Source organism: Strigops habroptila, chromosome 1 (assembly GCF_004027225.2).
Source record: "Strigops habroptila isolate Jane chromosome 1, bStrHab1.2.pri, whole genome shotgun sequence".
Lineage (NCBI taxonomy): Eukaryota > Metazoa > Chordata > Aves > Psittaciformes > Psittacidae > Strigops > Strigops habroptila.
Genome location: NC_044277.2, coordinates 106,386,045 through 106,511,493, shown reverse-complemented (window position 1 = coordinate 106,511,493; position 125,449 = coordinate 106,386,045). Strand labels below are relative to the sequence as shown.

The 125,449-nt window shown below is 39.1% G+C and overlaps 2 protein-coding genes across 3 annotated transcripts in view; one reads left to right on the top strand and one right to left on the bottom strand.

Moving 5' to 3' along the window:
- Positions 1-3,994: 3,994 nt before the first annotated feature.
- UBE3C (ubiquitin protein ligase E3C) lies at positions 3,995-82,075 on the bottom strand. Of its 2 annotated transcripts, XM_030500380.1 has the most exons (23): positions 81,576-82,075; positions 71,227-71,280; positions 68,370-68,444; positions 67,537-67,683; positions 66,676-66,791; positions 64,980-65,137; positions 62,750-62,903; positions 61,769-61,977; positions 61,059-61,213; positions 59,543-59,730; positions 51,868-51,954; positions 51,002-51,159; positions 50,052-50,284; positions 44,964-45,068; positions 43,780-43,867; positions 40,299-40,396; positions 37,204-37,336; positions 33,874-34,121; positions 20,993-21,205; positions 15,234-15,422; positions 15,075-15,141; positions 14,057-14,187; positions 3,995-8,492 (listed from the first exon to the last, which is right to left on the bottom strand). In XM_030500380.1, exons 1-23 carry the CDS (start codon positions 81,639-81,641, stop codon positions 8,322-8,324), a joined length of 3,243 nt encoding a protein of 1,080 aa, XP_030356240.1. In that variant the 5' UTR covers positions 81,642-82,075; the 3' UTR covers positions 3,995-8,321. The 2 variants fall into 2 exon arrangements, with proteins under 2 accessions (XP_030356240.1, XP_030356250.1); XM_030500390.1 differs by lacking the exon at positions 71,227-71,280 and having other exon boundaries at positions 6,619-8,492.
- Positions 82,076-124,243: 42,168 nt separating this feature from the next.
- MNX1 (motor neuron and pancreas homeobox 1) overlaps positions 124,244-125,449 on the top strand; it is a 3,224-nt gene continuing 2,018 nt past the window's right edge. The window contains exon 1 of the mRNA XM_030504870.1: positions 124,244-124,853. Coding sequence (XP_030360730.1) covers positions 124,244-124,853 — 610 coding nt within the window. The remainder of the gene's footprint in view (positions 124,854-125,449) is intronic.

Genomic DNA, 125,449 nt, shown 5'->3' with positions numbered 1-125,449 from the left:
GGATCTTCATTGCTCAATTTTCAGCCCTCACCCGGGAGCATGAGGGGAAGGTTCACTTCAGCTAACTTCAGCTGTCTAAAAGTTAAGCATCTAGTTTAAGGCCTCCACCTATGAACAGAGAGAGAAGGAGGGGACACCTCCAGGGCACGATTTCTTCCATCCGCTTTGCAGATGTATTTTAGCAAAGAAAAATCCCCCCTCTGGAGCTCTGTCTCTGGGTTGCCTCTCTTTCATCGGAAGTGCCTCGACAGCCACCTTACAGATGGCTGAAGTTAAGTGAGATGAATTCAGGCCTAACTGGTAGCTATAACCTAATGATGGAAATCATGTGGCAGCATTCCAGGAGGTATTAGCAATTCGCATAGTTCCCAAATCCTTTTTTTTTTCTTTTCAGTAATTTTTTATGACTTACGGAGGTCAATTATGAAAAGCCCATCAGAACACAAGAAATACTTAAAAATGCTGCATTAGAGAGATATTAATATTGGTCGCTCTGATGTGGTAATGGCTGTAGCCTTCCCGGCCTGCTGCTGTGGCCCACTGCTTAATGCATCCAGTTTTTCTATTTACAGATTCTATTTTTGGTATTAGCAAAGAATATGAGCATATGTATCAAAGACTGTTCTCACATCATTTAATTATAGTACTACTGGCAAAGTAATTCTGGAAAGTGCCACTTAATTAAATATAAGCATTAACTTTTTGCTGATAGCTTATCAGAAACAATTAGACTTGAAATATGGGCAATACACCTAATGTTTAAAACTTTAAGTAGAAGCATTAGGAGCAAAAAATAACCAATTTTCATTAGCATTCTCCAGAGATTTTCTGCTGAGTATAACCTCGATTTTCACTGGTAAGGTGCTCTTTAGGTAATCAAGAAGCTGCAAGTTTATCTGGACTCCTCATTGTAACCAAATGCTTGAGCCAAGTGGATGCTTTCGAAAGTGTTTAAAATATTTATGCATAGCTGGAGGTTTTGCCAATTCCCCCTCAAGTGTCAGATGTATTCTACTGATTATTTGGGGTGTGCAGGCAACAATCTAAGAACCGTTGTGGGCAGTCAGAATATGTCACAGCTTATGGCAAGTGCTTACTCCTTGCAAGGACAGCTTGATCAGCATTTCTGTCGATTAACTCAATCAGGGATATGCTTTCTTACCGATATGCCAATGCCAAATATTAGTTAATTCTATGTTATTTTCCATGAATAGACAGATAGATCTAACAGATAATTAGACCTAAAATACCTCTGCAGAACTCTGAGCTCTGCTGATATTTGCCTGAAAGTGTAGAGAGGAAAAAGAAAAGCCGTAAGCAGAGCTGTAATCACAGACTCACAGAATGGTTTGGGTTGGAAGGGACCTTAAAGACCAGCTGGTTCCAACCCCTTCCATGAGCAGGGACACCTTCCACTATCCAGGTTGCTCCAAGCCCCGTCCAACCTGGCCTTGAGCACTGCCAGGGATGGGGCAGCCACAGCTCCTGTGGGCAACCTGTTCCAGTGTCTCATCACCCTCACAGGGAAGAAGATGAATTATTATTAATGAAAAGAATTATTCTAATTAAAGGGGCTAGAAGGAATCAGTTTCTTCGGAAGGTATGTTTGACAACATACAGCAAAACTACACAGCAACTGATAAGAGATGCTTTTCATAGGTCTAACATTTGGGTAAGCAGAAGTAGCAAGATGATCTGAAATAACACCATCTGGTGAATGCCTGTTTCCTTCTTCAGCAATCAAGAGCTATGTGTAACTATAAACAGAGAATAAAATAGAAATTATGCAAAACTACTTTTCAGTCAAATGTTACACAGAATGAACTAACAGCTGCTCTGGGAATGTAGAAAACAGTGATCTTAAATATAGTAGGACATTTAAGCAAGCTGTTCTTACCAATACATTAATGGAATGTTTATTTTCTACAGAGCTGTGGACAAGTAAACCTAGTCCCAGACTGAAGAGCAACTATTCTGCCAATGCAATGTAACAATGATTTAACTGTCACACAAGAAATACTCATCCCTTGACATGATGCAGGCATGAAATCAAGCCTGCAGGACACCTCTCCATACCTTTATGTACAAGCAGTTCCATTGGTGCCAGTCAGAATTTCCATGTTTCTCCTATTTGCCTGTCTGAATGTGCTTTGCTGGATTGCACTTAGCACTGGGCTACCCAACTTCTGTAGAAGGCGGCCAGATTACAGGAGTTTGTCCAAGAAATCGCACTTCTAGATACTTGACACTCCTGGTGGCAGAAGAATTAAATACACATGTAGGTGATTTAACATTTAGCATTAGCCCTATGATTTTTGCACCAATGTTTAGCATCGTATCTATAATAACTTGTGAAAATATCTGAGACTTCAGTTTTTACTGACTCTGTTATTTTGCAGCTGATACCAGATTTGCAATATCCTTGAAAAGACAAAGCAGCACTGGAAGGTGAAGAAGCAAAGTCACAAGATTTTAAATCCAACCGTACCTGGTTAAGTACCATAAAGCAGCCATTTATTAACAATTACAGATATCTGCAGGCAGGAGGAGAGTTACTGTAGTCTACTCAGTCCCCAGTCACATCAAAGTCCATAAAAGGTATTTTGAGGATGCCACTGTGTTCACTAACAAGCAAATTGAAGAGAAAGACAATTAAGATTTTGGACTATGTGGCACATGAGGAGAGGCTGAGAGCAGGGGTTGTTCAGCCTGAATAAGGCTCACATTCCCCTTAGCACTGCCTTGTGACAGGATGAGAGACGATGGGCACAAACTGGAATACAAGAAATTGTGTTTAAACCTGATTAAAAATGTTTTAGGTAAAATGTAAAGGTAATTGAACACTGAAACAGGTTACCCAGAGAAGTTGAGGAGCCTCCATCCACAGAGACATTCAAAACTCCATGGGGCAAAGTCCTGAGCAACCTGCTGTAGGTGACCCTGCTTTGAGCAGAGGGGTTGGACTAGGTGATCTCCAGACACTCCTGTGTTCTTTGAACTGGATTCAACTAGTACAACTTCATAATCACTTCCTGCCTTGTGTTGCCTCTTTACACACATCAGAAATTTTATGAGGTTTCCAGCCTACCAGACACATACTGAAAACCAGGCAAGATGTCTGAGCATTTGTGTTCTGTTCATGCTATGAATTATGAAGTGCCCTACAAGAGGAGTTTTCTGTAATTTCCTGTTTGCCACATTTTTAGTGGCAGGTGAGCTGAAGAATATGTGGTGCTATTTTTAAGTATTCCAAAATAAGCAAGCACATTACTAACTTTATAAAGTTAGTAATAAACTAATTGTGGAACTAATTGTATATTTAGCAATGAAAATAATAGAAATGCAAAGGGAAGCAAGCAGATAATTGTAATCATCAAAGGAGACAAAAATTAAATTACACCTTCAGAGGGGCCCACATATGTGCTAAAATTTCAGAAGAAGCTGAAAGAGATGTTTTTTTATGTATTTGCTGACAAAGAATTAAGAGTTTCTTGTATTTTTATACAAGGAGTAAGTTTTGTTCTTTGCAAAGATTCTGAGTAAGTTTTTTCAAAGCACATCAGTGATCTTAGCTATATGTTTGAAAGACACGCTGAAACAAAGCTAAACCTTCTCATTGCAGTTTGACAGAGTGGGAACTTCACATCTCAAAACCCGAAGTTGCAAATCATCCTGGAGCAGTAAAATCATAGAATCACTGAATCATTTAGTTGGAAAAGGCCTTTAAGATCAAGTCCAACCATTAACCTAGCACTGCCAAGTCCACCACTAAACTGTGTTCCTAAGTGCCGCATCTACACATCTTTTAAATGCCTTCAGGGACGGTGACTCAACCACTTCCCTGGGCAGTCTGTTCCAACAGTAGTACCTTCAAGACCAGTGAACAGTTAGTGTTAGCTTCCCCTTTAGAACCTATTCAGTACTATCAATCTTTAGCATGAGAACACCAAATTTACTGTGAAGAAATGAAAGAAAAGAGTGTTTCTGCAAAGTGTCAAGAAAACTCAAATTATTTTATTCACAAAAGCAGAAGTCAATAAAAATATAGATATCCTGATCAGTTTTACAGACCATGTTCATTTCTTCTCTCCTTCACTGACAGGCAAAGCATCATGAAAAAAAATAGTAACAAGCATTTACATCACAAACCATTATTAACACAGATTCATGTATATGAGCAAACGTTTTAAAGTTTTTGCATATAATTATAAATACAAAAAAATTACAGGTCCAACAAAACATTCCAAGAAAAACAACTCTCGTTTTTTCCTTGTTTCTGTGCTGTATTATTTTCAGTGGTGAAAAGTGTGTGCTGTCTCGCTGGCATTTTACAAATAGGTTTTGGGTTAAACTGAAATTTAGCATGAGCTCACTCCCTGAAGCGTTCTCTTTGAATTCCAAAGCCCTTGATAGATCAGATTAGGATGTTTGTGCTAGATTTCACAAGCGATGCCAAAAAGACAGTCTGCACTGCTACTAATAGCATCAGGAAGCTCATTGGGGTTTAGTTATGGAGCACCCCGCACAAAAGTAACTGAAGATACATCCTTGTTGTTCAAATCCAGCTTCTGTCTGCTCAGTGTTTATGCATGAAACTGGAGCCAAATCTTTCCTCTGCTGTAGACATGAGTTCTGCCTAGAAATCACAAGTGACTTTTGTGAAGTTTATACAAGTCTGGCTTTCAGCACCATGATGGAAGACAACTGAGATTAAGGAACAAGGCCAGACATTTCTGTTTTGGTTTGCTGTGGTTTTTTGTGGGGGGTTTGTGCTGTTTGGTTGGGTTTTTTAACCCAGCTACTAGGACTAAACCCACATCTGGAAAAATGCCCACCAAGATAAACAGACCAAGTGCTAATTTTATTTGGTTTTATTCTGCTTTTATGCCTTTTAACTTTAGAGAGATGAAGAATTTGTGACCTCTTTCATTATAATGGTAACTGTTGACAAAAATGTCTTTTAGAACAGGTTACAGAATTATAAACCAAGAATTATTTGAAAACAAAAAACAAACAGAAAATGCTGTCATTTTTCAAAAGGCAAGTACTGAACTAGGACAAAACACTGAAGTACAGAGATTGACTTTCAAAAAGGGTTGTCTTGTGCAGAAAACAACCCGTTATTATTACTGCTGTAATTCTGATAATCAAAATCTACAATATTTCAGGTTACTTGCATGCAAAGTGCTTCCTGCTTCTGCCTACCTGAACTCTGAGAGCATCACAACTGGGAGAGAGTTTGCTCTTCTTTTAGAAAAGAGAAAATCCATTTTCATATATAAATAATTCTTGCTACAAGAGATCATTTAGACTACCTAGCTCCTCAGGCCATAACTATACCTATATTATTTCTTATACCTTTATCTCCCATTCCTTAAAATATCCAGCAATAGGTCATTGAAAAGCAGGGACTCATGCTTCATCCTGACTACAGGAAAAGAGTTGACAGAATTGAAAGCACTTGTTGCCAAAGGAAAGCCCTACCCTCTTCTTATTGCAGCCTGGGTACTCACAGTGGTGTAAGCTGCAGAACAAAATCCAGGCGACAGTCCCACTGACTTGAGCATGTCAGGGTATCATACTTTATGTACAGAATCTGCAAACCGGTATCACCAAGTACTACAGACTGAAGAAACAAAAAGTCAAGAGTATTTCCATCAAATTCTCCACTGAAGTCTTCTGCAGGTTCTTGCAATTACGTGACTGCATCTCTCTGCAACTCACCCTTCCCCCCAGCCTACCCTCGCTGTTGAGCTTGCACTCGCGGTACCAGACAGGAATAGTGCACACTATCACACTGTCTCCTTTCACAGAAGCAGGAAGCGTACATTACCAGTCATGAGCACTTGGCATGACTTCAACACGATCTTCAAAATTCAACTATTTAATAGAAAATTTCATTTTAGTTTTACAAAATACAGATACACCACTACCCAACGTAGCAAAATAATGGAATTGAAAAATAATTTCAAAATATTTAATGCATTAGGTTCTAAAATAAATAATGCTATCTAAAGAAGTGTTCAGGTTTTACAATTACGAGGAGGCAGTTCCACTATTACTGATCTCTTTTTCAACTTCTTTACGAGTTCCATAGTTTGTGTAGAAAAATATACAAGAAAAGAATTTTGGGATAAAGAATAACTTGGGTATGTAACATTTAACATAAATAAAAAGCCTAAAGCAAAACCAAAAAGAAAACCAATTGTTTTATTTCTGTACATCAAGACTACAAATAGTATTTTAACACATCATTACCCAAATTAAGAAATTATACATTTTTATATGGTTACTAGTAAACATCTTAAAATCACTCAGTTTTCCCACATTTAAAAGGATATTGCTGGTTACTGCTTATTAAATATGAAATCCAACAGAGTTTCCAGTAACAGCAAAATATTTTTTTGCATAAGAGATGAATACAAATTTGATTGTAATTTTTGATGATTTAAAATATAAAATTAAAGTTCAGAGGGATGCACTTATGGATCTTACAGTTTGAACTATAATTCCTTTCTCTAAATGGACTGCAGTTTGCATATGAACACCCAACAATGTGCCTACTACTAGAGGATCAGTTCCTTCCATGTGAAAGCATCTTTTTTCCCAGATATCAAATTATATTAAGCAGCATATACCCACCTACTTTTCTTAGCAGAAAAACCGCAGACAGACGGATAGAAAGGCTGTTTAATCACCAAAAAAATAAGGAGTTTGACTAGTGTCTACGGCACAGATACAACATTTCAAGATGGAAAGAAATGACAGGGGAAAGGAATGTGAATACCACAGGCTTCAAATATAAAAGATAAAGCCTGATAACTTTGGTTCAAATAATTTTAATAGTTGTTACATGTGTATTTTTCCAAAGTGATGACTTCTGTATATACTGTGTATGCAATAGGAGTCTGATACAGTTAAAAAGAAAACAAAAAGTCTGTACAGGCACAAAAGACAGAAACAGGACAAAGAAAACATGGATAGTTACATCCACTCACAACAGTGTTCAAGTGATAATGATGCAGCCAAAGGTTGAACTTAAAATAATGCGAATCAGATTTCTCCAAGATATTTCAGAAAGCACAAATGGAGTACTATGAACGTTCTATCTCAGTGCCTACCATCTTGAGGGAAGGTTGTGTCCTGCGTTCAGCTGTAACAGTTATTTTTCTCCTTCCTAGTAGCTGGTGCAGTGCTGTGTTTTGGCTTTAGTCTGAGAACAGTGCTGATCACACAGTGATGTTTTAGTTGATGCTCAGCAGCACTTACCCTGATCAAGGACTTTTCAGTCTTATGCTCTGCCAGTGAGGAGGGGCACCAGAAGCTGGGAGGAAGCAGAGACAGGACACCTGACCCAAACTGGCCAAAGGGGTATTCCATACCACAGCACGTCATGCCCAGTATACAAACAGGCAGGGGAGTCACCCGGAAGGCCCAGATCGCTGCTTGGGTCGGGCTGGCTATCAGTCGGCGGGTGGTGAGCAGTCGTATAGTGCATCACTTGTGTTTATTGGTTTTTTTCCTTTCCCCTTTTAGTTTTATATTCTCTCCCTTTGTAATTTCCCTTAGCATTATTAGTAGCAGTAGTAGTTTTATATTATACTTTAGTTACTGGACTGTTCTTATCTCAACCCGTGGGGTTTACATTCTTTTGATTCTCCTCCCCATCCTGCCCAGAGAGCGGAAAAGGAGGAGGGGGGTGAGCAAATGGCTGCGTAATGCTGAATTACCAGCTGGACTTAAACCACAACAGGTAGTATAAAACATCAGTTCTGCAACAACTATGATTTGTAAACAATTCTACAACGTAAGTAAAGATGTTAGGTTATCGGTAATGAGCATTTCCATCCTCTCAGTTATGGGATATCTGCAAACATCTGCTTCACTTCCATCTAAAAGATTAATTACAGGATGTTAGCCCTGTCTCATCCCAATGTGCTGCATGGTACACAACTTTATTGCCAGTTTGTGAAATTATTTGTTTGAACAGCACAAAGCCAAAGCTTCATCTTTGGTTAATTTCACCGAGATGTCACGGTTCTTTAAATGTGCTCTTTCGTCGCGTAACACAGAAAACAGCCACACTGCACACAGCATTCATTGTTTTGAATCATAAAGCAGTGTCAATGTAATATTAATTAATGAAAGCTAACTAAGAAATTGTGTTTAAAAATGAAACTTATTTGAGGGCATTTGATAAGACACAAGAGCTGCAGAAATCTAGACAGAACTCCCTTAAAACTGCTGGGGTATGGGTGCTGCTTATAGAGTAGGCACTGGTTAGTTCCTCTGCAGATCATCCAAATAAGCATCAGTTCGACTCAGCTTAATTCAAATCCAGCAGCACATTCAATGGCATAAAGAAGCTTGCTTCGCATAAGATTTTCATCATAAAACTCAGGCAGCTTCAGCAAGTTCATGCAGGTACTGGCAGTAGGTAGCCTGTCTAAATCAGATCCTCCATTGTGAATGCAAAATGCAGGATATAACTCCTGAAAAATGCAACAGAAAAAAAGGTATCAAAACTCACATACAAGCTAAAGCCTATGTCCTAACAGCTGGCACAGATTTCTATGAAATAAATCATTAGATTAAAACCTGTCACAATGACATACTCAAATGGCATTTTCTTTCATTCCTGGTGGCTCTGAAAGCACTCTTGAATTGTGCAGTGTCTCCTTCTAGCTTGTGTCCACCAAGATCCACCAATTTGCAGAAGACAAAGCAATTTATTTGGTTCCCAGAAAAAAAAAAAAATCATTTGTTGGTGTTCATACACTCTATTCTGCAAATTTATGATGCTACAAAAACAGTGAAACACAAAATGGGAAAGTAATACAGCCACACGCAAGGAATTTTTTGTTGTAATTGGGAGAAACAACTGGGATTCACAACTGCAGATTCTCCTTACAAAACCTCCCAAATGCCCATGGATGCTGTTGATTCTTCGGGAACAGGAAAATGATGGGTTCCTGCTACCCTGAAGCTTTCTGACAGTGAAATACATGTTGAACACACGGAACGGGCCACTGGCAGTAACAGAGGTAAATGAAAAAAGATGTTCTGTCGTGTTCGAATGACACATAATATTTGTCATTGTATAATGACACATCATCTTTGAGAATTTTACTTTGGGTTTTTTTATTCTTTCCGTCAGGGAAGACGCTGTTTCTGTACACACAAAAATCCCAACAAAGGCAATTTTGCTCTAGCTAATGAAGCAGTGTGCTATGCCAGGTGCAACACTCTCCTGCTAAATAGTATTCCATTTTTATGCACAAATTCTACACAAGCATTTACTTGTCTTGTTAGAGCGATGCTCTGAGGAGAAAGAGGATGGATGAGTGAACAGATCTAAGAACAAATTTGATAAAGTTATAGTACTACCTCAACTTCTTTATGGCATTAAAAAAAAAAAAACCCAAAAAATAAACATACTTTGATCAAACGTACCCTTTTCAGTGTTTTCCTTCTAGAGCTCTTAATCCTGACTATAAAAAAAAAAATGTATAAAATACATTTTTCAAGTGGCTGAGTATCAAGCCATCATTTCCTTCTACTCCCCACTCCCCCCAAAGAAAATGATATTTTCTTTGTTAAAATCAATTGTCTGATGCAATGCTAAAGGCATTTCTTGCCCTAAGGGGATTTGTCTAAACTCATCTTCCAGCAAGCCTACAATTTATGAATTTCAAGATGAACAGCATGACATGGTCTAGTGTGAGGCATCCCTGCCCATGGCATGGGGGTTGGAACTAGATGATCTTAAGGTTCTTTCCAATCCTAACTGTTCTGTGATTCTATGTGTAAGATTAAGCAAGTATTTATACTACCATGGTCTAGAACTCTGAATCGATAGGTACTTCGTATTCTCCAAATAAAAACTAACTTTATCTAAAGTAATTATACTCAGTGTTTCTTCGCAGAGAGATTATAAAGTCACTCAGCTGTTATTGGGATCATATTGATATGCATAGCGAGTCTGTAATGATACAAACTTGTTAAACCTCAATTATTCTTCTAATGTGAAAACTATTGATCTGAGGAGCAGACTTTTAAGACATTTTCTATGCAAAATTTAATTGTTTTAATAAAATCATCTCATTTTTTCTTCTGAAAAAGACGATAAGGAAAAATGTATTTTATGTTACCTCTAAATATATATGGTACCTCTAAAGCAGTGCTTTTGCTGGCAAGAAAGTATTAATTTTATCAAATGCTTGCCTGAGGTAAAACAGTTCTGATTTTAGAAACTGGAAAAAAAAAAAAAAAAAAAAATCGCAGCTCCAAAGGCAAAAGGTCAATGCGACTCTAAGCTAAATTATTGTTCAAATGGAGGCCTTGAAAGTATTTCATGGTTAAAATGCTGTATTTTTAGTGTTCCTTTCAAAATGCTAATTGAATTCCCCTACTTTAGCTTTAAAAATGGAAAAATTAAGTTCTAAATTGAAATGTCGTGCCAAGGGTACCATTTGTTGCATAATTAAATACTGTACAGCGGGAAACTGCAATAGTTTGGAAGTGAAAAGTATCATCAATTTATTATGTGACCTGATTGGAACTTAACAATTTTCAACCACGCTTTAATGATTTTTTTTTTTTGTCTGTAACAATCACATTTATTAAACTTATTAAACTTTAATTAGCTTTAGTAAACGTTATTCTGAGTCTGAAGCTAGCAGTGAAAGTTGAAATTTTTTGAACAATGCAAAGCTAGACCATGCTATTTATAAGCTATGAACATCAAGACATTTCCTCATCTTAAATTAATGCACCAACTTTAAGAAAACGAGACAGTTCCACACTATAAAGCATACAGAAGATTTCAGAGGAGAACCAGAAATTGTGTTCCTCTCAGAAAATTACAGTACACTTACTAAAACTGTAAACAAATTCTGAAGATAGCTTGTGTTAATGTCTACCAACATAAATATATTCAGGCAGTTACTTGGCTGGTAATATTCAGCATTCCTGCAGCTTTGCACTCTGCACCTTCAAAGCTCTAAACAACACACTGTCACAGGCTACCAAGACATTACTGCTGATGACAATACCAGTTACCCATTTCCTGTTCTGATAAGCATTTCCCAGCAAATCCCTTGTTTGCTGGTAAATCCACGTGAACAAGATACTTCTGCAAACACCATGCAAGTACTGACATAACTCCCACTCAGTGCTGCCCAGCAAGGCAGCAATAATGCCTTATCACTGTGCTGTTGCCAAGACTCTTGCATGCAGCTGAGCTTGTAAGTCCATTGTACAGTGCATTAATCTTTTAACTTATTACTATCATGCTGAAAATTTGATGACTATTTTACTTCCATTTTTTCCTAGCCAAGTATGTTAAAGTCAGGTTGTGGCCTATCTCCCAAGTACACACACAAACTTCAGCTTTCCACACTTGGCTTCTCTCTAATGTGTTGCTGTCAGCCTCAGTATTTTTAGACTTTTGATTCACTTCCTCCATCTCTTCAAATGTCACGCTGGCTACCTCAAAGCTGGGTAGCTACATCTGCATTTCTTCCTCTCCCCTTGTAATTAAAAAGGATGACAACAAATGGAGATTTCTGTTTATTTTGTTTCCACACAATAGTTTCCCACTTCTCTCTTCATTACGTGACTGATGCACATTATTCTATCCTGTTCTCATCCCACAGTTTTCTAATAGTTCTTCCCACTGTCCCATAAAATCCTGTTTGTTGCTAGAGTACTGTACAGGGATATTCACATGGACTTGGAGAGTTTAAGACAAATGCTTGCAGGCTTTTAAATAATCAATCACAGAAATCAATCAATGAATACCCTAGATAAGATTCATGTGATTAAATAGCCATCTCTGTTGTATCTATATCCAAATCTAGTCACCCTGGACACTCTTTACTGTTAAAGGGGATCTAGTTCATATGTTTTGTGGAGTCTAAGACATCATTCATTTCACCCTGAAGTAGACACATGGAATAGTCAGAAAAATTACTGACTGGAAGTGCCAGTTCCTCTCCTTGGGGCCTATAAAAGGAGTGTAGCTGAGCTACAGATTATAGATACTGAAGATGGAGGATATCTGCCTATCCACATGCTAACAGCACCACACAGCACTTGCTACAGCAGCTGAAAGGATTATGTAAAGGGTGAGACTGAACGGAGGGTTACAGAACAACTGTACCAACAGGAGTTTTATATGATCATACACTTCAGTGGCAGTGCTGCATACCTAAACAAAGCAGCAGAAAAATAAACAAAAGGATTGAAGGGGGAAGAGACTGTGAAGTTGCAATGTAAGGGGACAGACAGAAGTCAAACGAAAAGGCCCATGCTTCCCTGCAACATGTGGCACTAGAAACAACTCTTCCACTTCAAAATTGCCCTGCAGCCTAAAAAAATAAGCTATTTAAGCCACTGGGAGTATTCTTTCATCACCCCTAGCAAATGATCCACAAACTACTGTATATATGTTAAATCGTTCAAGTGTCAGAGGTTTGTGTCTGAGACCACTGTGATTTCAATACTGGAGTATCTTCACTTTTTGTCTTCCACAAGAAAACTGTATTCATGAAAAAAGAGAATCATCAAAAGTTTGAAAATTCTAGAATGAATTTCATCTAATTCAGTAAGAGAAAAAACAGGGGTATTATGCAAACATCTAAGTTGTGTCTATGGAAGAGGGGGGGATTGTTGTTTTAATTTTTTACTTCTGACATCTTTATCATGTGTCACCCCCATGAAACACAACAGGAAAGGGCCCAGACCCTAGATCTGAGAAGAAATTCTTCTAGCATTTGCTTTTTAAGTATTTTTTGAATGCTGATAAAAAACCCAAACACATACCCCCCCCCAATAAAACAACAAACTAACCCACCAGAATGAACTTTCACAGTATGATTCAAGCAAATCTGTGCAAAATTCCAAGTATGTTGTTTCCACCTCCAGACTATTATGTATATCTGAATTCCTTGTTCCTATATAAAATATTAGTTACTGTCCCTGAAGTATTTCTACAATGAGAAAATATTCATTCAATACCACGTCTTTTACAAAACAGCTAATAAACCTTCAGGACTTACACAATACCTGCATTCATTTTTACAGGTTCATCTACCTATTTTACCTAATACAGGAAATTGGTTACTATTCACCGCTAATTATTGTACCACAGTACCTTAAAATGTGATCATTTACTAAGTACATATACTCAAATTTTGCTTAGCAGCAAATCTTATTCTTACGTGTAACGAACTGGATGATGCAGTGCCTGTATTTGTTCCACATAAGCCCACTTTGTATTAATTTTACTAAATAATACAATAGTAAGCATGCTGTTGACCATTGTGCTGAAGGTGCAAGTGTTGCTATGAAGTAATTTATTCTTTTATTTTCTTACAGAAAAGCACTCAATGTTCCCACATTTCAGAGGAAATAAAATCCATAGCTGGTTCTTAGCCAGAATTTTGCAGCCCAGCTGAAACTCATGGCTAAAATACCCCCAGAATTTAGTTGCAAAAGGTTTTCAACTTGCCTCAGCCTCTCTTTAGTTTTAGAAGCAGTAGACAAAAATTCTCTTCATACTTAAGCTTCACTGTAAATAGCAATCTAAAGATAGCAGCCAAATATTTAGATACAAAGGGTAAATGGTAATTAGAAGGAACCATAACATATCTCCCACTTCAAATGGTTAAGAGGTTCAAATTTAATAGCTGCTTTTATATCCTAAATCTCTTTTGCCTGATTTAAAAGGCATTGTTCTTAACTCAACCTGTTCCTTGAAACTGGTAGCAATGTGCTTCTGCACAGTGACATGAAATGGCAGCCAGGATCATCCATGACAAAGAGTAACTGCGCTAACCAATGTGTTTGTAGGCTTATCAAATTTTGCAGTTAAAATAGAAACCAACAGAACAACATTTCATTAAATATTTTAAATATATACTCATTGTACATGCAAATGCAAACACTGAAGCTGTTTCTGTAGCCACAGAGGAACAGTCTTCTCAAATTAAAAGCTTGTATCATAACCTGTAGTATTTACAGAAACCTGCCAGGAAGTCAGGAAGACATATACCTTAAACCCCAGAAGAGGTGGTCGAGAGCAGCTTGTTACAAACTTGAGTAGTTTGCGTTTCTCCTCATCAGTGAAACTTTCTACAACTCTCCAGAATATTTTAATTACAGGATGGTCTGCTGTGTAGCCACCTATAAGGAGATTTAAATTATTTACAGGGAGAATAGTTATATATAAGAAATAAATTCTTCAGAAAACTGGCATCAATCTTGAAAAGCTTGGGGAAAATACCATAACCAGCAGGCTTACACTGCTGACTTCCAGTATCTACAGATCTCTTTAACCACTGCATTTTGAGTTTCTCATTCATTGCTTACCTATAGCTACTATCTCCCTCAGCTTCTTAACTGCAGTCGTCTTCTCTGAATCCTATACATTTATTTTAAATTAATTTTATTTAGTTTAGCATTTACCTAGTAACCTTGGATTACTGCCTTTTACTCCAAGAGTCTGCAAAATCTGCAAGACTCAGGATGTTGTTTAATGAATCAGCTTACCTTGAGGTAAGCCCGGATGTGAACTGATTATATACTAGCTACTTTTTGATTACATTCATGATAAATGCAAGGGAAAATGAAGTAAGATACCTTGCATTTCTCACAAGGGAAAAATACAAGCTCTCTCTTCAGGCTGAATAAGAAATGATAAGTGTCTGAATGCAGTTGTAGAAACAACTATCCCAAAGTCATTTGCAGACTTATTTTCACAGCAACCAGACACAACCATTGACTAACATCTATTCAGAAAAGGAATTACACATCCTCTAATTATACAGCTATAGACTTGTGTTTAAGTGTCTGAATAAATACACTGCATGCCTATAGTTTTCAACATTTACAAAATTAGGTTGTAATCATAATTTTACTCAATCTTCTGAGATTCAGGCCTGTCTAGAGAGTTTGGCCCGAGTTAACAAGAATGACCTTGCAACTTTTTTTTAAAAGTTGTGATAAAAAGCAAGTTTATTTACTCCTGAGTCATTGTAATACATTTTTTTATTTAAGTAAAGTATGCTTACCTGAATAGTTTGTGAAAGATTTAAGGTCATCCAAACTAATAGGAACCTGGGCACCGGAAGTCAGAACCTAATTGTGAAGGAAATTAGTTACATTACAGGCAAAAATTAGCATTTATTTCTGTTTAAATCAATTGTTTTCTGCTGTTTTAAGCTAAGTACCTGTATTTCCTGTTGATCAAACATTCGAAGCCATTCAAGATTCACAACATTGGCGAGTCCCTGACGGAAAGCAAGGCAATGCTGTCGAATTTGTTTGTTTAGCCTGTAGTCTGCCACCAGATGGATGTACGCAATTCGGTTGGCACTGGTAACAGGAATATCTTTTCCACCTGGCTTCAGCTCAACCACCTATAAACATAACAATTTTCATCATCTTGGTAAACTTTAATTCTGTGTGCTGTAACCATAAAGTTGAATTGCAAAACATTCCAGTAAGTGATGTATATATTTGAAGTTCACTAGAATATACTCAAGGATATTCACCTCAAAATAAGATATAACATTATGACAAGTTATAAAGGTACAGGATTTTCTGTTTACGCATTAGACCACATTCTATGGCATCCAGTTTCTAGATCTAAACCTCCAGCTGCGAGTGCAGTTGACCACATGGCCCTGTGGTTTATTACCAGTAAGCAGATTCAGCAAAGTCAGAGCTCTTTTAGAGGAGACAGTGTGTAATACTAAATTCCCCACTGCAACTCAGATAGAAACTGCGGTGAAAATCTTCCCCTTGCCAAGCTTACTGCTAGCTTCACTGACGTTATTAAGTGCCCTGGAAGAGAGAGGGTAGCCTGTATCAGCACAGAGCTCACACAGAGCACTGTCTTTCCAGCTGGATTGAGAAAGCTGTGCTTGACAGACTAGGCTTGACTGTTTGGTGATCATGAATTCTGAAGGATCACATTACAGTAAAAGCAATGTCTGCTGAGTCAAAATTAAGATTCTGATACAAGCCTAATTTACAGAATTATAAGCATTTGCAATTCCTGCTGTTGAAAATCTAGGCTGCATTTGCTCAGTACCTTCGACAGAAGTAAGAAAGCAAACAAACAAAAAATCAAGCCTGAACCTTGTTTTTCTACTTAGCTTAACTTGTTCTTCAAGTACATCAAAACACCGCAGCATGCAAGAATTCTTAATGAAAAAAAAACCAAACTAAAGATACTGTAATTGCATTAAGATATAAACCAGGATCAAAGGTGTTTGTTGTTAAAACACTAGAGACTTCTACAAATTCTACTCTTTACTACATGTGGTTAATTCTGTTGAGTAGCAGCCCAAATGGAAGGGATTACTAGAGTACTAAGAGGAGGATTAAAAACGTGAAAAGCTGAGATACTGTCATCTTCTGAACCCTTCCAAAAAGAATTTGTTTTTTACACTCTGGAGTCAGCAATTTTTATTTTTTTTTAAAACTACTGTGACTTCAGTCTGTGGTAACGATCACATCTTTAGAGCACAGAGACTAAAACGTGAATAGCTGCTCTCCTAATATGTTACCTGATTATGTGAGCTGTTCTAGTACTAAGCAAAATGCAAAATGGTAAGATTAAAAAAAAAAAAAAAAAAAAAAAAATCACAGTGCTTTTGAGCATTCAGATTTTTACTTGATTCATAGCTTTTTAGGGCCAAAGGAGAACATTAAGATCTGTGAATCTGACCTCCCAGATAACACAGGCCAGACAATTCTGTCTAGAGATTACTGTATTTAACTCGATAAATCCATAAATGAGGTAGAGCACATTTTTTAGAGATAGGCAATCCTGGTGTAAAGACTCCATATGATGGAGTATTTACCACTTTCCTTGATAAGCTAGAACAACCTGAATTACAATAGGTGTTAAAATATATCTTACTTTCCGCTTTAATCCTTCAGCTGCAAGCTGCTTGCTTTTGTTCCACCTACAGTAAAAAAATTCCCCAATACTCCACCATGTCTACATGCAGGTAGTAATGACTTATGCTTAAACCCTCATCCGGGGGTTTTCTGGTAATCTAACTGTCCCTTTCAGATTTTGTCAATGTGAGATTACTCCTACCACTGCTATGTCAAAGTATCATCACAGTCTGAAACAAAAGGACTAATGTAACAGGAAAAATAAATATATTATGCCATAAAGGCTAAGAAGGATGTAAAAGAGAAGAAAGAAAGCAGTAACAATTGGTAGCAGTAAATGTTCATGCAGTTCACTTTTTACTCATTCAGTGTTTTCATGGCATCTTAAAGGAACTACTGTAGAATTCCCCCTTATTCTGTCAGGAATGATTGTTGAAGAGTTCCTTTTCAAAAAGGACACACAGTAATTTATTACATCTTTAAAGATTTATCAACTTGCATTTTTATTCATCGCATTTCGCCAGTAGATGGTGCAAGATAATAACACAGGTTACACTGGCGAGACTAGAAAACTACCCAAAACGTTCAGACTCGTGTCATCACCTTATTTTCTATTATTTTGTAGATCAAAGTTGAAATGATTTTTTGTTTGTTTGTTTAAACTTGGTTCATTATTGAAATCACGTATTTTAAAGGCAATGAAATCATACATATTATTTAGATGAGCATTCAGATCATTCAGGCAAGGGGAAATATAAAAATGGGACAAAAAAGTCCTATTTTTAAATATCTGCAAGAAAAGGTGCTTTGCAGTTTTTAGTATTGTGGACAGAAGTATCGAGGTAGGCCTCTGACTGAAGGTTAGATACACTCGGAACCATGGTTGCATGCACTTAGGGTTTTATTGGCTATAAATTCTATGTTTCTGCAGGTAAATAAAAAATAAAATAAAATAAAATACATTTCTATTCTTAAGAAAATGATCACAGTTTGTAAAAAAAAAGAAGTAAATCTCTATTTTATGAATGGCTGCAGTTCAAATGAACAGTTCGGACTATAACTTTGAGTTACTGTATTTACTATTTGAACATTAGCATAATAATGAAATAAATACACAACAAAAATCAGGAAGACAGTCAATAACATATTTGTCAAGCAGAATTCAGGGGTGCTATCTTCTGGCTTATTGGTAATAATCTGTCACACAAATCAATTTGTAATATGATTATGGGCAGAAAACGGCAAGTCTCTGTTGACAGACAAACTTAACGTCAGCTGCTGGTCACACAGATCTGGCAGTGGCAGCTGCTTCCCAAACTAATGTAGAAAAGGAATATTTAGAGGGTAAAGTGGGAAATATTTTAGGAAAGAATAAGGTTCCTGTCATCTAGGCATTCTTTTTTTGTGTGTGAAGACATATCTCTTCATACAATCATAGACTTCCCAGTGCAATTTCAAAAAGCACTCTTAAAGATAGTCAAGAACTCTTACAAACTTGGTTTTAGAAGAGATGAAAATATTTTATCTTTTCTCTTGGACTGTGATCACTTTTGTTCACATCACCCCTACAGTTTTTCACTATTCTGAAAATAAGTTGATAAAGGTTTTCTTTCTTTCCCTCTCATCTGTCTTCCAGATGTTCAGGCAGGAGTTCCAGGTAGGATACTGCATCTGAACGCCTAAAAACGCATTTGCCTTAAGTGTTATAAATCTGCCTGAGAAGGATCAGCCTCAACTTCAATATTTTGCTTCTGAGAAACCTCCAAAAATCATTCATCTAAACCACTGTATCCTTGTAAAGATGTTGCCAAGACAGAAACTTTCAAAATTATTTTTAAGGCTTCAAAATTTTCTCTCATGGAAATTTAAAGGCAAAGAACTCTCCTTTAATGTGTCAACATATTTTCAGTAACGACAATGGCATTCACATCTGTTTAAAAAGCCAAAGAAGGTGTCCTGACACCAAACTTTCCCTTCTGTATGGATTTCGTAGAAACTGCTGCCATGGGTATTGCAGGGCTTTTCTGTGGATTTGTGCTTTTACAATTTATGGAGTATTCTGATCATATCAACTGTTCCAATCCATGTAATCTCAAGAATCACTGTTTGAGGCGACTTGCTGTAGGACAGAATCTGCCATTTTTGAAGGAAGAAGAATAAATATTTGAATCTTCCTCTCTTCCCTTGGACAGCCACAAAACACCTTCCTCACTGTTGACGTCTGAAAAGAGGAGGTGTTGTCTCCAGTTCACTAACCTTACACTTACAAGCATTTTAGAATCATTTTCTCACATCTACAAGATAAAAGGAAAACTAAAATCAATATACGCAGCTACTTGAAGGCACCTGTACCTATGGACTGACATTCTTTTGAGGCTGTTTTACTGGCCACCATTTTCTGCAGCAGATCCAACAGTTGAAATCTAGGCTGGTATCACTGCATTAGATAGTTCTTTATCAAAAGCTAAAGCTATTTGATGCTGGAAGATAAGGTTGATGGCAGAGCTCCCCTAATTAGCAGGTCTAATGTGCAAATTATTAAGTACCTTTTTCAACTTCTGCTGAATGCACTTTGACAATAGTTTAATGGGATCTAAAAGCACATTACAGGATTGGAATCAATACGCTGATAATAGAATTTCTACTTTCTACTACTGACAGAGGCAATAGAGCCCCTTTTGAATGTGTCTTTCATAGCAGATAATGCTTTTGTGTCACAATTGCTGGATGGACACTGTCATGAGGATAGCTATTTACAATGATAGATTTATGATGCATTTATTGGGCACAATTTATTAGACACTAAAGTGGTTGTTTAGCTGAAAACTAAACAAATGTACATGAAAACTAAAAAAATGTACATTCAACATAAGGAGTGCAAATTAAGCTCTTTTCCCAAAGTGAATTAGCCTTACCTTGACACAATTAGTTAGTATGCAATGGTTACATGAGCCAAATACCAGACAAAATGTATTATCCATATGAAGTTTATTAAGGTAATGAAATGGAAGTATAAAAAGTAACTTGTTGCATCAAAACACAGAAGACAATGACAATCAATTAGTTCTGTTGAACTACACTAACATGCAGTCTCATTAAAAGATGGTTAATACTTCACGGGTATTGTGCACTCTCTCAAAGTATAAACACAGCAAAACAGCATCAGAATATCTAACTTACATTTCATTTAATTACTGATAATTATATTTAATCTTCCTTTTAAACTTATGCCGAACAATTAAAATCCAGAAGTCTTGGTAATACCAGCCATAGACCTCGGAGAATTTTAACGAACAAATCAGGCTTCTTGGCAAGAATGCACCTTTCTACAATGTTTTTGTTGCAGTAGGTAGAGCTGGCAATATCTCTAACCTGGATCTCTACATTATTTCTGATTGATTTCTCTTTTCTATGTCCTTCTACCTTACTTGTTGAGATAGTTTCTGACTAGCGTGGCTAATTTTTCAGGACATACAGTGTAGGTGTATAAAGTATGGAAACTAAAACCTCCCCAGAAAGTATTAGCTACTTTTCATTTTTAGTTAAGAGACTAAACTGAATTTGTATTGGCTGCGATCAACAAAACTATTACTTTAAGTGCACCATAAAGAGTCATTGGGTCATTATTATTTTAATCCATTATGATTTCTAACTGATTCCAAAGCAGGGCAGTACTTCTATCACTTACATATCACCTAACTTTTCCAATTATTTGAAGTGCAATCAAAGAAACAACATAAAAGATTTTGTTCAAGAAATTATCTCAGGCAAAAGAAGTTTTCATGTATGATTGTTAGAAAATAATCACTATAGTTTACTATTTAACCAACCAGACTTTTAAGTCATCATCAAAAGTTGCTTTTTCAAGTACACGATTAGTTATTGTCTACTTATACATACTTTCAATACTTGAAATATTGAGCCAGAATCCCTATGATACCACACAACACACAGCACCTTCAGCAGTTGTTTCCTATCACTTTTAAGTTAAAGAATGACTTAGTGGGGGTAGTAACAATTCATCGGTCATACATAACAGGAAAAAAAGAAAAAAAAAAGGAGCTAAAGCCATTCTTACCTGTGCTTCCCCAAGGTCATTATTTACCACAGTGAAGTTTAGTCCAAGTTCTTCCACATCCCCTTCATAGCTCTTCAGAAAAAGCAAATTTTTGTACATTTCTGGATCTAATGAAGCTAAATGATGAATGTCAACATCAGCACTTGTCCCCAGTAGTTTAGAGAGGAAAAAACTAGCAAACGGCAGCTCCACCAGCATATTTTCATAAAGAGCCTGAAAAACAAAGCAATTAAAAGCACATTAGATTTTATTGTTGTCGATGTAGGAATTCTGAAGGCTGTTGCCTATTTCTCAACCTTCTGGTAACTCCTGAATAGGATCTTCTGGTATGGCATTAGCCCATGTATTGCAAAAATTTAACAATATTATCTGAAGTTTGAAATTTGAATATTCTTGTGAAATACCAAGCTCCCAAATTTTACAAATTAATTATGTGGTGATTTAAAAGGTAAGGTCACTGCTTATCTGTCATTAATCTTCTTGTCCTAAGCATAAGAGCAAACAGGAAGTGTCATCAATTGCATAGATTGACCAGAAAACCGAAGTTTATTAAAGGACAATGCAAATGCAGCAAGAATGTCTGCCACAAGTATTTAGCATTTCTACCTGCATTAGCATCATCACAAGCAATATTTTTCCATTCATGATACATGTAAAATTGTCTGCCCCTTAAAATTAACTATGTAAAACCATTATATTCTCAACTAATCCAAATACATTATTTCTCTTGTACATTGTACAGATTCATCGCTGCATATTTCTGGTGAATTCTACTACTTAATGGCATCAAACCATACTAATTTTCTAAGCCAAGAGCTTACCAGTTATGACCGTACCATATGTCCAATCCTTCCTACACCTGGCACTATCCCCTTCAGAAGATTACTGAACCAAAAATGAGCCTGACCCAAATATGCAGCACTCATGAAAAACATATTTTTACTGTAAACTGAGAGTTTCCCCAAGAATTTTCAAAAATGCATGAAACTCCAGCAATACCACTCTCAGTTATCTATATGACCACATTTCCATATAATGCAAAGCAACTTTGCATATTTTTCATACAAAAACTTCTTATTTCCTTCCAACCAGTACTTATGGTAAAGCACTTATGGTAGCTCTCAAAGGAAGGAGAGATGGAAACTTCAGAGCTCGAAAGAGAAAGCATGACATAATTTAGAGAAAACCTACATGAATACAGGAAAAACAAGAGACTGTTGCCTTTAAGAAAACATTCCTGAAACATGCTGCCTGTGCACAGCCTTTCCCGTTGTCCAGTCCGTTTGCCACATCAGCATTTCTAATGATGCCAACCAAATCTTTACGCTATCATTAATATCACTGCCAGGCTGATCAGAAAAGACATCATCAACATAGCATTATTGTTTGTTCTCTTTTTACTCTTCAAGAGCAGTGCTTTGGCATTACTTAATTCCCCCATAATCTGCTGCATACTTAGGAAAGGAAACACAATGAGGCAAAAAAGGGAAAAAAAGAAGAATAAATGTAGCTGTAATCATTCAATGATAATCCAACAAAGACGTTAAGAAAAATATACACAATTCCTTAAACTTTTGAAAGAACATTTCTGTGAGGTGAGTTAGACCTTGCAGAAAGAACTGAGAATAACGAGTTCAAAGCCAAAGGGTGCATTATATTTAGAGCTGTATGATTTATTCAAGGTGTAGAAGTCGAAATCCTCATTTGTATACTTGACTTTAAAAGCAAACTAAAGGGATAAATCATTAATTTGCAATGTATAAGGTCAGTGTTTGCTGTTCCTGCATTAGTAACAATAAAGCCATTGTAATTCCTTAAATATATCAAAGCTACCCGAATTTAAAATGGAATTCCATCTATGACTCATAAAATGTAAATGCAGAGGTGTAATTTTTTACACAAGGCAGGTTTAAGCCTTTAGAGCATTTAATATACAAGGACTAATAAATGATAGCACTAAAAACTATGATCACATCAGCTAAATGGATTATAAATTAAATTTCCATAATGTATGCAACTGAAATACAAAAGTAGACATAAATCAAGGTATTTTCTAAACACAGGTTAATTACACAAATTCAAAACCTGTCTATTTTTTATGTAAAATAATCCACTTAGCATTTTTCAAACTGATCTTAAGTCTTAGCCACTTGCAACACTTGATCCTAGAAGCCTATCAATAATTCCTTGTCAGGAAAAAACAGCAATAGGTATATTGAAGAAACTTGTATGTTATTTTTCAAGTGTCTGTCTTTTATGAGTGTTTATTGCTAGAAATTGTGCCAAAATGATTTGAAATAAAAAGGATTAATTATAGTAGAAGCTTTTTAATATAAGTGAGTGCAGCTGCAATGCAATTAATGCAAATTGTGGCGCTATCAGGAAAATAAATGTGAACAACATCACTGGCTACTTCTGTTTGCTGCCAAATAACTTCAGTAATTTACTACATTAAGAATCAATAAAAAAATAATGCATTTCAAATGCAACACTATTAATCTTCAGGTAGTTCCACAGTGAACATTTATAACTTCATCTAAAAACTATATAAAGCATTTTTAAATAAACTAAATTGTGCAACTTGAGAATAACTTTAATTACTCCTTCACTTAGCTAAGTGATTGCAATATTATGAAAGTACTTTTTGGAAACAAGACGAACAGTAGTGCTTTAATTAGTTTCCAAGTCAAGCTATCCTAATAAAGTTTGATAAAAAATGCACTAAAACTCTGCTAAATAAAGTCATGATAAAGTTCGGGTTTGTTTCAAAGCAGTAAAAGACACCATTACAGCTCCAGCCCTGTGCAGAGATGCTGAGAAATGCTGTGTACAATTGAACATGACTAAACAAATCAAAACTTTATTTTTCAGTTTCCATCCAACTTCCCTGTTTCTCAGTCAGCATAAACTAATCAAACTACTTGTTGCTGCCAGAAGATGCGATTCCACCCATTCCTGCCAGGGTGATGAAACACATCAGCTTGCTGATTCAACTAGGTTTGTTTGCAAGTGGAGTAGTTCTATAGTATCGGTTACATGAGCATTACATCATGCTGAATAAGGTTCAAAATTTTCAGATTATTTGGGTCATGCTTTGTCGGGGTTTTGGGTTTGGGCAGGGTGGGGCGAGTGTTGGTGGACACAGCATGTTTGAAGTTGAGGTTTCTTTCAAGTCAGAATCTGATCCAGCTCACAGCTACAGCTGTAACTCGGTAGGAACAGCAATGCCATTTGTTTCACAAACCTTAGAGCAGCCAGTTGTCCAAGGAAGTGAACCCTAATGAGTATTTTTCTTACTCCGCTGATCTAATGACTGAAAGGAAGAGTCACTCCTCTCTTTTCTCTTATGATCTGTCTTGGGGAGCTGTTAAATTACCTGATTTTAAACTTAATTTTCTGTCCATTGAACTCTCTGAACCAGCCTCCTGCAACATCAACATAAAGGAGGCAGGAGCCCAGAAATGGTGAAAGGCAAGGGAATGGTGAGCACCTCTTACAAAGGTAACCAGCTATCAGATTAATTAGCTGTCATACAAAGCTGAACCATTAGAATATACTTATGTATGTACTTTAATATAATACAAGGTCACATTCTCCCCACAGAAGCGGTCCTCTTTTTCCTCCAGCAGCCAATGAGTAACAACACTAAGGGAAGAAACTGGCTTGTTCTTGGAGGGAGGTGACTTCTTTCTGTTTGACCAAGTCTAAAGTTCCTATTCATACACTGCTTCAAGAGATGAAAGCCAGCAAGCCTAACCAATATATATTTTAAAACTAACCTCAAATTTCAAGTACTCTCACACTTTGATGAGCCTTTCCTTTAACTCCTGTGGCCATCAGTGATGGGACCAATGCCATCCTATGTGATGAATTCTCAGAGTTCACGTTCCCAACTTTCCTATCTAACGAGCCTCTTGACTTCACTGTCTCTCATCCTGTAGTCCCATAAACTGCAATTTACATAAAGCAAAAAATGCAGATAGGAAGTCATGAAAGGAGCAATTGGTGGTCAAACATGACATTAGACTTCTAATTTCTAACATTGGGGGGAGGGGGCCCACAGGACAACACACATGACAAACACCTTAATAGAGCTTATTATACCCCTGCCTCCTCAAAAAGCAGGGAGTAGTAGCATTTCACTTCCATGGAAACGCAATTTGGAGATGCAAGCTTGGAGCAAGAGACTAGTCTGAAGCACAGACAGGGATGTCTACATCAAGAGCATTCACACAAGCCACAAGCACTTATAATGCTTGTAGAGTGACGCATTCCCAGTAGCTAAAAGGTTAAGCTTGCTGAAAGGGCCAACCTGGATTTCCCAGCACTGTTTCAAACTTGTACAGGTTAGGGATGCTCTTTAGGCAGAATTATGACATCTCTAGATAACCATTAAAGTAACCTAAGAGCTTCTGAAGGAATTAAAAAAAAAAAAAAAAGGCAAACAAATCTAGCTTATGGGAACAAATCACTTTTGCTACTCTTCACCCCAGTGTTTTCCCAATTATCTCAAGATATTTGCTAGCCTTTTTCTTTTTTTAGGGTTGGTTTTTTTTTTTAAATGCTTAAAAAGTTTTTGTGGTTAAAAGGCCAAGAGCAACTACTTCACTACGGAAGAAGTAGTAGTCAGTAAAAGGAACTTCACGCACCTCCCTCCCCCTCTGTGTATGAATGCCTGGAGAACACACCAGTATATTAAAAACAAGCAAAATAACAGAAGACCTACTGTGGTTAATAGGTTTTGACTTCACACACAAAGCACACAGTCTGGAGTCTACTGTTTCTCTTTCAAATAGTATTAGCTAGTTGTGATTACAGCACAGTTCAACTGTAATTGATGGCAACACGGACTAGCTACAAAAGCCTTTACTCCGTGACACAGACCACAACTCGGTCATCTAAAGTGAAAAATATTATGTTCATATACTTAGATATCCTGAATGCATTCATTAAACACCTGTGATGTGGGGCACGAGGAATGGTTCTTTAAGGCAGGCAACTTTCAGAATATAGGCTGACAATTAGTAGCTTTAATATACTATGGAAATAAGATCTCAGCTGAAAGGACAGCTGTACACAGCATATAATAAGAAAGGAGGAAAAATTACAGTTCTCTGGAGAAGGAGGGCTTTTTTCTTGTTTTCAAAATAATGCAAGTAATAGCTTACTGGGACTATACATGGTAACTATCACACTATTATTTAAGCACTACATGGTCAGACAAGGTATTGTTCAGGTATGACCCCCAGCTCTTCAGAAAGAGAAGACTTTGTGCCACATTTTAAAATGACAAAATTTAAGCCAGTCGAGTCACTGCAGACAAATCAGCTGTATATAGGAGAGGTTACATGAGTGTTACAACATGTTGAATAAGGTTCAAATTGTGTAAACAAATTCACAGATGAACCAACTAAACCTCCCTGACTGTAAGGCAGCTCTTGTGCCTTTACTTACATTTTCAGGTCTACAATTAATTTTCTCATTTATTATTTTAACTAAAATCTCTCAAGAAAATAATTAATTGGTCATTGCTCCCACCTTCCATTAATCCTTTACAACCCAGAACTGTATTTTAAAACATAAACAATGCTAAAGTCATACCCCGAGAAAGACACATAGTACTGCCTGAGTTGAGGCAGCAAACGACTGGGCTTAAATTCAGTTATTTCCCTAATCAGCCCCCAAGACCATAACCCTTTCTATTTCAGTCATTTTAAACAGTTACTATTAAATAATACTTAGCACTTACAGAGTGCAATAGATCTTCAAAGCTGTACAGAACCATTAATAAAAATGATAGAAAAATAGTAAAACCATTAGAACTTCCTTCTACCTTATTATTTATATCCTAGAAATAGCTCATCACACTCACAAAGCCTTTGGAGCCAGCAAAGCCTCTTCTACCCCAATAAAAAGATAAAACTAAAAATATGTTACATTAAAATTAACATGTACTTGTATTTTCAATGCATTTTTAAAGCTAGTGTTTAGTATAAGATAATTTCTTACAGATATACTTAACGTGCTTTAAAGCAAGGTAAAATAAACTGATACTGTTTCTAATGCCTATATGGTAAAATAAACCTAATGCTATCAAGTGTGTGTCACAAGGCAGCGTACGTCTGCTGCCTTGTAGTTTTAAGTTACTGTTTCTCAGTTCTCAGAGCAATACAATAGCAGAGACATCTAGATGCATTTGTATCACCATAGTAATGGAAAATGTGGTATATTATCTTCCCTGTTTGATCGCAAAAATTCATACTGCGCTTTTTGTTCAAATAATGAATACCTCTTCTGTCTTTTAAAAAAGCAGGAGTCCAAAATTCGACACGTAGATGCTTTTAATTAGGCTTCTGGGGGAGCTCTATTAACATCCCTTGCGGCAACACTAGTATCCTCAAAGTTATTAATGTCCCCGCCCCTTCAAAAATAAAGCCTTGTGTAAGTTGATTTTACTTCCGATTTGCCACCTACTGGGAATTGGAAGGTCAGTAAATACAAGTCCATAGAAATTCCAGAGACTTGGGGTACCAAGACTCAGATACAAAAGGCCCGCCTGAAAAATTTGCTGCAGTCAGTGTAAATCCCCAAAATGGATTGCAGGTGCATGATAAGCATAAAGCGAACTCACAACTGACTCATGAACACATTACCATAACAATGTAGGAATCCATTTCCAAAGACTTCATTGAAACGTATCAAGTATAATGACCTTGACTTAATTTTTAACTTAAAAATGGAAAGTCATGCTAGCATTTTTACTCTAAGAATTTAGGACATATGTAATTTTACTACATTAATTTTTATTACCAAAATAGAGTGCTTCAGAAATATTAGTACTTGCAGAAAACCACCATTTCATCAGCTTGGTACTTTCTTTCTGTTTTAATAGGAACAGTTATCTCTGTAACTTTCACCATGTGTAAGATATAAATTGCTATCGACGTCATTTGTGGGGGTTTTGAGGGATGGGAGAGGGAAGGACAAGAGCTACCTATGGATGCTCCAGTTAACTGAAAGTTATCATTCACTACTGAAGTTCCAGTAAAGCCTTAATAGATTTTCTTGTCTCAAATTTAAACGTAATTTAGTAAGAGCTGAAGATAAAAGATGGATCTGCTTCTAAGATAAATCTGTATTTTAACAGCAGTGAAATTAGTCATTTTTAAAGACCATTCAAGTAGAATAAAGAATTTCAGTAAATATTGCAAACCTAATTGATTGAAATGGACGTAGGTGTTCCCAACTGTGAAAAAAGATCAGGATACCATTACCACACACTCTAACTGTTTATTTATTCCCTGTCTAGGAACCTGATTTAGAGGCAATAAAATGCAATCAGTACACAAAACAGAAGCAGGAATCATCTGCTAATGGAACTTTTAATTGAGGAGTGACCACTGACATGAGGTAATTCTTTCCATGCAGAACTCCTTGCAGAGACCTCTATGCACTTTATCACGGTAAACAATCACTAACATATGCATTAAAGAAAATTTAAATACATTATGACCCAATAAATATCACAATCCATCAATACACACTTTTCTTTCCTAAAGATTTAGAGTTAAAATACCACATTTCAGTAGTCTTTTAGTGCTAGACATATATTTACAAGGTTGCTACTAACATAGCTATTTGTAATCAAAAGATAATTGGTTATGTTAAATGAATCAGTACACAAAGGAATTGTCAAGCTGAATAACCATGTCAGAAAATAGATTCAGATTAGTTTACATCTACATTCATAAATCATGAAAAAACTCCCATAAGGTATCAATTTTGCTCTTACAATTGTGTTTCTGCATTGTAAACATATAAGAGCATGCTACTTTACATGCTGAATTTCTGGTCTGATTCCATTTCAGACGATTCAGGATTTTCTGAGACAAATGATCATCATATAACTTGCTTTTGAGCAAAATGCTGAGTCTACAAAATCATGTGCAGGGTAACTAAAATTAATAAAATAAAATGTTTATACAAATTACCTCCTCTTTGTATCAGTACCACTAATTCCATACCTACCTTTCTAGATACTAGTAGTATGAGTTGTGGCTGCAGTACTAATTAAGAGTTTACTGATTTAAGCCAAAATGGATCTTAATTAATTGGACAGTAAGCAAAAGGAAAGGGTAGCCTAAAAATCAGAAGAAGAAAAAACAGCCACCCTCTAAGAGTCAGAGAAACAACGGACAAATAGCAGCGCAATGCTTGATATTCAAGTATACAAAACCCAATTCTTCTCATTGTTGAGTTTTCCTGCTTTGTTTTCTCCCTACAAGCTTTTGGCGCAAAGGGGGACACAAATATGTTACCAGAAATATTTGCTTGAAGGTTTTAACTCTATATGTGCAGCTTATTAATGATTTAAAAGTTTAGGATCTGATCCAGGCCTTGCTGTGAAAAGACTCCCATTGATTAAATCTGTTTTAGGTAAGGCCCAAGGATGATTGAGTACTACTATAGTTTCTCTGCAAAACAGATACCATGGACACTGCTAATCTTAGGATTATACCTTCCAGACAGGAATCATACCTTGCACAACAAATGATCTATCACAGCTCTATTCAAAGTTACAAACAGTAACCACAGGACACACTCTTAAGATATAGAAAAATAATTTATTAATAATTAATGGTCCCACATTTACTATTAGGGTAATGAAATTTGTATTTGATCTACTATTTCCCTTCAAATGCTTAATTTTACCAAAATACATATAACTTTTTTCAGTCATGTGTGTTTAACAACATTTAGATATCTACAGAGAGTAGTCGATTACATCAGTATAGTAACCTATAAAAAGTCGTATGCAAATAAACAAATTATACCTTCATCAATATAATATCTACTAGGCCATGCAAATGAATGACCTCCTATATAACATTAATGATCAAAGACTAAACCTAGATCGCTTCATCTATCCATCATCAAAACCATGCTAAAATTTCAAACTGGGTTTGCTCAGTCCTTGCCACTTCTTCTATCACAGTTCTTTATCTGGATCCACAAAGGAAGAACTCATTTCAAAACACATTTTTCTCTTTATACTGCCTTCCCAACCATTTAAGACAAAAGCTAAGTCTTGGGAAAAGAAATATAGATCTTTTCAGAAAACTCCAGTGTCTTCCAAGGAGTGCAGATTCTATTGCTTAGTAAAAGAGACTTAAAATTATATTTCAAAGATAGTGTGTATGTTCTTCAGCAACATCTATGTGTGACTCACTAGTGCTCTTCAATATGCTGGAATAAGAGAAGAGAAATGCAGATGGTAGCATTCAGTATAACCAAAGATCCTGAGTGTATTAGGCAAAAATCACTAGTGTCAGAATCACTCTGTCAAAGGTACAATTATTGTAAAACATATTACATGCAAAAACTAGCAGGTTTATGTCAAAAAGGAACAGGAAACCATAAAAATTATCATTCTAAGCTTTCTTTAGACTTCCTGCCATATTCTTAAACTAATGCTGATACGTCATGAAATTTAAGTAAATTGTCATAAGAATTAGCTACTTGCTGTCAAGTAATTCCAAATGTGAAGAACATCCTTTTCCACAGCATCTGCCACATTAACATCATTGAATAAATGCAAATGTGAACTGGAAATGGAGAAAGATAATAACAGCATCCAAGACCGAGTTCAGGTTTGAGCATGGTGAAATTCAGATTTTAATTCTGTATGTGTCACTGTTCTGCTGATCACTGTTTCTGCTGAAATGGTTAACAGGCGTTTCACCCCTTCCAGATTTGCAGCAGACCATTCAAGAATCAGCATGGAGGAAATCCTTTTAAGATTTTCAGGTGTTGCTTCCAAACTTCCCTTCTCTGCCTATGTCACTTGAAGTTTTGGCAGCCTGTCAAAATAACAACTTTTGTGTTCTCCTGAGCCAAGTCCACTACACTGGAAGGTTGCAGCAAGAAAGTCTGCACATGGAAAGATTTTTAGCACTACCAGAACAACTACTGCATGTGGAAAGGAAGTTAAACCAAATCATGTGCCTCCCCACAGCCCAATCCCACCTACTGAGAGAGCAAAACGATTACAATGTCCCACCCATACTTCTGTGACGCCACACAAACGACAAGACTTTACTTTCCAGAGAGAACAACAAAGATAATTTGGGGCTGGAACACCTCTGTGTGAACATCCCTGATGGCCCAGGACACCCTCAGCTCTCAGGCGAAGCCTGGAACTCAGAAAGTCACTGCTATGCTTCCAGTGGGCGAAACTGGAAAGTTGCAAACCCCGCAGTGGTGGGAGACTGCTACCAGAGGCGTGCACAGTAAGCTGAGCTTTTACTTTTAAGGAAGAGAAAGGAAAACGCTTAAAAGGCACCGTCGTTAAAATAATATTTACATTACAGAGTTAAGTCACTGAAAGTTGAGAAATGTAAACTTTGGAAGTGTTTGAGTAGCTGTTGTTTAAGCAAACTCATTTCTGCCCCCCCTCCCCTTTTCTTTTAAAGAATTATTTCAGACAACATAGGCAATTACATGATCACATGGCATTATTTCTATAAGACCTTCTGCTCATTCAGTAATCAGTAAAAGCTGCATGGACAGCTGTGCAGTTTATACACTGTATAGATTACAATTTCCTCAGTAAGTACAAAAACACACCCCAAATTGTCAGCAATTTATCTAGGGTTAAAATAGTTTCTAAGATACACCATTTTTAAAGGCAAGTTTTAAATTTTCAGATATTTCTGCTTCTTAACTGACCAATTAACACAGAAGATGTCAAGCTGTTAGAAAATTCCTGATGGGAAGGAAAACTGAATTAGGTGTAAATCTATGGTACTGAAAGGTAAATGCATTTGGGTGTTAGTATGAAATGGTTTCCAAGAGACAAGAGTTTCTATAAATTATTATATTTTAATGTATTTGTTTTCTGATAACACTGAAACTTCTTATGTGAGAGTTTCTGGTGGCAGCGCTCTTTACATACTGGTTTCCACAAATAAGAAATTGCTGTGGATGCCTGATTGCTTCCTTTGCATTAGATCTATCTTGTTTACAAAGGGGCTTTTAATAATCCACTATTGCTCTCAAATAACCCTGTGCAAAGCATCAAATGGACACATTTTTGAAAACGGATGAGTGAGTATTCAATAACTTAACTAAGATCACAATACCGGCAGGTTTTGAATAGTATGGTCGTGCCTTATCTTTCTGTTTAATTCATCAAGTCTCTAAATACACTACTAAAAAGGTGTCTGTGCACCTGGGTAGGGGTAATTATTAAGTAACACTGTCAATTCTTACCTTATGTAAACATACTGCAAACACAAAAACAATTTATGCTTTCAAAATGTTAAATAATAGATCTTCTGATTTTAAAAAGACAAAACCAAAACTATACCTGTACCACTCTATGGGAGATAAAACACATTTTGCAACTTCTGTCTTTATGCTAATATTTGAAATCCAATTACAGAAGGCAATGTGTTGTTTTGACAGAGGAAATTAAAGATTCAAAATTACAATTTTTTTTTTTTTTTTTTTTTAAATAATATTTCAAACTTCCCCTTAACAATTGAGCCCTGCCCTGTTCCTTAGATAAACACTAAACATTTTTGGAGTGAAGTAACTTCCTCACAATACCACAGCAGTATTTACTTCCCTGCTCCAAAAATCTATAGATGCAGAAAGAAAATGGAGCCTTGGATATGTAACATCGGTCATAATTACAAACTATTGTATTAGTAATGAATCCATCTCCCATTAAGAGCAGGAACATCCTTCAGAGATTATATTATTTCATTGAAATGGCTGATTTGAAATTTTCATTATTTACCAAGTTTGTATATTGAAATACCTAGGATGCATTAGCAGAGAATTTGCCTACAAAGTGGCAGTTTAATCTCAGTCAGTTGACTGGCAACTCTAAAGAACAGCGCTCTGTTTCAACAACTCAAGTTTGCCAACAACATCCTCTTAAACCACTTCCAGCTACACTAAAAGGACATCCAACTGCATGTTAAATCTCATTGCAAGCCAGCAGGATTTTAGCCTCCAAAATACTTCAGCAGTTAAATGGGACTTCTACATGTTAAATACCTTCAGGTTTAGATAGCTAAGTAGCAATCAATCATTTCTTTTTTCTGAATTTGTATTCCAAACCTTGTCCCACAATTACTAGCTTTACAAAAATTATTTCAAGGACTTGGAAGGAAAGTGCCTCAGTACTAAAACTGACCATAAAAGAAAATTTAATGTAATGAATGTTTGTAATGGTTTCTTTTTTTTCTCCCTACCCGTTCATTTTTCATCTAGCTCAACAAGTGTGTACTAGTCTTTGAACATTCACACCACCAAAATATCAAGATGCAAAACACACAAAAAACTCCTAGCAGAGTAAGTGAAAATTAATTTGCATATGGCATTCAAGTATGGTAAATGCTCATGGCAAATTTTAAATACTAGCAAGAATTGTACACCTCATACAACCAGACACTGTTTCTGAAAATATTAATTTCCTGTATTCCAAATGATGAAAACATAACTGCAGTCAAATTCCAGAAAGCTCCAGGTTAAAAATCCCCATAATCAGAGCAGTTCTATTAGCTTTAATCAACTTAGCATTAAGCGAGAGGCTAAATACAAGAGCAGACATATGCACACTTTGCTCAGCTGGCAGTCACAGTATCTCTAATTCCCAGTACTACTCAAGTATGCAGCTTACTAAACTGAACCAGAAATTTGGGTGATATATAGAAATAATGTTCAGATCCAACATACGACAGTTATTTTTCCTCAACTCTAGAAAAACACGTCATTTTTTTTCCCATCTACCCCTATCTATAAAGAAAACATAACATTACTGAACAATTCCAGTACTGCTATAGCTTTATACTATACAACACTGCTTTTACCTTTCCAAGCATTCTTCCAAGAAAGTAGTAATGTCGGGCATAAGAGTCTCCAACGAGCATCTGTGCAGCAGGGTTGGGGTAAAGAAGTCCCTCATTGGTGGTTTTAAAAAATCCCTGGTTGGGGTTAAATCCTGATTTAAGTAGTTCATTCAGGAATTCTCTGAAAATGCCACCACCATCAATACCAGCTTCATCAAGACCATGTGCATTAAGTAAGTGAACACGAATGCGCTTTTTCAGGTCAGGTTCTGCAGAGAAAGAAGAGACACAAATACAACTATCTGCTTGAATTTTGTTTGGATAAAAACACACGTAGCTACACAACGTATCTATACTAACTTTATATAAAAAAATTGAACTAGTAAATAGTAGCAAAAACCTATTACTGGCTTGAATTTTGGCAAATTCAGTATGTGAAACTTGCTCTGAACACAGGATCTTGCTGTAAGAGCCATCAAAAGATGGAATGAAAAGACATTTAGTAGGTGAAGAAACCAAACCACAGAATATTTTAAAAAGAACCAAGAATAATTTGAAAACTCTGTTTATATAAAATATTGTGAATTCAAGGCTCAACATTCTCCTGTCTGAAAGGACCGTCAATAAACCCTGCATTCCCTTAAAGGGGCTGATTGTTACGCCACACCATATAGTATTTGGAATTAAACATAATATTTTTGATACTTTGGACTCAATTGCTATGTCAAGTAATTCCAGTGAGCAAGGTGTGGTAAAGGTGGACATGTTCCAAAGGCAGGTGTTCCACTTGTTTCATAGAATGATGCTACTTGAGAAAGAAGCAATAATTAATTGTTGAACTGTGTATACGTAACAAGGAAGAAGGTCCTTTTTTCTCAGTTCATGAAGGCTTCCCAAGATCTAACCAAATACACAACTTTTATGCAAACCCTTGCATTGACTACACTGGCGTCCCAGCAAAGCAGCCAGTAATAAACCAGTAGCAATGAAACTTTCTAATGCTTCCATGTGCTACAAGTGCACACATTATGGGTGGACAGCTGATGTTTATGAAGGAATCTTCAGCACCTTGTAGCAACAGAATTTCTCCTGAACCACCAAGTATCTTTCTCCCATTAGCAAATGCCTCTACATCTGCTACTAATTTCCCATTTCACACTTAACTATTTTTAAGTTACTTATTAGTATTTTGTTCAAGTTAAATGCTCTCCTGCACAAAAATTCTGCTTGCTGTAAATAGCAGATGGCCATTTTTAGCCACAGGCACTGCAATAGGTCCACTCACTCATCACCATTCGAAACAAGAAAATAAGACTACTGGCAAAAGAGAGTCTAAAGCATACAGACACGCTTTGTCTAGAGACTCCTGAGATATAGAGCATTGATGCTAGAACTTTTATATATGGAAAATGTTGGTTCAGTGCTTTTTGGGGTCCTATGAAGAAAACTATTTGCCTCTTCCTCTATGTACTGACAACCAGATTTATATCAAGGAGGGAAGAATGGTCCTAAAACAAATTCATATATCAGAACAGGTGATCAGGCAGAGGTGGACTCCAAGTTAGTGTAACCTCTGCAAAGGTGAGTTCAGTTTTATAACTCATAACTAGAATGTAACTGAATTGTTACTGGAGTCCACTGGAGCGTATTGTGGAATATTCTGAAAACTACAGTCACGGGAATAAAAATGATAAAATGCTTGCACATTATTAAGCATATGACAACTATATAAAAATATAAACCCACGAGAATCAACCTGGTACATTTCTGCCACTCCAAGCTTGTTTTCTTAATAAACTTAATTATCTCAGTTAAAGTACTACAGAAACATTAACTTTGAACAGCTCTCTTCTCAGGGCCAGTAGACAAACTGGATGCCTCTTTCAAATCAATGTTCTTCACTCTCTCCTCATCAATTCTAGAACCTCATCTATCATCTGTTCAATCTCCCAGATTGATTTTAGTTGATTCATTCTACAGTCTTGAAGTCGTACTGGGAAGCCCAAAGCCAGATGCAGTTCATAAGTGCTGAAACTGTGAGTTATGTTCTTGCTAATATGGCCCAGTATGCAGTTAGCTTTCATCTCACCAAGGGGAACTCTTTATTTGTTCAATTTGTTGTCCACTATGAACCCCACAGTCCTTTATTGAAAGAAACATTTTCTAGCCAGTCAGTGCTCAGCCTGTACTGCTACAGGTACAGGCTTTGGTCTTTCCTAAGCTTCATGAGGTTTCTGTAAGCCTTTTACTTCAGACTGTTGAGGGCCACCCGAGTGGCCACCTGACCTTCCAGTATACTGACTGCTGCCCTCAATTTCATATTGCCTGTGACCTCACTAATGGTGGAATATATCCCAGTATCCAGATTGTCAGATTGTATGTTACGCTTAGGAAACATGCATTCTAAAACTGTTTACTAGTTTAAAAAAGCTACATGAAGTTGAAATGCAGTCTTCATAGAGAATGTGCTTCTCAGTTAAAGCTATCTTCTTATTAAACAAATAGGTTGGCTTGTCTGTTACATCACATTGCATTATTCAAAAGCTTAGACTGCAGTTTCTGAATTGTATTTTCACATATTTGGGGAGACAAGAAAGGGCAACACAACAGACCCAACTTTTTCTGTTTTCCAATTCTAGAGTAAAGGAAATTATGATCTCCAGTAATTTTATACAAACCGAGAATACCAACACTACTTCCCCTCTAAACTAAGTGGTTCTCCAGGAGGGAACTTAGGTGGCACAGCAGGTGAAATTCACACGGCAAACCTCAAGTATTTGGCAAATACTCTTTCTATATGCAAAAATACCATACAGCTAATAAGGACTTCATTTTGACATGTTTTATCTACATTGGAATTTTGGTTTCCAGCGTAGCCGCTCTCACACAAAATCACACTAAGGTATGATTGAAATCAATAGGGTAAAATATATACTTCTCCATACTATCAAAGTGTGCTGCATTAACCTTATCAGCCATGCTGTACCTAGCAAATCCTGTGCAGTCTAGATATATTTGTTGACACAGATTACCAAAGCAGATAGTATCAAATAAACTATACAGATAAATATACAAACTGCAGTTTTATTGGCAAGTAAGTGGGAAGAAAAGCCCCACAAAAGTAGGTTTGAACTAAGGAAGGGTGTGTTCAAGAGACTGAGACTGCAATAATCAAAAAGAATGTGGATGAGAATTACTTTCTGTAAAAATTGGGGAAGTTTAACTCTATAAGAACTTTCACACCTTAGTGCTGATACACTTTTAACATCCTACTCAAGTAAGCAAGTAGTAACTACATGGCAAGAATGGTTAAACGTTAGAAACAAGCTGATAACTTAACTGTAAGCCTACCATTTTCAGGAGAAAGTTTATCATAAGCATCTTCATAAATATAGTTTCTTCTTATAGTGACATTAATTCCATCCAAAAATGGCCCATCTCCTTGAACTTCTTGCTTGTCAGCATAGATAAGTCTTTGAAAAATCTGTTAAAATGAGTGAAAAGAGAAATCATGTTATTGTGCAGATCCAAATATTCAATAAGAAATGATTATTCACTGCTATTACTGTGCTTTGAGTTGCTTCTGGGCACTCACTTTCAAGTGATTTGTCTTCTCTCTCATTGAGCTTCAGAAATATAATACAGAACCATGTCACAGGAAAGCGGAGGGGACAGACATGCAGAAAACTTTTTTGTGCTAAGATATCATCTCCAGTTCTTTCTACATAAAAAGGCACATCTACAGACATTGTGTCAGCGATTACAATTTCCTCTCCCTAACTTTCAGAGTCCTGAAATGCAAAGTACTCAAAAACAAAGGGGAAAACTCACATGAATATTCTGCACACAGAGGCCATCCTCAATACTAGTAAGTAATTTTTTGTAAGGCTTACTTACAAGAAACTAGATATCTGTTCTCTCAGGAGCAGTGAGCAAATAATTCAAAGCAAAACAGTGGATAGCACTGCCATATTAAACAAAGAACCAATTCAAAAAATATCAGCTGAAGTATAAATGGAACTTCATGTTTTCCCTTTGCAAATCTTCACAACAGGAACTTGTTACAGTTCACCTGAAGAGTAACTGTAGCTAACTGAATTTCTATGCCAAGATTTTGCATGGGATGGGGCTGCCCAATGCCTAATAATGTTCAGTATACCCTCAATGCAGAGTGTCTGTCCTCTCTTGCTTCTTTCCCATATTCAATAAATAATCTAGTACATTTTCCAAGGGATGTAAGCTCCCAATAATATCACAAACTGCTTTCTTAACTAGGAAGATTAAGAAGAGTCTCCAGTGATGTTTAAAAACAACAAATGTACCATGGAAGAACACCAAGTGTACCATGGAAGAGCAAAATCTGACAACAGAAGACAAAGCCACCCAGTGGATAAAGAACTGGCTGGATGGCTGCACGCAGAGAGTTGTGGTCAATGGCTCAATGTCCAACTGGAGACCAGTAACAAGTGGTGTCCCTCAGGGGTCAGTGTTGGGACCGATCCTGTTCAACATCTTTGTCAGCAACAAAGACAGTGGGATTGAGTGCGCCCTCAGCAAGTTTGCTGATGACACCAAGCTGTGTGGTTCGGTTGATATGCTGGAGGGAAGGGATGCCATCCAGAGGGACCTTGACATGCTTGTGAGGTGGCCAATGCCAACCTTATGAAGTTTAACCAAGCCAAGTGTAAGGTCCTACACCTGGGTCGGGGCAATCCCAGGCACTGCTACAGGTTGGGCAGAGAAGAGATTCAGAGCAGCCCTGCGGAGAAGGACTGGGGGTTTTGTTGATGAGAAACTTAACATGAGCTGGCTTCAGTGTGCGCTTGCAGCCCAGGAACCAACCATATCCTGGGCTGCATCAAAAGCAGCGTGACCAGCAGGTCAAAGGAGGTGATCCTGCCCCTCTACTCTGCTCTTGTGAGACCCCACTTGGAGTGCTGTGTACAGTTCTGGTGACCTCAACATAAGAAGGACATGGAGCTGTTGGAGCAAGTCCAGAGGAGGGCCACGAGGATGATAAGGGGGCTGGAGCACGAAGACAGGCTGAGAGAGTTGGGGCTGTTCAGCCTGGAGAAGAGAAGCTGTGTGGAGACCTCATAGCAGCCTTCCAGTATCTGAAGGGGGCCTACAAGGATGCTGAGGAGAGACTCTTCATCAGGGACTGTAGCGATAGGACAAGAGGTAATGGGTTTAAACAGGGAAGTTCAGGTTAGATACAAGGAAGAAGTTCTTTACTGTAGGGTGGTGAGGCACTGGAACAGGCTGCCCAAAGAAGTGGCTCCATCCCTGGCAGTGTCCAAGGCCAGGCTGGACAGAGCCTTGGATGACATGGTCTAGAGTGAGGCGTCCCTGCCCAAGGTTTGTGAACCAAAAAAGGTTTTATGAATTCTAGAAACTTAACATACGTGCATCTCAACATAGCTTTAAAAAGCCCACAGGTTGTAGACAGTGGCTAAGTCGTGACATAGAGATCCCTGCTTGAGGTCACTTTCAACTGTTTACCTGTTATCCTGGTGCAATGTTGCCCATGCAGTATTAAGATGTTTTGTCAGAACTGTATCATATAAGCCTGGAAAAGCACTCCTTTTCTATCAAAGCTGTCACTGTCTTATTTGACAAATACTGATTTACTTTCCCTATGGAACTACTCTTCATTCCCTTGAGGGTGCCTTGCAACTTAGTGTTTCCAAGACAATCAGCAAGCAGTTTTTAAGTAACTGATACTGTTGAACAGTTCAGAAAAGCAGCTCAGAAAAAGAAAAAAAGTGCATAACAGAATAAGAGCTTTAAAAAAGTATGATGCAAACTAAAACAGGTAATAGAACAATTACATATTTAAAATCTAGAGAACATTCAAAAGCAAATCCAATAATATAAGAATCTTGCAAGTTTTAAACTACATACTCTATTAAAGCTCAGCTAGTCAGCTATGAGTGCAGAAATTTAATCTCTAGGTGTTATTTTCCCAAAATGGACATCCATCATCTCATCCTGAGTAAATCAACCCAATGCACAAAGGTCTCCAGTCTTGACCTTGCAATCTGTTTATTACAGATATACAACTAGTTAGTGCTCTGCTTACCACAAGAGGGTGCAATCATGTAGATCAATCATTGAATCAGGACTGCAGTTTATTATGAACATACAACTGCTCTCATGTATCTTGGAATACGTGTTTCTAATTTTAATGCAGTTATTATAAAGGGTAATATATAACTAGTAAAAGAAGAGAAAAGTAATTAACTTCAAATGTTCAATTGCCACATGAGTACTCAAGAAGAACAGCATGGCCTGTCATGTCCTTCTGAAGGGGGAAGCACCTAGCTAAGTAGAAACTTAACTAGAGTGAGTTTCTACTTAGCTAAGTGCCTTTTTTTTTTTTTTTCACACTTACTGAAAGCATAAAACTAAAAAACCAATTGCATATTAAATTAGAAATTAGGTACCTTTACTCTTTCTTCAAATGGAACTACAAAAGGTAGCTCTGTCAGAATTGCAAGTTGTCGTTCTTCAGATACAGAAAGAGGTGCTGGTTCCAAACCCACTTAAAACAGAAATAATAACTTTTAAAATTTTGGAAAGAACATTTGTTTAAAACAGTTTATTTTGTGTCGAGTGACTCGATTTACTTTGTATAAAAATATATACATTAAAATAGTTTCTCTACTGAACAGTGTCACACAGCCTTACCTTTCTTTAAACATTAGTTTCTATAAGCAAACTGAAACATAAGTAGTGAAAACACACTGAAAACAAAATATGTATAAAAACAAGTCCTCCTGTATTTTTTATTTTATTTAGAGGAAATGTTATTTTCTTCTTATTGACATTTTTATTTTTAAATTAAGAAAAATAATTGATAGAAGACAATTAAGAAGTTGTAAGCAATTACAATTTTCATCGCAGGAATACATAATATCCCCATCCCAATCATCATAAAAGTCTAAAGGTATTGTGCTTTCAACTATAACATCTACTTTCAATCAAATCATTTTAGACATAAAGCCTAAAGAATTAAACCAAATCTAATGAAACCAACACAAAGATAACATTTCAATGAGTTTTCTCTCCCAACAGCAAGGTCACAGTGGACCACATTAAATCCTAGTCCCTGCAGAAACAGTGAAAATAACATCAAGAAACTGTGTAATGTGCTTAGGAGAAGAAAGATTAGAAAAGAATTGAAGCAGCAACAGCAACAGAGAGACTCAATCGCATGCGCTCCCCAAGCTATCATGCAGTTCCTTTGAACCTTCTTATACCCACAGAAGATGTTTCTAGGAAACAATTCATCTTTGGGTGATGCACAGTAAAAGTGACAATTCTGCTCTAACTTCATGGGAAGAAACTCAGTTGCTGAGCACATATCTGACTGTAAATTGATTAACTGCAGCAAACACAAAATGGTATTGTCCACTGACTGGACACTGTGGTTAAAGGTCCACCTAGATTCAGTCTACAGAGGAAACAAACCCAGAACTCCTTAGTTGTTTCATTTTCACGTTTAATAGCCACCTTATCAAAAAAAAGACCCCAGAGTCTAGACTATTCATAGTCCATGTTACAATACTAAAGTAAATGCTTTACATTACTACCCAGTCTGGAAATTCACGATAACAGTTTCGAGTTTTTCCTTTGGCTCCTTCCTACCTGTGGTGCCTAGCATCTTGCTGCACTGCTGCAACTGGACATCACTTCAATGTTTTTTTTTCTTTTACTCCTCAAAGCACTTCAAGTAGGGATATTTTAAGCACCAACTGAAGATGACGTGACCCAAAACATCACTATACTTGATGTATATTCATTCGGGTCAGGCTTCAACATTGCAAGCCTTTGGAATTTCTGATAAAATGCTTATCTGTGATTACCCTTAGTTTGCTTAGTAAACATTTTTAATTAAAGTCGATGTATGCAGCCTATTAAGCTAACAGTTAAAAGCATTTTAAATAAAAAGTGCATGTACAGCAAAGGTAAACTACCACATGACTTCGACAGTTCAATTATTCCAGTCAATTAGTCAATTTTATCTGCATTTCTCCATCGCAGCTTCTTTCTTTAAAGAGAAATACGGGATGGAGTCATCAATACAGAGGGCATTTAGAACTCACGAGTCTGTCATTTAAGTAAATGAAAAAGCACAAATAAACATGACCATATGTGATTCAGCAGTACTTTCATGCTAATTGGCTTTAACCCATATGGAGTCAAGAGGGATTAAACGAGTCATGTGCACATTGTTACCTGCTTGTTTTCACACGTTCATGTCGACTGCACTTTTTTTAGCCTGATTTCATATGAAAATGAGGCTTACATGAACAAAGCGTCATCCTTCCTCACCATCTTGCCTCCAACACACCTTTTGAGCTAACCAGCTGAATTTTAACTTTGACAGAGAATAAGAGGTTCAAAAAACCTAAGTTTTGTTAACATTTTCAACTGCACAGAGAAGAGAAATTCCTTTAGTGACCTGATTACAGAAAAAGCAAGGAGAGCTCAGCTATCTGCTCTATTCAGTGTGTCAGCTTATCTGACAGCCAGCCAGCAAAATGAGGGCACGTAGCTGCTCTGCACCAACCACAGTACTTGCATTCCTTATCCACCAACTGCCCCAGCCAAGACAGTTAATGAAATGGAGGGAACTGGTGCTATTACAGAAGGAAGACAAGGGAGAGAGCCCAAGATACTGTACATATGAGGGGAAGGACAAGTAGCACAGCAGAGAACCTGGAAGTTACAGGGATTACTGATGTAGAGTCTGTAAGGTACACAGGATACAGGCCTGTTGAAGCCTAGCAATTTTCGCTAGATCACCTGCTTTTAAGATTTCCTATTATCAATCACTTAGAATAGGTGATTTCTAAAGAGAGAAACTAAACTGAAAAAATATTTGATTCAAAATTCTGAGACATACTTACGGTGGACCAACTAGTCGTTATCTGGCAACTAGATTGATAAGGTAATCAAAGTAAATTTATATCATCATACCTATTTTTAAGAAACAAATCATTATAAGAAGTCCTTCGATTTCAACCTTGGACAAAGCCCTTAATTCTGTACAACTCTATAGCAGCATTCAAAGGCTGTGGTCTTCTCTAAATGATCTACTGTACCTGGCTAAGATACTCAAGCAGATTACATCATCTTGAAAGAAACTATGGACTCTCACAGATGAATCATTTTACTGCTTAAAGTCCCCATTTCCAATTCATTATTAAATCTTCACAAGTATTAGTGATTTACTGATTATTTTACCTGAGCATAGCAAGGTAAAATTCCAGACTAGTGAAGCTACAAAGGTATGAAAAGCTGAAAGAAACAGACTGGCTACATGAGAAAGCACACTGACATGACTGAACTGATGGAAATTTACCCTGATTGCTAAGTTGGTCCCGTTCTCTCATCTTTCTTTGGAAATTCCATAAAGACCAGATACTTTGAGTAATCCAAGGGGTTAAGTTTCTAGCTTATCTAATTAGAGATAATATTCATAAACAGTAATTAATACTTATCATGGTACCTAGAGCTTGTTTGTTATAGCTTAATATCTAATAACTCTCTTGAGGCAAAACCTCAATGCTTTACATCTTCTGCAACTTTATTAATTTTGCATCTTATGCAACTGCCTTTCATACATGTTAAAATGTATGTTTCTAACACATGTAATTTGTCCACCTCATCATTTCCCCTCATTGATGCAAGCAGAAGCTTGGGGAAAGCTTATACCCAATACTTAAATATTCTAAAAGACAATCTCATACATGTGTATACAAATATACATTTTTTTAAATATCTGAAACAAAACTATGAAAGACTGCCTTGCTTTTGGCTATCCTTAAGACTTTTATACAAAATACTCAATGAAGCTTTATAAAAGGCAGTATGTTATTTTGACTTAGCAAAGCAAAAATTGCATAGACCGTATCTTACCATCCAAAGTAGACTGCAATGGTCCTATTCTTCCCATTCTTCTGACTCTCCAGACATGCCTGGCAGATGGCACATACAGCTGCGTAACCTAACACATAACAGTATTTTACAATTAAACGATATCTAATTACATATTACACTTTACTACAAACACTTTATTATAAATTCTATAAATACACAAAGTTGTCTCATCCAAGAGTGTGTCTGCATGCCTAAGCATCTTCATTTCTAATCACTCTTCCTTAATACTTGAGCCTTAAGGCTGAGCTGCAAAATTGACAACAATGTAATATAAAGCATTTAAAAATACCATACAATGTTACATTAAATTCTGGTATTTAAGATATTAGAGAAGCTGAGTTTGATTTTTGAGGTGTCAAATCCTGTTTATTTTGTACTGGTTAGCATCACAGTGTAAGACCACTACTACTTTCACTAAGGTGTCTAGGCATTATTTCCTAAGAATTAGAGAGAACTGTCACGCAGCAATGGAAATCTTGAACACAAAGCAAGCGAATACACAATCATCAAAAATAAACAGAAGAGTTCACTGTTAAATATTCCATGCAAAACTTCCAACTGCTAAGAAATTACCAGGTAGCCTATCTGAAGTGTAACCAGCTTCTTAAGATCCAAATTTTCAATGATCTGAAAGCTGTACCTGCACATTCTTATTAGTGTTTTCTTTAGCACACACACACGTTTTAAGCTTAATCTATTTTTTTTTAAAAGCTCTAAGGGAAAAAGGAAGTTAATTTCTACGTGAGGTAAGTACAGAAAATGCTACTGAATTTTCTTTTATTTTGGAAGAGATTTTTGAGGGGGCTTTTTCCCCACTGTACAGCAACTCTTTTATTTAGCATTTTTATTATGAGAAATACTTTAAATAAATGGAAAATAAAATGCAACAAAATGCTACCAGATTTTCAATTCTCCCCTGCTACAAATGCAGATGACTTACACTGCTGCACCATAGAGCGCACACTTCATGGATTGGAAATGCGATTTAACAGAAAAGTTTCTTAACAGATGCAACAGTTTTACATTACAGAAAAGCAGCATTACTCCAGATTTTAAACCACACTAAATCTGTGCAGCATCACTGATACTGTCAAGAATCAAACATTTTACCACTGAAACTTTAGCACCTGTAAGGCTATGTGGAAAAATGGTATTACTGTTACCTTATCTGCTTTAATGTTTTCTTGTTCTGAGAGCCAGTGATTTGGTGGGCAGAAATTTCTCCTTGTATCTCTAGATTTCAACATTTTCACTAAGTTTGTGATGACCTAGGTGTCAGAAACACATACATTCAATATTCATTCAGCAATGAGAATGAAACTGTATAATCCACAAAGACTGAATAAAATTCATACTTTAACATATGAAATCATTACTTATTTTTAACTTACAAAAACTTCCTCTTAAATACCTTAGAATGTGAGTAAGTAATTGTGGTTCACTTTTAAGACATCAAAAAAACCCAGCTTATTTAAGTCCAAAACCTAAGAACTAGGGCTACCTAGGGCTAAGTAATCTTAGGGCTACACTGCACAACTAAAAAGCTGCATGCCAGTTCAGGGAAGCCTAAAGAAATCATTACCAGCATCAAATTACTTATTTAAAGAATTTTAACACCTAATATTAAGAATATTAACACCTAACCACACAATTTATACAATGGTCTTTTACACAGGTTTTTTTGTTTGGGGTTTGGTTTTGGGGTTTTTTTTTCTTCTATAGTTTTTCAGAAGTTAAGCATGTGAATGGATGTATGCTTTTAGAAGAGCGAGCTATATAGCTATTCCTTACTCTCGTTCCAAAACTGAGATTCCAAACAATTTAGCTGATTTGTAGGTTTTCTTTTTTCATAAGGAAGAAAATTCTTAAATTTCTGTACATCGTTTTTCAAGGAAAATGCTCCACAGAAGAATGAAACTTTTGCTTGCCATCTCAAGACAAAGGTCATGTGTAGCACCCCACACTAGGCAAATAAGGGATCAACTAAAAAATGATGGGTATTTCTGCCTATAGACAATAAAATTAACTAACTAGCCAGCACAAGATTGTGTGATATACACAATGGCCAAACTGTACAAAAGCCAAAATCAACTTCAGAAAGCAGAGAAGAGGGCAGAAGCATTAAATTGGCAGCAAAACATAAAAGCAAAAGTTACCTCTCTAAAGTACATGAAAGATTGACTGCTTCTGGTTCCTGCATTAACAAACTAAAGCATTTCCAGCTAAAGGTGCCTCAGAAAGAATGTAAGTATCTGCTGATTGTATCACCTCACCAGACACTGAGGTGATTATAAACAAATGCTAATACTTTTAAGGGTAAAGGTCTGTATCTGAAAAGACACTACAGGCTCCTTTTCAGTTAATATCTTGTTAGCGTTTTCAAAGCTAGATAGAGAAAAAAATCATGTAATCCAGAAGTAGCTAACAATTTAGCAAATTAACCACACCTTCAAAGTTCTTGTCTTTATTAAAACAGATCCCAGTGTGACTAGCTCAGATGTTTATAATGTACAGTAAACCCCATTGTAAGATTGTTAAAGGATCCAACATATCAGACTGAGAAAGTCAAACCACTCCTGAGAAGAGCCTAGGCCAAACATGCCTGAAAGCAGATTACAAAATTACCATTTTCAGAAAAAGGACCAAATATTCTTGTGGTGATCACCACAGGAAGCACAAAAAGCACCTACAGTCCTAAAAATATATGTATGGAGGGGGGGCTGGTTGCAATTTTCGTTTAATATGCATATATATACTGCTTTATTGTAATGTTATTTGCAACTAAAATGTGTTAGGTAAAAGCCCTTTAGTATTTTAAGTTAGTAAGCTCTTTCACAGCAGACGGTATAAGCATTTACTTGAAAACCACCTAGAAACCGGTTTAACAAATTACTGTTTATCAGCTGAACCATCGTGGGTGATGATGTGCACACCCGTACTTCACCCAACCACAAGCACATCAGCATAAACCACTATGTTGAATTCATTTCTATTCACAAGGAATTCAAATGATGAAAGGTAATTCTGTCATTATCATAACCAAACAGTCAGAAAATGAGAAAACTGAATAGATAACTAGTTTATGCACATCTTCATAACAAAATTGGGAGGCTGAGAAAAATGGTTATCATGGTCATGAGGGTGTCTTTGCAATTTTAATATTTTTCTTGGCAGTTTCCTCCAATTCAGAAAAAAGGGAAGAAAAAAAAAAGTAAAAGAGCTATCGAGCTAACAACTACTCCATGTCAAGCAACACTACATAAAACATAATTAAGTGGAATCAATAGAATATTAAATTACTAGCCTAAAAAGACATTATCATTGCTACAATAAGAAGCCACCTGTTTTGCAACTTAGAACTACAGCCGTTGAAAAATTAATAGAAAAAAAACATACACAAAGCTTTTCTGAAGTAATCTTGCTAAAAGACAATCTTAATGGGCAGGTGTCAAGAGTAACAGAGTTTAATGGGCCTTCTACAGGATTCTGTGTCTAGATACGACACAAAAGACCTTTTAAGATCCCGTTTGTAAAGTAACATCTTGAATAAAGACAGAACAAAGAATGCTAATAAGGGAACTGTCTGATTACACAGGAATTTTCATCACCTTGCCCTTATAAAATTCAGTGCAGGTTAGATGGGTCACTGAAACTCTGTGGTCCCATTACCACTATATGTAAAAGCAAGATACAAAAAAGGGGGGGGGGGGGGGGATCAGAAAAAGTTACCCACATGAGGACCATGCTAATAAAATATTTTACAAGCAGTTGACAAACCCTTAAAGGAAGCTGGATCAAATCAGGCGAGACTGTACTAACATTTTTTTTATGTATTTTATTGAAAGACCCACTCAATAAATAATATTAAAATGGACATTTCTTTCCAATAAAGTGCCAAGCGCAAGACACATTCAAAAATAAAATTCAGCAAAATTAGCAACTTAATTTCATAGGATTAACTTAAGATAGTGAAATAATTCTTTTATTTGACAAAATCCATATTCATTTAACCATAACTTAAATCCTTCTACAGAATCTGTACCAGTGACTACACTATTCAATATTATATCCAAAAAGAGGGATTTTGCTAAATAAAGATGTAAATCTTACCAAAGACCTCCCATCTGTTAGCAAATACTGACATCACTGTCAGCAGTCTCACTGTTTTCAGATTTACCATTATCTTGCAGAAATAAAGCCTGTATTTGCATGCATATATATATATACACACACACACAGAGGAATGTATTTCATTAGATAACAATGGCATGGAAAATATGCAAAGCAAGGGTGAAAAATTGAAAGAAAATAACGGAAAACCAGGAAATTAAAGGCATAGGTGATAGAGAAGGAACATGCATTTCTCTTTGCAGGCAGCTTGCAAAATCTTTAGGTTTATCTCTCCTATTTGACAGCATAAAAGAATGAGAAGTATTTTCTACTTAAATTTATGATGAACCACTTTAGCTTTGTTTTAATGATTTGGAAGAAGATACTGTTGCCTGCTACTGGCAAGAAGCTATTTTGAAGCTGCCCTCAAGAAAGACTCAAGTGCGGTGTACAGCAGTCTTCTTGAAAAGATGAACTTTAGCTGTGCTCAATTTTTATCTGTAACAGTACCCTTCTGAAGGAGTAAACCAGGGAAGCTTTGTTATTAACTACTTTTTTGAGTAGAATCAGAGCCTTCGAGATATCCTTAAGATTTACATTTGTAACTCACCTAATGGAAGGCAACCCTGGCTCCAGGAAATAGTAACAAAGTTTAGACAGTTCCACTACAAGTTTAATTTCTGGCTGCCAAAGTGGAACAAAATAACTCAGGATTTTACAACTTTCAGAGTGACAGCAAAATAAACCAAATTCACCTAAAACATAAGCAGCTTATAAAAAGATTGACTAAATATGACAAACTAAAGAGAAGAAATAGAACGTGGCGTGATATAAACTGCATACATAATAACACCCCTAGCATGTTGTCCTTCTTAGAAAAATAGACATAGTGGGGTTTTCACGTGTGACCTTTCAATCGAAAGTTGATTTGGCAATTTAAAGACAAGTAATTGAATTAAATTGTGCAAACATATATTAGATCAATCTGTGCAAATTACAAATTCAGTGGTGCATTAGGACTGTATTCAATGCAATCAAAACATTATCAGTTACTCTCACTGCTATTAATGCTTATGCTCATAAGTGAAATGTGTTGTAAAATCAGGCAGAATAGGCTAGATAGAGGCTATCTTAGACTTGTAGAATGAATAAGCATTCCTTAATTAGCCCATCAGGTTAAGTGCAAGCCTTAATGGGCCTTTCCTAAAGTCTAGCATGACATCTTTCTCCAAACATGGCCAAGAAGAAAGTTCCATTAGCAATATTAATACAAGCTTAGTTGATCATTTTCATTCAATTAACTTCTTTCAATTAAATAGATAGCTTGACAAAAGCAGTGATAAAAGACCTGAAGGGACAGCTGATGACTCGAACTGAACATTAGTGTGCGAGAGGTCGCCAGTATTAAACAGACTGTAAATCTAGCATTCAATTTGGAAAATGCATTTCTTCTGCTCCCACTTCTTTAATGAGCAATTTTAGCTGACTAGATGTGTTTGCTGCAGAATTTTCATGAGAAGTCAAGCACTCCTTTTTTTCGGCAACAGTTATATTAGGTTTTTTCCTGCCAACATTTTCAGCTTCTCTTAACTCATGTCTTCAGTAGGAGACCATGGATAAAACTAGCAGAAAATACACTGGTAGATACCCAGAAAGAACATACATTAAGTTTACATTTGCTAAGTATTTGGTTAGTATTCCAGCAAACCCAAAACACCAAGAAAACCAATATGGCATGGTACCAATTTAGTGAAGCCCTTTAATACAGAAGTACTTGAGTAATTGTATGATTCAGTTAGAATTTCACACCTACATACAGTTACAATGACATACTTATGCAACTTGCTGAATGGGAGTCCAAGTTAAAACCTATATCCTATGCAGTAACTTTTGTATAAACAGGATAAGCAAAAAATTGAAATTTAGAGTTATCAGAAGTAAAGAAAAAAAGTTACAATTATCAGAATTTAATTACTCAGTTTGGCATACACACCAAAAAGCAGCCTTCCCAAACCCATATTCCTTGTAACAACTGTGTTAGAAGTATAATTATGGGGGCAAAACAATGAACCTAATCTTCTATCTTCAGCAGAAGCCTGAAAACTTCATTGAGATATGTTCTGAAAATTGACACCGTTTACCTTGAATAACTGAATCCACCTTTTTTGTTCCGTCTGTATACATTGCTGCATTTCCGTATTTTTTGTTACTCCAACGCTTCTAAATGCTGCAATATATTCCTCACGAACCTCTGGTTTTGTTTCTGGGTAAGCCAACTTTATGATTCCTAAACATGCATCTCGAAGGCAGCGTGATAATATTACAAGCTCTTCTAGTGTAAAAGGCATCATTGATGATTGTCTTTGACCTGCGACTACATAAAGCACAAGCTTAAGTTTCCTTAAAGGACCTTTTCTTAACAACTTTGTTATTAAAAAAAAACAAAACAAAACAAAAAAAAATGCAAAAAAAAACCAAAAACCACCCCCACCAAAAAAAAAAAAAAAAAACCCACACACATACAAAAAAAAAACCACCCCCAAAAACCAAAACCCACACAAAACCAAACACCAAAACAACAAAACCCCCACTTATTTCATAGGAACTTTAATATTCGCACACAAAATTTAAACCTACACCAACAAAACATCAGACAAAAAGAGAGTGAGTACATATTCATAAAGGCAATCAGGACTTGTAAGTGTTTGCAGTCACAATTATTTTAATCATAATATTCTCTTATTCGCTTTTGTGCTGCCTGCTATATTAAATTTTTACATTAGACTACAGGTTCAGCCCAGAAGTAGTTCAATCTCTTCACTCATTAAAAATTATCATGATTAAGAACTTCCATATCAGACCACGTATAGCTAGGGTTCCCAAGGTGCAGACCATCATTTTTTTCCTCTTTTTTTTCTAAATGCAATCACCATGAAAGAGCCAGCTGACAGCTGAGTGCTCAGGGGACCATCAGCAAGTCAGCCCAGAAGAGCTTCCCCACAGATGTCAGCAAATCATTGTCCAGGGAACTTTGTAGCCTTACACAAAAACATTTTGCAAAGCACTGTTATTTAGTATGATTGAAACTCACCTTCTATTGGATCACCAAAGAATTCGTTATCGTGAATAGAAATAAGTGAATGACTAAACAAAGAACTAAAAAGGTAGAAGAGAGGGATAATTCGACTAGAGTCTTCTAAAGACATTGGAGAGCCTCTTGAAATCACTTGAAGAAGTGGCACCATAGACCTTAAAATATAAAAATGCAAGATTAAAGAGATGGTTAATTATATACTCTTTTTTAAAGTATTCAGCATTCTATTACAAATCTTTAGTAGTAGTTCCTACAGCAAAATAAGGACAGCGCTCTCAGTTAGATAACTATCTCCCATTCCTGCAAAATAAGGCTACTCTTTTTCAGTTCTTGTCACTATAGTATCTCAGTATCTTGATGATACATAAACTTTGGCATTAACTATTACTGACTGCAGAGACTTTCTGATTTAGAAGAGAGACACAAAGCAAAGAGAGTAACTAATCTGCATGTCAGCCCAGAACAAATCTGCAGGTCCAGTGCCTAAATTCCTGGGAATCCAGCCATCAATTTCTGCACTAGTCAAAGTATATGAGATAAATACCACACATTTAGGACGAAGTACTTGTAGCTTCAGTGTTAGATTGATCCTAGTAAACACTCCAAAACCTGCAAAACATCCACCTTATTTTAAATAAAGATTCTATTTATTGATTAGCTGTAAATAATTAGAAATTATTTACAGCTATCCAATTTCCAAGATTTTGCTGTTTTATGCAATCATAGGAGCTAAGTAACCATTATGGTTTTGGTTTTAATCACCTTCCATGAGCACTGTCATACCACTAATTGTCTCATTCTCTTTTCACTAGATATGCTCTATTTTAACAAAGACTCAGTTTCAGAAATGGTATAATACATACCCTGTAATCATTCGTGTAGTCATTGAAGATATCAAATACCAAAGATGCCTCAGGAATCTGGCATTAAAGGCTAAACTATAAAGAAGCCTGCAAAGGAAAATTCAAATAAATTGTGTCTTCCAAAACACTATATTCACAAAACACAATGCTTCTGTAAGAACTTATCGGTCAAACATTTCTCAAATATAAACAATTTATATTTATTTTTTCAAGATGGAGGTTCTTAACTCTGCTCAAATCCGGTGAAAGCCCCAAAAGCTGAAATAAACCAAGTATATAAATCCTTATACCTAAAATACAGAGTTTTCATTAACTCAGCAACAAACCACATGATATAAACCCATGTTTGCAGTATTCCAGAGAATTAAACACACATTAATAAAAATAATACTCACTCAGAGTTATTTATCTGGGATTTTTTCAAATTCTAATCTAGAAAATCATACCAGTTAGTTAACAGGTCATTTCTGTGGTTCTTCTGACATTAGCAAATACAGCAATTTTTGTGAAAAGTAGATTAAAATACCTCAAAGCTCATTTATGCTAGAAGCAAATACTGATTTAAAATTATGCAGCAATTTTACTGGTGTATTCTGCCTGGCCGACATAAATATAACATCATCAGTGGAACAATGCCTGTCAGGACAGCTACCATACTACTAGTACTACACATAAACTAATCCATCTGTACACAGAAAATTAGTTATACACCTTTAAAAATAAATGTGTACGCTCACAAGTCAGTTATATACAGGACTGACTTTAACCGTATTATTTCAGACATGATAAACTTTTTATAGAAATGAGAAACAAAAAGCATCCTGCAATTAAAAGTTCTCCCCTAGCCTATTTTGCCCACTGCAGGAAGCAACAGATGTGACAAACATAATTTGAAACAATTAATGTCTTCTAGGAAACCAAACAGGATTTGACTGACTCAAATGTCATTTTTCAGGTATTGAAGAGCTGCATTCAGTTAGTTATCCTAAATGCTACTTTCCTAGCTACTACTATTAGAATAAATAAGGTAAAACAGATATTCAGGTCCCACATCTCCTCTCAGTGATCAATAGCCTCATACTATCAAAATTTCCTGTGACCGTGCGTACAAGCAAGAGAAGGCTGGGAAATGAGAATGCGGAGAGCAGACTAACTGCTGCCTGAAAAAACAGTATTAATTACAGACCACGTGGATAAATTAAATGTGTCAGATGGCAAAAGGAAAGGAAACACACATTTCATTAAGGAAAAAACTAACACACAAGTAAACACATAGAAACAGTTAAGAATGGTTTAAGCAGCAATTAATTCAAAGACATTGAAACACAGAAAGCACAAGAAAACCTACAGGCCCACTCACAAACAAATACTGCAGAACGCCATATGCCTCTGGGTCCTCCCTTACTGGCTGAAGCCTCGCAGGCTCTTTCTGCTGCCTTCACTGAAGCACAGCCTCTCTTCGGCACCCACACAGCTATTCCCTTCTTCAGGCTCTAAATCCTCATGCATTCACCAAAAGCCAGTCACACAAACAAGGAACTGTGTGAGGATGAAGTAGCATCAGGAAGGGCAGAACTCTACACTGCACAGGAAGGATAGAGTTTCACAGGTATGGGGACTTTTGGAAATAGACTGGGGGCATGTAGAAGGTGGTGAAATGAAATACAAGCTATCTCTTGGCCTTTGTTGAAATATCACCTCTCTTGTTTCAATACATAGATTTTAAATACATAGGTCTGTACTTTTAAAAAGAGTTGGAAGCTTCGCATACTCCAGAGACGTTGAACTTACTAATGATCACCAAGATACAAGTCAAATTTGAAGCAACTGCAGCTAATGACAGTCTAAGGTAAATTTTACTGTAAAATTAAGTTCTCTTTTAAATATGTGGAATTTGTGAAAACATCCAACCTGAATTTGATACATGGGAATTTTACTTCCTTCTGAAGTCATATTATTTTGACATTTGGGTGGAAATTATGCATTATCCTGTAGGAAGGGCCTATTATATCTAGCTAATTTAGAATAACGATTTCTATTTTAATGTTTAACTATCTGAATGATAGCTCTGATGTCTTGGTTTCTGAAGAGAAATTTCCTCAGTGACCTTCACTTTTCAGCCTCATATTTGAAATGAAAAGTAATTTGGCATAGTGCCGTTAGGTCTCATAGGACTTCCAAGTAAAAACTTGTTAATTTTACAATCATCCCTGGAAATTATGTAATAGTTTTAACAGCAACGAACAAACATTATGGACACTGAACCTATCATAATGTAATTCATTTTTTCATTCTAGCAATATTCAGCAATAATGAAGGGAAAAAAAGACAAATCTTAAGAGCTTATAATCATAACCTTTGTCTAAGTTTTAGCCATTTTTTTTTCCATATCCATGATTCAGGCAGTCAATTATAACAACTGCTATATTTCATGGCCTGATTCCAGAAATGCTGAATGTATTCAACTTTCACGTTTCCCTTCCCTGAAAATCTGGTTAAATACAAAAATGCAAATTTGGTAGAAGATGTTATCATACAACCTATTTTGTCAATATGAAATACCTATGAAATATGAAGCAGATGAATTCATCAATTCTAAGGCTTTCCATACTGTCAGCAGAAAATAAACATGAAACTGCGAACTTAACACAGAAAGGTGAATTAGGCCTTGTGTTTCAAAAAGTTTACATCACTAGATGTACCTGAAACATAATTCATTGCGAAAGGAATTACAACAGCAACAACCTACTACCCTCCCACTCCAAGTACAGAAATTGGCTTTCAAAGTAGAAGATAACCGTAACCAAAAAAGAACACCTCTCCCTCCCTCTCCCCTGCCAAAAAAAAACATCACCACAGTGCAAGGATGGCCTTGAAAAGTCGCCTCACTGCAAAAGTTCAAGAAATTGGCTGTACTAAAAAGTTTCAAAATTTTTGGCTTCACACTGAAAAAAAAAAAAACTAAAAAGCCTAAAAAAAAGTTGAATTAAAAAAGGTAAGAAATAAAACCTTTGAGAATTAAAATAGGTCAAAATCTACCTCTATTGGTCTTTGGCAGAGAAAAGATCTGCATCTGCTAGAAAACAGCATTTGCAGATAGAACTACATTAAAATGACACAGCACAAGATAGTAATTCCTGATAAATGACATTATCAGGATATTGATATAAACTATCCCATAACATCTCACAGATCATGCATTACAGGGGTATCTTATATACCCTGAAGACAAAGCGTTGTTAATCCACAAAGTTTTGAGATTAGTTAATATAAAGCTTGAGCATCCAAATAATCTTGATCACTTCTCCATTAAAGAAAACAAACAAACAAAAAATACACACACACACACACACACACACACAAATAGCAGAAATCAAAAAGATTTGACATTATCTCTTTTTAAGTAAATTATTATAATCCAACTTGGGAGTTTCATTTTCAATATCTGTACTATTCTAAAAACAAATCAAGCAGCTAAAGTTTAAACCCTGGGGTTTTACCCCTCCCATGCAGTGATTCTGAATTTTCTTGAAAATCTCACCACATACCACCAACTTCTTTGAGACCATTCTACATGGTTTTATATAATGGATTCATTAATAGATTTTCTGTGAAGTTCAATCTTCAGATTTAGTACTGTAGTTTGGCAGAGGAACCATTTTTCTACTACCAGAAAGGATAAGCTCCTTTCAAGTAGAAAAAGGCACACTGTCTCAGCCACAGGCTATGAGAGAGTTAAATTTACTCCAGTGATTTCTGTTCAGCATCTATTTTAATCATACCAAATTAAATTATCTGCTCCCCAAAGTAAGCACATAACAATCATTTATTTAGAACCTTGATTCTCTCTGTAGATACCTAATTGTCCACAAAGGCCGCATGATTTATGTCTACTTGCCAGAACGGTATTTTGGGCACCTCTGGTTTTAAAAAAGTGTCAAATTCCTCCTGCGCAATGGGACAGATTAAATGACCCATTAAGCTTAATTTAGCTGAGGCACCACTACAAGTTAATTAGTTAAAGGCAAGATTTTCAGTCTAGGTCATAAATTGGGCCCTGTTTCCCACTGAGACCATTTAAGTTAATGAAGAGAATACACTAGAATGAGAGGAGCTCACACAGTCTGTGAAAGGTCACTGCTGCCGGGGCAGCACATTTTGACACTTCAGAACTGCAAGGTGTCACAGGTACGAGACAGCATGCAAAGCCATCGCTAAATGAACCATACCGGTCTCTATGCCGCTTTATGCTTTTTGCCTCACTTTGTATTGAACAGAGAACAGAAAGAAAAAAAAGAAGTAAAAACTTCATATACAATGATTCTGGTTTTGAGATACACCCAGCAGTTTAAGAACATTCCCTACAGAATGACTAGAACAGCCTCATGTAAAGCCTGAATATTTTCAGCACACTTACGAAGACAGGCTGCTCCTATTACACCAGAATGTCAATTTCCTAACAACTCTCAACCACAGGTTAAGATCAGCAATGTTATGTTAATTCAATAGTAGCAATATGTGGTCACTATGAAACGGTTAAACCCAGATCAGCAATTACTCTGGGGCACTGATCATGCAGCTGACAGCTACTGAAGTCCTAGTAGCAACACAGTTTCCATCAGTCTAATACTAAGCTACAGTGATGACCTGAACTCTGTGGTATTAAATTACACACCTAAATATTTTGCAGAAATAAATTTACTAGTTATTTAAAGTATAGTTTTGATGAACGAAAGTCTTTCAAATCTCTTTATAATGACAACTATGCTTCAAGACTTATTTTTTCTCCTTTTTTTCATAACTGTATTCAAAAATATAGATCAACTTTACAGTGAAAAGATGAAAGCCCTGCCTCTCTCAAAACAAGCACAATCCCCAGTGACTTCATTGAAATCAGGATTTTATTCTACACCTCTCATCTGGCTTACTGAACACTAAAACAGCTTTTCAAGTCTTCTGGCTTTTTTCTTTAATTGGGCTTGACTGCATGTTTACAAAACAGTAATCTACCTTTGGAACCCACCATCCTCTGTAGAGAAATCAGAAAAGAGCTTTAGAAGCTTGCTCTTTATGTTCAAAACTACACTGTACTTTTGGGTATCTTGTTCTGTTCTTTCTTAAGTCTCTGTTGCAAACCCGAAGAAACAACTGAGCTAATGCAGCAACACCAACGTTGCTAACACCATACAGTATCATCATCGTCCAATCAAAAATGTACTGAGAAGCCACAAGAAGAAAAAGCATTCAGCTTTAGCGGACTGACATGTCTATACTATGAGTTTCTCATCTTTTTTTCCCCAAGAAGCAAAAAAAGCCTCAGAACTAAAACCAGTACAATTTGTTGTTTCCTTTCTTCCAAAGCATGTGTTAACTTTACCCTAATTTTCTTTACAGTTATTGAAAAGTTATTTTCAGTTACTACTTTCTTTAGATTCAGCACCTCAGTTTGCAGATTTGCAGCCTTTATGTTTTTAATTATAATTTTTTTCTATTACAGTTTTAAATGCTGTTAAATATTCATGGAATACTCCAGATTAAATATTGCAGGGATGGGGAATCTGTGGCTGCCCCATCCCTGGCAGTGTTCAAGGCCAGGCTGGATGGGGCTTTGAGCAACCTGGTCGAGTGGAAGGTGCCCTTGGTCGAGGGGTTGGAACTAGATGTGCTTTAAGGTTCCTTCTAACCAAACTATTCTATGATTCTGTGAAATAAGCGAAGTCTAACAAAAAAGGCTAACAAGCTTTTCTAACTTTTCAACCATATGACTGTTTCCAAACAGAAAATATAAGAGCATTTCTGAGCAATTAGATACATTAAATACGTTATTTCTGCTTAACTATTTCTACATGGTTTAATTGAATAGATACACATTATTCTGAATATTAAGTCATTTAAAAGTTAGTTACAAAAACAAGTGAAGCATCTTTCAAAAGACTATCGTTAAATTTGACAAACTATTCGGGCAATAAAAAAAAAAAATCATCAAGCAATTAAAAAAGTGGCAATTGATGAAAAAAATCTTTTCACTGTCTTTTGAAATGGCACAATATTTAGTACATGTAAAACAAGCATCAAATGTCCTTTGAAAAACACTCAAAAATGATGTTTAGAACAGCCGCTTGGTAACTCAGGCCAGGTCTCAAACGCACTGAGAAAGGACAAAAGATTCACACCTCCTGACATGATGCCTGGCAAACCTAGCACTTACGATTGATTTGGAAGCTAGAACTAGTAATTAAATATCTACTTTAATTTACTAAGTATCTGAATTAACTTCATTTTGACCACAAAAGTAATCTCATTGGTATTACTGACACAAATGTTAATATCTCTACTGCTTATTTCTAAAATTTGTACATTTAACTATTTTGGGGGTATTCAAAATTTGAAATTTGTAAATTGCTTTCTGTTATAAGATGTTAAGTAGAGCTTTCATAACTCCTGACTTTATCCAATGTGTAACTAGCTTGTTACCACAAATAACTGCAAAGACCCAATATAGCTTCTCAGAGGAAATAAATGCCATGCTCATACAATTAAAGTTCTGTGTGACTTTTTTATTCATTAAACACCCTTTTCCACACAGTTCACCAGCAAACGTTAAGTCAAAGCAGTGATGCGTTTAAACTCAGTAATTACTATCCAAGGCAATGTACTACTCGCCACAATAAAGCGGGCATACTAATTCAACTGCTGCTATGATCTTCAGGTCTCACATCCTGCTCTAATGCAATTAGTCTACAAAGAACTAATTACCCTAATCGAACAATCACAGTTTCACTGACATCTTACTTCCTCTAACAGCTATAAACACCATTGGGCTAAGATAGCACCTAATTAGTTTTCTGTATCACTGTTTACAATGCAGTTTGAATTATGTTTACAGCATTCCCTAAATACTTACTTTACTACCAGCAACTACATACTTACTCAAAACTACTTGCACCAGAGCAGTGTTAATACTTATGGGTCTTAGTCTGATAATAAAAAGGTCAAAAATGCACTTCCATTGTTAGTAACATTTGTGGTTTGCAGTCTTTGTAAAAGACCGCTGTACAAATTAACAAGTCTTATCTCCACCTCAGGTGCCAAAGCCTTTTCCAAACAATTAACAGTGATTTTCAACAGGTAGGAATAATTTTAATTTGTAGCAAGAGAAGCTTTGTCTATATATTACAGAGGGTAGTGAACACATTGGTTTCAGTGCTCAGCTAGCTAGAGAGACTGTGGAATCCGTACCACTGAAAGTTTTAAAAACAAGCTACACAAACTTCTGCTAGAATGACACTTAGCGCTGCCTCTGAGCAAGGGGATGGATAAACTCCTTTCAAGAATCTTTGCAATCCCTGTTTGTGTGTGATTTTCTGACCACAAACACTGATCAGTAGCTGTTCCATAGTCCTCAACTAACTTACTTGCAGCTCACTAAACAAACCAAGAGCTTACACTTCTGGATTTAGTGATTACTCCAGAGAGAGCACAAGGAACAAGAAATAAAATAAGAAACACAAAGAATCCACTCTTTGGTTTGCCTAGAATTATTATTTACATTTGAAATTATTTATTTCAGGTGATGATAGAAGAAAAAACAGAACAACATCACAGGCTATTTAAAACAAATCTAATAAAACCAATTTTAGATGTACTACAGTTCAACATCATTACTTATACTTGCCTGACTTTTGGCACCATCATTCGGTGTTGTACCATTAGCGTGTGGCAGATTGATGCCATCAGGGTAAAGACCTCTTCACTAGCTGAATCTCTCCAAACCATATTCAGTAGAGTGTTTGTCTGCTGCTTTGTGTCCAATTTCTTTAGACACTCCTCAGTTATGTACTGAACTGATATTCTCCCATCACCCTGCAAACATATTGAAGCAAGATTTGCTTTAAGTCTTTTTAAAGAGCAAGTATCCCCCTTTTTAAAAAAATATAGTATTTCAGAATTTTGCTAGAACTTAAGAGTTTTCTCATACAATAATTAAAACATAAGCACGTATGTATATCCCAGTAGCATTCTTAAAATTATCAGACCAAAGAGCCAACTTAAGTCATCTCTTCCCCCGTGACATCAGGGGATATGAAATCCAGGAATGGATGTCTACTGTAAGTTCCTTCATAAACAGTATTTTCACTTCATGACCATCAGTTAACAAACAACAAAAAACTTCAGGGTGGCTAATACATGTTTGGGTAGCACCAGAAGTGTATCTAGTCACCTCTTTAACATCACCAATATCTCTAAGCCACAAGAAGAATCTGCCAATATTTACATCACATATGGTATGTGCATATCTGGCATATTAAGTATTTTATTCACACTATCTTTGTAAAGATTTTGTGGTAACAGTAACACACTGCACCTAAAAATGTACTGGTAAAAGGCAGCATGTAAAATGAAATGTAAGTAGACATCACAGGAACAGTATCTCTTAGAAGAGCTGGTATACTTTTGCTTTCAACACTTAACCAATAAAATGCCAGAAGTCTTAGAATGCCTGAGAGAGACAAAAATCCAGAATTCATAGCTCGGTGTGGGGAGGCAAAATAATCTATGAGACTCTCCAACTTTGATTGTTCAAAGCCTTGATCCAAGTGTTAGGAAGTTAAAGTTATCGCAGATTCATTTAACTGGTGGAAGCTTATAGTGAAAGGTTCTGTTTATAATACAGTCTCTACACATTATTATACAAAGCTGGTGTTCCCCCTTTGAGGGCCTTCAAGGTAGTGGGTATATTTAAATAGAAAGCTAATTCTATGGGGTAAAGACAAGTTGGACTTGTAATATTTCCCTGAGAAAAAAAATGAACACACCAAGTTGGAAGATCAGATTGGTATGCTTCATGACATCTTAGCATCATCACAGAATTAAAGAACACAGAGAACAGCAGAGTCTCTGTAAAATACAGATTTAAAGAGAAGTTTGAAGTTTTTTGTTAAATAAAAGCTCTGTGCTTCAGCAGACACACTATCAGTACTTTAAGATTTCTTATTACAGTAAAGGTTTTGTTTTTAATGTTAGCAACTAGTTCCACTTGCTTACAGTGAGTGGCCATCTATCTTTTTAGAAGTAAACATGCTCCCTTCTACATGTAGCTAGAAAAATACTGGCCTTATGGCGATCGTGTTTTGCCTGTATTTGCTACTGCTATAATTCAAATTCATTCAAAGAAATTCTGTATTGCTTACTGGTGTAGTTGTCATTTTACTGATCTCTTCATCCTCATCTTCAGAATCACTGTTTGCATCTTGACAATTTGTACCAGCAGTAGACACAGGCAGCTGAGAGAGGTAAGTCTGGAGTACCCTCAAATACACAAGAAGTCCTTCTTCTGAAAGGGATCCTGTAGCACACACATTGAAATAAAAGATTGTTAGCCAGATCACACTGCACTATATTTTACCAGAAACACCTGACCAAAGCACATTATGCCAAATCTTACCAAATAAAGTGTCCTTTTTACCAAAAAGGGTAAGACTATCTAATAAAATATATCTCTCCAACACTTTTATCCCCAAACTGTCCTTTCTGCTGGGCAATAAACCACACTGTGGAAATATATAACATATATTTAAAGTGCATGTAGCGCTAAGACAGGGGGGAATGGTTTTAAACTGAAAGAGGGGAGATTTAGATTAGGTATTATGAAGAAATTTTTTACTGTGAGGGTGATGAGACACTGGCACAGGTTGCCCAGAGAAGCGGAGGCTGCCCCATCCCTGGCAGTGTTCAAGGCCAGGTTGGACAGGGCTTGGAGCAACCTGCTCTAGTGGAAGGTGTCCCTGCCCATGGCAGTGGGATTGGAACTGGATGAGCTTTAAGGTCCCTTCCAACCCAAACCATTCTGTGATTCTATGAAATATGAAAAAACAATGAATTTGCCATTCAGCTTTCTCACCCAAGTATGTTTCTCCAACTGTCAACACGAAGTAAAAAAGCCACGGAGCTTCATCACTTTTCCTTTCTGCTAATAATAGTGCATTCAGAAAGAGTTCATAAGGGAAAATGGTCTGCACATCAGCAAGCGCTGGAATGATGAAATGGAATATCTGATCTGTAAAAGGTGCTGCCAGAAACTCCTCTGTGAAGGCTGCAAAAATCTGCTGCCTGAAATGGAAGAAAAATTGTCTTTATAGAAAATACAGACAAAATTTCCCACAATTACATCCACAGAACAGTAGATCAATTTGCAAGTTTGAACACATCCATCAAGATGACTGTAAAGATGTGCTCCATTAATCCTCTGCTAATAAACCAACTTTCTCAGATTTCTCAAAAATTAACTACTTATACTACATCATTTTCCTGATGATCCTGTGTGTAACTTTAACCTTTAAACTTTTCATGAACTCAGAAAATCATTCTGAAGTTTGTTGTTTATAATCCTGAAATAAAAACTATATTAAAAAAACACAATTAGCCTTTTTTCCCCAAAAATACTACTTTAACACAAAACACTATCACATGTGATACAATCAGTCTGATTTTTGTTCCATCTGTCCACATACCTCATTCTTTCTGCTTGTAAGCTATGACTTCACTATTTCTCTCCATAAACCTCAGCTGTCACAAAGTTCTTTTTAACTCTAAAATTCATCTGCATGTAGCTGCATCTCTGCTCTCATCTGAGTTTTTCCACACTTATGTTCCTACATATTGTGATACCTGCTGTTCCCTATGCTGTTTACTGCAGTCTTCAGCATTTTATTGCCTTTATCTTAAACACACCTGAAACTACATTGTTCCATTGATGTACTGCATTGCCAAAAAGTCATTACTATTGCAAATAAATCAACAAACTGCAATAAAAGAATAGCTAGACACTCAAGAAAAACAATTAAAAATGAGTATACAAATATCTACTACTATCTTTATTTACCTTGCACCTTCTGGACAGGAGCTATATGTAAAGTGCAATGGCTTCAGAACATTCTCCAGAAGTATTTTTGCAATAGGGACTCGAGAAACATCAGAATACTCAATACTCGAGGGAAGCTTATTGTTAATTAACAAATAAAGCGACTTGTAGTAGCCTGCAAATAAGAAATATAACTTTTTAAATGCAGTATTATTTTTCTTTTCTGTATAAAGCAATTCATGTACTCAACATTAATTGAATGAATTTTATAATTCATTGCATGCAACTTTACTTAGGCAGACTTTTTACAATAGCCTAGCTCACACACATAACTAACAGCATATACCAGCAACCTCTTCAGAAACACCACTTTATGAAATCATAGGAAGATAACTGCATTCAGAGTCAATTTTATCTTCAAAGACCAAGCACTTCTGATGATGAAGTGAGTAATTTGATATTTTTAAACAGTGACCTATGAAGAAGATGTTCTCCTCTGAGTGACTCTAGTCATGTTTTTCACACCTGTCCTTCCACCCGTTCAGAAATTATGGAGTTTTCCTCTTCTCCAAAACATGACCGCATCACACAGGTAAGAGCCCAGTTGGCAGAATGTCTCAACTCTATAAAGAACTTGCTTTAGCAAGCCGAGGAACACAATTATTGTTTCCAAATCAAGGATCTCTCAGACAGTAATAAAATACATTGCCACACCAGCCAAAAAGACACGCGTAGAGGGTAATCTATTTTTGTCTCACTAAAGTACAAATGGAATCATGTGATTTCATTCTTCTTAAATCAACTTCCTCTTGCTCAATGAACTCCTAAAATACAAGTTCCACAGCTGCAGGAACAACTGTAAATATATAAGTAGCATCACATCACCGAGAGGTCCAGTCTAACACCCTTTGTCAGGGACTACCTAACTTGACATACAATGCAACAAGTGGAAGTTGCCACACAGGAATAATTTAGCAATGCTGACAAGATGCACATGGAAGACAAATCATATGCAAAAACGTATACTAATATAAGCTGACTATAGTTTCTTTACAAATTAACCATCATAAATTATTAGGAGACAGAACATTTGTAGTTGCACAGAACCGTTTCTTTTTGTTTACATTTTAAGTGATCAGAAAGCTGCACTTTTTTACTAAAATTAATGACCTAACATACTGATAAACTTTCATATATTGGTTGTGAGGACTAAATATTATACTCAAGGAACAAATATAAGTATCCTGGAAGATATAATATAGTAAGCAATAAGACAAACACAAACACTTCTATAGTTTTCGCTAGGCACAGGCAAGGAAAATAAATGCATTATAATACGAGTAATTCTTTTTACTCATAGTGACTTCAACATGTAGTAGTTAAAATCTAATCCTTAGTAACAGGATAAGATAGCCTAGTCCACTGAATGTACTTTAAAACTTACACAGAATTATTCCATCAATTATTTAATAAATTGGAAGGTGCTCTTTTTGTGTTATATACCAATGAAGCTGGATCCCAGATATTGGTTTCATAATGTTTTGTCCACAAGTTTTGATAACTCAAGCTGTGGTATCAGAAAGCCTAATTAATTTTTTCACACGTTCCCAGAGTAATAAGGTTTCTTCAAGACAAAACATAATTTTGGTGATAACTGCACAATTCATTAACTTCCGGTATGTTTGCACAGGTGTAACTGATTGCAGTCTAGCAAACAGTTTTGCTGATGATGGTATAAGGGAAATAAAAGCTAGGTCACCATCTCTTTTAAGGTGTCTCTAGTGTTAGGAGGGTGAAAAGGTAATGCCAATTTACCACAATAATGAATGTTAGTAGATATAGAGAACAGTACTGCAACATAATGCCCAACTTTTACACAACTAAAGCTTAGATCTGCTGTGGGTGAGAGGGTATGTAAACAGCTACTGTAATAAAACTTTTCTTAGGTAATATCCACCTAGTCTCAAAATCTGTGGTACAAGTCGGTATAAGTAACTTAGTAAAATATTCAACTGATAAACAGAATCCCCTGTTTATGAAGAAATCAAGACAGCAATCAAAAGAAATCAAACGGCAATTTCTCAAGCAGTCTTCTCATTACAAGCAAAACATCCATCTAACACACAGGTTGGTTAGTATATGCAGAACTGAATTCATTGCGTCTGTAGTAAAGCCAAAAACATGATTAAACAACATGGTCTTCAGGTATTACACATTTTGTTTAATTTTTGAGTATTTCCCGACTACTCACCTTTTTGAATCATGTAGTGCAAAATTTGTTCAATTAATGATGTCACATAGCTGACATCTTGTAAAACAGGCAAATACGTATTCTCAGATGAAAATACCTCAAGCATTCTCATAGGAAGTGCAACATTCAGACTGTCATCATTGCAATTTTGCAATAGCCTATAAATGAAACAAAAAAATTATTTAACAAGATATTTCTCTTTTTTCACCACAGGCATATGTACATTGATTTAAAAATAAAACTACAAAAACCTTTCACATTCTCCTTACTTAATTTTATTAGGTTTCCAAGTGTTCCCAAGTAGTTTAGCTACAGCTTTTTGTTGGCACCTTTTATAACAGTAATTCTTGATTTTAGGGTTTCTATGAATATGACACTCTTATCTCTAAATCCTACTAAATTCTTGCTGTCAACGACTTGAAAGTTTGGAGGTCTATTGCACAAACTGGAAGAGAAGCAAAAAACAACATGTTTTTCCAATATGTATTACCACCCATATTAAAAATGAAGCTATGAAAGCCCCAGAGCAATATGGGCTGGGAACAAACACTGGGGAACATTGTATTCATAACTAAAACAATGTGTCTTTGATTACAGACTGAAATATTACAAATACAACCATTCCTATCCTTTTAGAAAGTTGCTTATGAAACAACTACCAGTAACCACAAAAATGGTGAAAATTAAGACCCTGTTTAGAATTAAAAGTATTTGTTAGTATGAGATCTTTATAGGCACGGTTGCCCTAACAAAATGCCTCCTTAGCCATTCAGAAAGATGGGACCTGTCAGCAAAAATTTTGACACCATTGCTAAACATTTCACTAAACAGAAAAAAAAGATACTCTGACAAAATCTTTATTTTGCAGCTGCAGCTGCAATCAAACTACCATTTTTTGCTACGATATTACACAGTCATCTTCCTTTTTCCCCAGAGTATCAAAAGCTACAGCTTCTTATGAATCTGAACTTATCTCAGGGAAACACCTGTTTGGCTACCTGTCCTACTGCTCGCTCTCTGGGCTTTTACATAAGATTAAAGTAGCTCAGAAAGCAAGTATAGACACCCATCATCATGCTGGCAACATAACGTTAAGAAGAGCTGCTTCCTCCATTCTCTTAACTGGAGGGACACCTCTTCCGCTCCTTTTGTTTTCCCGCATCACCCAGTCAGAAAGGGAAAGAGTTGCATTTACAAAACCACATTTTCAACTGTAGTGAAAATGTACAATTCAATCCAGTGACACCACAGCTGTGGTGATGTGTGACTGATATGAGCAAATATATTGTTTTCTAAAACTAGGCTTTAGCTGCCAGATATTCAAGTCACCTTGATAGATGACCTTTCCATGATCCTCCCACTACAAATAATAAATGTACTGCCGAACCAAAAATGTAACTGCTTAACATGCTTTAAATTCAAAATGAAGCATGAAGAAAGGCATCTTAATTAACACTAGTTTTAAAACAAAATATATCCAAACCATATCCTTGGAAAGTCAATGGAGCTTCAGAACATTCCCTTGTTCTTACCTAGGAAAGTACCCTATACCATGGCCTACACATAAATTTAACATAAACAGTCCTCTCCATAAAACAAATTCACATTTAATTACCTGCTGCAAAAAGAAACAAACAAGTGCTCAACATAATTTCTGAACACTTTCTAGACAGTAGCACATAGGAAAAAAAATTACCTGCAACACAGCCCCAACAGTCTTTTTATTTGGAATAAGCAAGTAAGTCTGTCTGGACCATCCAATTGCTTAACAAACTGAGAACTCTGTTTAATTAAATTCTGACACATCCATACCTGGAAGAAGATGTGCATAAGTTTACTGTTTATAACAACAAGTTATATTATTTATTTCAACACAGACATAATACTGCAATCTATTTTAGATACCTTTGGAGGACTTACAAAACACAAACTAAGACAGCCTTGTTCAGCTGAGAAAAAACAATTGTTACACAACATAAAGTACACAACTGCTAGTACTAAACTTTCAAAGTTAACGCTGAATTACACTTCCAAAATAACTTTACTCGTGAACAAATTTATCTGTTAATTTTCTGTTTTTTAATAGTCATAATTCTTCAATGTCCATTATTAATATACACTATGAATCATAATTTGGGAAATTTGCAGTTACTTTGCAATTGATATGCCAGCATTACTGACCAGTGAGGAAATAAAACATAACACACACATCTTAAGAATGGCCAGAGGGCTAAGTGGAAAATATTGTTTACAAATTAAATTCTCACAGAATTATATTATTTTTAATGAATTACTGTGAATAATACAGGATTTTTCAAGGCTTCATTTCATAGATTTTGTGTGTGTGCACACAGGCACATAGAAAATCTAGTGGTAAGTTATTCTGTCTAAATGAAAAACAGCAGAGTGCAGGTCAGCAAAAGCCAGAATTCTTAAATGAATTTACGGAAGTGGTCAAAGCCATTTTTGCATCCATTAAAAATCTTTTAACTGAAAGAGTACTTTAAAAGTGCATGAAATAAAAGTACTACAGATCAAACTATGTGACAGTACTCACCAAACGCTTAGAATCCTCATTCTGTCTATAAAAAAAGAGTAACTGACGAACTAAGAGAGTCAAATTAGCTCCATTTGCCGTGGAAAAGGTTCCTCCAGATTGGGCCAGATTAGCACAGCGATCAAATTCACTTCTTTGGATAGAGTACTTAAAAATAAGACATGCATCAATACATCAGTAATGGTTATGATTTAAAATAGAGATGCAAAATTTTAAAAACTTCATTTCAGGTTCCCATCTAAAGAGGCTGAAAAGTAGTAAAACAGATACAACACATATTTGTTAAGCTATCAAAACACACACACACTATCATAAAGCCATAACCGCTTTCTGTAATTCAGAAAGTACACATTGCAACAAATTTGTTGCCTTTCAAGTAAAGAATATCACATCTAATATTTTCATCTAGCTTACTCAACAAATACTAGCAAATTTAAACAGATACAACTCTTCATTAGTATAATCTATGAACAGCATCTTAGAAAGATATATTTTTGACCCAAAACTACCACCTTAGCTATATTTGCGGGGAAAAGCTCCACTGGTGTGTGAACGCTGCTAATACCCAGCTGTTTTCATTTGCTTTGTCAGCTCAAAAAAACATTGCATAATCCCACTGAAGTCCACTGTCACATCCATGCTTTGCGGAATCAACATCCAACTACTAAAATACTGAAGTTCAAATAAAAACGCCAAGAGGGAAAAAAGAACTTCCAGTTTGTTGGCACACACAGTACTCAAAAAGGTGAAGACTGTTCAATGGAGTTATTTATTACTAGCAAGTCTCACTTTCAGCAAAATTGCTCTACATTTCTAAATAAATAAGTACTTACTTGGTGTTTTCTGTCTCTGTACCCTCTTACAAATGACTGGATTATTATTGCATTTTTCAGCCTTCGCCTTTCTTCCTGTGAAGCAAAGCAAGAAAACTGAAAATCAACGTTGTTCAACACTGTTGAGCCGACTCCAATTTCTACCATTTTATCAAATACATTTTTATTCGAAAGGATTCTTTAATGAAAAATAAGCACTAATCATTAGTAAGGTAAAGACTTTTAAGGTTTGTATCCAACACACATAAATCATGGAGAAAACTTTTTGGTTTTAAATGTAAATTTACCACTAAGATATTGCAAAAGAACTTTTAATACTCAGTAAGTATGTAATACTAAAGATATAAAACCAAACACATTTGTATTTTATTAGACAAAGTCTTAATACTAAAATATTGAAGAATTCACCAAACTCAGTGTCAACATTTTTCTTTCATGCATGCATCAGCTAATACCGAAGATCTGCTTACTTGTATAGTAAACATATATACATATTAAAAAAATATCAGTATTATGAAGCTGGTGCAGTTTAAATATGGGGGCTAGGGGACACCAACCAAACTAACAACACCCAAAAAAAATTCAGTTATTTAGAGACAGTAGTGCTGTGAAAAGCAAAATGAGGTTTAATGCTTTAAGCCCAGGAGCACAATATGGAAATTAATAAAAATTCTTGGTCTCTCCTTCAAACCAGAAATATAAAGTGAGTCATTTTATGATGTTGTCCTCAGTAGCTAGAAAGAGTAGTTAAAATCATCCCTTTCTAAGGAACTGAAAGCCAGCTTGTTTAAGGTACTATGGAAGGAGCATTTCAGCAAGTCCCCTGGTAACACTCCAGCATATCCATCACAATTAATATCTAAGGGAAGCAGCTGCTGTAATTAGGTTTCTAATAAAAGTCCATATAGTTTCTTATGGGATGAAAGAGGGTAGTAAATAAAAGAGTTGCTTGTGAACCTAGAGCTACTAAGAAACTACGAAGATCGAGAGTAAAAAACAGAGAAGCCTGCTTAGGTAACAGAAATTTTAACCTAATCAATCCTCAAACTACAATAGGCTCATAATTCTGAGGGCCACCAAGTAAAATAAAACGTCAAAATGTTTCTATAAGTTTTGTTAAAATACATTTGGGAAAGTTCATATGAATTTTCAACACGCAAAACCTTGATTTCTAATTTATTGGCCTAGAAAGACACATTCAACTTAAGAACTTAACCTGAACTGACCAGAGAAACACCAGATGAAATTGCTATCCAATGCCTATTTTATTTTTCCTGGAAACCCTGGTTCCTAAAGCAATTTATCTGAATAAACATATACTTGAAAGATACTAATTACCACTAAAGCATGGACCAACATCGAAATTTTGATAGGCCAAAGGATGTTTTTCTCTCCAAAGTATGTAACAGTAAAAGCGCAAAGTATGGGGGCAAGCAGGAGAGAGTTTCAATTACAGAGGCACTGTCTCTTCACAATCACAATGTAATGCTTGACTAAAAAGTAGGTATGTTCTCCTTTTCTCTAGGTACAGGTTTTATCTTAGAATACATAATTGTCAATTAGTGACCCATAACTGCAAACATTTTAAGTCTGAGGTCACTGCTAAGATTCTGCTACAGGCATTGTTTTAAAAGCCATAACTGTTTTTATTCTCAGGAGTCATTCATTTTGTAAGAAACTGATATATGCCATAGAAAATTGTTGTGTGTGTGTCTGCACATACACAGACACAAATATATGACTCTGCACCAGCTTTGCAGCAGGCAGAAATAAGCAACTGAATGGCAATATATGGTGATATGTAGTAAAAAGTTTATAAAGCACAGAAAAGTCTTTTTGCATATGTTGGTAAGTATACAATGATCCTAAATTGATTCTTAACATCATTCTAAACTAACTGGTTAAATCCTAGTAACTTCATACTTAAATTTGGTCCATAATCATACAGCCAGGTTGGAAAGGACAAAAAGCAGTAACTGTCCTCAGAAACAGAGGAGCCACTGCAGAACCTGTATGTAATCTAGCAAGGATCAAGCACACCTTGCAGGGCCGAAGAGCTGTTTTCCTGATTAGCATGAAACCTACATAGTTATACCTTTTGAATAATTTTTAAGACCAACTCAAATCAGAGGGGGGAGAAAATTACAAAATTAACATACTCACTTAAATTCCATACTACTCAATTTTGTTTTCATATTGCATATATATTCATGTTTTAAAACTGGAGGGTTTTCCTTTCAGTGTCTATTCCTTCTTTGCATTATTCCAGACTGAATTACCCATGGCAGTAAGCTTCTATCACAAACCAGTATTAAGGTTTCCTTCCTCATACATCAACTTCTCTTCGCTTCCCAATTACCAGGTGATTTCAAAGCACTTTTGGATGCATTTAAACATCACTGTTGTGATTTTACCTTCACAGAACTGAGGCATGCACTAGGGGAGTGTATTACTGAAGGTCATCCAAGAAACCATAGCAGAACCGAGAGGAGAAGACAGTTTGCTGGGACCAACCCATAGTAACAGAATGTGGACAAGGCAAAAAATGCAATTTACTAGCCAAGTACCTATCTTTTCTCAACAAAGACTAGATCAAATGAGCACCAAAATATAAGGGAGAATTCTCTTTGCACCCAGTGCATGCTTACCTTCTTTTGAGATGAAAACTACCTTCTGAGAAGCACCTTAAAAGCAGTCAGTTTTTAATTCTAGTATACTAGAAGACTATATAGGACTTGCAAACTGAAACAAAACATTCCTGAAGCAAGTAGACTGCAGCAGGAGTACTTTGGAATGTAAATGTTACTACATCAAAGAAAAATCCAGTGTGCATGCAAACGCTTATGGTCTACTTTACCTCTCGTTTTCTCCTTTCTTCCTGAGTACGATGCAGGAGAGAAGCCTTTTCTTCCTGTAAGGCACAAATAAAGGTACTATTGCATTTTCATTCAAACATGATTCAAATGTGTTCATTATATTTAATGACTTTACTTTGAGGATTGTTCTCAATACATAAAACATTGGAGAAAAGTGTTAATCGTTTTCCGCACTTACAAGTACATGTAACACAGCCCTCTCAAAAGCAGTGACAGAGGGAAGTTATGTAAAAAGAAAAAGCACAAAGAGCAGCAAACTGTACTGATCCCTTTCCAAGTCTGTATTCTCAGCATCCCAATAACGTAGACAAACATCATCCATGCACAAATGGGGGAACTCAAATATAATAAAATCCGAATCCTACCAGGTAACACGAAATGTTTATAGTTTTCCTTGCTTGGAGCGTATGTAAGTCATTGGCCCAGGTGCATATAGCAAGTTGTGGCACATTCGAAGTTATAACATACTGTTCCAAAACCCAATGCTTTTGTCTAACTTGCAAGAAAGCATTCAGCTCTTATATTTACTTACCCTTTTCCTCAAAACTTGTCCAGAAAAGATGTCAAAACAGACTTGTGTAACATAAATGGCAGGAATTGTTTCTTTTACAATTTTGAACTCTTCACCCAAACTAAGGCTACAAACTGCAACTTTCAGGACAGCGATCTTTCCAATAGAGAAAAAGGAAAGAATACTAAAATATTCAAGAGACCTCTGAAGAACAGCACCATTACAATAGAACACCTGTGCATTAGCTTTTAAAACACACTCTTTAATCAGTACACATCGACTACAAAATATAAACAAAGTTTTATTTGCAGGAACCTCTTACTGGATGGTTTTCCAAGGAAATATACAAAATTATTCCTTTTTGATGCAGAGTATTCAGCTCCTCCTCCAGGCAATAAGAGTTAAAAGTACCCTGGCACCTTTCCAAATCCAGTCTACAACAGACAATGGGTTTAAGGAAACTGTTTTCTTTTTTTGTCTCTGACACATATGACTACTTCCCTTTTCTCCCTTATGCCTTTTTTATTTTAGAGAAGAAAAACAATCACACTCAAGCTGAAAATGTATCTGACTACACAAAAATAAATTTGAAGCTAGCAAACAAATGTTTATAAAATATTTACCCACATCTAAAACAACTGTGCTGGAATATTTTCAATGTCTATATGCAGATACAAAAATACGAGCCAGAACTCTTCTGCCCTTTTTTTTTTTTTTGATGACAGAAAAAACAAGGTAATGATTTTCCTTTTTTCTTTAGGATAGAAAACAATTTAACGCACATCACCAAGAGAGAATCAAAAGAAAAGAAAAAACATAGATGCAAGAAAGGAATTTAAAGTTTGGTTTGTATTTTTGATCACTTACTGCAGCAAGCCTAAAGAAAAATCCCACAAGAAGGTTAACCATCTTTTCCTCTAAAGGCAGTATTTACAGCCAAAGACACCACTAACTACAGCTATTGCCCTTTAAAGACAAGGGTTTTCCCACAGTATAAACAAATCATCATAAAATCCATACATAAGACAGTGTATCTCCACCCCAGCAATAGGATGGCTCCAGGTCTGCTTGGTAACATGAGGCAAGAGGTTCTGACCTCATACACAAAAAAGTCAAAATAATGTACTAAATTAAGAAATAACCAACAGCTTGAAGTTTCAGGACTTCCCTTCTTTTTCAACAGCTGATACCCAATGCATTCAAGAAGTTAGTAAGAGGTTCCTATTTAGAAGTGATCACAGTGACATCTCTTCAATGTGCTTGGAGAGTTTCATTGTGCGGGCAGCACCATGTAGACAGCGTTTCTGGCTTAGAAGCAAAGCTGCTGAATTTGTCCTTACACTTCAGAGCAGATTGAAAGAAAAAGCAAAATAATGTACAGAAAAGGGACAACAAATTGCTACACGTGAGTGGAGAATGTTACAAAAAAATACAAACAGTAAATGCAAGGGATTAGTAGATAAAGGAAAATAAGCAGCAAGAAGGCTTATCAGAAACAAGTAATTTTAAGTATTTGGAGAGGAAGGGATATTATTAGAGGGCACTCAGTCTATCACCAGCTTTGAACTGATCAGAAATTGGGCCTCTTTGAAGCAAGCACTCTTTAAACCAATCCACTTTTAAAAACTTGTCGTGGTTTAAGCCCAGCCGGTAACTCAGAACCATGCAGCCACGCACTCACTACCCCCTTTCTCCTCCCCCCGCTCCCGGAGGGATGGGGAGGAGAATCAGAAAAATGTAACTCCCACGGGTTGAGATAAGAGCAGTCCTGCAACTAAGGTATAATACAAAACCACTACTGCTACCACCAATGATAATAATGATAAGGGAAATAACAAGGGGAGAGGATACAATTGCTCACCACCCGCCAACTGATACCCAGCCCGACCCGAGCGGTGATCAGGGCCTTCCAGGTAACTCCCCCTGGTTTATATACTGGGCATGACGTGCTGTGGTATGGAATACCCCTTTGGCCAATTTGGATCAGGTGTCCTGTCTCTGCTTCTTCCCACCTTCCCCTCTTCCCTGGCAGAGCATGAGACTGAGAAAGTCCTTGGTCGGAGTAAACATTACTTAGCAACAACTAAAAACATCGGTGTTATCCTCGTTGTTCCCAGGCTGAAAGTCAATAACACAGCACTGCACCAGCTACTAAGAAGGAGAAAAATGACTGCTATAGCTGAACCCAGGACAAAAGGTTTGATTTTTTTTTTAGTCAATGTCACATACTTGCTTTGAGTATTTGTAAAGGAGAACACCAACTATTTAAAGGACAAATTAGATACAATAGAGGAACTCTCTTAAGACAAAGAATAAAATATTCAGGTAAGTATATCCCACCTTTAAAAAAATATCATCGGTCAAATACTAGTCTTGTAAACAAGACACAGATAGACCAGAAACACAAAGGAATGGAATCAAAACTATGGCTAAAGAATATATTTAAATTAAATGCAAAAGAAATATATCTCCTTCAGAGTTACTCAACCCAATGAGAATACACAATCTCTTCAGAAATTAAAAAGTAACAGCAGATACGCAGCAGAAAATAAACCTGCTGCAGGAAAAAGATAAAAAGAACTATGAAACTATCTTTCTTTACCTACAAAGCATCCTAACAGAATTATTTCTTAAAGACAGCTAACTGCACAGTCATCCCTGAAATCCTCCCTGCCTTGCCTCTTAATAAAACAGCACAGTGACAAAAAGCTAAACTCAGTGGCTGTTGCTCTTTGGCTGGTTGTGAATGACGACAGCATTACAGCAAGTGATGTACGTTTGACAACTCCCATCTGTATGGTCACATGACTGCTGACAGCTACAGCTGCTTTTGCACCACCCCTTCCTGCCTACCTACAGGCAGAGCTACTCACAGTATGAGATCATCTGACAGTAACTCCCAAAGATCACACCTATCTCATTCCTACTCCACATCAGCCTTTCCTCGCTTCTGCAATAGTCATGCTGTTTTCTTTCTTCACCTGCCAAACAGACAGAGGTCAGGTATCAAGTCTACTTATCAAGGTAGCCAGGCAGACACTTTAAGTGGAATGAAGCATCAGCTTTGTCTTGATTCCTTCAATCCTAACTCAAAGGAGTGAAAAACCATTTACTGAATCAAATTCCCAACACTTCTATGATATAGTCGTCTTTCTTCAGGAGCTCAACCTCCGAAATGTGGAACAGGGAATACACTGTCTGCATGTTTTGTGCAATGTTTAGTGTATTACTAGCAGTCCTTTTCCTGTCTGCTCCTTCCGCCAACAGAAGATATTGGTAAAGACAACCAACCTCAAGCTCTAGCACGCAAGCCACAGGACCATGAAAAGCCCAGTTTGAGAAGTTTTCTTCACCAAATATGTGAGTCATGACACAAAGAAACAAGACAGCAAAGAAACAGTATGTGACAGCAAAACACAATGTGACATTACAGATGGTGACTCAAAGAATAAGACAGAAGGGGGAAAGAGGTGAAAACAAGGAAGCAGATGGAGGACAGTGTACAGAAAGGAAAGCTTGTGACTACCATCAAAGAAACATCAAGTAATATTTGAAATGTTAATTTATACATCAGGATAAAACTGCTATGTACCACATGATTCACCACACCAAAGTTCAAACTCACATCACTGCTCTAACAGACCGGTTGATGAGAACAGCTGCATCTGACAGTGTAACAATGTCAATGTCAGCGCTTCAGAAACTCCAGTTAAATACATAAGGAAAAGATAAACAAATTAAAATTGCTTTCTTGTCCTCATATTGCTGAAATACACTCTTCTGCTGCAAGAGCATGTTTACACAACTCCTATGCTTTACACATCCTAGGCAAAGACTAACTAAGGTAACAAATGATATATATTATATATATACACAAACAATGAGTCTTCGCATTTTAACTCTTTGCATTGAGAGTGATAATACATTTTCAGCCCTCCTGGCTCAAAATTCAGGTTCAGGAAAAAAAATGTATACATAATTATCTTTTTTCAAATACTTCTAGTACTTGTTGACTCTTTCAAAAAGCCACAAGGGTTTATTTTCTTTCTGTAGTTGGGAATGCTACTCTATTTAGCATTACAATAGAACATTCAAAGTACAAGGCATGACTTTTAGGAAATTTTCACAGAAAAACAAATAAGCACTTAATCTTTTAATTTTGGGGGACAATCATAAAATCTTGTATGGTTTTCATCTACAAAACCCAAGAACTTGCATCTTTTTTCTTTCCTTTAAAAAGAGGAACATGACTTTTCATCTGAATTTAGCTTGAACTACATAAAAATCAATAACAACTCCCAAACCAAATGAAGTGAAGCAATTCAAAGAATAACATTCATTTTAACACAATTATTTATCAAGTTCAACAAATAAAAGGAAGATTTTACATTTACTTCTAAAGAACAAAGGTGAACAATGGGAGACACCCTCATCTAAAGTGGTTCTCAAGAACGTTCTGAGTAAAACATGTTCAGCAGCTTGAAAAACTCTGCTTCAAACCAGTTTGTGACTCTTCATATCGCTGATAATTTACATCATAATTGAGTTTATATGTAGAGTACACCATCTTCCAGAAGAAGGTATTTTAAAGTACTTAAAATATGCCCAGGAAGAGGCACTTGGCCAGGGAAAGCCTGGCCTCACTAAAATCAATGTCACAGTGCCTGCTAGAAAACATCTCGGCATGTTAGCTCAAATTTTACTGTAGGATGTAGGGAGTATCTGAAACCACTTTTATCACAGTAGTTAGAAAGCCACACACAGTGGAACCAGGACTTGACTGGAGGCTCTACAGGCCAAATGAAATGCAAGCAAGTTGTTTTTAATTTTACTCTGTCTCTACTATGATTTTTAAGATGTATATTCTATGCATCGTTGTAGTTGACAGACTTCATTTTCTCAGCATCAAGCAGGAAAAAACCATATCTATAAAAGCAGAGTTTTTTGTTTTGAATTTGAGAAAACCGCACATCACAAAATAATAGTGTAATCACTGCTGCTAGCTAACTACAACTCCATCATCCATAGCTTCCTTTGAAACAAGGAGAATTTTAAATGTCACTGAGAGGGGAAAAAGTCCACAAGACCCTAGTATGCATTAATTAATATAGTTTCCTACTGACATACAATCATTATTTTACAACCTGATGATCTCTACACCACAGATATGAAATTCAAAGAATATTTCAAGACTAAGCTTTGACATTTCAGTGTCTGAACAAAACACAGTTCTGACTCAGAATGAGGTATGTACTTGCGTAAGGATCTACGCCATTTGCCTTCCAGGGCAAAGGTCTTATGGAGCAAAGCAGTGCAATTTGATCCCACCATTCAAAAATAAACTGTAAATTTGTAACTGTAATCTAGAAATCCTGTACTATAAATCCCTAGCACCATTTCCTTTCCAATGGTGACCTACTGTAGGTTCAAATAAGACACAGTAAAAGAGTAATTCTTCCTAACTGAAGTTAGTAACAACTTTCCCCAATCAGTAAGAAAGAAACAAAACTATTTTTGAAATCGGGCCCATCACTGCTTAAATCCTGCAGACACCTATCACTATAAACAACCCCAGATCTCTTCATGCACTGGCAATCTTAGAGCCTACTGTTTTTAAATCATTAATTCTTATTCCTTGAGAAGTTACTTAAATTGTAGAATACAGACAACAAAGAGCAAATAGGGTACTTCTAGAGTTCAGAGCGGGGCAGGGGGAGAATATAAGGAATCTAATGCTTAATGTTATGCTATTAATACAAGAAAGTGTATCAGTAACTACTAAAATAAAATTTAAAAAAAACTTTGTAAACTGAATATATTTGATTATTAAAAATGTCCATGTTGAAAGAAATTACAGAGACTTTTTAAAATACAGATGGAGTCATCACTATTTGTTCATTAGTTATTTTCCATGTCTTCCACAAAAAAAACAAAACCGAAAACCAAAGAGAAATTCAGTTAAGTTGGTTTCACTTTCGCTGTCTTGACAGTGCTAACTCATCTGTATTACAAATTCTCTAAGAATACTCTATTTAAAATAGTCCTGGGATTTATAAAAGTGTGGTTTAAATATCTCAAGTGATATTGTACATTTGACTTCATAATATTCTTTTAACCATTTTTCCTGCTTAAAAGCTTACAAAATGTCATCAATACATTTCACAACCTAAACAAACCATGTGGAGCTGCAGAGCCCCTTGTACATCTCAACACAGGTACAGGGATCCCCTGCATGAATGTACTAAAGGACTAAAGCATTGTTTTTCTTAATGCTGATAAAGTTAATGAAGGAATGCTAGGCTTGACTGTACCAAATAAAGCTGATATGGTTAAACAGATTCTGCACTCTCCCACCAAGAATCCAACTTCATGATAAAATTAGTGAAACCTGTCAGCTGCCACCAGAAGGCATGGTGACACACCACCTTCAAGAAGTATGTTCACTATAGGGGATGCAACGGATAGAGTGGGAACCACCCAGGTGAAAGACCATCTGTTTCAGTCCACTGCACAGTTAGGTTGGGTTAGCTCCATGCAAACTGCCCCCCCAAAATAACTCTCTGTTTTCCTGCCTGACACACCGCAGAAATTCCACAGCTGCAGCCTTTTAGGCAATAGTTCCTGTCCTATACGATAAATCCGCAACTAATTCAAGATGTTCAGATATTGTACTACAGTAACTACCCATTTCTGAAGGCTATTTTACTTCAGAAGTAAAAAAAATGTTTTGCCAGTCACGATTAAAACTAAATCTGAAAATATCTTTTGAATAGCCTTATAAAGCATGGAATCATGTTTTAAAGGTGACAAGAAGCAACCATAAAAATTAAAAAAAAAATAAATAAATAAACACAGTATCTACACCCCAAACACATAGACAAGTAATGCAAATCGTCCAAATGAATCAGCAGATTTTTGAAAGTTGGTATGGAGCGAAAATTCCAAAAACTGACAATACTGCCTCTATATTAACACTTATGTACCATGCAATATTAAAACATTACAATAATCTTCTGAAAGGATCAGTCACTGTGATGGTCATTTTGAGAACATTCATTTTTCAATCTGGGCTTTTAAAAAAAACTAAATGACACTTAAGACTACTTTTTTGGCAAAAAGGCGCCATGGATTGAAGTGCATCTTTACAGCATCTGCAATTCAGACCATCATAACACACATGAACATAAGATGCAAACAGTGTAAAAACAAACCCAAAGCTGTCTGCTTTTATTATTCAAAAATGCCATAAAAGTTAGTGCTGAGAAAGCACACTAGATTCAGTACCTTTCTAACTGCCACAATGCCGTAAGTCCCCAACTATATTTCTATCATTGTGCTTATAACCATAGCACTTGCTGATGTCAGCCCCTCATGAGGCCTAGGGAAACACCACAGACACAAACGGCCATGTCAGACAGGGTATCAACATGTGTGACCCATGACCAACATAGTTACTGGTTGCAGCAGCATTTATATTAGCAAAACCATGATTTTAATAGTCAGATTTGCTGATCATTTGGTGTGGTTGTATCCACACCAAGAAGACTATGATTACATCTTTAGCACTGGAGTCCCTGCTTTCGTAATGGAAGAGTTTCACTAATGTGGCTACACAGGTGCAACAGCATTTGGGCAACTTCCCCAAACTCGGTAGAAAGTTATTCTTAGCATTAAGCAGCCTGCATAGACATTCTACAAGTATTTCTCAGTTGTGCTTTATTCCCCCAAAAGAATCAAAATAGACAGTGTTAAGCATCCAGATAACTAATAGAGCATCGCAGAGATGCAGAGCTATAACTATATGCTGCATCTTTCTAAAATTACACACATTCGGGAGGACAAGGGGGGTTGTCAGAGAAGTATTTTTTTTCCATGTGCACAAAAAGCTGAAAGAAAACACTTTAAAATTCAGCCATCTGTAAAACCGAAGCCTATAGGTATGAGAAACGTGATCACTAGGAGCCTGTGACGTGAGATAATGAGAAGCTCATGGAACCCCTGCAAACGCTTGCCACACCAATCTCTGCTGTAGTATGTTTACATAGAAGTTCAGGTAAACTGCAGTTTTAGAAGTAATTTTTAGTACTGTTTATATAAATTCTTTCCTTAGTACTGTACACAGTTTTTGAAAACAAGCTGCTATTTCAAGGGCATTCTACAATGTCCATATAACCAAAGCTGCAACAAACTGATGTGCACTGATGCAGCACTAGCACTTCAGTGTACCAGTGTAAAATCATGAAATCTGTGGGCTAGTCAGCATCAATCTGATCATGAAATATGACCTCTGGATTGGGCACAGTGAAGGTTGTACATCAATTTCAGTCTCCACCTCCTTTAGTTTGTAATATGTGCCGTTGGCAACTTTTACCTGTATAACACTAAGAAATTTGCCCCATATAATTAGATAAAATTCTGATCACTTTTCATTTAGAGATCAGTCAGTGTAAAAAAAGATGACAACTGTTGTTTATTTCTGTAGAAGGAAACATGTTCTGCAAGAAACACTATCAGCAAGTCAGTGTCAAAAGATGCAAAGTACCTGACGGGTACAGCTGAGGACAAGGGCCTGTCCTGCCAATTTCAGCTGGGGACTATTTATGGTATTTTTGCCTCATGTAATGCCACTGTATGTAGTCTAATGCACAGAAATGTCTTAAGATAAACAGAAAATGATTCAGATGAAAAGTTGCACAATTTAGATGCAGTTCTGTTACACATTCTCTTTAATAAATTATGTGAGACAACACACCAAAATGCAAACTTCACTGTGATTTTAATATCACAAGGTGCTGTATTTTAGCTCAAGTTTCCTAACAGTACTGCCAAGCCTTAAAAGTTTTAGAGATCCCAAGATGCTTACAGTGCACACTAACAAAAATTTCACAGTTATTTTTACCCCATTAAGATTTTAAAATACTAATGAAAACTTACTAGTTTCCCATGCAATCACGTCCAATGACAACATAGGGAATCAGTGTTTTATATAGTGAAATAAAGTGACCCTTATAAATCAGGCCACTTCTAAAAACACTTTGTCCTTACCCTTGTTTTTTGGTACTTCTATACTCTTCAGAGCTTGACTAAACATTTGACTACCCTGTCCAACCAGCAAGATCTAAACAGACCATTTCATTCTCTTCCATCGATAAATACAAGGAGATTCAATAGTCTAGTACAGCAGACAATTAACTGCTGCTCACTCTGCACACAACTAATTGACTGAACGTAAACTTGACAGAGAAGAGCTAAACCTGTGACCCGGCCACCCTCACTCACGTGGATGAAGCCTCCCCCAACAATTTGCTTTGATCCCGAGTTGTATAAGGCTGTTCCCTGCCATCCCTCCATCGAGGCGGGTCCACGCAGGACTCTCCCTCTGGAGATAAATGACAGGAGATGCGCAAGTCCTTCCCTCCTTCACCCCACGAGCCCTAGAGACGAAGGGCTCGGGAGGTGCCACCAGCCACAACAAACCAGACTGCTCGCAGGGAAGACGAGCGAAGGAGACATTTCCTCGCTTCCCACAATTCTTACTACACTACAAGCCTGGGATGATGTGTGTGGCCTGATTAAAAATAAAAAAAAATAATTAAAAAATTAAAATAAATTAAAAAAAATAACAACACAGAGCCAGGGACATCAGAGATAAACACATCATCAGGAGGGGAAGATTTTTTCCCTCTCTATTAAACCTTAGTCATAGCTGCTCCCATTTTTGAAGGCCCAATAACGATAATACACGAAGGCAAGGCAGGCTTGGGACGAGGGAAACCGACACAGACACAAACGCGGAGACAGATAGGCACCGTTCCTTACCTTCTTACTCGCTCCTCCGAGAGACACCTTGGGCCTTGTTTTGAAATCCCCTTCAAAGCTAAACATGTTTACAGCTTATCCCATCTAGAGCGGGGTCCGGCCCCCCGAGCTGACCCCGCCGAGGGGGCGCGGGCCAGCTGGCAGGGACAGCGGAGGGGCCGGCCCCGGGGCGGCACGAACCCCCCGGCTGGCACCCCGCGGCCCGCCCGCCGGCGAGGCCAGGCGAGCCCCGCGCCGCCCCCACCGCCCGCCCCCGCGGGGCTGCTCCCCTCACGGCGGCCCGGCTTCCCCTCTCCACTCCCCCCCGCCGCGGCCTTCGCTTTCCCGGTCACCCCCTTCCTGACCGGCGGCGACGGCTGAGTGTAATGGGAGGGAGAAGGAGGAGGAGGAGAAGGAAGAGGGAGGGAGCGGAGGAGGAGGGGGCTGGCGGTGCTGCTTCACTTGCACTGGGGGAGCAGCCGGCTGTGGAGAGAAGATGGCCGCCGCCCGCAGCCTACCGGGCGCGCTCGCGGGGGCCGGGCGCGGCGGCGCGCGCACCGCCCTCAACCGCCGGGGCCGCGCCGCCCGCGCGCGCCGCTGGTCGGCCTCTGGGCGGCAGCGCCTCGGTCCGCGGCGGCACCGGCGGAGCGGCGGCGGTTCGCGGCCTGGCACCACCGCCGGGGCCTCCCCGCTGCCCGGGCCTAGCCACCGGCTTGTGCCCACCCGCCCGCTGGAGCCGGCTCCACAACAGGCCCGACGGGCACCCGGTTTGTCCCGGCTACGAAGGTTTCATACAAAGCTTGTTCCCATGTTAAATACGAGCGTTGTGAGGGTGTGCTTCAGTGGTGGCCTTGGCAGTGCTGGGGTAATGGTTAGACTTGACGATCTTAAAGGTCTTTTCCAACCTAGCTGATTTTATGCAGGAGTGTTTGGAGCTGGATTTGGAACCATTGGTCTGCCTACACCACAGCCTGGCTGCAGGAAGGACAGGGTCTGAGCTGAGGGTCCCGCTTGGCCCTGGCACAGGGCTGCCTGCCACGGTGTCAGTGAGCTGCGATAACGCACATTTCATTTTTTTATATATGTATATAGATGAATATATATATTTATATATATAAATATATATATATCATTTGCCCTTGTCGGATATAAGCATATGATAGATGTTACCGCGTTGCAGAGTTCATGACCAATGTGAAGACCAAACACTGAACACCCAAATACAGGCCCTTGGGCTTACACAGGTGTAAAAATCCACTTGAGAAAGTTCCTGATGCAAGTGGTCTCTGCACGGGATCAGGACATCAACATTCAGTGAAGAGTGGAGAGAGGAGAAGGCTGTAACATAAAAGCAGCAGACCTGAATGGTGAAACTACACTTGATCCTCCACTACTTCATATTTTTAGCCTCTTGGCCGTTTTTCAGTGCTGTGATCGCATCCTTCCAGATAGGGTGGTGATACGGACAACAGCAATAACAAAAAGCAGTTATTCAGTCTTCAGCTAAGAACTGCTGAATAAATATAGGTGCCCAAATCCAGCTTTCATTTCCTTCAGTGGAAGTTGGATTGAGCCCAAACTTGTGAATTCTCACATCAATGTATCAATCACAACAAACAAATGGCAAGGATCCATGTCAGAAGACGATGTATGTGCTTCACAGCTGTTCATACCGAGAGCACAATGCCATTTAACTATCGCCAAGCTGACTGACAAATGAAATATTCGTTGAGATTTATTTGGATTTCCTTGAGTCTAAATTTTAAAGTTGCAGACTTTTCATAAGGGAACAAGTGCTTGGTGAGAGTAAACGTTAGCCTTGCATTTCCCAAGATATCATAGTGTCAGTATAAGCAAACCTGGTCTCCTATAAATACTGTTTACAAATGCAGTTGAGGTTTAGGACATTATGAAATAGCACATCAAATGTTTGTTTGTAGTTTCAACACGTTACGTTGCTGATGTAATATCACACTGCTTTATATGGGAGTGACAACAAGGTTTTTCCCAAGCATAACAGTGTTCTTTTCAAATGGACCTAAGCCTTGATAAACTTTGGAAGTCTCATACAGAAAAGCCCTAGTCTAGGTGTCCCTAGCAATTAATCAATTGATTTTCACTAGCACAGAAGCGACCTGTTAGGTCATGAGTTTGTGCCAAATTTTTATCAGTAGCAAAGCCAATTGAGGGGTACAATCCCTCCTCACATATGAAGCCAAAGAAACACGTAACTGCAGAGAGCACAGTTTCTATGAAGTAGGTTTTGGACCGATACACGTTTGACAGGTTACAGCTCCAATGTCAGAAGGACACAAGAGCCTCTCTGGTATCTGGCTGTTACCTTCTGAAGACATAGTTGGTAAATGACGTGGGCCCAACTGGTGACTCTTTTGTCTGAGAAGCTTTAGTGATTTGCATGTGCCCCTAGAGGCCACTCTAGGTGTAATTTCGTTAAATGAAAACTTGCATAACAGAATAAACTGTGTGTTTGTATCTTGAGTACAGTGAATTTATGTAAGCATAAGAGAAACGGTAAATGTGGGGGGGGTTTATATTTATTTTTTAGCACAAACCATATATATTTATCATCACAGTGGAGAAAATATAGAAAATTCAGAAAACGGTGTCAGTCAAAAAGTCAGAGTGGGAACTGGTTTAGTATTCTTAGGAAACAGCAAGATCAGGGCTGATCCATGAAGGGAGATGAATGGGCGCTGAGTGTGACCCCAGCACAGGCCGTACCCTCCCTGGTCAGGATGTAATCCCACAGGATCCAGACACAGTGGACAGAGCTCAGCAGCAGTTAAAGGATCCACTGACAGCCCCAGGCAGGGTGAAGGGATGAGTCCAGAGAGTCCAGCCATGAGTAGAAGACAGTGACATGATGTAGGTCCAAGATCCATCCAGGAGGTAAGGCTGGAGACAAGTATGCCTGAATTTAGATGGACCAATGAGCAGTGCTTGAATGGGGGTCCCAGCTGAAGCTGTTCAGGGTGATTAAGTCCTGTCAGTGCATTCATGGCCCTGACAAACATATACTCAAGGATCTATGAATGTATGTTAACATTCAATTCATACAATATGTCTCTTCTATGTATGTTAACACCCACCGGCCTCACCCGCTGCAATGAGTTAGCTCCATACACAGTTTCCCATCTTTCTCATCTTCTTCTTACTGCACATTCCACAAGATTTTTTGCATTCTCCGCGTCACAGTTCTCTGCCCTTTGATTGTTCCTTTTTCCCGCCACAGGCATATGTATTCATTGCTTCCAGGTACAGCTGGAGTGCAGAAGTCTAGTTGTTCATCAGATGCAGTTTCTTAAAAAGATGTCATTACTCAACATTTCCTTCACTATCCACAATTGAGTTTTCCAAGAGTGTGCACATACCTTCTTTTTCTTGTAAATGCACACCATCGAAATTAAAACAGCAACACAAAGATAGTCACATTTCTCAGAAACACGGGTGAAGTGTGAGTCAATCCACATTACGGAGAAACTTGTCAATAGATTCTCTCCTGGGCCTGCCTCTTAGTACCAAAGGACAGGAAAAAATTGTGGTGCATAACTATGTAAAGTCTTAGTTTTCCTTTTTCACTATGAGTGACTCGGTGCAAAGCCATCTTCTAAATGTAGCTTGTTGGCACCTTGGCATTGAGCAGAAGAAAACTAGGAATGAAGATTTGTTGGATAGTAATAATAAGAAGAGAAAATAATTCCTTCCCGACAGTGATGAAGATCTCGAGTTTATATTGTGCTGGGTAGTAAGGATAACATTACTGAGGTAACCTAAGAACTTTTAAAATTATGGACCTGCGGGTGCCTTAATGTAAGTAGCAGCACACTCTGTCAAGGAGATCTTACAGTTTTTGTACACACTCTTTCTACATACTAAATCAATGGCATTTAAATTTTAAAAAGAAAATAAATATTATACATGCTGGTTTTACCCTTTCAATGAGCACCATTTTACATCTACAATCTTTTTTATTCTCAAACTAATCCCCAAACAATTTAACTTCTGATATATTGTCCTTCTGGCCCCATTCTGTGCTTATATTCCTGATTTAGAGAGGGTAAGCAATCAAGAGTATATTTGGCAATTGCTCAGTTCTGTAGGGAATGATGGCCAAATTGTCACCATCTTACCATTACTTTCCGTTCCCTATGCAATTATAATAAAGTGTCCTAAACTTTTATGCTGACTTGCTGAACTTGGAAAATCTAAGATGCACTGACAACATCTCATTATGTGCTACATTACTTCCCAAGATGCAGAAACATTTTTACAAAAGTGCATAATAAATGATGAGTAAATAAGTTAGAAATACTTTAATATACAGGAGATGAGGCTTGAGATTAGTCCAGATGCTGTGATAGGCCAATATCTGATTTTTAGTAATGCTTTAGCAAGGTTTGCTATCATACGGACTTATGTTGGGAGGTGATTTATTTTTTTGTTAAATTTATTTACTCTGGGTAAAACACTGAAAATTAAATCTGTTCTATCAGAGAAGATACTGGCAAGACTATAATGTAAAAAGCACTTCACTTAAGCACTTCCTTTAGTTAAACCAGAGTGCCAACAGACACTGCCAAGGAATGAAGACATTTTATTTAAAATTACACTGGCAAGAGACCATCAAATTATCCTTAACATTTTCATTAAATTGAGATACAGATATAGTTAGGGTAGTAAATCTTTTCAATACAACAAGTTTATTCCTGAGCCAAGGCCAGATTCAGCAGTAATTGTAGGAACTATTGAGACCTAAAGCTTCATCTACATTACCAAAACAACTGTTCAAGGCTTTGGCCCAGCTTTGAAAAATGGATGGGCTCCATCCTGTACTACAGAGCTAATCAGATCAGCAAACTACAGTGATGCAGTTGGATTCCAGTCTGGGGTGATTGTTCCGTGTTTCATTGGCTTGGTTCAATGAGATTTTAGGGGGTTCTGTTAGAAATCTGTGAATATCTATAGGTTGTATGCAGTCCATGCTCTCAAGGTTGTAAAACGATCAAATAAGTGGCACCTTTCTTAATACTGACACTTATTCCTCTATAGAAATGTTGAGCTGAAGAGACTAAGGAACCTTATATTCATAATTTCTAAAATAAAAAAGTTATTACCCTATGGTCTTAGCTCCTTTGTAAGATCTATATAGCAAACTTTCCCTCCAGAGATTCCTACATTTCATTCACAGCTTCTGATTGAACAAGATCATTTATTTTAGGCATCCAGTCTTTGGAGGAATGTGGGGGTAAGGGCTTATTATATTTTTATAGCAATAATTTTGAAACACTGTTACATTACTTGGCAAGTGTTAGCTAACTATAAACCCTAGTTTGTTTTCTGGGGTTAAAAATTACAAACATATTTGATTCCGATACTAGTGCTGCAAAGATATTCAGCTAAAAAATAATAAGGATTAAGATGCTCTTTTCCAAGTCTGCCTAAAAACTTAAATATCAATTTATTTTAATAGGAATGGAGCATTCAGGATCCTTAGATGTCTTTGAAAGCCCAATTGCAAAGAATAATTGCCCTCAAGTGAGCACAAATATAACTTCATGTTTACCTTGTTATCTTTGGCTCACCTTTAATATCCCTATATATATGCATTGTAAAAATTGCCATTCCAAGCAAATTCCAACATGCTGATTTTACGCAGAGAGAAACATACTTGCTATATGGGCCAGTACACATCCAGCTGATGTTAAAACATGTTCCACTTCATTTTCTATTTAAATTGGTTGGAGTATTTTCACCATCCCTTGGTGCCCATGTAAACAAGAGCCTTATCGAAGTCAAGTCTTCCATGTGATCTGAGGAAAACCAGAGCAGATTATTTCTTTGGTTTAGGTCACCTGAACTTCCTTGTGATCCAGAAAAAACACACAAACACTTACACTTATATGTGTATGAGTTGATATATGGGTATATGGAAGTGGAAGTGGTAACATGGAAGTTATTAAAGCAGCACAAATAATGATCTTGTGGAAAATAATTAAGACAAAGCAAGGAGGAAAAAAAAGACCTACACGCAACAGAAATCAATTCATACAGCTTAGAGGAAACAATAGTATTTTGATATTTAAAATCACTCTGGAGAATTTACTGCAGGTACACCATGGAATCCTAGAAGATTCTTCTGATTTACGCCTGTGCATCATTCCAGTTATTCAGATTAGTTTTCTGCATAGGTGTATTAGTTTGGTCCTAAATGAGTTGTATAGGTTCTTCTATAATCTTAGATTTTGCATGGCTCGGATCCATTAATTTAGCTTTGCCTTTGATAAAAATCAGGCTGGTTACACAGAATTCAGTAGGGGGGAAGGCAGTTTATACTGCCTTAGAATAAAGTTCCTGAATTTTACTCCTACCTACTCTTATATTTCTTTGTGAGCGAAATTGGTGTAATCTAATTTTAGCTGTCTGAATATTAGGCATCAGGTCTAACCTCTTCATCTAAACCTCTTGACACACAGACACACTTCCTCTTCTAAGCTTCTCTCTTATGAATGGGTTCAGATCACTGTCTGTGTTTACTGAATGTGTTTATAGTCTGAAAGTTCCTGGTGAGATTAGGCACTTGCCATGCTGAAGTTAGCTGGGGTGAGTTAACCTTCCATGTGGCTGAAGATAAACCACACAGTAAAGAAAAAATCTATCCTTTATCCATAAAGAAGGAGCAATGATGCTTAGACACTTCTAAACAGACTTTAAGACCTAAATGACAAATGAGCAATAGAATTGTTAAGGATTATTATTAATGTCATGGAAGGATATTCAGAAAAGTGCCAGAGACTGTTGAATAATTCCCATTTTACTTTGATAAACACAGAAATTACATTTGTCTTTTGATCTCTGCCAGTAAATTTGGAGTCAGGAGATGTATTTTAAATGCCTACCACTTCACTAACCTTCTTTGTAATCATGATCAAGTAAGCTAGCTAAAAGGCATCTTTGCGTCTTTGCAGAGGACTTGGGGTTCTCCTAGGCAAGAGTTGACCATGAGTCAGCAGTGTACCCTTGCAGCAAAGAAAGCCAACCAGGTAGCAGGCTATATTAACTAGAGATTAGCCAGCAGGTTAAGTGACTTAGCTTTCTTTAGTGTTTATGAGACTGCATCTGCAGAGCTACATGCAATTTTTGGCACCTCAGGGCAGGAAAGACACTGAAATAATGGAGCAAATCCATCAGAGGACCAACAAGATGATGAGGGGATGGACTGTGTGATACAAAGAGGAACTGAAAGAATTGGGTTTGTTCAGCCTTGAGATGAGAAGCTGAAGGAAGTACCCTACTGCAGTTTACGTAATGAAAGTGTAGAGAGAAGGTGGAACCACACTCCTCTTCAGGCGACGGATGCAAGTTGCAATGAGGGATTTTTAGGTTATTTTCAACTAGGAAATTTTCATGGTGATGGTGGTCAAACACTGGACAGAACCTTGCGAAACCTCCATCTTTGGGGATATTCACACCTACACTGCACAGAGTACTGAGCAAGCTGTTGTTGCCTGGCTTTGTGCAGAGGGCTTGGGCTAAGTCCACAGGTCCCTTCCAACCTCAACTCTTCTTTGATTGTTTGATTCAGTTCACCTAACTAATAGTGTTGTGACTCATCAACATTGACTTTAAGATGAGAGGTACCAGTCCGTGATCAGTATTACTGCTCAGTTGCTGAGATCTTTCTGGTGACAAAAGGAAGTTCCTTCTAAGCCACAATGACCTAGTCATATCAGTCCCACACTCTTTGCCTCTCTTTCACATTTGTAAAACATAGATACTCCTACCTCTATTTTTGGAGGAATGCATTCGTTAATATTTGAGTCTCACTCAGAGACTGTGATGCTGGCTGCTATATATGGAAAGAGAAAAAAGAAATAGTCTCCCAAATGATGACAGCAGTGTGGCTCCCTCCTCTCCTAAGCAATGCCAACAATAATTTTAAAAAAGCCTTTTATCTTGAAACGTATTTCAAAGCCACTTCAGAGTGAGAAGAGCTTCTTAACATATGAACTTTCAGATGGCTGGGTTGAACAAAATATGGAGCTTTCCTTTAAACAATTAGAGCCCATTTTGCTAATCAATTTTTGTCAGGTGCCTAGACACATTTTTCATTATCAGATTCCAAATTGTCTTAAGCAGTATGAACTAGTGACCTTTTATCTGTCCAGTTTGGGGCACTCTGATACATCCCTGTTCAAATTAAATAAATCACAAACCTTAATTAACAAAGACTGGCATGACTGCAAAAAGCAATGAATTAGTTTGTACTCTATCTGAGAGATCACAAACGTACAGTAGTTACAATTAATGGATTTAATTTTAAATGCTGGGGCTCCTGCATGAAAGTGCCTGAGAAGTCCATCCTGGCATTCTTATTACTCTTTAATTATAATTGATGTACCTGGGAAAGATGTCAGCATAATACAGGTGCTAGTCTCCCTTAAGAGCTCATAGTCCTTGCTTGAAACAGTCAATGATATGCAACAAGGTTTTGATGAAATCCAAATTTATTAGGGTTATTAAAAGTCATTAATTATTTGGCACTGTAGATATGTAAGCTGGTACTAATTTTTAATAGACAGCTTTATATATTTAAGTTGGAGAACTGAGTTTTATTTTTAGTTTAGAACACTTCTGTTCCTCTTGGCCCCCTCCTGCCATTCCTGTTTCTTGCAGATTTTTCTCCTTTTTTTTTTTTTTTATCCCTCCTTAGGCTGAGCTCTTATCTTTCAAGCAGATCTTTCCAGCTATTTCCATTCTTTTTTTCCAGCCTTAAGAAAGGTCTTCACTGTTCTGCTATCATTGTGTGAAGCAGCTCCCAGGAGGTTTAATCAGCTATGAACAGTTATTGAAGTTTAAAAGATAAAGTCAGCTAACGTCAGCAGAAGATAAATCCATCTTCTGTAAAATAACATCAAGTCCACAGGCATTGTTTGAGGTGCAAGCTTGATTTGAGCATAAGTGGCCTGACAAATATTTTCCAAGGGTAGACCTCTGCTTCCCTCTGTCCCACATGCAGCCCAGCAAGCTGGGTTGACATGAGGCAGAGAGGAAGTCAGTAGCTGTCAAGGGCAGGACAGCTCTCAGGGCTCTCTCTCTGCTCTCAGGGCACACTTGCCTGTGCCACATGGAGAACAAGACCAGCAGCTCCTGCCTCTGCAGGAGGACACAGGGCATAAAAAGTGGCAGCAACAATGAAGGACATGCGCAGTCCCAAAAGCAGACAGTGTTGCCCCAAGCCGTCTGTACCCTGAGGAGCAGTGGCAAGGTCAGCTCAGGTGTCCCACTCTCCCTCCCAGCTTTGGTCCTTCCACCTTCTCAGAGCTGGCTGGACCACACTCCCAGCCCTTCATCCTGAGGCCAGATTCATCACATCTCCCTGTGAGACACTCTACCCTTTTCCTGCAGGATGTGTTTAAAAGAAATATTTGTTCTGCAGGTGACTCATAGTTACAGCAGAAACCTTATGATAACTTCTCCTTCTCCTATTGCCTCAGCTTCTGGAGTTATTAGACTATAGAAAAATTCCAGCAGTCAGTTAAAGAGGAAAATTAATTTTCTGGTTACAGAGATTGGAAATAGCAAGTAGGTGAGTCCTGAAGGCTCATAAAAAACAAAAGGCAATTAAAAGTAATCCCATATGGATTTCATCATCGACTTCACAAAAGGTTTGTCATTGACTTTAATGCAGTCAGAATTTTCTTGATTCCTTTAAAAAATGTATCTTTTTAAGGATGTATGATGATTAGTGGGGTCTGATTCACAATTTTTGAATATTTAGGGTTGGCAGTAAAATATTTTATGAACCTCTGCAACACAGGTATAACCATTTGCTAAATGTTGTATATTATGCATCTCCAGAGCACAAACCTATAATTTAAAAAATAAATTATGTTAGTCAAATAATGGAAATAACTTCTAAACTGTGGTTTGTATGAATTATATACTAACTTTCATCAGTTCCATTTTCTATGCTTACCACTTAACCTGTGTAGAAATTGAAATCAATAACAGTGATTGATGGTGGAGAATCAAAACAAAATACTTTTAACTGAGAAATGGAAACTTGCCTATAAACATTGCTTGCTTCTCATTATCTGGTACTCTAGTCTTAAGCAAATAAATATTTTGGCCAGATAAGAACACTGGTTTGGTCTCTTGTGGAGTACAGGACATGGAATTTGATCCATTCGCCTCTGCAGTGATCCATACACTTTGGATGAAAGAATTGAAAAGGCATCATGTGTCATGCGCTTCAGTCCCCTGCTACCACAGGGTCCATACGTATAATCCTTTCCATAAACTTCTGGAACTCCATCCTGGGGACATTTGGCTGTTTGAAGTAGAAACTGATGGTTTTCCCCTTAAGGAAGTTGGCCAATCCCTCTTTGAGTCCATCTATCCTTGTGGCCTCTGTAACAACAGCAGAATCCTCTTGCTGCATGCTTCTAAATGCTCTTCAGGTAAAAACGTAACTCTTTGTTTTAAGTTTGTTATTTGAGTGTTTATTGGTTGTCCCTTGGTGTCTATGTCTTTCCCATTTTCCTGACTAATCCCATTATAAGCTGTTGCAGAGTCTGCCTGATACAGAACCTGAAACACTTCTTTTAATTTGTAGCTCAACTCTGTTCATGGCCAGTTTATATCCATTTGTTTTTCCAATAGCATTGGCCTCTGGTTTATCGGGTTGAGTGTTGATAGACAAAATCTTTCTGCCCCATTGAGTTTTGCTAGGCAGAGCAAGCCTTGCTCAGCTGGGTTAGGTGAAGTTGCCAGAAACAACCTGAGTCAATCTATTAGCCTCTTGCCATTGAAAGGGATGATCACTGATTTTCTTCTTCTCCTCCTCCTCTCTCTCCTGGCCATAAGTATGTTTCCTGTGCAACCAGTTCTGGCTCTTGTGTGACTTTTCAATTTAGCTGATTAAACTGGCAGAAAGATAACCCAGCAATTTTCTGCCGGTTAAATGAGCAAGATCAGTTCAGCAGGTGGTCAAAGCTAGGCTGCTTCAGGCCACCTCCAAGAACTGCACCAACTGTGTCCTCTTGTAAGATCAGCTGCCTACTCTCTTCATCTTCCTATTAGCCCTTCCTCACACGTTCTGTTGACACAGCTGACTAGAGCTGGGTGCTGTGTTGCAGAGCAGGTCTCCCCTGTCATAGAGAAACTTTCACTCTTTGAAGTACTTCTGTGAATGCATGATTTCCATTTACTTTTCCCATCTCTGCATAACATTGTTGTCTCCTAGTAGTCCTGATATTCACTGGTACTCCCTGATCTTCCTTTTCCTCAGACATTTTCAGTTGATGAGTTCAATACACAGCAGAAGTTCCTCTGATGGTTCCCTTAAGGCAGGACACTTGCACAATGAAATTGGGTCTGGTTTGGATTCCAGTACTTTCAGTTATTCAGTACGTTCTTTCTGGTGGATATTCAGATTCACTTCAGTATTGATAGTGCCTCTCAACTTTTTACTGTTGGCAAATTCCTCATGTATGTGTCACAGTCACTGGTAGAAATATTGTACAAGACATGCCCAAGGCTGGACAGGTGCTAGAGAACATCTCTGGTGACCCTTCAGCTTAGACAATTTCTGCTTGACTGAAATTTTTCTTCACTAAACAGGTATTACAGTAATTTTAAGGAAAATGTAATGTTGCGAAGCACCTAGATTATGCCAGACAACTTCACAGTGATTTTTTTCCTCACCATCCAAAGTACTGTAAAGAAGAGGAAAAGTAAAAAAGAGAAAAGAATAAAAGATATACAGGTTAAATACCATCAATTACTGTAATCCTTTTGTTATTTGCATTTGCTTATATGAAGCTTTTTAAATAGGATTTGTTTCTAGGGTAGACTATCTTTGGAAGGCTTCCTGGATATACTATATTTTAAAGCTAAATTTAAGTGAGTATAAGGTCATGAATTTGTTTCAAAAGGAGACTGGTTTATGCCTCCGATCTTCTTATTGCTTGCAACTGGTGTTAATAATTTTCAGGTGACTACACTAAAGGATTTTAGGATGTTTATTGTAATTTATTTTGCAGCTAACTAAATCCCCTGCCTTCGCTTTAGTGGTTTTTAAATGACAATGATGTGGCATGTTTAATATCATTGGGAGTCACCAGGTAGTATACCACAGATGATCTTCAGATATTAATTTACCTGACTGTAGAGACAGAATAACAAGTTGTTAGTTGTAATGAAGTTATTTTTAGAAACTGTCATGATGAAGTTTGATCTTTCTTCCTGACTCTGCACCAAAGCTGATATATTTCCTAGGTAAAGCTCCTGTCCTCAGGAGCCACATGAGCAAACAAAACACTGTGTGATGCAAAAAATACATGCATATATCTGTGATATGTATTTGTTGGCTCTGCACTGTCCACTGTCTCTCTAGTATGCAAGACTGCAAGACAAGGGAATCAAATTTTATGGATACATTTAACTTTCGAACTCAAGAAAAACTGTTCACTGAGTTTCAGACTGTTGTTTCTAGGACAGTTTTGCAGAGCAGTCTCATGCTGCACTTAATATGCTAGCAACATGTCACTGCTGATCATTAATTTACTAGATAAAGTGTCTCTGGTAACAGTTTCCCAAGACATGACATCTTTTGTAGATTGTATTTTGGTTTTAAGAACATTAATCTCAAGAAATCCAATAACAAGACCTGATGGAAAGTAACATTTTCCATAGCATAACCCTGATATTTAGAAAAAAATATATAGCTGAGAAAGTATAATTATATTCAAAGAGCAGTTATTGCTGTACTTGCATTAACCTTGCAAGTCTCATGCCTAAAATGTCTATATAATGTGCTTAACCTTGCATTTGATAATGAAATATGATGGACAGATCACTATAGCCAAATGCAGAAGATGATCAGGAAATGGTCACCAACCAGCCCTGCTACAGTGCACGTGATCAAATGCTGCAATATGAAAACAAGAAATATGGCTGTAAAACCATACAATGTGGCAGATAAGGAAAAACAAGAGGGGGAAATGTAAAGAATTCGAGTTAATTTCGTCATAGTAGATCATCTAGAGACTTCCTAAAATTGGAATTATTTTTAATTTTTTTGTTTTTACAGGAAAAAGTAGCCATTACTTTTGAGTTTGGATATAATAGACACGAGAGTGAGGGAAGGCTGAAAGTATTTATTACCCTTAAGAGATGAAGCAGAGACTGCATGAGTTGCCCAGGATCAGGTAGGACAGCAGTAGCAGAGAACAGCAGAATTCAATTTGGATCTCTCTGTGTCCCTTTCCTGTAAATGGGCTGGGCTGCAAAGGTTTACTTTAGCATGGAAGTTTAATGCAGAAAATGCTGTCAGGAGTTTTGCAGTGAGGTTATGAGGTCGTTTGTGTTCAAACATGCCAAAGTTATCAAATCCTACATTGATTCTATTTGTCAACATTTTACTTCGTATTGTTAATCCACGATCCTTTAAAAAAGCTCTGATTATTGGTGTTCAGGCAACCAATGACAAATACTTTTGCTATTCTATGATTCTGTGATTAAAAGAAAATAAACATATGGATGGTATTTACAGCAAAGTTAGCTGATGTCATCATTGAAATGTAATTTCTAGTCATAGTCAAGTCCACACACAGAAACTTTAATATGAGTGAGATAATGCATTGAACTCAAGTTGATTAAGCCACCAGGGTGTAGAGACACTGAAGTAGCCTGGTCCGTGCTTGGTACTTACACAGCCACTACTAGGTAGTGTGAACTCGGACCAGACCTATTCATCCAAGGCCTTCTCACAAATCATCTGTGAGCCCAAAAAGAAAAGCTCTTCCACGTTCACTAGGAATAAAGTTGCTGACCACATCAGTTTTTACCAGTGCTGTGAATTATAAACTCAGCTTTCTCAGACAAATGAATAAACAATACAGACACAATTTGAAAGTCAGCTTGCAGTGTAATTCAAGTGGAGCTAGCTCAAAAGAAGAAACCTAAGGGAAAATAAATTGCACTACTTCTGTAGTGAGGACACTACTAAGACTAAACTAATTCATAGCAGTTATGGACATTGACTCATCCGAAGTATCAGACTATAGTTGGCAAATGGTGCAATTTTCCATCATCCAGAAGAACTAGAATGTTCATGTTTAATATTTGAGCATTAAAACTAGATGAGCTCATTTAACTATTCAAATTTAGCACCATTCCTTTATAGTTAGTAGTCATCTTGTGCTGAGAAAAAAATTCCAAGATTTTTCATATTATTCATGTGGTGTAATTAATTTCTAAGAGAAGATGACAAGTACAGTTTTGGAGGCAATTTAGAGGTGTTTAATATGAAAACACCAAAACATGTTTCTCTATTGAAGGTTGCATTGAGATATTCCCTTATAGCAGGAATCTAGGTATTTTTGTACTACAGAAAGTTGTAGTTGACTACAACTTTCAGTAGTTGTAAATTTTCTCAAAATTTACAAATGCATTTGTGGAACAGCTTATACAATGTAAGAAAATCAACATAGTTCTTTTGGGGTTTCATTGGTTTTCTATTTATTGGTAATAGTAATATGAGGGTTTGGTCATGTTTACCCTCTACTGAGGCCTTCATATGAAAAGTGGGGTTAAGGTAAAAAAAATAGAACATTACAGAGATTTACTGCTGCGAAATCTGCCTACTAGACTGTAGCAAAACAAAGGTAGAAGGTACATTGCAGCTATATGAATCTGCTAATGCAGCATCTCTTATTCTTTGGATTTACTGGTCCTTTTTAATTATGTTCATGGCGATAGCAGTATACTATTTTTAAATTTCGGCAGTTTAAAAATCTTATAAATTTGGGCAAAGATTGAAAGCTGATTCAGTAATATCTTTTTTTGCCTTGCCTCTGCAATCTGCAGATCATCATGTGGATGTCGTCATTTAATGCTCCACTAATGATTATTTTAGAAGAAACATTGTCTAATGTGACAAATGAATCTGATCACAAATGGACTTAAAATTTGGAGGATTTATGGATTTCATGACAAATACTTAAAAGGCAGCCAACATTTAGGTTTGCACAGACATATCTATTTAAAATAGGAGTGAAATTATTTTCTAATACATGAATAATAAGATGTCTCTGTCCCAAACTCTTAGTCATAGGAAACCAAACCATTAGGTGAAAATGTTAGATAAAACTATTACATTATGTTCTAACCATTTTTAAAGCAGTTCCTTTGGAAAATTTTATTGGCACATAAAATTCTCCTTTGGATCTGTCTAACAATAGTTTCTGAAGTCTGTAGGTTGAAAAATGGCCCATTTGTAGATTATTCTAAAATCTAGGACATGGACTATTTTAAGGTTTACTAATGTGTAAATGTTGGCTTTAATAGAGTCACCACAGTTTTACATTCCAGAGCTTGCCATAAAATACTCTTCCCAAAATGTATCTATCTGTTGTAAATTACTTTCCAAATTAGTTTGTCATAAAGTTTTTTTGTGGCAAATATTGCATCATACAATTGATTTTGCATTAATTACTTTTGATGAAGAATAAGCTGTGCACTGTATTTCTCCAGGATAAGACACAGGGAACTGCAGAGATAACATTTTATCAGAAGAGTAACTTCAGCTTTGCCAGTTGAGTGATTCAGCATTTCACTGAGTTATAAACTCATCTCCTGCACAGTGAGAGTCTTTTGGCTGATGAAGCCCCTCACTAAAGCCCCATCACCACAGTCCGAGCCCCAGACTTGCCCTTTTTCTGCCCCCCTGTCATTCTGCCAGCTCCTGGAGCAAGTGGCTCTGTGGCCATCCTAGCTTGCAAAGTTACAGGTCCCATGGCTCTAGAGAAAAGCTTGAAATGCACATCAACCAAGGGTGATCATAAGGTAGCAATCAGAAGCACTCAACTATTTATGGATTTTATTATCATTTTTAAGCCATGCAAGGTCTTGCAAGAGATCTTTCAGCATGACCCAGTTTGATGTCTTTCTCCCGCAGTGAGAACCCATCATTGCTGATTCAATGAGTCAACCTGATACAGGAGCTCTGGGGCCACGGTGAAGATGAGCAGCCACAGGTTTGAAGGCCAGAGCACCATGAGAAATGTAACCCATGTACCTAAACCCAAGAAAATCCACCAGCAATCCCACAGCAATCCCACACATTCCCATGAACGATCACTTACTTCATGGTACTGGGAGGCTGGTGCCGTAAGTTTTACACAGTCCCATTGTGGCTTCTGTCAGTTAAGCTATTTCAGATGTATATGATCTCTGACTATTGTGCAAATCATTCTGTGGATGTAAGCATTACAGTAACATGTATTACCATGCACACACAGAGGAGAAAAAAAAGTAGGAAATGGGATGAAACAGCCCGAATATGAGCTAGGAATTACCGCTTTACAAGACAAAGATTACTTGAATTAATTTTTTTTTAACTGAGCTTGTATCCTTTTTTGTTTCTTCATGACATTCAAGGAAGGCCTGAAATCTGTTGCATTTATGCAGTCTTGGCTTCACAAGAAATTTGTTTAGGATATGCGTTTATTTATTTTTTTAGGCTTCTTTCTTCAGCCAGCTCCTGGCTGGACCAGAAATCTGTGGTGCCTTGGAGCTGATGAGTCAGGACATCACAAGAGACAAGACACTGACAGCTGCAGATGGCTTCCACAGGAGTTCTGGGTGGTTTTGGTTTTAACAGTTGTTTCATTTCAGTTGCTGGCATTTGGGTTATAAGACATCAGCTCTTCTGGAGATATAGAATACTCCTGCCCTGACACGTGTGATCCAGGAAATCACAGCACACACCTTCCAAGATACCCAACACCATCTAGGAAAACCAGAAATCACCAAGATAGAAAATCTCTACTAATTTTAAGGCAATAATGAAGTAGAAGAAGTAGTCTTTTATTTAAGAAACAAAACAAACTCTTCACGTGTTCTTTATAAAGGCCTATCTATAGTGAAAGACACAACCTGTTCTTAAGAGTAATTTTCATGTTGCTTTTAAAGCACAAGATGGAGCAATTGGGTGTTCTGAAAGCAGAGAAAACCCCAAAGACATTAAAGAGGTCAGTTTAATAACCAAATCGGTTATGATTAATGCTCCATACTTCTATACTTTCTAATCCTCATAGAGGAAAATTCAAATGACAGAAATGGCTGATGAAAGATGGCCATCATCTGGAGTTTCCTCCTCCTTTCGTTCAAGATTTTACATGGAGAAGATTAAATTGGCTGGCTTCACAGCCCTATTTCCTCTTAAACTCATTGCTCCATTCATTCAGCCGCTGGCCACCATTTGCTAACATGATAGCTAGGAAATTCCCCTCAAAAGCAAACAAGAACGACATACGAAAAATCCCACAAAAACCTTTCCTAAAAAAACCCCGAAACAAAACAAACCTGAAATACTTTTGTAAAGTGTTAAATGTATTCCTCGCTGATTCAAAAACATAGAAAAACAATGGTACAGTAACAGTATTCACCCATAGCCCTCTCTTGCCCTGATGCTGACCCACAGGAGCAGATTGACACTGCACCAATGCACTTATTTTCCAGTCCATACCCACACTCACAACATATACACCATGAAGTAGCAAAATGTTGGGCTTTTTCCAACATGGGGAAGAGGTGTTCTGTCCTTACAGCCTCTCAGATGCCCGTGGGATGAGAAACCTTCTGTCCTTCAAGGGACACGTCTGTCCCCATCACTTGTACTCTCACTCCTCAAGATGACAGCACATATATTTCAAAACACATATGGCTAATCTGCACCCACAGGCATTTTGCCCTGTATTCACTGAGAGGAGGCAATAGGAATGATGTTGCTCATGCTGGTTTCTGATCCTTCTGATGGTTCTCTAAATGTTTTGGGTTCCCTTAACCAATTTTATGATAGAACACAGGTTTTCAGCTTTGCAAACTCTTAATTTAAGACAATAGAGCCACTTAAAATGTAATATTGTCAAATGCAATAATGAGGAAAAGGCTTACAATATCTAAAATCATGGTTACAGTGTCATGGTGGTCTGGATTTATTTTTTTCTCAGTTTCAGATCACATCTGGTACAGTTTCAGCATTTTTTCATCTGCAAACTACATGTGGAATGAGAACGATAATAAAGTTGCAGCTACAGAACTTGGGCTGATAATGAATAAACCAGAACAGAATCCAAGGATCTGGGATGGAAAGCATTGTGACTTTTTTAGCTGATTTTTTGTACTGACTTAGTTCCCAAAAGTTTAGAAGTTTGGCCTCAGCTTAATCCAGCAGGATTTGGGTCTTTTATTATTTTTGCTTCTTTTTTTTTTTTTTTAGGTTTTTACAACATGAAGCTGTCACTCAAGTTTCTCAGCAGTTTGGATAACTCACACAGGAAAGGTGAGCTGTATTTTGTCTGCCAGAAAACAACCCCAGTTCCCCTGACTTCAAAGAAGGCAGAGCTGGATCCTGATGGTCTGCTTTGCTTCTTTGTCACAGACTCTGCTTTTCACATGGTTAAAGTACTACTTTACAAATCTTGTTTGTACATTATGATAGCACAAGAGGTTTGGGTTCACTGGTCAGGCTGAGCTGTGTTCAGCCTAAAGAAGACATGAGGACAAAGGAAACCTGGACACAGACATCCCAATCCTGGGACCACTAAGCTGTTCTTCATTAATCATAGTTGCCCATGGCCCCCAGGATTTATGGTTTACCGTAATGGTGGGATTTTGTCTATATCCCTTTCCCTAGGAATGCATACAAGGGTCAGGCTGACTTCCAGGGTGTTTGCGATGTTGAATTGCTAGAAAATAATTACGTGACATATAAAATAAAAGTAAATGTCTCCTCTCCTTACAACTCCCATTTGCTTTGATGCCTGATGGAAACTTGTCAGTAATTCTGATACTCTGGTATCTGATACTCTGTTGTAGTGTCCCATCATTGTTTTTTGCTTTTCTACCTATCCCTGTTCTCCAACTCTCCAGCTTAGAAGTGTTCTGTCTTGGGTTTGTAAAACACCCAGCACATTGGGACTCAGCAAAGACAGTAAATAACATTGCAACAATAATTAAAATTAGAGGCCAGTGTCCAGTACTGCCAGCAAAAAACATCAGATTTTCCCATTCAAGGCATTCCTGAGAGAAAGAAAAGGAAAGACTCCTTTCCTTTCTTGGCACAGAGTCACGGGTGTGACTGTCAATTAGACATTTTAGGAGCAACAAAGATTATGATATGAATGCAGTTTAATCAGTCATTTTACAGCAGCAACAGTGGCGATTAGAAGTGTTTTAGTACTTTTAGGTCAAGATTTAAAATGATAGAACTTGTTGCTGCTGATTTAAAGATTAACATTACACCAATTAATCAATTACTCAGTATAAAGAATTGACAATTCATTGACATTCTTCCTCCAGGCTGGCAAACTACTATTTAATAGTTGAGGATTTAAATATAAGTGTATATATATGGAGCTAGAACAACAGCTATTTCAGAAGAAGGGCAGCTGGGAAAGTAAAGGCAAAATAAAAATAACATTGAGAACCTTGGCAGTTTTCATCAACCTCTGTAGCCACAGGGTTATTTCAGAATAAAAAATCAGATACAGCATTTGCTTTTTGTGCAATACATAAAGATACTCTAAAGCAAGCATCCTGGGCTGTGGTATGCAGACAGCCTAGGAATCACCTCCTCTCAGTCCTAGTCCTGCTGCTGCCTTTCTTAATGAGTTGTCTGAAGGTGTTTGAGGAGAGCGGGATGAACGAAGCATAGAATGGTTTAGATTGGAAGAGACCTTAAAAATCTAGTTCCAACCCTCCTGCCATGGGCAGGGACACCTTCCACTAGACCAGGTTGCTCCAAGCCCCATCCAACCTGGCCTTGAACACTGCCAGGGATGGGGCAGCCACAGCTTCTCTGGGCAACCTGTGCCAGGGCCTCACCACCCTCACAGTAAAGAACTTCTTCCTAATATCTAACCTAAATCTCCCCTCTGTCAATTTAAAGCCATTCCCCCTTGTCCTGTTGCTACATACCCTTGTAAAAAGTCCTGCTCTAGATTTCTTGTAGGCCCCTTTAGGTTTCGGAAGGCTGCTATAAGGTCTACCTGGAGCCTTCTCTTCTCCAGGCTGAACAACGCCAACTCTCTCAGCCTGTCTTCATAGGAGAGGTGCTCCAGCCCTCTGATCATCTTTGCGGCCCAATAGCAAAACAGGCAATTCCCCTTTAGCTTTCTCATGGGGCTTGACCATTCCTATATTTCTTGTCTCAAAATAAGCCAACCTGCATGTCAAATCTAGGCTCTAAATATAGCCATTCCCACCTGATGTCCTGTTTTGTTGCCAGCAGTCAGAATCACCTGGAGAGCTATTTCTGATTTGTACAAAAGCAGAGTCAAGCTTTGAATGGTGCCTCCAGACTGGTGTTTATGCTGGTGCTAGAAGAGCTAGCACCAAAGGAGTTACATGGCCATGAAATTTGCATGAGAGAGGAATCTGTCCTGAACTTCCAATGTGATCCCCACCTAGCCCAGGAGGGATAGAGATTATTGTTTCTAATGTGCTTAGAAATCGTTCTGCTGTGGGCTGGTGGACTCACTCTGGCTTCACTACACAGAAGATACTGTCTCAGTAGAGAGATCATCTAGATCAAAATGATGTGGCTACTATGGCTACACAGTACTGTGCTACTCAGCCAGGAAAGTATACACTACTATCCATAAGGTATATTTGCATCTGTGCATATTTCAGGAAGGATTGAAAAAAAAGAAGAAAGTCAAAGGTCCAAATTCCTTTTGATATGAGTATTCATACACACACAGATATTGTATAAATGCAACATATCAAAATCTTTTTGTTATTTGCATCAAATCTACCAGTAGGAAATGGAAGAGCAAAAGAGGGCTTTTGCATTTAAGTAACTTGTTAATGTCTGGAAACCAAAACAGTCACAGAACAGCAATAAAGAAGCTCTTCAATTGTTGCTGGAGGATGTCCATAAAGAGGATATAATGAAAAGGACTGCCCAAATGTGCAAGGATAATATAGTTAATGTATTACTTCTTTTATTATTTTATCATCTTTCATTAATTGCTGGCATCTTTCCTGCAGGAGCTGATTCCATGAAAAGGGCTTTTAGTCAAATGTCCTAAATGAAACGACCACTTAGAACCCAAGAACAAGGTTGAAACAAGGTTCAGCTGACTTCTCTAAATCACACTGGGAGGGTGAGAGCAAAATAACACATTGGTTTCATTTTGTGGCATCCTAATGTCAGGACTGAACCAGACTTCACAGAACCATGTCCCCAGGAGTACAGCTACATCTATATTCCGGACCAAAGACCAGGTCTGAGAGCATTAAAAGGTATTTCTACTCACCTTGCCAGCTGTCAGTTCACCTGGGCTTGGGCTTTAGCCATCTTTACTGAATTCAAAAAGAATCAAGCTGGGGATATATGCTGGCAAAATAGGCTGTAACGTTTTTTACTCTTCCTAGCCAAATGGCCAAGCCAAGGCTTAGGCACCGAGCAAGCTTGGACTCTCCCCTACAGGGAGCCCTGGGGTCAATTTTGAACAAACAAGAATGAGGTTTGACCAGTGCGAATATTTCCCCTCAGTATTGGCTATTAAAGGTCAAACAGCTTTTCCAGAGAGCCTATGAGCACTTTACCATGACAAGAGAAGCAGCACAGAGGCAATGTCCTTGTACATAGACAGCTATAACAACAGGTAAATGGATCTCCAGGTGAAACAATGGGGAGCAAGGGCTGGTACCCACAATAAGATATGTTCATCGAGGACGCTTCTCTACTTCTCCCACTCACTCACCTAAGCCAGCAGAAGTCTACTGTGTAGGAATACCCATAATAAGCACCGGGCCTGGCTCCAGGGAGTAAGCAAGAAGGTCAGGTGACATTTGGAAAGGCCTATTTCAGTTCTGTGCCATGAAGTTCCCATGTATGAACACTTCAGAAATGGAGTCCAAGGAAGGGGGCATCTTGCCTGCTTTGAGCCCTGGGCCAAGTCCAGTGAAGTCCACAGAAACATTCCTACTCCATCTCTATGGGCTTTGAATCAAGTGCTTCAGGCAGGAGGGTTTGGATAACTTCTCTTCAGAAGCAGTGACCACAATTACACACCATCCTACCACTTGCTTGAGAATATCCCTGTCTCGTCTTCCATAATTTTTAGGATCCACAGATACACCCTCAAGTCCAATGGTTGCCCCCATTTTCTTTACCAGAGAAAGGTAATGAACTCAACTGCATCAGGGATATGGAAGTCACTGATCACATGCACGTGTCATCACTTTTGATTGACTGATTTTTATTAAAATGCAGTGAGAGTCATATATGATATTTCCCAGCATTCAGCACGAGTACTTCCTTAATCACAAGGTATCCATTTTATGTTCCCATTGCAATCGTTTGCCATTCTTCTGTAGCAAAGACTTGCACTTGTCCCTATTCCAGCTACCAAACATTCAGCTCACATTGAAAACATAAAACAGCAAGGATATTCTGAAATTTATGGAGAAAATATCTCGTGAGAAACCCATTTGCTGATGCTGGAGGAGGCACCACAGAGACAACCCAGCAAACCCGAAGCAGCCAGAAACAAAGATAGATTTCTTTGTCAGAGCAAATTTTACAAAAATCCTGTGCTTTTGACCTTTAGACCATAACAACTGATTTTAGTGAAATTGCTCCCAGGTTGCTTGACAATAGTTGGGAGGAGAATGAATCCATATGTCTTCACTTTATATTAATTTCTAACGCCTAAAGGGCTGCTTTACTCTAGGCAGCGTGCACAGAACAAAAGAACGACCCTTGCCTCTTGCACAGGTTATGTTACTGCTTTCCCTTACTGACTCTAATTAAGCTACACTTAGCTAACTGGATTTAACTATATCTAGTTCAGCTGATATAACATATAAGGGAAACATGGAAGTCTTGATTATATTGATTGGGACTGCGCCAGTTTGTAACCTTCTGGTTTGGGACTGTTTACATCCCATCATGCTTGCTGAGAGTTTGGTGTCAGGATGCACCAAAGCTGAACAGAAACTTTTCAACACAGTCCTTTTCAATTAACAAAACGTTAGGCAGAAACACATTGGTTTAGAAGAAAATGTTTCTTCGCTCCTGGTTGGAATTTCTGGCCAGAAAGAGGAATAAAAAAATTGATTTCAGGACTCACATGCACCAAGGGGAAAGGGAACACAGGTCTCTTACACAAGCAAGTGCTGACAGCTACCAGGTTTGGTATATTAACAGGGTCTGTAGGGAAGACTCAGGGCTTTCCACTCACAGAATACAGCCTGCAAGTACAGCTTGCTCTCTTCTATTCACGCCCATGTGAGGACTTTCCGACACTGAATTAAACATTGCTCAGCCCTGGCACATTCATCCCTCATGTTGTTTTGGGAAAGCTCTTGTGACAAGAGCATGCATCCCAGGGACCCAGACCTGTGGATGTGGGAAACCATCATTGTACAGAGCCTCAGACACCACTCTTTCCTACTCATCATGCCCCAGAACACACTTAGGCTCTCTGATGCCTTATATCAGAGGCTACTGCTGCTCATAAATAACCGCTGAAGCAATTGCGATGTCACCTGAGGTAGCATCAGGACCATCAGGCATGTTAAGTTCATGGGATCCTATCCAAAACCGTTGAAATGCAAGAATATTTCATTAATCAAAGTAACTTCAAAGCATGAAGTTACTGTCAATCACAGACAGGGAAAGCGAGACACAGAGCAGTCGTGAGATTTGTCTGTTACAGACCCGGTCACAGGTGACATCCACTGTGCTTACAGTGGGTATTTCTGCAAAGGAAAATACGAACTTGAAGGCAGTTCCTTGCTGAACAAATTTAACACTTCTTTTTTTGTTCTTTTGCAAGATTATTCAGAAGTGACCTGGGAGATGTAAGCAGTCACTGCATGGTTGTGTCAGCAGTTCCAACACATGTTTGCAAGTTACAAAATTACTTTTAATGGAGTATTTACTCTCTCCGACATGTGCCACATGGCTTATTGATTGGCAGGGTGAAAACTTTGAGCATGGGAAATGTGGTGATTCACAGTAAAGGTTCTTGGTAAAGAAGAGTTTTCCCATTGACAAAAATTGACTGTCATGTGGTGACTCAGAACAAGGGCAGAAAACACACTTGCTCCACAGACACAAACCATACACTGTCCTGTCCCTGCACCTTAAGAGACAAGGACAAACCTGAATAATAAAACAGCTTCTGGAAATCTGCGTGGTGGTTCCAATACACTGGTGTGTCCAAGCAGCTTCAGGGCTTCTGCGATGGTTTTTAGATTTGTTTCGTTTCTGGAGATGGTTGTGAAAGGAGTCTCTCTGTTTCACGTTATACTGCATGAGCTCCTGTGAGATGGCCTGTACAGACCTAAAAACCAGGTTCTTCTACACCACCACTGGCAGCCATCCTGGTTAGGTTCTCTTCATACAAAGGTAAGGCGTTCAAGCACTGGTTTCACTGGAGCTTTTGGAGGGCATGGGGAATCCTTCATATCTTGACTTCATATCATGACTTGATCATTTAGCATCTCACGACAGGAGCTCTCAGCCAGGCCCAGGTAAGCTATCTACAGGCATCTTCCAGATAGTCTGCATGGGAGCCACATGGGTGGAAGATGCAAAGAAGGACAGAATGGGAGATTATAAACATGCAAGCCTCATTGTGCTGGGTTAATCCATCTATGAGATTAAAAATTTACCCTAAAACCGAAAATAGTCTGCAGACAAATCAACAACATGGATTGCAATCACATGATTGCTAGAGCTGACAAATGGCAGGAAGCCCTGATTGAGGATGAGGAGGGACCACTCCTTCAGCAGCAGCATAACCTAATACTGCCTGAAGTCCACCAGGAAACCACAGCTTTTTCACTGAGCAGGTTCAAGAGGGATTTGTAACCATAGCCAGGCATAGGGTTGTTGAGAAGTTCTGATCTGGGCCTGGGACAGGATCAAACAAACCTAAGCTGTCCCCCGATGCTGTTTCTAACCCTGACTGTTTTTTCAGACTTCCATAGCATTGGTTCAACCTACATCTATGCTCCAATGCTATCTTATCATCTATGCTTCTAAACTTTCCATTAAGAAAACCAGCAGATTTTTGTTTGCGTGTTATTTCCTTTTTGGGGAGATGAGATAAAAAGATGGCTGTAAAAATGTCTATTTGGGAAGGATTTTTTAAACATGTAAAGAATAAAAACTCTTCTTCCAGGGAAAGGGAAAGAAAAAGAAAAAAAAAAAAAGGGAAGAAAAAAGAAGTATTCCTCAGGTTGTTGAGGTCATGGATCCAGAAAGATGGACCCTGGTTCCCCTTTCTCATCCACAGCAGCAACTGTTAATCAGACTGAATTGGAGCTTTTCCACTTCATCTTTAGACTTGGTAAGTAAGTGTGTGGAAACATCCTTCTCCAGAGATTTGATTTCAGAGGTCTTGTAATTTTTTCTGTCATACATACTTTCAGTCATTGCCAACTATTTCCTTCTTTTTCTTTTCCAATTCAAGGTCTGCGGGGACATCAGACCTTTTTCAGCTTCTGCCTTTTTAAGGGGTTGGCAGTCACCATCTTGGTCCATGTGGTCCCAGAGTAAGTTCAGTGATCCTCGTGCCACGGCTTCTCATTATCTTCCTGCAACTTTTTGCTGACTGTTGCTTGCTTTCTCAAGAATTTAATAGTTGTAGGGTTTGATGATTTTTTGCCCTGCTTGCCAAAACCCAAAATATTCAAATGCTTGCCTTGCCTCTCACAATGGAAAGAACCTGGTATGCTATAACGTAGGTTTGGGAGTTCAAAACCCAGACAAGAGGAGATTGCCAATGTTTTAAAATCATTCATTTCCAAAACATAGGGGAAAGCAATTCTGTCACGATCTGTATTTTATTATCCATCTTATGATTTGTACGCCAGGAGGACAGAAGGGACATTTTCTCTCTCTTAGATTGGCCAGAATAACTCATAGCACTTTTTAAAATCAATTACATTACATAGCAGGTTTTCAGCAGTTCAGCCTGCTGTCAGATCTTAGAAAATAGGGTTGTCAGAGACCTTGAGAAGCCCTTGATCCAGGCCCAGAGTGTGATCAAAAATATCTACGTAATCTCTGATTGATCTTTTGCTAGCCTAATCTACTATAAATGATTTTGCTGCATTAGACTTCAAGCCCCTCCTGCTTCTGAGTCTATCCCTTGGTGCTTTACAGGCTGCTCATGCAGGAAGACTGACCTCTCTGATACAACCCAACCCATGACCAGATTTTGATTCTATCCACCATCTTCTTAAATTGCAACTTTATCGCATACCTGGAGTAGGAGGTTTATTGTTAAGAACTTTGGTTTCCTTTGGTGAAAGTGAAAATCCCCAAAATACATATATTTGATGCTCTGTAGTTGTGTTCCCCCTATGGTTCCGTTTTGGTACTGGAGAGTTCTGGAGGTATAAAGACTGGAGCTACTCAAACATTTTTAAACTTCTCTTTTTTTTTTTTTTAATCAGAACAGATGGTTTTGTACAATCTGAAAGGCTGCAGATGCAACGAATTAATGGAGTTTTAAAGGCAAGATTTCTTAGTTCCTGGCTAAGATACCAGGTCACTTCAAAACTGCAAATGGAAGACGGGGCTTGCCTTGTTCCCATTCTGGATGTCTGCAAACAAATCCACTTCCTAGGGGCCACCTAGAAAACGCTACAAAAGCTCTGACTGTGGGTTTAAGAAAAGGGATAGCCTTAGCAATTTCTACCTTTCTTGATCCTTTTTTTCTTGTGGGTACGATATAAAGAGACAACATTCAAGAAACTGGAGATACATTGGCTAGAAGGGCTGCCAGTCCCAACTAAGTGAGGAAATTTGCTCATGGTGAACAGTGTAGCCCTAGAAAGTGAGCCTAAACCCAGCTATTTAGAAAGGAGGCAGTATTTCTGCTGGAGTGGGACAGGTCATCTATCACTTCCCCTAAATAAAACTTCACCAAAATTTGGCCATCCTTTTTTTTCTGCTCCTTGTGCAAGGTTTCAAAGTCCTGTGTTAGTTAAATAGGTTGATTTAATTCCAGTGGTGAATGGCAGCAAAGGTGAAAATATCAGCAGTGCCACGAAGTGAAAAACTGTCCTACTCTAGCAAAGTTGTTCCCTTCAGCAAGCCCATATCTCACTGTCCTACAGAGGCAGCTGCTGACAACAAGATGGGGAATTTTGCAGTAGGTGACTCTTCATCCATATCCACCTGCACGACAGAGAATTTGCTCATGAGTAGACTTGGTTAGCAAGCCCCAAATACCTCCAGATAATCAGCAGTGTCTATTTGTGTATAAAGTTGTCATTGGATTACCGCCAGCAGTTCTGATAAAGGTTAATTACTTAGATAAATTGAAAAATCTATGTTCATTTACAAATGGACATAAAATGAAGTCTCAATCATTATAATTTATTTACACTGTCAACTTAGATGAAAGCATATTCAAAAATGTTGCTGTAAGCTGGGACCCTGGAGCCTGATTCTTCAAAGCCTCAACGGTGCTCATAGTCCTTATCTGAGTGGTAGCATTTAAGTCAAGTGAGTTAAGAGAGAAGAGGGCTTGTGTTTTGCAGAGAAATAAATTTGATCTCATTTAAGAATAAAGTGCATAAAAAATTCCCTTCTTGCCCAAAAGTCATGCATATTTGATTTGGATAGTCTAGAGCATTTTTGTTCTACAGTAAATTCATAGCAAATATAAATAGACACTTCCATATATTTATTACTCCAGAGAGACTTGTAGATGGATTTCACCTCACTTACCATACCACAAGCAAATTATGTTGAAATCCTTCCAAGATCTGAAATGATATGTTTATAAATTCTCCTTATTGAACTCTTGGCCTCAAGTAACTTTATTATAATAAAACATTTAGGTGTTTATTTCATTTATTTATTTATTGAAATGCATTCTGTTTGCTGCGAGAGAAGTGGCAGCAGTTTGTAATTTTGAATCCATCAGCTGAATTTTATGCTGCAAAACATTCATAAAGCATAAATGCACCAAATAAAAAAATAACACCCCAGCGTAATGAATTTCTGCATGTGCTGTTGTTTTCATTATGCTGATTTACAGCCACTTTAATGTACACAGTCTTCTTAAACAACTTAGAGTTGATTGTTCTGGAACTAGACCGCTATTCAAGATAACACACTCACTCTTTGCCATCATTTAGGAAAGTTATCTAAATCCCTCTGGGGGCAAACAATCTGAAATTAAAGAGTTTGGGTTATTCAACACACAAATGATGTTCAAGCCACTAAAACTAATTGTTCAAATGTGGTGGAAGCAAAATCAACACCACTGGAGCTGGAGACAAGCAAGCAGTGAGGGATGAGGGTGTCCGTAGGCATATTGGTATCTTGCAAACCATGCGCCAATCTTGAAAGATTAACAATTCCTAATGCACTCATGGTAACTTGATTTGCCTTTAATGACATGACACAATTTCAGCAATACTGTGCATTACTTGTATTCACATGCAACACCCGGGCAGAGTAATTTTTGACGGCGGCGCATGGGTTGGTATGTGGAGGGAGAAAAGCATGAAGCAGGAAGTCTCGTCACAGGGAGACAGAGTTTTCCAGCAAGGTTAGTATTTCAACCAGTGCCCCAGATCTCCAGAGGCTGGAGGAATGGGACTTTCTTTGGAATAGAGCCAGTATCAATGTAGCTGCTGTGCTTCCAGGAGATAACTGTGTCCTTTGAATAGCAGGGGGAAAAAAAGGCAAGTTTGGATATCCCAGAGAGAAATCAGTGTCACTACAAATCCCAGAGCCCTGTTAAGCAAAAACATTACAGGGATGCCTCGTAAAATGTTAGTCAGTGATTCCTCACCCTGAACAGCATGAGGCTAAGCTGGTAACTCTTTGTCATAACTGTAATTAAAGCAAATTTGCCAGTTTAGTGGCAAGGCCTGGGAAGCCAGGTATGAAACAGAACTAGAAAACACCCCACGGAAACATGTGAAGCTCACAGCAGTCACAGACTGCGCCAGGAACGGGCTTTGCCTTTTCCTTCTTGAGCATCTCCCTGTGTCACTGCTGCAGGTGCATGCTGTCATTGAGTTCCTCTCCATCTCCCCCTGTTTTGTCAAGACAGCTGTGAGCTGCAGCCACTGATGTTGCACTGTGTGAAACCAGGTGACAAAACCTCTAATTCATTCCAAAATCTGACCTTTCCTGCTCAGTTCCCACTGCTCCTCTTTCCTGCCCAGCACCCAGCATCCTCACAGGAGCAACCCCTGAAGCTACAAAGCAATAAATGCCAGCAGTGTCTGTAGTGGGAGTTAAAGCGAGTGCTGCGCCAGAGTTTGCTGCCAGAAATGTGGCTGAAATTACTACAACTGCTATCTCTTTTAATCTTATCTCTTTTACAAGCTCTCTCGCCAGCTTCTCAGTGAGCTGTAAGTATTGTAATAACATCAATTAGGTGTCCATTAGTATTGCAGATGTCACTTTTCGTGCAGCATTATGGAGATACCGATATATAAAATGTCAATATTTTCTTTCCTTGCATTATGTTAATCATGCTGTAAGTTGCCACACTACCAGTGTTCATGGAGGCTGTGATATTTATGCTGATTTAACATTTACAAGCCGCCAGTCTGCCTGGGCGCTGTGCTCCACACAAACACATGTGAAAGGCTAATGGGCTGAACTGAAAAATGTGTCTGACTTGAGTAATTTTATAAACACTTTAAACACATTAGGACACTTACACTGCTCTGCAGACACAAGGCCTGGTCCTATTCACCATCAGACTGGTGGCAAAATTCCCACTGACCTCTCTCAGACCCAACTCACTGTGCCTTAACTGAATAAATGCACAATAAATGCATGATAAATGCACAATAAATGTAGAAAATGAAGAACCGCCTCCCACCCACAGCAGAGAACTCCCCAAGTACAAGTGACATAGGCTACATGCTGGGAGAAGGGACCATGGCTGGGCTGGGCTGAGAGCCTGCGATGTTCAGGGGATGTTTTGAGAACAGCAGCATTCGGAACAGGATTTATGCCTCTCCTGTTCTCAGGTGAGGTGCCCACGATACCTGTGCCGTGTGCAAGCTGCATCATAGATACTTAAAATTACATGGGGTAGAATCATAGAATCATAGAATGAACTAGGTTGGAAAAGACCTTCAAGATCATCAAGTCCAACTGTTACCCCAGGACTGCCAAGACCACCGCTGAACCATGTTGCGTGGGTCCTGCCATTCAGTTATACATATCGTGGTGCCCTTCTAGCCTTAAGGCTGGACTAAATGGACATCTGGCAGTGCTACTCAGCTGTGCTGCATGTGCAATGTTGCACAGACAGGCGGGTCAGAGCACAGGCAAGAGCATTCTATAATCTTCACACTGCAAGGAGATAGGAGGATGGGACATACCAACTCATCCACCTCAGACATGTTAAACAAGGGGTTAGTTAGAAAAGGTGTTGGTGACTTCACCATAAGTTTTCCTTCCCATCAGCATCATCTTGCCAACTCCCACTACAGTTCTCCAGCCACCCTCCCCTTTTGCTGCATGTCCTTATATAGTTCCCAGAGCATCACCCTCCTCATTCTTCACCTCTCTCTTTTGCATACTGGAAATACAGCAAAGCAGAGGCTACTGCACCATGCTGACCATGTCCTCCTTTCATCTCCTCTTACACTGCTGTGTCCTTTTCACAGATATCTGCTGTTCCCCGTCTTCACCATCTTTCTGGGTCAGGAGAAATTGTGCAGGTGTGTGTTTGCTCAGCCCCAAGCACTGCAAGGCTTTATCTACCATGGGAGCTGCCAGGCCTGATGGAGCTGAGTAGCTGCTTCTGCTGCTGACTGTAATGGAGAAGCCTGTTGGGTTTTTTTAATGAGAGTAATTTCTGTTGACTTTAGTTGCTCTAAATGTCAGTATCACAGTATCATCCTCATTTTGTAGCACTTATTTCACATAGTCCTGACATGATAACAATGTCCACTTAATCTTGCATGGAAATTTCCTTTCAGTGTCCATTGGTCTGCACTGATTTATGTGGACACTGCTTTCTTGTGTCAGTGTGAACTGCTCTCCATAGATTTTCTGTGTCATTGATTTGCCATCATCTCCACAATCCAATACAATTTTCCTCCACTTGCATTTGATATTCTCATGTTGACACCAAAGACCTGCATCACTAATATTGTATTAACAACATTCTGACATGGGAAAAAATCCTCCTGCTAATAACATTTACTGATGTTAATTCACCATAATGCAGTTACCAGTAATTTGCTTCCAGAGGATTCAGTCTTTGGACTTGACATCCAGACATCCTCTTCAAAGTGTTTCTCTTGATCATACCCTGCAATGTAACTTCCTCTCTACATGAGTAATAACTGCGATACCAGTAATTTGTTAGATTGGATTTTCAAAGAGCTTCACAAGCAATTGTTTAATTCTCACAACAACCTAGGCAATAAATAAACTTCCCGTTCCATATAAGAATAAACTGGAGAGATTTTAAGTTTGTTTTATGAAAAAACAGTAGATGATCATTAGAGTAAACAATAGCCCAAGGGCTATGTCAGTTATGTGGGAGACCCACAGCCCATCCGCTCCTCTACCTGACCCAGATAGGCTCCAGATGGCTGCCCTGACCTGGTGGCCATTCCCCATTCAAGCATCTCATTTTTTTTGTTACAGACAGAAATTCTGGCTCAGACCCTAGCAATCTCTCTCAACAAAATTTAATCAGTACTGATATGTTCCCATGAAAAGTTTCAGTTTCAATAAATCAGCATTTTCCAAGAAAAAAAACATCTGGCTGGAAAACTCCAGCCCACTCACATCTCTGCTATCAACTACAGAAAGTCAATATTATTCTCCATCATCAGGACCGCCTCTACACTCCAATTTTTAAGAAAGAGAAACTGAAGTCCTGATAAAGGATAAGATTCTTCTCAAAAGTGTCTGAATGATTGAAGACCCCGTCAATTTCATAGGACGCCTGTTCCAAAGTCACTTGTAAGCTTTTGAAAATCCCACCCCAAATCCATCATTTTGAAGTCTGCTTGATTTTTAAAGTCTGGGGTTAAAAAACACAGCAAAAGCTAAACAAAAGCATATTCAAGACCACACAGCAAGATCATATTGTCCACACTGTGATGAGAAAGGAAAGTTTTGAACACTCTTCTAGCCAAGGTGTGGGTAGGGCAGCAAATCCAGTCTCTTTTCAAGATGTACTAATGGAGGCAATTCTTTTTTCCCCTAAACAGCCATATATGTCACTCAGCCACAGTTCTGCTCATTTACCAAAATGATCTGAACTGCTGAAAGCCACAGCAGGACCCCTGCCAAAAGGAGATGTTGGGGCCATTACCCACAGGTGTATTTTAGCAAACTTCATAGAGCTCAGCTATCAGAAACTATGGATGAAACCATTCGCAGAACACCCAAAGCAGACCAGCACAAACTGCCAGTATCAAACCTGACATACTCATAGCCAACAAAGAAATTTGAGGAAAAACAAAAGGACATTCTGAGTTGCCCACACCCTCTGTTCTAATAGCTGAAGCAACTTATTCAGCAGAGAGCTTTGGGAAAGCTCAGTATTAAATTGTCATTTTGTCAATAAAATGTAATTTCATCAATAGTACATCCAGGTGGCCAAATGTTTCCGCATAATTAATTCAACTGATGCAGTAAGGAATGTTAGAATGTTATACACAATATCAATCAAAAAGTACTGTCAATATAAGGACCATGTATAAACCCAGCTAAGAAAACTACAAACCTGTCAAAAAAACCTAAGCTTTTTTCCAAGATGGTCCTTCAATTTAGGGAGATGTGGATTCTGCTATTGAAAATACCATTGAGAAAATAGCATGATGGTCCATAGAAATACATTATTTAATTGCCCAAACTGTTTCCTTATCAGCAGGGTTTAACTAGGATCTGAACTTACGTTGTACTGTCTGATAAACAGGGATCACTGAGACCACAGTCTCAAAGGAAGCAGGATTTGTGGTTCTTGGGAGATTCTACAATTTTGACATTTGGGTTTGTTCTGAATAAAAATAAATTGCAAAATGTTGTAAAACTTTCTGAGAAACTATGGTTTTGAAAATATGCTGTCAAGTCAAGTAAAAGCATTTTCTTGCTGTTAGGATTCTTTGCTGCAAAATTCTTTGCCGCTTAAAATTTTTACAAAGGCAATTCTGCAATGAAAATGAGAGTATTTAATCCCAGGACTGTCAGAAATCCCTCTGTGCACAATTGCTGAGTGCAGCAGCAGCTGATCACGCAGGTATTGACCACCCCTGACCTCTCCCTCTCGATGCTGACGTCCTCTTTGCGTGGCACTTTCCAGATGCCGCCTCTTGCTTCCCTGCTAGCCCTTCCCCATCCCTGCCTCGCAGACCTGGACCCCTTGCCCCATCTTCCCCATCCCTCTTCACCTCCCACCACCCTTTCTCTTCTCCCACCTTTAGCATCTCTGGCTCTGGGGTCCCCCCAGCTGCCTCCATCACGTCGAGCTCTGAATTCCCCTGCGAGCCGCCGCTGCAGGCGCGGTACCCACAAGGCACGGTGAGCACCGCTCACCCAGCTCTGTGCGGCCACCGGCTGCTTCCTCAGCCCATTTCCCTCACTGCGCTTTGGTCTGACACCTCACTCCTCCAGTCCCTCCTGCTGCAGCCTATGGGAGACAGAAAAGACAATGACAAGGAGGGAAACCCTGCTCAGATCCTGACCCGGGTTATCTCCGGAGCAGAGGCAGTCACTGGGAAATGCAGATAAGCAGGCAGTATAGCTCACGGAGGAGCTACTTTTGAAAGTTTTATGATTTGGCCAAAGGCTGGGTGTGTGGGATCGATGACAGGAGGTGTGCCCCGTGCCAGGGGGGACCTGATCCGTACCAGCTGTGGCCATTAATCACGACTCAGTGGGTATGCAAACACCCTCACTGGAAAGACTTGAAGCCCGGTGAAACAATGACATTATTTCTTAACCTGGGTCATGGAAATGGCTGAGCCACTTTTGCTGACTTAAAAAAAAATGAAAAGCAGGCAGATATTTTAGCTCAGGCATTTCAGCCCCCATTGATCAAATGTGGTGAAATTAGAAGCAAGTAAAAACAGGTCTTAGAAGGGGTGTTTTAGGCATATTTATTTACAGACAAAATCAGCAGATCTGCCAGTAGTAGCAATAATTCAGGCAGGGAAAATACAGTATCAGTCTCACTCCTTAGAGAGATATCACAGTACAAGGCTCAAGGGAACAATGCAGCAGCATTTGCAGGAACTGTGTTGAATTTTATACTGATGATATATCTGAATATTTTAAGAAAATTTTCAATCATTTTATTTGCATAAATCATTCTACCATGTAAATATCTCCACTGTAATCACCAGAGCTGCATAAGCACAGCAAATTAGTTCCGCTCTTAAAATTGAGCATTTTATTCTGAAGTTAATGATATGAACTTTAAACGATTTTCTAACCTTCCATAATCAAGATCATGTTCTAGAAATTTTCATCAGAGATGTTATTAATTCCATTACCTTCCTGTAATTATTTCCTATCCTTAACATGGGAAAATTGATGTTACAAAGTGTTATCTGTTCCCAGAAAATTATAGGTACCACAACAAGTTGCCATGTTCTGCACAAATAAGCCAGTAAAGCAAAGAGAGCACTTAGATCTATCTATTTTATTTGTGTTTAATATTTTCAGTGTGTCTGCATTTTAAATGTATTTTAATGTAAAGGTTAATGGAGTTTTAATAAAGGGCAGATGGCTACTCTAATTGCAGAACACCCAGCCTACTCTTTTAAAAACCTCTTTAGCTGGCTAGACAGATATTAATAATTCTGAATGCCATTAGAAAAAGCGGAGGTTTGAATCAAATGATTCGTCAAAGTTAAATTTATTATTAAACCAAAACTGCAATTATTGCATACATTTTGCAAAGAAAAATTGTATTATCAATATATTTCCCATCAAGTGATCCTGTGAACTCTCTATTATCTATTATCTCTAGCTGAATTATGCATACTAAAGAACCAGATGTTGAACTTGCTATTATATATTGTTTTTTATCCAGATGTCAACTTCCAGCCTTTATGTTTTTTAATTCTCTAAACATTTTGCTAGTCACACAGTCTCCTCCCCACTTCACCAATTTGCTCTTTTTTTGCAAGAGCGTGGTTCCTGGGGCACATAACATGATGCAGGCACATCGCAATCCCTGGTATGTGCTTTTAAAAGAAGAATTAAGCAAAAAGAAACATAAAGCATGAGCTATTTTGTACTAGGCCCTGTGCCAAGCAGAGCCTCCTGCCTCCGGAAAATACAATGAAGGCAAACTGTGTCTATGAATATCTTCAGTTCACTGGGAGTAAAAGGTGGCCAAATGCTGCACAGGAATGAAGAAGCCACAGGTACAAATCCTGTGGGGTTTATCACCAAAATGATGTGATTCTTTAACCATTTAGAGCCGGGCACTTCAAAGTCCCCATTAAGCCCTCAGGAGCTCTGGTGTGAATCTGAAGTCACAGCAGAATAACCCCATGACACCTGAAATAATTTAAACTGGACAGCAATTTTCTGCTTTGGAAATAATTTCTCTCACCTCTTCCTGCCCCCGCTGCAGACCCCTCTGCACAAGCCCATGTACACCATAACCATCACCATCACCCGCTGAAATTAGCAGTTACATTAACAAGGTTTTAAAATATTGGCTGGAATGCGGTTTGGGGCTCTACAATGGAAGAGAAGTAAGTTTTATATCATTTTATGAATGGACATTAATCAATGCTAAATCACAATGAGAGTCTTACGGAATCACATATTACAATCTCCTAAATCGCAGAAGGAACCTGCCATGATTAATGTTACTACAATGACATTTGATAAAATTAATAGTAGGAGCAGTTCACGTTTAGGTTTTACCACATTAGGTGCTTTTTCTGAGCCCATCATGAATGGGAGGGACCTTTGGAGCCCAGGCCAGGAAACAATAGTATTTGTCACATTATTAATCTGCCCTTATGATTCATCTTTTATCCTTCCTGACATTTATGTTGTTCCTCTGACATACACACTAGAGGCCCAAACAGTCCCAGAGCTGAGCAGCATGAAGGTGAAGAGAGTCTTCATGTGTCTCCTGGAAAGGTGGCAGGTGTCCCACTCTCCATCCACATGGATCTGTTATTTCTCCAAATTCCTCTAAAATCAATTGCAAGAAGCCTTGCCTGGTTGGAGAGGGGGCCCCATGGAGGCAGGGATGGAGGCTGAGGCTGGGGCCACCTGAACCTCTGAAGCTCAAGGCAGGCTCCAAGATCTACAGACCCCAGGGGCACTCCCATTTGGAGGGACTAGTGATACAAGGTGAGTTGTAGATAGCAAAGTACAACTCTGCCTGCTACAGGGGTGAGTCTGCACCCAGCTTTTCTCTGCCCAAGCCCACAGCATCACGGAGAGGTTCAGCGTCATCCCAGGCATGGGAGGCAACTTCTCCATCCCAAGTGTTTAAGCACAAGCCAGCAAAGGGCCACCCAGAAAGCCTGTCATGGTGAGAGATGTCCCAGGTACCTGTTTATAGACACAGTATCTGAGACACCTTGTCCCCGCAGTGGCCCCCAAGCCCCCATACACTAGAGAGGATGAGGTGGGCTGGACCAGGGAGGAGACATCAGCTGAGGGATGAAGAACCAGGAGACCTTGGGTGTTTGTGTCCATCTGCCCTAAAGGGGAGCACCAAGGGAAGGGGGAGCAGAGAGCAGAGTGTGACCCCCAGAGCCCCACACTGTCACAGCCTAGCCAGGCTTGCCTGTCCTCTTGGTGCTTCTGTCAGCCTGCTCCTGGGGGGCTGCTCCTTCAGCCCTTTGTCCCCCCTCCATGGGCTTGGGAGGTCCCCCCATGACTCACAGCACAGGGACAGAGCCAGCCCAGCTCATGGAGGAGGAGGGATTTCATAGCTCCTCTGAGAAGGGGGGCTACGCTGAACCAGGGTGACCCTGGAGAGGTGTTACGTGATCTAACCCCTGCTGCCCACCCTGAGCAGCTCTCAGAGGTCTTTCCTATGGGGGAGAGGGGAGCAGAGAAGGTGAAGGAGCCACCTGGTCCCCATTGCTTCTGGTACAGGAGGGACGCATGTGTCCCCCTCCACCCCCAGCAGTGCTCTGGGTGCTAAATACCCCATTATATGTATCTAATATACATTTAATACCCCGTTATCTCCACTTTAGTCCCCAGCAGAGGCTCCTGCCCAGGACAGGCAGCAGGGGATACCCTGCGCAGCCCCTCGTCCCGTTCTCCGGCAGTGCCGCCCACCTGGGGAAGGGACTGGGGGGAGGTGGTGAGCAGGGGAGGGTTTGCAGGGGAAGCCCCAAATGGCTTCTCAGCCCCCGGGGCTCTACTGGGAGAAAAAAACCCTCAGCTTTTCCCCGAAACCGCCGGCTCTGTCCCTGACGGTCCGTTTCTTCTCAGCGCGGCACAAGTAGCGGCGCAAGCGATTTTCAGAAACGCGCGCTGCGCGCAGCCACCGCGGCCGCGTCCCCGCGGAGCACCGGGGGGCAGCGGTGCGGCCGGTCCCGAGCGCGTAAAATACCCGTGGTGTTTCCAAATGATGCATTTAGCCAGATGTTTAAGACGTATGAGAGAAGAGTAGTTAAAACCCACATTATATAGTTATGCTTAGTCTAAAATTGCATGCGCTGACCCGTATATTTTAAACTGTAAACGGACTCCAGTCATTTAAAATATTGCAACGTCGATAGGACTAATTAATTGGAAATAAGAAACGAAAGAATACAATTAAACGAGGAGAGAATCATTTTCTAATTTAATAGCGGGACATTTATAAAGATCACAAGCTAAAAGGCATCGAATGATCCTATCGACGGAGTGTTAAATCAGCGCAGCTGATTTAACAAAGAGGGGGGGCACGGCTCCAGCCCCAGCCCCAGCCCCAGCCCCAGCCCCAGCCCCAGCCCTTCTCCTCTTCCTCGTCCTCCTCCTTCGGGATGTCATTTCCACCTCGCCCCCCGCGGAGAGCCGCGCTCCGGCCCGCGCCCGCGGAAGCTCCCCGTCTGCGCGGTGCCCTCAAATATGGTGATATTTTATTAGCCCCCATTTCCTAACAATAACTTATTGCGATAAAACAGACACCCGGGGTCCTCTTAAATTGTCTTTTCATAATGAATAAATTTAAACTGGCTAATTAATATATAAACTAACCCAATTTGTCAGGTTGATTTGTATTTTAGTTAATTGTGAAAGTAATTACCACATGGGCAAATTAACAGCTTTCTGGAAATGACCAAGGCAGGGTTTTTATTTCCTTCCTGGGTGAAGAAAATTCATTTTTCCCAGCTCTTGATGTGATGAATAAAAGTCATAAATCTGGGTGATTGGTGCAGGCAGAGTCTAAATGGCTTCATATTTCATTTTAGGTTTAATAGAAATATTCATGCTCTGTTTTAATGAAATTAAATTGAAGGGGGGTGGACTGAGAGGCTGTCGGTCGGGGCTTAAAGGGGCAGCGCACATTGGGTGGGCTTTTTGTTGTTTTCTTGTAGATGAGCAAAAACCGTCGAGCTTTCATTATTCAGGATAACAACTCGCGCCCGATGCGGGGATTGCAGCAGCAGTGAAAATAGATTTAAATTATTTTGCTTGATGTTATGGGAAGAGAAAGTCCAACGGCAGCCAGGTAAAACTTTGGAAGATGGTTTGAGGAAAACACAACCGAACAACAAACAAACAAACAGAAAAACCCTGACACAAAATAATAATAATAAAGCATCCCGGCCTCCTAGTGCAGCGCCAGCTTTTTCCCCCCACATATGGGGGTTTGGATTGGGGAAAGGTTTTTGGCGGCCCCTTCTCACCGGGTGACATCAATGCCCTTTGTCTCGGAGGGACGTGCAGAGGCAGTCGCCCCCGGGCACCCAGCTAGGGCAGGATGCGCACCCAGCCGCCTGTGCGACCCGCCCCGGACCCCTCCCGGGATCCCTTTCTCCTTTCCCGGGCGAAAACACCCAAGTTTGCCAACGCCCAGGCAGTTTCCAAGTACCTGGGGCCGGTTTTGCCAGCCCGAATGCCCGGAGGGGCTCATTTTCTCCCCAAAAGAGCCTCTCCCCTCCCTCCCCGGTGCCTGGGGCCATCCCCCCCCGGGCCCGGGAGCCGGAGCCGCTCCGTAATGGATCTGATCTGTGACTTGTTGATTTCCCCTGAGCAAATACGGCTTTGATGCAGTCCCGGCGAGAGTGGTTAGCTGATGAATTGACAAAAACTAATCAGCTTTATTGGGAAACAGGTTAAGGGCAGCAGAGTGTCAATAATTCTCCGGCTGACCCCCTCATCCATTAAGAGAGGCAGGCTGATTAGACCGAGAAGACCCTGCGCTTTTTGCACTGAAATTGCTTTCATAAACTCACCATTATTAGCAGTCAATGCAAGCGGCTAATTTAGAGGAGACATCCCGAGGATGTCACATTTATCAGGGAGGTTTATGTATCATTATCTCATTTACAGAATGTCGCAGTGTAATACGTGTTTTTGGCAATAACGCTGGACCCGCGCCCGCGGCTTGTAACGGCTTTGGAGAGAACGGCCGGAGTGGGGAGACCGGGGTGTGTGGGGTCAATCAGAGGACCGACCCCCCCCACTTCACAGCGCAGGGCTCCGGGCGCTCGCCGTTCCCACCGGGCACCCCCCCGTCGGTGCCGCCCGGCGTTACCCCACGACCCTACGCACCGCCCCGGCTGTTCAAAAGGGGAGGTCGGCATCTGTTTGCCCACGGCCGGGGCAGCGGGGGCTCTGCTGAAAGGGGACCACCCGGAGGTGTCGGGGCAGCGCTCTCCTTGCGCTATCTCCGCCGAGATAACCGCGCATTGTTGGCTCCCGGGCAATATACTGGATCAACACAGGTGCGGGAGCCGCGGGGAGTTCAGTCGGCCCGGATGCCCTGCGGCACCTGGGGGGGGGGGGGGCCAAACACATGGAACGGAGCGGGGGGAGGAAAAAATATATTAAAAAGAAAAAAAAAAGCAAGAAAAAAAAAGCAAGAAAGAAAAGAAAAAACAGAAAAAATGAAAACGAAAAGAAAATAAGAAAAAATAAAGAAAATAAAAAGGAAATAGAATTTAAAAATAAACAGGAAGAAAAGAAATAAAAATTAAAAAAAAGAAAAAAGAAAAGAAGGAAGAGTAATTTAAAAAATGGTACTCGATTAAAAACTAAAAAGGTCAGAAAGGTCTGAAAATCGAAATCCTTCTCTAAATATTCCCCCTCAAGTAGGAAGGCAGTCTGGGAGCGATGAGGAGGGTGAAGGCGAACGGCCCCGGCGGTCGGGGCCCGGCCTGGCCCCGCTGGGGTGCTCCCGGAGGGCTGGGGATGTGACGGATGGAGAAGCCCGGCCGTGGCAGCTCCGGTCGGGCCCGGATCGCTGCTGAGCTGAAGCTTGCGGGTCGCTTCTCCCCGTGTCCATCAACCAAAGGGTGCCCGCGTGCGGCGCCGGGCCGGGAGCCGGGGGGTGCCCGGACGGGGCGACCCACCGGAGCCCACCCCGGGAGGCGGCTATGGAGCGGGGCGGGGGGAGATGCGGACCCGGCCCTTGCTCTCCCCTCACCGCCTGAGAAGCGTTCACGGCACCGGGCACCTCGCCCGCCGGCCGCGGACACGAGTCGACACCCGTGTCCCGAGCGCAGCCTTGCGCTCCCGGCTCTGCTTGCGCGGGGTGATTTCCACCCTCCTCCCCCAAACTGCCCCGAGAAGGGGCCGCAAAATGGTCTCCGTACGTGCGGAACGACCCGCGCCCGAGACGAGCCCGCCGGCCCGAGCTTCGGGAGTTGGCACCGGCGGTGCCCAGGGTCGCCCGGCCCGTGACAGCCGCGTCCCCGTTTCCAGCAGGCTGGACACCCCCTGCCCACAGTGCACTGAAGGGAGGCGACCCTCAGCCCCGCCGGGGTGCAGGGAAGAAGGGTGCGGGACCAGCATCTCCTCCGGAGATGCGGACAAGCGCCCATTCGGGACACTGGCTCGCGTGTAGGGCCCAAAGTGTCGCTCAGGAGGAAACGTGGGGTCAGTTGGGAGCCCCGGGCCCTTTCCCAGGGGCCTACCCGGACTCTCGGAGCCCGTCCGTGGCCTGGCAGAACCGGAGAGACTCGTAACAATGGTCCCGCGGCTCGGTTTCCCCCTCTCCTTCCGCAGAGCCCGGGGAGCGGGGTGCACGGTGCTGTGAGCACCTGCGGATGCGGGCTGTGCACGGGGCTCCTGGTGCGGGAGCGGCTGCTGTGGTGGCCCGGGCGCATCTGCTCTGCCTGTACCCATGTGCGGTTGTGGGGTCGCCGGTGTGGGGATGTTGCCGGGCATGGCCGCCCGCCGTGCGCGGTTGTGTCTGGCCTGGACACGTGCATCTGTGTGTCTGCTGTAGTCGTGACCACCTGTCTGCCCTGCCCGTGTCTGTGCACTTGCTGTGTTGTGTCTACATGTCTCTCCTGCTTGTGACTGTGTGTCTGCTGTGCGAGTGCGTCCGGAGGCTCCAGTCAGGGAGGTCAAGGGAAAAATGTGCAGGAGAGAAGGGGAATATCAGGGCGCAGAGCAAAGGGGGCCTGTCCGTGTGCGTTCACGTGTGAATGCCTATGTGTGTGCATATATGTGTGTCCATGTGTGCGGGCACACACCCTGCAGAGGTGCTCCAGGCCTTTTGCCCACCGAGCAGCGGCGGGAAGGAGAGCATGAGCAAAGCTGTCGAATATTTTGTTGGTTCTATCGGACTCTATTTCCTCCCTCTCTCCCCTTCTTTCGCCCTTTTCCTCGCTCCTTTCGCTGCTTTCAGGTCTCTCATCCCCGGGGCACAGATGGGGGAAACAGCGCTCCCTTGCTGCGGCGGCACCGCAGCCCTTGGGGCACGAAGTCGCCCGTCTCGGGGGGGCTCACGGCGGCGCGGCCGCTGCACGGGCATTTCCCGCAACCGGGCGCGGGAAGGGGAAGCGTGTTTCCCCTGGCAGCGGTCCGTGCCGAGGCCTGACCTCCCGCTCACACCGCCTCACCCCGCGGCCCCCCGGGAAACGGAGGGGAGCGACCCCTCGCCCCGCTCTTTCCCTTTTCTGTTCGGGCCTGTTTGTGTTAGATAAGCAGGTCTAATAACGCTGTTGACAAACCCGGGGGGTGGTGGCAGGCGTGACTCCCTGACCCACAGGTGTTTACTCTTTCCGACTCGTTAAAAAGCGGTCGGCGGCGCGTTTACGGTAAATATTTGCGGTGTGCGGGAACGGTGCAACACGGTCTCTGAGCAGGCGGCGGGAGCCCCCTCGGCCGGCAGGGCCAGGCAGGCCCGGCGCTGGCAGCGCTGTCCCCGCGGAGCGCAGCCGGTGCTCGGTCCCTGCACCGGGCTATCCCCGCCGTCACCCGCAGCCCGCGGCCGGGCCGGGGGGGGGGGAAGGGGGTGTGGAAGGGGGCGGGTCTCCCCCTGCTCCGCCGTGACAGGTGGGCAGCGGGGCCAATGGCGGGCGAGGCCGCAGCGGCGCCGGCCCAATGGGAGCCGCCTGCGGCCCTTGAAGGGGCGCGCCGCGGAGCGCGGCCGCACTGCCGCCCGCCGCCGCCGGGAGACGCGGCCGGCCCGGGGCAGCCCTCTCGCCGCCGCTGCCCTCCCCCGTTCCCGCCCCAGCCCACCGGCGCTCCCATGGAAAAATCCAAAAATTTCCGCATCGACGCGCTGCTGGCTGTCGACCCCCCCAAGGCGGCGGCGGCGGGGCAGAGCGCGCCGCTGGCCCTCGTCACCTCGCTGGGCGGCAGCGGCAGTAGCAGCAGCGGGAGCGGCAGCCCCCCGTCCTCCTCTTCTTCCTCTTCGTCCTCCTCCTCTTCTTCATCCTCCTCCGAGCACCCCGCCGGTGCCTCCGCTGACTGCCTGCACTCCGACAGCCCCTCTCCGCCGCGCCTCTTGGCCGCACACTGCGCCCTGGTCCCCAAACCCGGCTTCCTGCCTGGTACCGGCGCCCACCCGCACCACCACGCCTCGGCGGCCGGCATGGCCCTGGGACTGCACCCCGCGGCGCCCGGCGGGCCGGGCATGCCGGCGCAGGCGGCCCTCTACGGGCACCCCGTGTACGGGTACTCGGCGCTGGGCGGGCAGCACCCGGCCCTCTCCTACCCCTACTCGCAAGTGCAGGGAGCGCACCCGGCCCACCCCGCCGCCGACCCCATCAAGCTCAGCGCCGGCACTTTCCAGCTGGACCAGTGGTTACGGGCCTCCACCGCCGGCATGATCCTCCCCAAAATGCCCGACTTCAGCTGTGAGTATCTGCCTCCCGCTGCCCTGCAACCGCATCCCTGTCCCGTCCCGGTGCCGAGGCCTTCGGGGAACTGCCTCTTTCCTAGAGGGGGGAGGGAAAAATCCCTGCCCCCGCGTAAATAAGTTGCAGATTTAAACCGGCGGCGTCATTTAGGGGGTTATTTATTGAATTATTTTTTATTAAGGGAGGAAATAGCTATCCACAAAGGGGACCGGGGGTGTGGGGGTCGCCCCGAACAGCCTGACTTTTCCCGGCAGGTTCAACAGGAAGGTGGGAAATCGGTTCCTGCCGTTGCAAACGCCTGTTCCCGCTGTCCACAGCGTGTAAACGCCGTCGGGAAGGGGCGGGCAAGGCAGAGGCAGGAACTCTCTGGACTGCCCCAGAAATTTGGTCTCGATGTATCCCCCCAAAAGCGGGGTGGCAGGTGCCATCACTCAGTCGCTGTGCTCAATTTTATTTTATCTTTTTATCGGAAACAGGCTTATAATAATTACGGCAGGCTCTGATGGGAGCGTGGGGAGCATCTAGGGTTAGCCAAAAATTTGGGGTTCCGCGTTCCATGGGGATCATGAAGGGACATGAAACAAGTCGAGTGG

Bases quoted from the DNA above. Each gene is read 5' to 3' on its own strand.
- UBE3C (XM_030500380.1), bottom strand. From the start codon at position 81,641: ATGTTTAGCTTTGAAGGGGATTTCAAAACAAGGCCCAAGGTGTCTCTC. The intron at 43,868-44,963 runs GTAACAGTAATA...GTTATGTGTTAG, and splicing joins AAAACATTAAAGCAGATAAG to GTTACGCAGCTGTATGTGCC. The intron at 37,337-40,298 runs GTACCTAATTTC...TCATTTTAACAG, and splicing joins CATTTGAAGAAAGAGTAAAG to ATTTTTCAAAGACTTATCTA.